General features: G+C 46.7%; 2 protein-coding genes across 2 annotated transcripts in view; both read left to right on the top strand.

Moving 5' to 3' along the window:
- MINDY4 (MINDY lysine 48 deubiquitinase 4) overlaps positions 1 to 2129 on the top strand; it is a 135062-nt gene extending 132933 nt beyond the window's left edge. Inside the window, exon 18 of the mRNA XM_063123214.1 lies at positions 107 to 2129. Within this exon, the coding sequence (XP_062979284.1) occupies positions 107 to 155 (49 nt within the window). The 3' untranslated portion in view covers positions 156 to 2129. The remainder of the gene's footprint in view (positions 1 to 106) is intronic.
- Positions 2130 to 57920: 55791 nt separating this feature from the next.
- On the top strand, positions 57921 to 97132 carry AQP1 (aquaporin 1 (Colton blood group)). Its single transcript, XM_063123203.1, has 4 exons — positions 57921 to 58621; positions 93188 to 93352; positions 95666 to 95746; positions 96949 to 97132. The coding sequence occupies exons 1-4, from the start codon at positions 58235 to 58237 to the stop codon at positions 97120 to 97122; spliced, it is 807 nt and encodes a 268-aa protein (XP_062979273.1). The 5' UTR covers positions 57921 to 58234; the 3' UTR covers positions 97123 to 97132.
- The last annotated feature ends 16951 nt before the right edge of the window (positions 97133 to 114083 follow it).

Raw genomic sequence — 114083 nt, 5'->3', positions numbered from 1 at the left:
GAAGAAGAAGAAGAAGAAGAAGAAGAAGAAGAAGAAGAATTTAGGGATTTAGGGTGATTGAGATGATGGGAACACTTCAGTCTAAAACAGTCTGTTTTGCCTTTAGGTGGAAAGGAGCTGTGGTGAACTGGAATGGCACAGAACCCATCCTGTGACCCATCTGACCCGATCAACTGAAAACAAACCTATTCCCACACTTGGAGGAAGCCGGGCAGGTGCTGTGCTTGACTTCATCGCATGCAATGAGACTGGACGGCCAAGGACGGACAACGGCAGCGTTTCTTCTTGAATGCCATGTGCTCTGCCTTTTGTGTAAACAGGGGCTGCACCAAGGTGGACCTGCTTTCCTTTGCTATATGGTGTGTGTGTGTGTGCGCGCGCACGAGCCTGTGTGTGTGAAAGTGGAGAATCAACCCTGACAGCCAGACACAAGCTGCGGAAAAAGAGCAGTAAATCTGTCACCATCTAGCCACGTTCCAGTTTCTGATTCCACTCCACGTCCTGCGATTGTATCTACTGAACACCGACTGCACCCACGTTTCTTTTTTAGCATCGACTCTCCATTCTCAAGGAAACAGAAGCATATACAAAAAAAAAAAAAGTTAGACAAAATAATTCTTCCCAATAGTGGTAATGTTTTCAACACACTTTGGACCAAAGGATATCACCGTCAACTTTTAATGACCTGGTATCTGCTCCTTTTGTCAAGACTCCTGGCTACTGGGAGACTGAAACCAATAGCGTTGCCCCTCTCTTATTTGCGCTAAAAGATGTTTTGTCTTATCTAGGCCACAGAATACCGCTTAACAATGAGAATCATTGGCCTGGTTTGCATGTAACGACGACCCAGAGTATGAGTTGCATATGGGTTGTCATTGAATCATGTGTGGCTGTTACATGCAAACCCTGTACTATGGTTTAATTAAGGTTTGTACACCATGAACAATCCTGGAAGAGAACCCCTGGTTTGTTGTTGGGTGTGAACTCCAGGTTGTTCAGAGTTAGCAACCCAGAGTTAAACCATAGTGCAGGTTTCGCATGTAATGACAACCCACGATTCAACGACAACCCACGATTCAATGACAACCCGTATTCAAGCCATACTCTGGGTTGTCGTTACATGTAAACTAGGCCATTAGGTTACAGTCTAAGCACTGAATGTAGGTACTGTAAGCTAGATCACTTTTATTTTAAGAAGGAGGAAGATGTAATGGTTTACATACTATGTATCTGAGCTGGCCAAGACATCATTTTCACCACAGGGGCTAGCTTCTCCAGGGCAGTTTCCCTCAACCACCTCAATCAATTCAATATACTAGAAGTTAGCATGTGAATCTAGGTCATAATATAATAGCTTTCCCTACTCTGGACAGGCCAACATAATTAACATGGATTATGGGTAAGGAAGCTGACTATGGTACGGTCCTGACTCATGCAGATTCAGCAGACGATATGGCTAGGCCTGGAGAAGAGAATTTGGCATGGGGATGCCAAACTCCCTGGTGACTGAAATGTCTAGACTGGGTCTCCCATCACAGAAGCATTTCCAGGAATTCTATCAAATGCATTCTCTGGAAACATATATAAAATATACACCCTAGGACAGACATGGGCGGTGTCTGCCTTCACCGGTCAGATTCACTGATTACACAGTGTGTTCACATCGTCTTTTCCTTGTGGCACAGTACCCTTTCTGAGTCTGAAATAGTCATGAACTACGATAAGGAAGCTTTGAGGATGTATTCTGTTATGTTGGTGGAGGGGATGTGGTGGTGGTGGGGTCTTAGGGGAGAAATGGTCAAGAGGCTGAAAGCAGTCTATACGTTCCCCACATGTACCTTAGGGTTCCAGAAGTGAAGTATGCCCACTGACACATCGTCTTGGCTACATACAATTCCTTTTTCTGTTAATCAAATCAAAAATATGCTGTTTAGGAGCAATATCTTTCATGGAAAGTAGTTTGGGCTTGCTCAGCAGAGCTTCAGAATTCCAAAAAACCTATTGTACGTAGTAGATATTTAATTGTCAATTTTGTAAATAAAACTAGGCTTAAAAAGGAACATTGGACCTTAATTATTATATTTCAACAATGAAGGCATTTCATGTTGATCTTGACTATACTGCCCAGGGTAGAGCAAAAAAAAACCTGATGACCCTATACAGAGTTGTGCATGTGTGGTTTTTTAGGCCATTTATAGAATTAATAAATGAACTTTTAATTTTAAAATATGTTCAAAATACTCTTGTATATTTGTACTCCCTGGCCTGATTACGTGAGTACGTGGTCAGGCTGTCAACAGACATTGAGATTGTGGCTAAGTTTTTCCGGGATCAAATCAATTTAAATGACTGCTATCGCTGAAACAGTGTCAAAGTTGCTCTCTAGCGGTTCTGTTGTGTGTTCTAGTCAATATCTATAGTGAAGGGCTACATAAGCAGAAGAAACAACAGGTTCCTTCCCATGCCGAAGTCACGTAAGAAAAGCCCTACTGGATCAGACCGGAGGTCTGTCTAGTTGAGTACCCACCTTCCTACAGGTGCCTCTGGGAAACCCACAAGTAAGAGTATGGCCATAGCTAGACCTAAGGTTTATCCCGGGATCATCCAGGGGTCAAACCTGTTCATCTAGATGACACACAGGGGATCCAGTGCTCAGGCAGGGGTGAACCCTGGATGATCCCAGGATAAACCTTAGATCTAGCTGTGGCCTATTACTAGAATAGCTCTCTCTTGCTGTCAGACCACAGCATCTGGTATTCTATGGTATCCTGCTTAGGGTGACCCTATGGAAAGGAGGACAGAGGTCCTGTACCTTTCACAGTTGCTAAAGGGAATTTCAGCAGGTGTCCTTTTCAACACCTGGTGAAATGCCCTCTCCATCACAACAGTTCAAGCTGCAGGAGCCCTGCCCTGCTTTGAATCTGGTCAAGAAGACAGGGCTCCTGCAGATTTAACTGTCATGATGAAGCAGGAATTTCACCAGGTGCTGAATACATACAAAGGACACCTGCTGAAATTCCCTTTTCTATGCAACTGTTAAAGATACAGGAGCCCTGTCCTCCTTTCCATAGGGTCACCCTAACATAATCACTGACAGCAATAACAACAAGGATCCAGTGTGTGTGCGTGCGTGCGTGCGTGCGTGTGTGTGTGTGTGTGTGCTGAAGAGAAAAACATGGACTAAAGAGAGCAGAGTAGAATATATCATTTGAGGCTGCAGGTGGTGGATCATATTTATGAATGCTTCCCTAGATTTTTGCTTTAAATCTCTGCAAGTAGAAAGGTAGTGCAACAGGAGCAAGCTGCGTGAACCATCTCCATGGCATGCTAAGGTCGTTTGGGGTGCGTGAGGAAGCGTTTATTCACAGAGAGCTTGTTTACATGGGGAAACATTCCAAAATGGTATCCCACATCTCCAGCTTGAAATGGTAGAGTCCACTCACCAGCTTAGCATCTCAGCAACTCATTCTGCTGTGTGATGAAATTGTTTTTGCTTGTCTCATACCAACAAGACCCACAGGTGATCTTTAAAGTATATATTTTTTAAAAATCCATGTTAAATTATGGGCATTTGACATCACATATAGTTTGGCCATTTGGGGGGAAAAAACTATCTTGCAAAAACTTACACAAAGCCTAAATAAATGGTGAGTCTTACTGTGGCTGTAGAATGAATCTGTCAATTTTGGTTCCTCTCAGTGTCTCAGTTTCCCAATCTTCAGTTTAGGTCATCTAAAACTTTATGAATTTCTTTTTAAAGAAGTGCATGAAATTTCATAAGCATTTTTGTTTTCATTTCTCCTAATAAACTAGGGTGACCATATGAAAAGGAGGACAGGGCCCCTGTATCTTTAACAGTAATGTAGAAAAGGGAATTTCAACAGGTGTCAATTGAAGAGGGTGAAATTCTCTCATCATCACAACAGTTAAAGCTGCGAAGCCCCACCCTCTTTTGTATCTGGCCACTCTACTATAGCTAGTGTAGCTTTAACTGTTATGATGAAGAGGGAATATCACCCTCTTCAATTGACACCTGCTGAACTTCCCTTTTTTACATTACAGTTAAAGATACAGGAGCCCTGTCCTCCTTTTCATATGGTCACCCTAAATAAACGCATAATTTTTTTTGGCCAAATACACACATTTTCTGTAAGGAATTTCCCTAGGGTTTGCATTTTTGAATGTTATTTTCCTAATTATGTTATTTTGAACATTGTTTTGATTACAGAACTCCATCGCAAAATTCACAGAAGTGCGAATTTCGAAGGATTACTTGAGTTTCAATTGGCACGATGGTTCGAAAGTGTGAAATGTGAACTGAGTGAAATTCTCCCCCATCCCTCATGCAGCTGCTCCTGTTTTGGGGGGCTCAAACAACGTATTGCTTTCCGAGTTAATATTACGACTAGTCTATATTATAATTGCTTTATTATGTTCATTGTCAAGCGCTGGCAAGAGGCACCATTAAGGCCAACTTTCAGTGAGAGAACAATCCCTCCTACAGCTAAGTACAATACCAGCTTCCTGTCTGCTGTGTAAACTGAGGAAGAAGGTCCCAACAGGCTCCCATGTCAAGGGATTTCCTATATTTTAGCAGCTTTTTCTGTGTTCATTTTTATTGAAAGAACCAGCTGTGAGCACACCAAAACAAGGAAGCAATTTGCACTCAGAGAGCTTTGTGTAGGGATTTGAACCAAAGCATGGTTTTCATAGAATCATAGAATAGCAGAGTTGGAAGGGGCCTACAAGGCCATCGAGTCCAATGCCCTGCTCAATGTCCATGGGGTTCTGGAATAACCATAAGAACATAAGAAAATCCCTGCTGGTTCAGAACGGAGGACCTGCCCTCTTTTAAATCTGGTCACTCTAGTATAGCTCCTGCACCTTTGGTGTGATGAAAAGGAAATTTCACCAGGTTCTCCATATCTACAAATGACACCTGCTGAAATTCCCTTTTCTATGCAACTGTTAAAGATACAGGAGCCCCAGTCCTCCTTTTCATAGGGTCACCCTAGGAATGGCTCAATTCTTGCCCTGCAGCATTCCACGCTGCAGCATTCCACGCTGCAGCATTTCGTTGCAGGTCTCACTTGTGTTGCATGTGTGTTACTAATTCTAAATCTGTTTTACTCCCTTTGGGACCCACCTGAGGTTCTGCCCCACCAGACATCGTCATGAATGAATGAAATTTAATAGGGATAAATGCCAAGTTCTACATTTAGGAAATAGAAACCAAAGGCACAGTTAAAAGATGGGGGATACTTGGCTCAGCAATACTACAAACGAGAATGATCTTGGAATTGTTGTAGATCGCAAGCTGAATATGAGCCAACAGTGCGATATCGCTGCAAGAAAGGCAAATGCTATTTTGGGCTGCCTTAATAGAAGTAGAGCTTCCAAATCACGTGAGGTACTGGTTCCTCTCTATTCGGCCCTGGTTAGGCCTCATCTAGAGTATTGCGTCCAGTTCTGGGCTCCACAATTGAAGAAGGACGCAGACAAGCTGGAGCGTGTTCAGAGGAGGGCAACCAGGATGATCAGGGGTCTGGAAACAAAGCCCTATGAGAAGAGACTGAAAGAACTGGGCATGTTTCGCCTGGAGAAGAGAAGATGGAGGGGAGACATGATAGCACTCTTCAAATACTTGAAAGGTTGTCACACAGAGGAGGGCCAGGATCTCTTCTCGATCCTCCCAGAGTGCAGGTCACGGAATAACGAGCTCAGGTTACAGGAAGCCAGATTCCAGCTGGACATCAGGAAAAGCTTCCTGACTGTTAGAGCAGTACAACAATGGAACCAGTTACATTGACTGTAACTTGAATGCTAGAGGCCTTCAAGAGGCAGCTGGACAACCGTCAGGGATGCTTTAGGGTGGATTCCTGCATTGAGCAGGGGGTTGGACTCGATGGCCTTGTAGGCCCCTTCCAACTCTGCTATTCTATGATTCTATGTTTGCATTAAAATGCTGCTTTGGAACGCTGAGAAATTGGGCCCATTTTCTCAAAACGCAGATAAATTGGGCCCATTTTCTCAAAACTCTGCAGCATGCCTCTGCAGTCCAGGAAAGGGTGTGAATGACATGGCAATGGGAGTTAAGCGCATTGCCGACAGAAACTGACAAGTGGGGTGAGAACAGGACCTTGGACGCTTGCCAGGGTTGGGACCTTGAGAGCTTCTGAGCTGTGTTTGATGGAGGGGAACTCCCTTTCCATAGTGATCTCATAGCATTAAAACGAGAGAAGGCTGAAAAAATGTAGGGATTTTGAGTGTCTGGATCCGTGAGTGTTAGGCTTCTTTCCCAGTCATCTTAAACTCATTTGGCACGGACCTGCAGATCATCAGCAAGAAAATATGCTAAGCATTCATTGCCATTTCGACAAGTTTCTGTTAGATCACAAAATGCAAGCAGCAAACCTGCAAGACAAACACAGACAAAAGCTCCTGCCCTTGGTGCAACAGGCAAAGAATCGGCATCGATCAATGAATTATGTCCAACGAACGTGGTCCTCCCTTTAGACCTGTTTATTTTGATTGAGCCCTGAGAAAAACAGCTAGGATTGCCAAACGATGATTAAAAAAAACCCTGTTCTGGGCACCGTAACAAGAGCAAAAGCCTGCCAAGTTTTGATGGGTCAGGGGGCAAAAGCCGGTGCGATTTAGAAGGTCAGATAGCAGAGCCAGGAATGGTTTGATGGCTCAGAAAACAGATCTCATTAGATTTTGTTGGGAGGAGACAGGATGTATACATCTATGTGTATCAGATCCTAATTGAACTGCAATCTCCCCATGCTCACAATACCTGACTTAGTCAACAAAATATATGATATTGAACCAAGTGTTAGGCAGATGGTTTGGATGGAGCTTACATATGTACAACTTTTCTTACTTCTACCAAGCTCAGGGTTGAAACTACAGACCTCATAGCTTCAGGGAGGGAGGGATCTGACAGCTTCACTCTTTCCTCTGTCCGTTTTTAAAATCATCATCATCTTTCCATCTCGAACATGAAGAAATTTGCAAATTTTGGTAAAATTCTCATCAATAAGGAAACGAAACAAATTCTCACCCATCTGTACCAAGCATACTCAATAGATACATGGAGTGTTATGCTGGGCCTGCCATATAGATGTTGAAGATGAGCAGCCTATCATAAAAACTGGTGGAAACCCTAATCAAGTACCACAAATATGGTCGAATACATAGGTATTCAAGCCCAGACATTAAAGAGCCAAGTGCTTTTGGAATTGGTTGGATGGGTGTGTCAGTTTCTCCCACATTTAATCCCAAATTCTTCCCACCCTGAATATAAAGAAATTTGCAAATTTCCCAAATTCGTATCAAAAGGGAACTGAAACAAAATTCACAACCATTCCTTTGTAGCTTCAAGCCTGGGCCTAGCCTATTCTGCCCTCTGAGGTTATGGGTGCTCAGATCCCTTCTCAGGTGCAAAAGGTTGCCATGTGTAACATTGGCGCCTTCAATTGGCCAGCAGTATAAAACCTCAGGATTGGCCAAGCCTGATATAAATACTAGGTATCTGACTTGCCTGGTCAACAGAGTAGTACCTTTTGCCCCTTGAATTCCAGCCGCTGCCCTAGCGCCTTGCTAGACTTACCTCTAAATCCAGGCGTGTGGAGGGGCCAGCCTGCACTAAAGGTAGCATGGGCCATCACCCCTGTCTACACTTAAGATGCGACAGGCTGTTGGAAGGACCCATCGCGTCCGCCATTTTTTTTTTTAGATTAAAGGGACCATGTGCACAGGAGCGCACCAACGATAAAGGTAGGTGTTTTTTTAAAAAAAGCGTTCTCCATTCCCCCTGCCCCCAATTTCCCCCCGCGATGTCTGATCCCCCCCCGCCTGCCCACCAGGCTGCCCGCAATGTCCGATCCCCGCCCGCCAAGCCACCAGCCATGTCCGATGCCCCCCTCACCCCTGGGCCGCAATTCCCCCCGATGTCCCCTGGCACCGCTCTTCACCCCCATCTCTCCTGCCAGGTCCACTTTTCCCCCTGGCCCCCATCTCTCCCCCTGTGATTTCCCCCCCAGCCCTGATCTGCCTCCCCCACGTGATTCCCCCCCAGCCCGATGGGCACAGCACTCGGCTTCTCCCAGGTACTCATGAGTAAGCCGCGTAGCCAGGAAAAGCCACGGAACCGGTTAAACCTTCTGCCTGGGGCTGTGGAAATACCAGGCCACAACCGGTGCTGGTTATCCCCGGCCAAGGGAGGGTTTAGCCTGGCCTGACCCCGGGATCCCCTGTGCGTCATTTGGACGCACAGGGGTGAGCCCGGGTATCAGCCCGGGCTAAACCCTCATCTAGCAATGGCCCTAGTCTTGAGAACAGGACACATCTTCCAAGTCTAGATATGAGGGTGCCACTATAACCCAGAAGTAAAAGAAATAGAATGCCCAGAATATAAGAAAATATATGAACATTTATGATGATATTATATAGCTCGGTGATTGAACACCTGTTTCGCATGCAGAACTCCTGGGTCAGTTCTTGGCATCTCCAGGAAGGGCTGGGAAACCTTGAACCCTGTGGCCAGTCAGTGAAGACAATCCTGAGGAGCTAATTCAACCAAGGGTCTGACTCAGTAGAAGCCATCTTTCTGGGCACCTCCATTACAAGTCTAAAGCAAAAACAGTAATTCCTCTCCTCTTCTTATGAAAGACGTAACGATATCTAGAACTCAAAAACATCCCTAAAATGATCTGCATCAGATAAGATGACCAAGAACGCGAGGCAACACATCAAATTACAATGGGGCAGTTGTAGTCTTTTGTCGCTGTTATAGTACCCTTGAAAAAGATCCGTGACGCTCCAAAGAACTCAGCCCTTTGGTTGAAAACGCAAACAGTTTTCAGAGCACCACTAGATGGTCCTGTTCAGACAACTCGCTAAGCCATGATGGTTCAGCATTTTGAGCTAACCATGATGGCTTAGCATGTGGTGTGAATGGCCTTTTCCCAAACCATGGTGGCTACATAACCACGGTTTAACCGTGCTCGCTAACTGCTCGCTTTTCCTCTTATGTTTGCCTTGGATGGGCTTTTAAGACTTCATAGCAGGGCTCAGGAACATGTGACCCTCCAGAGGTTGTTGGATTGCTTAGTTATTGATTTGCTATTTCAGGCAGATTACCAATTTGAGGCTGGTTTGTTGTTGTCATGTTTAATGCCTTTTATTTTTTTCTAGTCCCCCCCCCCCCTGCCCATTATCACTGGATTCTGCTGTTTTAAAGTTGGCTTGTGACAAATGATGATTTATGATATTGTATCTATATTGTATGTTGATGCTTGGTAGTCAGCTTTGGAGGGCAGGATGGGGATTGTATCCCAACACCAGATGGGGGAATGCTGCCTTAAAAGGTAAGCTGGTCTAAAATACCTAAATAAATAAATAAATAAATAAATAAGCAAGCACACGATACCTTCAGGAGAGGGCCTTCTCAGTGGTAGCCCCCCCAATTATGGAATAATCTCCCCAATAAGGCCCTTTTGGTGTCAACATTGTTATCTTTTCTGCACCAGGTTCCCTCTGGCAACATGTTATGGGTTCTTAATCAAGTCCTGGGTTTTTCATTATTGTTGTTTGATTTAAATTGTTTTTGATATACTGTATATATGTATCTGGCTGCCAATTAGTTTCTGGGCAAAGTACAAAGTGTTGGCCATTACCTTTAAAGCCCTAAATGGTTTGGGTAAAGGTTACCTGCGGGATCGCCTTCTTCCATTTAGTCCGCCCCACACACTCAGGTCCTCTGGGGTGAACTTACTTCAGTCAGCTAAAACTAGGCTGACATCAGTTTCCCAGAGGACCTTTTCTTCTGTCGCCCCCAGATTGTGGAATGGCCTGCCGGAGGAGATTCGTAAAATTAACTCTCTCTGTGTGATTTTAAGGCAGCTTTAAAGACTAGCCTTTTCCAGCAGGCCTATCCAGATCAATGTAAAATCAAGAATTTTTAAGATGTATTGATTCTGTACTAATGTTGTTCCCCGCCTCGATCCAAAGGGAGAGGCGGGTAAGAAATAAATATATTATTATTATTATTATTATTATTATTATTATTATTATTATTATTATTATGTGTCTTCATATGTTTGTACGTAAATTGGTTTTTAGAATGTATTTTTAAAGTTTTGATCTTTATAAACTGTCCAGAGAACATTGGCTATTGTGCTGTATAGAAATGCAAGAGATTAATGAATGAAGCAAGCCAACTGTAGAACTTGGGTGAACCTACAGCATCTGAGGGGTCGATTTCTAAGACTCCCCTTTTGTACCTTGAATCATAGAATCATAGAATAGCAGAGTTGGAAGGGGCCTACAAGGCCATCGAGTCCAACCCCCTGCTCCATGCAGGAATCCACCCTAAAGCATCCGACAGATGGTTGTCCAGCTGCCTCTTGAATGCCTCTAGTGTGGGAGAGCCCACAACCTCCCTAGGTAACTGGTTCCATTGTCATACTACTCTAACAGTCAGGAAGTTTTTCCTGATGTCCTGCTGGAATCTGGCTTCCTTTAACTTGAGCCCGTTATTCCGTGTCCTGCACTCTGGGAGGATCGAGAAGAGATCCTGGCCCTCCTCTATGTGACAACCTTTTAAGTATTTGAAGAGTGCTATCATGTCTCCCCTCAATCTTCTCTTCTCCAGGCTAAACATGCCCAGTTCTTTCAGTCTCTCTTCATAGGGCTTTGTTTCCAGACCCCTGATCATCCTGGTTGCCCTCCTCTGAACACGCTGCCCTCTTCTTCTTCTTCTTCTTCTTCTTCTTCTTCTTCTTCTTCTTCTTCTTCTTCTTCTTCTTCTTCTTCGGATTAGTCAACACCTTTCAAGGCCAGGGATTAAACCAAGAAGAAAGAACAATCCCTGACAGTTGACATTCGTGTTCACACACAACCTCCGCCTCTCTGGGCAGGAGTTGGACAGGACAAAGGCACAAGGCACTTCCTTGATTTTATGACTCTCGCTCACTTCATGTCATGCCAGCAAAGCTTGATTTAGGAAGCCCTAATCATGAAGCGCTGTTGTTTTTCACAGCCCTTCCCATAAAGATTGCCAATGCATTTCGGAGACTGTTCTCTAGGAAGTTTTGCCTGGAACACTTGAAGAACACATCTCCCTCATCTTCCTGAGGGGTTCTTGGGAAGGTTGCTTTTTTTCTTTTGCTTTTTTCTCTATAAACAGGGCTGGGAGTTGTTTATAAAGGACTCCATACTTTTTTGTCATTTCAACAATCTGTTTCCCTTCTGCTGTGGGCTTGTGTGAGCAGTTGTAAATCTGAACGTCCACCAATCGTAAATCGTTTTCTCAAGGGTAGCCGTTGCTGCACATGATTTAAGGAACAGGTTTCATCAGGAAGCCGGTTTTATTCCTTCACCAGAAAGGCTCTTAAATTCCCATCAGTATCAATAAAAATTATTTTTAAAAAAAATTAAATTCCCATCAGACCTGTTGATAGCCTCCATGGGGCCTTCAAGAAACCCAAACCTACAAGTGTCCTCTTTTACACAGGAAAGTCTTCTATCTGAAGCTCTGTCCTGTCCAATTCTGCTCTAAAGATAAGGAACCATATCCACCATTTCCCATCCACAGTTAACACAGGAGGGATTGTTTAGCTTGGAAAAAAGGAGGCTGAGGGGAGACATGGTAGAGGTGGACAAAATTATTCCTGGTGTGGAAAATGTGGATAGGGAGACATTTTTCTCCCTCTCTCAAAATAATAGAACCCCATGGGCTCATCCCATGAAACTGATGGGTGGGAGATTCAGGATAGATGAAAGGAAGGACTTCTTCACACAGCCTTTGAGGAAAAATGGGAGGATCTGGATTTGATGAACTTGCAGCAAAGCAGACAGGGGTGGGGGTGAGGCAAAATCGCATTCTCCAAATACCTGAAATGCTGTCACATAGAAGAGAGCAGGGACTTCTTCAGCACTGCCCTCAATGGGTAGTTACAGGAGGGCAGATTTTGGCTGAACATTAGGACACACACCTTGATGGTAAGAGCAGTTCAATGATGGAACCAAATATCTAGAGGGGCCTTTGCTGGAGGTCCTCGAGGAGAATTAGTTCTAGGATTTCCTGCATCAAGCAGGGGCTTGGATCTGATGGCCCCCAAAGCCAGGATTCTCTGGGATTCAACAAGGCAACATTCTTAATCAGTGGAGGCTGGTGTCTCTCATATCAATGGAGCAGTGAATCCGCTCCAGGTTTCATTCAGAACCAGTCAGAACTCCAAAGAAATTTTGACTGGTTCTGACTGAAATGCAGGGCGGATTCACTGCCCCATTGAGATTGGAGCCACCAGCCTCCACTCCCAATCTGATAAACAAAAAGAAAATGGCAGTGGAGGTGAAAATTCAGAGCAGAAGACTCCGAGAGTCCTCCTCTACTGCAGTCTACTTTCCTGTCCTTGTTTTACAAGCACACACAAACCCCACACCCACTCCGAAACAAGAAAGCTGCACCATTTCAGGGGAGGGGGGGATGAGTCCAGGAAGAAAACGTGCAAATTTGCCATTGAAAATTAATTTATTTGGGGGAGTTTACTCAACACATTTTGAGCATGTTGTTCTTCAGCAGAATAAAAAAATCACTTGTACACATAGAAGCTACAATCCTCTCTCTCTCTCTCTCTCTCTCTCTCTCTCTTAGGGTGACCCTATGGAAAGGAGGACTGGGCTCTTTGTATAGAAATGGGAATTTTAGCAGGTGTCATTTGTATGCAGGCAACACCTGGTAAAATTCCCTCTTCATCACCACAGTTAAAGCTGCAGGAGCCCTGCCCTCTTTTGTATCTGGTCAAGAGGGCAGGGCTCCTGCAGCTCATTTTTCCAGTGGTAATTATAAATAATATATCCGGTATATGCAAAATCAAAGTACTTATATTATATAACTAATTGCCACACTCACTGCCAGTTTAAAATAAACAAGTACATTTTATTTATTTATTTCACTTTAAACCTGTTTCAACAACTACATCACAGAAGAACCATCACAAAATGAACACAAAGCCTTCTTCTTCTTTTTTCAAACTGTCCTTTCATATCAGTTTTTATTTTATTTATTTTGTTTTCTAAACGGGTCTCTGTTCATTATTAAATGGAACAGTCTCAAAAGAGCCTATAGGCATTTTACAGTATTGTTTCAAGATACAACGTTACTTTATTAAAATCAAGATGTGTTTTGATCTAGAAAAGAAGATTAAAGATCAAATATCAAAGAAATACTTGATGTCTTGGAGGGAGCCATTTGTCCGATACTTAGGAGTTACTAATACAGTGGGTGATTTAGTCAAAGTTATGGTGACCATATGAAAAGGAGGACAGGGCTCCTGTATCTTTAACAGTTGCATAGAAAAGGGAATTTCAGCAGGTGTCATTTGTATATATGGAGAACCTGGTGAAATTCCTTCTTCATCACAACATTAAAGCTGCAGGTGCCCTGCCCTCTTTTAAACCTGGTCACTCTATTATAGCTCCTGCAGCTTTAACTGTTGCGATGAAGAGGGAATTTCACCAGGTTCTCCATATATACAAATGACACCTGCTGAAATTCCCTTTTCTATGCAACTGTTAAAGATACAGGAGCCCTGTCCTCCTTTTCATATGGTCACCCTAGTCAAAGTGAATCATGAATGTTCACTTAGTGAAGTGAAAGGAGATTTAAGAGCTTTGTATTGTGAGTGACTGTACAATGGGAATAGGTATAAAATCCAGCCCTGCATTTTTAATATTTATTTAGATATTATTATTATTATTTAAAAAAGAACATTCATAGCTAGGGTAACCATATGAAAAGGAAGACAGGGCTCCTGTATCTTTAACTGTAATGTAGAAAAGGGAATTTCAGCAGGTGTCAATTGAAGAGGGTGAAATTCTCTCTTCATCAACACAGTTAAAGCTGCAGAAGCCCTGTCCTCCTCTGTATCTGGCCACTCTACTATAGCTAGTGTAGCTTTAACTGTTGTGATGAAGAGGGAATTTCACCCACTGCAATTGACAACTGTTGCAATTCCCTTTTCTACAGTACTGTTAAAGATACAGGAGCCCTGTCCTCCTTTTCATATGGTCACCCTATTCCTAGCACTCACAAAAACCCATCCCCGCTCATCTTTCTTGTAGAAGTGCCTTCCAGGCTGAAGTAAACAGAACTCAGTTTAGGCAAAAACCCAGTGGCTACTCTTAAAGGATGACAACTTTGTACACAGAATGACTCTTGGATGAGGAAGTTGGAGAGAAAACATAAATTCCATCGTAGTATGAAATGGAGCCTTTGATAACATGGTGAGTCCATCCCCCTCCCCCCGCCCCACCATTCACAGACATTTTACAAGTGAAAAGGATTGAACTCCTTGTTCCAGCATTTGGAAGAATTACAGTAAAGCAGGACAAGGGGAAACTCAGTTTGGTTTGGAGCCTTTTCCTGCTGACATTTTTGAACATTCTCAATTCAGGGCTTAGGAAACAGCCTCTGTTGACATTATTCCAGCTTTCAATGGGCCGACTGAAATGTACCCGGAGAGCTGAGTTCATAATAAACAGACCTAGGGGGGCAGGGGGGGGGGTTACAGCCCTGTCGCTCCTCTTCACCAGCCCATTCATTTGTGGAATTTTAATTCCGAACAACTGAGATCTCAAGTGTAGATATTGGGATGGTTTTCCGAAGTCAAGTGAAAAGAACCATCCAAACCGCCACGTGGAACCAGGACACTGAAAAGGCCTTACAGTGATATTATTTTTCTTTATTTAAATTAAGTAGAGACCAGCAAGTTATTTCATAGAATCATAGAATCATAGAATAGTAGAGTTGGAAGGGGCCTATAAGGCCATCAAGTCCAACCCCCTGCTCACTGCAGGAATCCCCCCTAAAGCATCCCTGACAGATGGTTGTCCAGCTGCCTCTTGAAGGTCTCTAGCATTCAAGTTACAGTCAATGTAACTGGTTCCATTGTTGTACTGCTCTAACAGTCAGGAAGTTTTTTCCTGATGTCCAGCTGGAATCTGGCTTCCTTTAACTTGAGCCCGTTATTCCGTGTCCTGCACTCTGGGAGGATCGAGAAGAGATCCTGGCCCTCCTCTGTGTGACAACCTTTCAAGTACTTGAAGAGTGCTATCATGTCTCCCCTCAATCTTCTCTTCTCCAGGCTAAACATGCCCAGTTCTTTCAGTCTCTCTTCATAGGGCTTTGTTTCCAGACCCCTGATCATCCTGGTTGCCCTGGTTTCAAGTCAGTATGTGAATTATAGCTCCCCTTGGCTTCCTGGGATACAGGATGCAAGCCCTACTCACACCTCACACCCTGTTCATGTAGTGATGGCCACCAATTTGGATGACTTTAAAAGGGGGTTGGATAAATTCCTGGAGAAGAAGGCTATCAATGGCTACTAGTCCTGATGGCTATGTGCAACCTCCAGTATCCAAGGCAGTAACAGCACCAGATGCTGGGGAACATGGGCAGGTGGGTGCTGTTACAGCCATGTCTTGCTTGTGGGTCCTGGTCGACAGCTGGTTGGCCACCGTGGGAACAGAGTGCTGGACTAGCTGGACCCTTGGTCTGATCCTGCATGGTTCCTATGTTCCTATGTTCTTATGCACTCACTTTCCCAAATATGAATATGTGGGTGCGGATTCTTAATCACACCACTTTTTTTAGGTTTGCCAAGGGCCAGCTTAGGAAACTGCATCAAGCCAGAACTAGAGACATTCTGTTTTATTTTACTTTTTTAATTTCTCTTTCTAAAACCAAAGATACAGGTCTTCTCTTGCCTCTATTGTTGAAATCTGTCAGTATCAATCTGTATTAGCCAACAGAAATATCTTTTTGGTTTAAATGTCTAAATTGGTTTAGTTCCATAAGTTCAATACCTAGTGACAAGACCAGGGGCCAAGATTAGAGTCTCCAAATGATTTGGACTATAACTCCAGAAGCTAGGGTGACCATATGAAAAGGAGGACAGGGCTTCTGTATCTTTAACAGTTGTATTGAAAAGGGAAATTCTGCAGGTGTCATTTGTAGGCATGCAGCACCTGGTGAAATTCCCTCTTTATCACAACAGTTAAAGCTATGTAGGAAATCAAAATGGAGAGCCAGTATGGTGTAGTGGTTAGACCATTGGACTGGGACTTGGGAGTCCCAGATTTTATGTGCCAGTCAGCCATGAAGCTCATTAGATGACTTTGGGTCAATTACTGACTCTCAGCCTGACCTACCTCACAGGGTTGTTGTCAGGATAAAATGGAGAGGAGGACCATGTAAGCCACCATGGGTTCCTTGCATTCTCCTTCCCGCTTTATTGTTAACTACAACTTATTAGATTGTAAGCCTATGCGGCAGGGTCTTGCTATGTACTGTGTTATCTGTACAGCACCATGTACATTGATGGTGCTATATAAATAAATAATAATAATAATAATAATAATAGGAAAAAAGTTGGGATAGAAATGTGATGATGATGATGATGATGATGATGATGATGATGCAAATATAATTTACCAACAACTGGCCATCAAATTCAACCGCATCAAACAACCTACACCATGCTATAAATACTCACCCAAAACAATGGAAAATACAGATCTTGGAAAATGCAGATCATAAAATATACTGGGACAGAACAAGTCATATTGACAGGACAATACCCTGCAACCAACCAGACATAACAGTGTTAGACAAAAAGAAACTCACTTACCTCATTGACATAGCAATACCTAATGACAAAAATATTGTTGAAAAGGAATAGGAAAAGAGAGAAAATATACACCACTGCCTATCAAAGTTAAAGAACTATAGCAACAGGAAAAAGGTTACAATTATTCCGTTAGTCACATCAGTCACTGGCATCACATCAAAAAAACTATACTGAAAACCTTCAGAAACTGGGCCAACCAAATACATCCACACCAATATCCAGAAGGCTGTCATAGGCCTTAGCTAGACCTACTTGTTATTGCGCAACGGAGGGATGAAGATCTTGCAATGTTTTTATCATGAGATCCGCCTCTGTTTACACGCAGCACGCGACGACCTCAGAGGGAGAGGCGTCGCGCCTGCCATTTTTTAAAAGAGGCAGCAGTGCACGAGCGTTCGTGCGCAGAAGGTAGGCGTTTTTTTTAAAAATAATTATTAAATAATTATTAAATAATAAAAATAATTATTATTCCTCAGGAGCTCTGTGCCCCGTGCGTGGGTCCTGGGTCCTTACGAGGAACCGCAAGGAGCCGGGACAAACCGCGGTGCCTGGCCACACATTCTGGGCCTAAAGGGTAGGGCGAGATCCCTGGGCAAAGGAGAGATGATCCCTCCCTGATCCCGGGATCCCCTGTGCATCATCTGGATGCACAGGGACGATCCTGGGGTTTGCCCCGGGATTTTGCCCCATCTAACTATGGCCAGAGTTAAAACATGTTCAACCGTCAGGAAATTCCTGAATCAGTAAAAGACAGCATGACTTGGCAAAGCCCGTCACATTTGTCTAGAAAAACCGCCACAAGCGAGAAAAGACGATGATTATTATTATTATTATTATTATTATTATTATTATTATTATTATTTTAAATTTTGTCTATTTTTAATGTTTACTGTTTTTAGCTTTTGTGAACCGCCCAGAGAGCTTCGGCTGTGGGGCGGTATATAAACGTAATTAATTAAATAAATAATACTCTCCCCATCATTCTCGCTTCCAAGGGCCACTGACCTGGCCACGGCTGAGGGGAAGGTGGCACCCAAAGACACAGTGCTAAAGGCCTCCTCAAACTGAAGGAAACACTGCTCTTTGTCACGGCTTCCAAGGGAGGACTAGCAAGTTAAACTCACAGCTATGAACTCCTCACAACTGATACAGCACACAAGGGTTTTGTGTACCCTGTAGCTGAGTACCAACAAGTGAAGCACAAGAAACCTCTTTATCAGCAAAAGATGCAACATCTACACTTGGCCCAGAGCCTGGCTTCTGAGGGAGAATAATGTACCAACTTGCACAGTCGATAGTTGGCAAAGGTTGAGGGAATCAGGACCCAAATTGTACCAGCTGGAAAGGCCCAGGGCGGGGTGGGGAGGGGGGGAGAAGGAGATTTGAAATGTTTGGAACTGTGAATAAAATGTCAGCTACTAGCGAAGGGAAGGAGACGATCTTTTGCAATTGTCAACCAATCAGCAAATGGTCGTCACTTTCCTCTTCCGGAAAAACGTGGCCGAGTCCCCGTCTGCGAAAGAGAACAACAAGAACAAACATTATTTACCAACAGTTGCAGCCAATGGCCGTGTGTGTGTTTGTGTGAATCTGCACACGTGTGTGAAGGGGAGAAGAGAATAGGAACCCTGACAGATCCAAAACAATTCATACACATTCGCAGAGTAAATACTATGGCGTAATTGGAGTTATCAACCAACCTGACTGGGGAGGGTTGTGGGTTTTTTAAAAAATATATTATGGGGTTTGTGTTTTTTTGGTTTGTTCATTTCATTTTACTAACAGGGACTGGCCGGCGAAATCACATTACGCCAGTCCTTTTCCAGCTTCATTGGCTGCCAGTCCAGGTCCGGGCCCGATTCAAAGTGCTGGTATTGATATTTAAAGCCCTAAATGGTTTGGGGCCAGGTTATTTGAAGGAACGCCTCCTCCCATATGTACCTGCCCGGACCTTAAGATCATCTACAGGGGCCCTTCTCCGTGAGCCCCTGCCAAAGGAAGTGAGGCAGGTGGCTACCAGGAGCAGGGCCTTCTCCGCTATGACACCCCGGCTGTGGAATGAGCTCCCCAGAGAGGTCTGCCTGGCGCCTACACTGTACTTCTTTCGTCACCAGCTGAAGACCTTTTTATTTTCTCAGTATTTTAACACTTAATTTTAACTTAAATTTAAATTTTACTGTTCTAACTCTGTATTTTAATCTTATATCAATTTTACTACATGGTTTTCTCCTGGTTGTGCTTTTTATACTGTATTTTGTAATTGTGCTTTTAACATGTTGGTTGTTTTATTATGGTTTTAATTTTTGTGAACTGCCCAGAGAGCTTCGGCTATTGGGCAGTATAAAAATGTAATAAATAAATAAATAAAATAAATATTGCATTTCTATACTACTAGGCTGACCCTATGGAAAGGAGGATGGGGTTCCTGTATCTTTAACAGTTGTATTGGAAAGGGAATTTCAGGAGGGGTCATTTGTATACATGCAGCACCTGCTGAAATTCCCTCTTCATCCCAACAGTTCAAGCTGCAGGAGCCCTGCCCTCTTTAGTATCTGGCCACGCTCTAGGCAGGTTGCTGACCCCCCCCCCAGCGTGACCAGATATAAAGATTGCTCACTGAGCTGCCGTCTGCGCCCACCCACCACCCTGTATGAGCCCCTGGATGTTTCGTTGAGGAACTGGCAAGCACTGCTTGGCTGTTCATCTGCATCCTGACCTTCCGAAATGGTGGCTCGGGTCTTTCCAGAAAAGTAATGTGGCATACTGTAGATTGCAGCCATGAAGGGGCCATCTTTGCAACATTACAGGTGCAAATGGCCCTTTTATGCCTGTAATGTTGCATAGATAGCCTGTTTATGGCTGCAATCTATGCAACATTACTTTTCCAGAAAGATCCGAGCCACCATTTTGGCAGGTCAGGATGCGGATGAACAGCTGAACAAGTTTTCTAGGGGCTCACGTGGTGTGGTGAGTGTGTGCAGGTGGCAGGTCTGAGAGCAACTGGCAACCCCGGATGGAGGTGACTCCATTCATCCCTACTGAGGCTACACTGTCACCCTCAAGTGTGGTGGAAAATGCTGCGCCACTTCCCTGACCCTTTTCAAAACATCTCTCTCTCTTGCCAGCCGAAAAAAGATATCCAGCTGCTCTCCGCTGTAATGGTGGCTCCTTGTAAGTGGCAAAGGAGGCAGCCATTTTTATGGTTGCAGCCGCTTTGAATTTCTCAAGATTCTGAAAACACCTCACAACGGGGCTTCCTGGGGGAAACAAAATGGTGGCCGCTCCATTTCTCTCCTCACGCCTCTGAATTTGTCTCACACCCAAAATATATCTGAAACAAAACAGTTGATTTCAAGGCGGGTAAAATGGCTGACAAATGGTCCTTGTGAATTTGGTACAGCCTTATAGGAAACAAATAAAAGTGTTCAGAGACAAACCAGCTTAATCAAAATTATTTATTTATTTATTTCTTACCTGCCTCTCCATTTTGATCGAGGCGGGGAACAACAGTAAATCTAAAATACTTAAAACTGAATCAAAACATAACATACATTGTTAAAACACCCTAAAAGCATTCTAAAATTCCACTGTATAGGCCTGCTGAAAGAGGCTAACTTTCTTTATAGCATTCTTGAATGCTAATAAACTGTTAAGTTGACGAGTCTCCTCCGGCAGGCCATTCCACAGTCTGGGAGCAGCAGAAGAGAAGGTCCTCTGGGTAACAGTTGTCAGCCTAGTTTTGGCTGGGTGGAGTAAATTCTTCCCAGAGGACCTACGTGTGTGGGGCGGTTTATACGGGAGAAGGTGATCCCACAGGTAGCCTGGACCCAAACCATGTAGGGCTTTAAAGGTGATAACCAACACTTTATACTTTGCTCGGAAACTAAAATAGTCATCATAGGCCATGGCTAGACCAGGCCTATATCCCAGGATCGTCCCAGGATCATCCCTGGGCATCCAAATGACACACTGGGAGCAGGCAGGCACAGCCCCTCCACTTGCCTGGGATAATTCTTAGGTCTAGCTAAGGTCATAGTCTCTCTTAGCCTAGCACAGCTTGTACAACACTCTTTTAGCCCTCTGATAAGGTTATTACATGTCTGCCAATGCCTTGCATCGCACCTGAGCCATCAGCCTTTCTTTGAACTCTGGGAAAGTTTTACGCAGGTTCTTGAATCAGTGAGTCACAATGTCAGCCTCGTGTATGAAAACTGTTGGATGAAAAGTGGTAATCCAGATAAGGTCGTCCTTTGCTTGTAATTCTAGACTTGGCAAAGCCCGTCACGTCCGTTCATCCCTCCAACGAATCGGCTTCCATCTGGTAACACTTAGGTCCATCCAGTTTTTGTTTCCCCCCAAGAAATTCTGGCACCTGAATACGGCGCTGGAATTTGAAGTTAAGATGGCTCCCAACAGCCATTGGCAAACCTCCTAAATACTTCTGCCTTATGAACTTCCTAGCAAAGGTTATCCATGAATGCTCACTTGGAACATTCAAGGACACACCCAACTCTCCTAAAAACAACCTTGTTTTCCCCAGATATTTTGGGGTGGGGTTTTGGTGAACACTCTTTTGAAAGGCCCAGGGAAGATTATCCAACACCGATGGACATACACAGATGCATGAAGCTGAGCTGAAACTGCTTACATTGTTTTTTATCATCTCTTTTTCCGTGAATGTCAAAAATTGCATCCTGTTTTCATCGGGCTTTGGCACAAGTTGCAAACACATTCAGCTGCTTTCAACGCTGTCCATCTTGGTATCACTCTCTCCTTCCTCCTGTTTTAACCCTTGCAAGCCTTGGGCTTATATGCTCATCTTTCTGGTCCTATACATTGTGGTGGCCCACAGGATTTGGTCACCGGCGTCATGATGTTACGTCCAACGCAATGATATGATGTGCGATTGGAAAGACAAAATGATGTGAGTCACCACAGCCAATTGAATTAAGCGCCAGTGTGTGTAGGGATGGATGGTCCTACCTCCATCAGGTTTCACCAGGTGCCCAACAAGCCATCGCTGCTGCTCATCCCCTGAGTGTTCACTACGCTTCTGATATTATGGAAATTGCCCTTTCAGAGCTGTCACTTTGTGCAACATAGATATACAAAAAAAGGAAGAGCCCTGACCTTCTGTAAAGATGCCGCATTACAGGGAGGAGCGGGAGGGTGGGGGGGCGTGCTCTGTCGTGGTTTTCAAGAACTCCCACCTTCTTGGGAGACAATAACGAGGTCTGCTAAGTAATCTGCAAAGCTTTATTCAAGCAATAAACATCCCTTCCCACCTGAAGGGAGTATAATTTCTAGGAACTTCCTTCTAGGCAAAACTTTGCAAACTAAGCGAGACAATTGTCTTTTCAAGAAGAATGGAAAGTTCTTTCCCAAAATGTGTTAATATCAAAGAGACTGGTTGTGATGCAGCTTCTGACGAGATGCCAGCCGGGCTGACTTTCTCTCACCTTCCTTTAGCTCCGCCTGTTTTAGTCTGCGGCATACTCTAGGATCGGCTAACTTCTCTGTGTCCTCCCCTTCGGAAGAATACTGGCTTCCCACTGACTGTGTGTTGTTTATCTTTGAGGAGATAAGCTCTGGAGGAGGTTCATTCCCATCTGGTGAAGAGCTCGTGAGAACTGCCTCCTCCACTGGTATAATCTGGCATGTTTCTGGCACCAGCTCCTCTACTTCAGAGTCTGATTCTGATTTATCACCTGAAACACCTTCCCCCAACCCAAGAGGAGCAGGGCTCGACATGGCAGGCTCAATGAGCAAGCATACAAGCACCCCATGGCTCAGTGAGCATGGTCCAGAGGTTCAGGCGCATGGGAATCCACTGAACACCTTGACCCAGTCTGGCACCTGTGCCATCCGTAAGTGTGGGCAAATTATCTGAGGACTGTGAGAGTAAAGAAGATGGAAGATGTATGGAGAAACAGCAGCAACCAGGAGCATGAAAGGATGCCAACCAGTCCCCAAACAATTGAGATCTTGGGTTGGAGCTTCTTCCTTTTTTGTCCACCTAGCCCAATATGTCCTCTCTGAGTAGCAAAGGCCCTCTCCAGGGTCTCAGGCAGAGAAGGTCTGAGAGCTTCCAGAAACCTGCCTGAGATCCCTTCCCCTGATCATAGAATCATAGAATAGCAGAGTTGGAAGGGGCCTACAAGGCCATCGAGTCCGACCCCCTGGAATCCACCCTAAAGCATCCCTGACAGATGGTTGTCCAGCTGATCTTCTTTTAGGCCTTCGCTAGATTGGGCTTTATCACGGGGCAAATCCTGGGATTGTCCCTGTGCGTCCACATGACGCACAGGGGATCCTGGGATCAGGGAGGGATGATCCCTCCCTTGCCCCGGGATAGAGCGCTCCACTTTGGGCCTGCTTTTTCTTCAGCCCAAGACTGCAGAATGTGTGGCCTGTTGCCATGGTTTGACTCGGCTCCACACAATTACTCGCGCGGAGCCGGGAGCCGCGCAGGGGGTGCACCGCTCCTCAGGAGCCCTGCACCCATCAGGGGTAGGGTGGGGGGAGTCGGGAAAGTACTTAATTTTTTTTTTAAAAAAAACTTACCTTCAGCGCACGAGCGTTTGTGTGCTCCGTCCTCTTTAAAAAATAAAAAATGGCGGGCGCAACACCTCTCTTCCTGAAGTCGTCGTGCCTCACGTGTAAACGGAGGAGGGATCTCGCATTAAACACAATGCGAGATCTTCCCTCCTTCGTCCTGGATTAAATGGTAAGGCCTTCAAAAATAATTTCACTGCGGATGCCAGGGATTCAACCTGGGACCTTCTGCACGCAAAGCACGTGCTCTACCAAAGAGCTTTGAAACCTGACCGTCACCACCAAACATGCTTGCTTCAACCTTCAAACCCATCTTGCAGATTTGCTGATCCTTCTGGTTACAAAGGCCGTTGCTAGACAAGGGTTTAGCCTGGGCTGATACCCGGTCTCACCCCTGTACATCCAGATTGTTGGGTCCTGGAATGGACGATGGTTTTTATCTTTCCCTTTATTTCTACAATGTCCTGCAAAACCTGGAAGAAGTGAGGATTCAGCAGAACATAATCACTTAAAGGTCAACTTTGCAGGTGGAAACTTATTGAATTATTGGATTATTGCATGGAGTCATTTTCTGAGATTGTTCAATTAGTGGTTGCATCATTTGTACAGTGCTGTCTATAAAAGAAGCTGTGTTTGTATCATATTTTTATTCCTATTCCTGTTCCTCATCTTACCCCAACTTGATGTGTGCTGTATTACTATGATCGTCTGTGAGTATTTGTAACTTGTAACTTGTATTGCCATAACTAAATTATCAATCTGTCAGTAAAGGATTTACTCTTAAACTTACAAGGAATCCTTGCCTTATTGGTCTTTGCTGCGTCCTAACTAAGAGCCGTTTGCTACTCTGCTATTCACTGGTTCAGCCTGAAACTTCCAGCACGTTAAAAGTCCAGTGATTATCCAACACAGATGACGTACAGGGGATCCCGGGGTCAGCCTGAGCTAAACCCTCCCTTGACCCGGGATAACCGGCACCGGTTGTGGCGTGGTATTTCCGCAGCCCTGGAAGGCCTAGCCCGTTCCGTGGCTTTTCCCAGCTACGCAGCTTACTCACGAGCAGCTGGGAGAAGCTGTGCCCATCGGGCCGGGAAAGGGAAATCACGGGGGGGGGGAGATGGGGCCAGGGGGTGGAAGAGTGGACCTGGTGGGAGAGATGGGGGGAACAGCAGAGCCAGGGTGCAGAGATTGCAGCCGGGGGATCGGAGATCACGTCTGGGGGGGCGGGGGGGGATCGGACATCGTGGCAGGGGAATCGGGCGGAGCGGGGAACCTTTTTTTTTAAAAAAAAGCCTACCTTATTGTTGGTGCACTCATGCGCACATGGCCCCTTTAAATGGAAAGAAATGGCAGACACGACTGGGCTTTCTTTTACCCCGTTGCGTGTTACATGTAGACAGGAGTGACAGCCTACGCTACTTCTAGAGCGGGCTGGCCCCTCCACACGTCCGGATTTAAAGGTGTTTCTAGCAAGGCCCAAAGTCATCAATCTTTGGAACAGAGGCTTTTAATCCTGTGTCAATCTTCTTTTTATGTTGTTTTAAAAATTGATTCCAAGCGTGTGATATTAGCTTACCTCCAGCAGGAGAGAAGAATGAGGAAAGGCGGGGGGAGGAATCTATTTTTTGCTTTTCCCCACCCCTCCTGCAAAGAGCTCTCTGTGTCCCCACTTTTTCTTCCTGCTTCAAAGCTTTGTTTATTTAAAATTAGCTCCTTTGAAACGCTTGTTGGGAAAAGCTGAGTGGCAAATTCACTGGGGGAGCCAGTTAGTCTCAGGGAAAACAGAGGCGGCCCACGTGCTGGTGAGTCACCTGGCCTGTGTTCTGCTGCAAGAACGTGATTGGGATAGGAAGCCTTTGTAGAAATATGCCACCACCATAAGGGACGAACAGGCGCCAAGCGCTAAGGCAGGCATCACTCCGGGGGTGCCGCACGTTTGACTCTGGTCACTGCCATTGTGTTTGACCAAAGGCAGTGATCTAAAAACAATCCTTGAAGCCAACAATAAGATCTACCAGGTTGGGATGTTCATGGAATACTTGGCTGGAGGTTCCTTTTTTTTTTAGACACATCCACCGACTGAGTAACAATTGTGATACGGGTTTATTGTCACCCTTCCTTTCGCAGCACTGACTGGTGTCTCTGCTTTCCTTTGGCCTCATACATACAGCCAAATAAGTCATTCCTGCTTGCTGAGTTTAAGTAGGGTGACCCTATGGAAAGGAGGACAGGGCTCCTGTATCTTTAACAACTGTATTGAAAGGGGAATTCCAGCAGGTGTCATTTGTATGCATGAAGCACCTGGTGGAATTCCCTCTTCATCACCACAGTTAAAGCTGCAGGAGCCCTGCCCTCTTTTGTAGGGTGACCATATGAAAAGGAGGACAGGGCTCCTGTATCTTTAACAGTTGTATTGAAAAGGGAATTTCAGCAGGTGTTGTTTGAATACCTGGTGAAATTTCCTCTTCGTCACAACAGTTAAAGCTGCAGGAGCCCTGCCCTCTTTTAAATCTGGTCACTCTAGTATAGCTCCTGCACCCCCGATGCTGAGTTTAAGTAGGGTGACCCAAATAAGTCATTCCTGCTTGCTGAGTTTAAGTACGGTGACCCAATGGAAAGGAGGACAGGGCTCTTGTATCTTTAACAACTGTATTGAAAGGGGAATTCCAGCAGGTGTCATTTGAATACCTGGTGAAATTTCCTCTTCGTCACAACAGTTAAAGCTGCAGGAGCCCTGCCCTCTTTTAAATCTGGTCACTCTAGTATAACTCCTGCACCCCCGATGCCCGTGGACACCCCCCCACACACACACACAGCTCCATGCCCATTTCCTGAGCCCTGCTACTCGTGGGGAAGAAAAAGGACCCTGGGAGGGAGAGCTGTACCACCCACGGAGCTCGGGATGGTCTCGAGACGGTGGAAAAAACCATGAAAAAAGCAGGCCGAGCTATCCCAGGAGAACTGAGTGATCGTCCTCCCGCTTCACCCCGGGATCAGCTGTGCATCATTTGGGACGACCTTGGGACCACTCTACGAAAAATGTCAGGTGTAGATTAGGCCCTATGTGAAGACGTGACAAAGCAAGAGAAGATGGACCAGCCAGCAACACATTTAAGCGAAAACTTGCAGAAATTAGTTTAATCAATCGCAGAGGAAGAGTGTACAAACGCTCCCCCGCCCTCGCCACAACCGCACCCAGTAATGCCCATTGTTTTTCTGTTTTTCAAAGCTTTTAGAAGCCACTTGATCTATCGACATATCAAAGATGTTTCTCTCTAATAGCAATTAATGGATAAGCTGAGCTCTTCGGCTGTAAGCATTTCCATTTTCTGATCTGCATACAGCTTGTTCAAAGGGCCTTTTTTTTTTTTAAAGAGAGAACTGTATTCAAAGGATTTCCCCCCCTCGGTTTTAATCAAAGCACTCTGAGTCTTAAGGGAAAGAAATCTAAAACCTGTGACAGAAATGGTAAGAAATGATGCGTGCTTGCTATGTAGGTGCTGATGGAGCCATTGGCCCCCCTGTTACTAGCATGCTATTTTCAGGCTGGACTTGGGACCAATTAGAAGTCAGTGAAATAATAATAATAATAATAATAATAATAATAATAATAATAATAATAATAATTCTTACCCGCCTCTCCATTTTGATCAAGGTTGGGAACAGCTGTAAGTATAAAACATATTAAATACTGATGAAAAACATAGTATACATTGTTAAATCTTCCTAAAAAGCATCCTAAAAAAAGCATCCTAAAAGCATCCTAAAATTCCACTGGGTAGGCCTGCCAGAAGAGATCAGTCTTTATAGTTTTCTTAAATGCTAAAAGATTGTTAAATCTCCACCGGCAGGCCAGTCCACAGTCTGAAAGCAGCAGAAGTGAAGGTCCTCTGGGTAATTGTTGTCAGCCTAGTTTTGGCAGGCTGAAGGAAATTCTTCCCAGAGGACTTGAGTGTGTGGGGTGGATTGTACGGAAGAAGGTAATCCTGCAGGTAGCCTGGACCCAAACCATGTAGGGCTTTAAAGGTGATAACCAACACTTTATACGTCACCCGGAAACTAATTGGCAGCCAGTGAAGAGATTTTAAAACTGGTGTAATGTGGTCAACCCTAGGTATAGCAGTGACCAGCCTGGCTGCCATATTTTGAACTAGTTGAAGTTTAGGCACAAAGGTAGATGTGCCCTATGTAGAGCACATTGCAGAAGTCAAGCCTCAAAGTTACCAGTGTGTACTCTACCGTCTTTAAGTCTTCCAACTCTAGGAAGGGGTGCAGCTGGCGTATCAGCCGAAGGTGATAGTAGGCACTCCTGGCCGTTGCATCTATTTGGGCTGTCATTTGGAGCGATGGATCCAGAAGCACCCTCAAGCTGTGAACACGGTCTTTCAAGGGGAGTGTAACCCCATCCAGAACTGGTTGACACACCTCCAAACCCAGGTTGCGGCCTTTGACAGCGAGCACCTCCGTCTTGTCTGGATTCGGCTTCAGTTTGTTTTTCCTCATCCAGCCCATTACCACCTCCAAGCATTCATTCAGAGGAGACACACTATCCTTAGCTGACGCTGTTGTCGAAGGCATAGAGAAATATATTTGGGTGTCATCAGCATACTGATAGCACCCTGCCCCATGCCTCTGGATGATCTCTCCAAGCGGTTTCATAAAAATGTAAGAAGAGCCGTGCTGGATCAGCCCAAGGCCCATCTAGTCCAGCCTTGTGTTCACATAGTGGCTGACCAGTTGCCCATAAGAAATCCATAAGCAGGACATGAGTGTAACAGCACCCTCTGGTCTATGTTCCCCAGCAGCTGGTGTACATAGGCATACTACCTCTGACACTGGAGATAGCATCTAGCCATGAGGACTAGTAGCCATTGATAGCCTGCTTCTCCAGCAATGTATCCACCTCCTGTTTAAAGCCATCCAAATTGGTGGCCATCACTACATTTTTTGGTAGTGGATTCCATACATTAACTATGCACTGTGTGAAGATGACTTTCTTTTTATCTGTCTTGAATCTCCCATCAATGAAAAGAAGAAAGGGAATCCATGCAGCCAGGTTAACCTGATGAGGAACATTGGATGATACCTTCAATGCAAGTACTACCATTGGTCCATTTAGCTCAGTCTTCTCTTCGTTGACTGATGGCTCTCTTGGGTTTCTGATAGGAAGGACATCCATTTGCAAAGCATGTGCTCTACTACTGAGCTACAACGGCAATTACAAAGTGAAGATTGATAGCTGGAACAGGGAGGTTTGAGCATATAACACCGATTCTGGCCTGCTTGCATTGGCTGCCTATTCGTTTCCGAGCCCAGTTCAAGGTGCTGGTTTTAACCTATAAAGCCCTACATGGCTTGGGACCACAATACCTGATGGAACGCCTCTCCCGACATGAACCTACCCGTACACTGCGCTCAACATCTAAGGTCCTCCTCCGAGTGTCTACTCCGAGGGAAGCTCGGAGGATGGCAACAAGGGAGAGGGCCTTCTCAGTGGTGGCCCCCCAATTATGGAACAATCTCCCCGATGAGGCTCGCCTGGTGCCAACATTGTTATCTTTCAGGCACCAGGTTAAGCCTTTTCTCTTCTCCCAGGCATTTAACAGCATTTAACAACGCTAAGTTTGTTTTCTAATGGACCCCAGAACTGTTGTTTTTAAATGGATACTATTGTTTTTATATTGTTGTTTTTATGTTTCTGATGATTCTTAAATTTTGTATACTTTTTTAATGTTTACTGTTTTAACTTTTGTAAACCGCCCAGAGAGCTTCAGGTATGGGATGGTATATAAATAAATAAATAAATAAATAAATAAATAAGAACTCAGATGTCTTCTTTATTTCATCCTGTTTTGGAGAAGCACCACTCCACAGCAAACATATCAACATACCTTTAGAAATAAGAACATCTTGTACTTTGCCTGCGTGCTATCGTCGTAAAGGTCAGCATCTTTGTGTTATGTTATTTAACAGAACAGCTGAGTTTTCTTTAAAAAATGGGAGATGTTTGCGTGCATGCAACCTTAAAATCTACGAGGCTGCCGTGTTTGGGATCTGGGATTGTTAGGGTGGAGGAAGGTTGTTGGGAGAAGCATCTATGAGGAGTGAGGAGTTGCCGAACAGATGCCAAGAGCCAGACTGATGGATAGGGGATGACCTTAGTATTGTTACAAGACTTTTGGGTTGTACCCGTGGATGGATACGGGATGAATTCCACATTGCATTAGGTGGGGCTGCAAAACTGGGACAGCTAGACAAGACAACACAATCCTTGCCAAGGCATCAGCTGCGTTGAAAATGAGTGAAGACATTTGCAAACTCTGAATCTTGTTTTGTTTTGCTAGAATCCCCAAGGCCCACCATTGTTTTAAAGTTATGTTCCTAAAGTGCACATTCAGCATCCCTTAACAGTTAAGGCAGAACTGATCTGTGCATGAGCGAAGCCGAGTACAGATCCTTGCTTAAAAATGGGAGAGCCTTGCTGGATCAGGTCAAGGCCCACCAAGTGCAGCATTCGTTGCACGAATCACAGCAACCAGTTGATACTCGATGGACCACTCAAAATTAGCCAGCAGTCCACCATTGGACCATGACCTAACTTCTGTCCACTCCTGAAATAAACGAGATACCTCCTGGCTAAGGTGTTGCACCAGACCGTACTGTACAACGTAAACTGGCCTTTCTGTATCTTTGGCTTCATAGAATCATAGAATAGTAGAGTTGGAAGGGGACTACATCGAGTCCAACACCTGGCTCCATGCAGGAATCCACCTTAAAGCATCCCTGACAGATGGCTGTCCTGCTGCATGTCCGGATCTTTGTGGATAAGGTGAGCAATTATTTCCCTTAAGCCAGTAAAGCTTCAATAAGTCCTCTTCCAATTCCCACCCACCCCTGGTTTGGAGTTCCAATTACCCTGGTTTGAATCCAGAATTTGCCTCCCATTGCCGTATACCTCCCATTGCCATCTGCTTAGGGGTGTCCCCTTTCCCCCTCACCCCATTCAGTAGGGTCCCCCAACTCGCTGTGTAGTATTTTCATGTGGCTGGAGGGGCTGTTGTGGGGAGGATGGGCTGGGGAACCCTACTTCCACTCATCCAGTCGCAAGCGCCTTAGTATGGATCCAATCCAATGCCCCCTTTCACCAAAGCAGAGCTGCTGCATTCAGAATTCTCCATTGTTCAGTGTGTGTTTTTAATTCCAAACCCATTCACCGCACATTTTATACAATTTTGGGCACTTCCGAAAGAAGAGGCCCCAGTAATTTTTGCAGGATTTTTTGCTTCATGCAGAGATGCTCTAAGAGCTTCATCCCACGTATCTGCTTCCCTCGGATTATCCCCGTAGCGGTGAGCTTTCATCGTTGTTGTTGTTTTTGCTACCAGGCGACAGCGATCCTTTGCACACCAGGAAGTGAGTTTAAGGGGGGAAATGTAAAAAATCATAAAAAATCAATGGATGACCCAATTCAATTCAAATTTGGTGTGCTTAAAGCTCTCCCTAATATCTGTTACTGTGCCAATTTTGGCGTCTTTATCTTTAAAGCGTACGCAGATGTAAGCATTTCTTTAAAATCCTGCTCCTGTGCCCCAGCGGCGGCTCGGAAGAAACACTCAACAAGTAGTGGCTAAATACGGCGAATCTTTTGGCTTTATAGCACAATTAAGGCAGGATGCCTGGGAGTACTTCACAATCAAAGCAGATTATAAGGTGGAAAACTTCTGAGTCCTTTGCAGGCAATTCTCAGTGATTGCACAGTATAACGCTGGTGTGATAAAGCTCTAAAACAGCATCTTATGTATGTTCCTTTGAGGGCTGGCAGGTGTAGATTAGGCCTATGTGAAGACGTGACAAAGCAAGAGAAGATGGACCAGCCAGGAACACATTTAAGTGAAAACTAGGGTAAATTAGTTTAATCAACCTCAGAGGAGGAGTGTACAAACACTTCCCCACCCTCGCCACAAGCGCACCCAGTAATGCCCATTGTTTTTCTGCTTTTCAAAGCTTTTAGAAGCCACTTGATCTATTGACATATCAAAGATGTTTCTCCCTAATAGCAATTAATGGATAAGCTGATCCCTGCATGTAATTCACCATGATGTTTTAGTAGAGTGTTTGAGCAGTGTACGGAAGGGATGAAACACACCACACAAAAAGCATCTCGATACACTCAGACATGCAGTCATCTCAGGCTTGGTCCTGTCTTGGTGTGGGGTTGGGATGGATGTGGGGAGAGAAGACCTGAAGGAACTGAAAGGAATGAAGGCTGATGCACGTTCTGTATACTCCACGTCCAACGGTCGTTTTGGAAATTCTCCTTGGAATCCAGGAGGAGCAGAAAGCAGGGCAGAGGAGTGAGCGAGAGAACTGACAAAGCCATGGAACAGAAGGAGCCTCTCGCTCCTGACTCATCATCTGTACTAAAAGCGGATGGAATTCTCCAAGTGCCAGGCCTTATGTGGCGAAAAGAGCACGGGCCATGCCCAAGAGGGAGGGATCAACACGCGGGGGGGGGGGGGAATCCTGAGGTTTGCAGAAATAACAAACAGCTTTAGGAAAAATATGGGAGAGGGGAACACCCCTCCCCCCTTAAACAGTCTAATGAGGACTGAACCTGTTCAGTGGGCACAGAATGTTGGGGCACGGAATGGAATATTTTGGAAAAGGGTATGGCTGGCTAGAACCCTGAACAAGAGCACATTTTGCTGCAGATCCAACTTGTTAAATAACACACACACACACTCACACACTAAAGGCACAATTCAATGCATGTTTAGACAGAAAAAGATCCTATAGGATCTTTTTCTGTCTAAACATGTATAGGATTACCCCACTTATACATAAATATTAGGGATGTGCTCCGCTTCTCCTCAAACCGGAGAAGCAGGAGTGGAGCGGGGGGCTTCGCCTACCCTTAAGGTCAGAGGCAAAGCAGATTGGGGGGCCGGCGGAGCGTGGCGAAGAGGATCGAGGTGAAGGCGGATCCTTCGCCTTGATCCAGAGCTCCGCAAGAAAGGTAAGTGGGGTTTACCAGGCCCTGCCGCTGTCGCCCATGTGGCGGCAGCGGCAGGGCCCAGTAAACCCCCCCTCCCTCCTCTCCCTTACCTGCGTCCGTCTGCGGTCCCTCGGCTTCTTCAATTGAGCCCGCGGCTCTACCAGGAAGTCTAGGCCGCACTTGTGGCCCAGATTTCCTGGTTGAGCCACGGGCTCAATTGAAGAAGCCGAGGGACTGCGGACGGACGCAGGTAAGGCCCCCCTCCCCCTTGGTCACTTACCGGGCCCTGCCGCCGTCGCTGCACGAGCGGCGGCGGCAGGAAGGCCAGGTAAACCGCTCTCCCTTACCTGTGTCTGTCCGTGGTCCCTCGGCCTCTCCAATTGAGGCCGCGGCTCAACCAGGAAGTCTAGGTCACACTTGCGGCCCAGACTTCCTGGTTGAGCCATGGGCTCAATTGAAGAAGCCAAGGGACTGCGGACGGACGCAGGTAAGGCCCCCCTCCCCCTTGGTTTCTGCAGGTAAGGGAGAGGAGGGAGGGGGGCCTTACCTGGCGCCACTGCCCTCCACTGCAGAGCTCTGATTCGGAGCTGGAGCTCCGCGGCGAAGAGGAGCGGACTATGGGCGATGCAGGGCGGATCGGGGGGTCCGTGCACACCCCTAATAAATATCTAAAACCCATCAGAATCTCTCTTCTCCCCCACCGATATTTTTTCTTCTTCATCCAGGTCTTGCAAGCTTTTCCCTCTTACTATATGTCTTCTAGACCCTTCACAAATTTTGAATTTGTAGCTGTGCTAAACCCAGCTCGTTTCTGTTGAAACTTCGGCCATAGCTAGACCTAAGGTTTATCCCTGGATCGTCCAGGGGTCAAACCTGTTCATCTAGGTGACACACAGGATCCAGTGCTCAGGCAGGGGCGAACCCTGGATGATCCCAGGAGAAACCTTAGGTCTAGCTGTGGCCTTCATCCAGCCAATGGCAAAGCAAAAAAAGAAAAGTAGAAAAAAATATCGACTGGGAACTCTGAGTGTGCTGCAGAGTTTATTTGTGGCCAATTACTTCATTCTACTTTTAGCCAAGAGTGGGAATTCTGAGTTTACCAAGACTTCTTCTTTCTTTCTTTTTTTATGGTCATGAATAGTTTGGGACTCCGCTTCTGCCAAGTGGTACTGTAAATCCCATGATGGAAAACAAAACGGGGAGGTTTTTTTGTCCCTGTGTCCTGCTTGTGTCCTTCCCAAGGAAGGATCTCGCTGGCCGTGTTGCAAAGAAGACAGACCTTTGGGCAGGATCTACACTGCTGCTTTATAACGGTATTGAAGTGCAACGGCAACTGTTGGAGCCCAGGACACGTTCCATATATCCGGATTCATTTGAATCCATTGCATATTTCTCTCCGACATCCCTAAGCCTTAGGCCTTATCTAGACCTACCTGCTATCCCGCGACGGAGGAGGGAAGATCCCGTGTTGTGTTTAACACGAGATCCCTCCTCCGTTTACATGCGACAAGTGACCACCTCAGAAGGAGAGGCGTCGCGCCAGCCATTTTTTATTTTTAAAGGGGCAGCAGCGCATGAACCATCATGCGCAAAAGGTAGGTAATTTTTTAAATTTAAATTATTTCCCCTGCTCCCCCCACTCTATCCTGAGGAGTGCTGTGCCCCATGTGCGGCTCCTGGCTCAACCCACCGCACCCGGCCACACATTCCGCAGTCTTGGGCTCAGCCCAGGACTGTGGAAAAATGGGGCCAAAGTGGAGGGCGAGATCCTGGGAATGATCATCCCTCCCTGATCCTGGGATCCCCTGTGCGTCATGTGGACGCACAGGGACGATCCCGGGGTTTGACCCGGGATAAAGCCCCATCTAGGTATGGCCATAGTCACTCTGACTTCCTCCAGTTACTCCTCTCCAACACATCTTTCTCTCTTCTCTCTTCACCAACATTCAATAAGCCCATGGGCATTGCACAGGCATAACCACAATAACTAAGAACAGAACCTCTGTGTTCAGAAGCAACATACCACTGCATACTGTTTCCAGGGGTGGGGCAGCAATGGGCGTGCCTTTGACTTCATGCTACGCTTGCAGGCTTCTTGGAACACTCTGGATGACCATTTTTGGAAATGGGATGTTGTGGCTGCTGGATCCTCGGTGTGATTTATCAGGACTCTTCTTATGAGTTAGCTTCTTCTATGCTTGGTGGGAGAAGCAGTCGTCTGCTGCCCAGATTTTACAAATCGAATCCGACGTGCATATTTTTCAGAGCATTTGAGGGCAGGATTATCAGTTTTGACAGACGTCTCCCCAAGCGCCACTCCGTTCCTTCTGATGGTTAATCAGAACCGTGCCCATTGAACACAACCCAAAGTACACACATGACATTTCCTCTGGACCCGCTCCAGTCTTCCACTCTTTTGATGAGGATTTGATTTCCTTCCTTAAACGCAAGAAGCAAACAGTATGTCCCGAGTCACACGGACCCGCTTCTTCGAGGGCTTATTTTTTTTAAAAAAAAATCAAAACGTCCAGCGGCACATCACTCAAGGACCTAAAAGGGTGTTAATACTCTTCCCCAGGGAAAAGCGAGAGCGGGGATCATTGCATCCAGGGAACTCTAAAGACCTATCCTTGAATGAAGAGCACGTGGGGTCAGCAACTCTCAAACTCCAGAACAAATGCAACGCAATGGATGGCTGACCCATGATTGGCCAATTGCTAACTCTGGACTCGGGGTAGGCCTCCTGCTGCCCATCTTGGGAACTGCTGTCTCTCATGTTACCACCTCCCTCTAAGTTCCAGTTTCGTGAATGGAACTCCAGGCAAAGTGGAGTCAGCAATAGTGAATGGCTTGAGGGCTGTTGAGATGTGAGAGAAGGTATCTTCAGGATTGCCAACTAACCCCAAACAACTTTGGACCAGGATACCTTAGAGAGCACCTTCTCACCTACCAACCTGCCTAGTCACTGAGGTCATCCGACGGTCTGCTCCTGGTGGTTCCGCATAGATCCATCCTCCGATTGGAGTCCACCAGGGGAAGAGCCTTCAGCGTGGTGGCCCCCTTCCTATGGAATTCCCTGCCTCTGGAGGTCAGGCAGGCGCCAACTTTGTATTCCTTTCAGCGCTTCCTGAAAACGTCAGTATTCCAGGAAGACTTTCCTTAATGACCAGACACAGTGCACTGTACATTTTGCTTCTTTTGAAATCTATTTTAAAGTGATTCATTCTGTTTTTATTTTATTTTATCTTGTACACAGCTCCGAAATTTTGAATGGGGAGCGCTATATAAATTTTGTAAATAAATAAATAAATAAATAAATAAACAAATAAATAAAATTACCACCTTCATTCTTAGCCTGGGACTAATCTGTATGGATTTTCTGAATAGCTTAGGGCTGTGCACCGCTTCAGATTCGGTTCTGGATCCCAAACCCAAACTGGCCAATTTGCATTGGCCCAAATCCAAATCGGGGTTGGATTGGGCCAAAGTGGTCCAGAACTTCGGAATGCTTGGCCCGATCAGGAACGATGCCTAGTCACTGAACCTGCCTGCCCACGGGACTTACCTGACCCATCCACTCACACCCAACAGCTGTTCGTCCTCTGTGAGAGCCGCCATTTTTAAGGCAGGTGGGGGCTCCGTCTATTCCTATATCTAATGTTGCAAACTACAGTGGCCATAAAGGGCCATTTCCTGGACCGACTCCACCCTGGATTGACTCCACCCACCCAGGCTGGCCATTGGATCCTCCCGGGCAGGAAAGAGTATAAAAGGATTTCCTGTTTCTGTTGAGCCTGGCTTGACCGTCTTTGGAATGTTCTCCAGTCCTGGTTTGCTCCTTGATCCCACCTTGTAGTTTTCCCACTTGGTCCTGATTTGCTCTGTGGCCTTGGCGATTGGCAGGTCCCGGGGCTTCCTGTTTCTGGCTCACCGCAGACTGCTGCCCACGGCCTGGCCCTGACGACGTGTGACAACATGATGGCAACGCTCACCATCTCCCTGCGCTCATTGGCTGCCCCTTGCTGGGGCTGAAGATACAGGCAGTTCTGGAGACGTTCTCAGGGGCCACATTGATGGAAGGCAGGGCCAAAGGCAAAGGAGGCGGGATGAGGCAAAAGGGGTGTGGCCCAAATACAAAACAACAACAACACCCTGCCATCATGTTGTAGCTTAAAGCTTGTACTGTGAATAACTAAGGACATGTCTACACCAGGGAAGGGGAGGGGGAGGATCTCGTGACGTGCTGATCGTGAGATCCTCCCCCTCAGGCCACATGTCTCCCAGGAGGAAGGAGAACATCGCCGCCACCATTTTTTTTATTGAAGATGAGCGCATGAGCGCTCCAATGATAAGGTAATTCTTTAATAAAAAGAATTATTCCGCTCCCCCCATCCCACCCCAATGGGCATGGAGCACTTGAGGCACTCTATGCCCAGTTCCCAGCTCCTCACATTTACTTGCGAGGAGCCGGCATGAAACCAGGACAGCAGCCCACACCTCCTGCAGTCTCGGGACGATCCCAACACCACAAGAAAAAACAGGCTAAAAGCTGTCCCAGTAATCCCAGGGAAATGGAGGGATCATCCCTCCCTGCCCTTGGGATCCCCTGTGTGTCATGTGGATGCACAGGGATGATCCTGGGGTGATCCCCGGGATAAGCCATTGTCTAGACATGCCCTAAGACTTAGGAGAGGCATTTTCATTCTTTGAAATGGGGAAAATACTGCACGAAATCTGGTGAACTACCAAATCATAGAATCATAGAATAGCAGAGTTGGAAGGGGCCTACATCGAGTCCAACCCCCTGCTCAATGCAGGAATTCACCCTAAAGCATCCCTGACAGATGGTTGTCCAGCTGCCTCTTGAAGGCCTCTAGTGTGGGAGAGCCCACAACCTCACCAGGAAACTGATTCCATGCCCAGTTCTTTCAGTCTCTCCTCATAGGGCTTTGTTTCCAGACCCCTGACCATCCTGGTTGCCCTTCTCTGAACACGCTCCAGCTTATCTGCATCCTTCTTGAATTGTGGAGCCCAGAACTGGACGCAGTACTCTAGATGAGGCCTAACCAGGGCCGAATAGAGAGGAACCAATACCTCACGCGATTTGGAAGCTATACTTCTATTAATATAGACCAAAATAGCATTTGCTTTTTTTGCAGCCATATCACACTTTTGGGTCATATTTATGTTAAGTCATGGTGACTGCCTGCTGCAGCTTGAATTTTCAAGACAGCCACTGGCACACGCCACAACCCACCATTGCTGCAGTGATTGTGTGAACCAGCCCATGGAATTGCAGATAGGGCCAGCACAGCCCCCCATCCCATCCCACCAGCTCCTCTCAACAGTAGGGTGACCATATTTGGGAAACCAAAAAAGAGGACACCTAGTGTGTGTGTGGGGAAGCAGCTTTCTGAGTCCTGCAGAAAGTACGTTATTCCCCCGCCACCTTAAAGAACCCGATTGGAGTGGAGGAGGGCAAAGGATTTCATTCTGCACCACCACCATCCACTCCAATTGGGGCCTTTTCTATAATGTCCACGAATGACCCACTTTCCCCTTTAAGACCTCAATTGGAGCTCGGGGTGGGGGAATGACGTGCCTCAAGAAAGCATGTCATTCCCTCCTGCCATGCTAATGGCAGCCTTAAAGGGGAAGGTGTGTCATTCCAGGACATTATTGAAAATTATAGAAAATCCCCCCTGACACCATGGAAAGAACAAAAACCAGGACAAATCTGGGGAAATCCTGACAGTTGGTCACCCTACTCAACAGCAGCAGTGGGGTCTTGAGTCCTCCTGGCCACAATGTCCTTGTTTACTGACAAATGGAACGCCGCCATAAAGAACCTTGACGGCAGGGTCTTCACTGTAGCGGCCCCTACCCTCCAGAAAACGCTCCCTCGTGCAGTTCAGGAGGTGGAAAATATAACATCTTTGAAATGCCTCCAGTAAACATGTCTTTTCACACAGTGTTTCCCTGGGCTGTAATGACTGGTGGTTGGGTTTAATGATCATCTGGATTTAATTACCGTGATGGAGAGAGGATTTTTCACCAGGTCCTACTGCAGACAATTGACACCTGCTGAAATGTCCCTTTTCTATGTAACTGTTAAAGGTACAGGAGCCCTGTCCTCTTGTCCATACGGTCACCCTAGTTAAGGGAGATGGGGAAGGTGGTGTGGGGATTTGGGGAACCCCAGAGGGCCAGATTGGGACCCAGGAGGGCTGAATTTGCCCCTGGGTCTGAGGTTCCCCACCCCTGGGATAACCTAGTATAATAATGACATCACATGAGTTCTTTCACTAAACAATGCCGTGGAGAAGGAGAGGTGAGACAGCACTGGCCATGTCTTCATGAGTATTTGTGGTTTGGGCCCAGGTTTTCTAGAATGTTCTGAATTAGCAGGATAGGAACAGAAAGGTCCTGGTTTAAAACGTCTTTATTTTTTCCTTTCCTTTTCTTTTTACATTTAGGGTCTGATTTCGTCAGCTGTAGATTATAGACTGGGAGTGTTGTGGAAACCCATCTTTTCCATGTCTGATCATTGATGGAAAGCATATGTGCTAAAGAGAGAGTGTGTGTGTGTGTGTGGGGGGGGGGGAAATACACTGGAGAAATTGTTCAAGAGAACATTTTCTCCTAGTGGGACACATTCCCTCTGTATTTCTGCCAAAGATTCGGTGAACCCAGGCTGCAGACGTGCTGTGGATGCATGCAAGTCCGCCCAACCTGGCGGTGCTTGTGAAGATCCAAGCTCAGCAGGCGGAGAACTGTGGAGATTTATGGCAAGTCTTTCGCCATTGGTGGGTGTGAGACATCTTCAGGGATGAGCAATGTTCCTTTCTGGCCTTCCGAAGCTGCTCTGCTCACAACACCCCGAAACATGCTGATTGAGACCGTAATCTCCGGCTTTGCTAATGGAACTACAGCAAAGCTTCTCTCCATTTTTTTCTCTCTGCCTACCAAGGATCTCTGCGTTCCATCCCGGGCTGGCATGGTCGGGCTCATGCCGAGGGCCCACACCCGAGCAGGAGCCCACCAGCAAGAGTACCTCCACTTCACCCATTGCGACGATTGTTCACCTGCTTGTTGGTCTGGCTCAGGCAACCGTGGTGCTGTGAAGGAGGAGCAGGAGATGCCATGGCCTGCTTAGAATCATAGAATCATAGAATAGTAGAGTTGGAAGGGGCCTATAAGGCCATTGAGACCAACCCCCTATTCAATGCAGGAATCCACCCTAAAGCATCCCTGACAGATGGTTGTCCAGCTGCCTCTTGAAGGCCTCTAATGTGGGAGTGCCCACAACCTCCCTAGGTAACTGGTTCCATTGTCGTACTGCTCTAACAGTCGGGAAGTTTTTCCTGATGTCCAGCTGGAATCTGGCTTCCTTTAACTTGAGCCCGTTATTCCGTGTCCTGCACTCTGGGAGGATCGAGAAGAGATCCTGGCCCTCCTCTGTGTGACAACCTTTCAAGTTTGCTCACTGGCTTTCCACCTGTCGAGCAATCAAGCAGGAGCAGTCAAGTGGCAGTAGGCATTTTGGTTGGCTCACTGAAGAGCCCTCCTCCCCTCTGGCACAACATAGCAGAAGTTTAGGCATGCAAGTGGTGGTGGTGGATTTGGGGAAAGATGATGCAGCGACAGCAGGAAGAGGGTGCCCCCGGGCCACATGTCTTCTCCTGTCTCAGGCGGCAGGATAGTTTGCACATGGACCGAGAGAGGCCGTTGTGTTCGTAGTGGCTGCTCTTCTAAACATGCTTTAACAAACATCTGACCTTCAGGAACTGGGGAACAGGTAGGAACAATGTAGGGAGCGATCTAGACGCCCCGTTCAGAGAACACGCTAAGACACGATCAGGCCGCTAAACCTGTTGTAGCAAATGGTTTAAATAGGATGACCACAGGCCTTGTTAGATGGGGCGTTAGTGTGGTGCAAGGGATCCCGGGATCAGGCAGGACTCAAACCGCCGTGGCCCCGGGCTAACCGGCACCGCTTTTGGCCCGGTTTTTCCGCAGTCCCAGCCTGAGCCCGGGGCTGCGGAAGGTCTAGCCCATTCTGCCGCTTTCCCCGGCTACTGCATTTATTCGCAAGTAGCTGGGAGAAGCACTGTGCCCATCGGGGCTGGGGGGGGGGGGGAATCGAATTGGGGGGAGGGAGATCGGGGCCAGAGGGGGAATCACGGGGGGAGAGATGGGGCCGGGGGGGGGGAAAGAGCATACCTGGTGGGAGAGATGGGGGGGGAAGAGCAGAGCCAGGGGACATGGGGGGGATCGCCGCCCAGGGGCGATGGGGGGATCGGAGATCGCGGGTGGGTGGGCAGGTGGGCAAGGGAGCATTGGACAGGGCGGGGAACACTTTTTTTAAAACAACAACAACAACAACTCTACCTTATAGTTGGTGCGCTCCTGCGCACATGGCCCCTTTAAGCTGAAAAAAATGGCCGACACAATGGGGCTTTCCTTTACCCTGTCACATGTTATGTCTAGCTAGGAGCGACAGCTCGTGCTACTTCGAGCACGGGCTGGCACCTCTACAGGCCAGGATTCCCAGGTAGGTCTAGCAAAGCCCTAAATGAAGAGGAGGACAGGGCTCCTGTATCTTTAACAGCTGTATTGAAAAGGGAATTTCAGCAGGTGTCATTGGTATATGTGGGGAAACTGGTGAAATTTCCTCTCCATCACAACAGTTAAAGCTGCAGGTGCCCTGCCCTCTTTTAAATCTGGTCACAGTATAGCTGCAGTATAGCTCCTGCAGCTTGAAGTGTTGTGATGAAGAGGAAATTTCACCAGGTGCAACATGCATACAAATGACACCTGCTGAAATTCCTTTTTCTATGCAACTGTTAAAGATACAGGAGCCCTGTCCTCCTTTCCATAGGGTCACCCTAGTTTAAACCACGGTTATGTAGGCACCAGGGTTAGGAATGGTTCACACAACATGCTAAGCTCAAAATGCTTAACTACTGTGGCTTAGCGTGTTTTCTGAATGGGGTCATTGTTTATAGTAGTTCTCCAGGGTTCTGACTGGGGTCTTTTCTAGCCCAACCTGAAAATTTTAGGGATTGAACTGGGATGTTCTTTGCAAATCAAAAAGCGCTGTACCACTAAGCCATGGGTGCTCCCTAGAACGATAAAATAATATAAGATTAAACCGTGTAAAATTAATTACTTTTAGGGCTTAATAAATATTAACCCATGTTGAGTGAGCGCAACAACCCTGAAATGTAGAGAGGTCAAGATGCGTGCCATGTGGTGCAATGTCGATTGTCGCATGGACATCCCAGCATTTAATTTAAAAGGCTTCCAGGAATAATACTTTGAAGGGGGACTTAATCTTGCCTGAAAACTCTGAGGGAGATAATTAAAGCCCACTAAATCCTCTTCTGTGTCTTGCCTTTCAGAATATAGTGAGATCATTTCATTTCAATTTTCCACGGACAATCTTTCCATTATACACAGGGCGGCATTAATTATGGAGTTAGAGCAGATTGCTTTCTGTGTTCATAAAACGGCGTTTAACCTCAGCCTGTGCCTGTGCCCCAGGACTCATCTCCGGATTTTCAAACCTGACTGCACCCACATTCCTCCCTTCGGTAAAGGGTCAGCACACCACTCCATTGATGGGTCAGATATTGATAACTCGCTGGCTGGTCTTGGAGCCTGGTCAAATATTCACAAATATTTCAAGAATGCCACTGTGCAGATGGCAGCTTGCCTTTTACATTTTATTATGGTGCCCTTTGCTATCAAGGGAAGGAGCGAGGGCAGTGTTCTCCTTACCCCTGCAACATTCAAGACCGAATGAAGCAGCATAGCAACACTTCTCCCACTGGCTACCCACTTGAATTGTTCTTCAAGCAAGAACCCAAGCAGCTATCGGTTGCAATAGTGGTGGATCTATCTATCTATCATGCTAAGGCAATGCGTGGCACAGAGGTTCTGAGCTAAAACACACTGGAGGTTCCGAGATATGAGAAGAACTTTGTATGCTGGAGGTTCTGAGCTATTAGAAGAACTTTGTGTTGCTAAGCAACAGGATATGTAAACACAGCTGGGAGTGGAGAGAGCATCTGGGAGGGAGCAGGGGAGGAGTGGCTGGGAGAGGGGAACCCAGAGAGGAGGCTAGCCAGCATGTGGGGAGGTCTCAGGTGAGTCCCCAGGGGGAAGAAATAGTGGCTGGAAGACGGAGGAATCACCAAATGGCAGGTGCGGTTCAATGTAAACAAGTGTAAAGTGATACACAATAGGACAAAAAATCCCAAGGAATCCAAGGCCGCTCATATGGTCCTACTCCTCTTCATATTATCCTCACAACAACCCTGCGAGGTAGGTTAGGCTAAGAGTCAGTGACTGGCCCAAAGTGACCCAGTGAGCTTCATGGCCAAGCGGGGATTAGAACCTGAATTCCAATCCCCATTCAGTTGTGTTGGATCAGACCAAGGGTCCACCTAGACCAGCATTCTGTACTGGATCAGACCAAGGGTCCACCTAGACCAGCATTCTGTACTGGATCAGACCAAGGGTCCACCTAGACCAGCATTCTGTACTGGATCAGACCAAGGGTCCACCTAGACCAGCATTCTGTACTGGATCAGACCAAGGGTCCACCTAGACCAGCATTCTGTACTGGATCAGACCAAGGGTCCACCTAGAACAGCATTCTGTTCTGGATCAGACCAAGGGTCCATCTAGACCAGCATTCTGTACTGGATCAGACCAAGGGTCCACCTAGACCAGCATTCTGTACTGGATCAGACCAAGAGCCTTGCTGGATCAGACCAACGGACCATCTAGTCCAGCATTCTGTTCCCACAAGTGTCCAACTTGATGCCTTTGGGAAGACCCCCAAGCAGCACACGAGTGCTACAGCTCCCTCCGCTCATGTTCCCTAGCAACTGGTGTTCAGATGCACACTGCCCACCCTCCAAACATATCTCTAATTATATTGTGCTTCTAGAATTTAATTCTAAGCTGTTTTGAGGACTACTTTTAGTTGAGAAGTGGGGCCTGCGTGGCTGTGGCAAACGTTCTCCGTTCAAAACATTCTGCTCTAAACGGTGCGGGGGTGGGCACTTTCACTCAGCACCAAATTTACGGTTCTGCTAAGGAACAAGGGGGTACAAGGCGGGTGACCGTCCGAGATAGCACAAAAACGGGGGAATAGTCTCCGGATGCGATCAGTGAATTTATTTTGGGGAAAAGTCCAATGCATTTTGGCCTCTTGCTTTCTATTAGGCCTTCTTCAGGGGGTGGTAGCAATGCCTGCAGAAATTATTTACGGCAGGTTGTCTTGCTAGAAAAACTGGCGACTCTGCGTTTACAGCACGACTGTCTGATGCAAATAATTTTGGCAGATGTTGTAACAACCCCCTGAAGAAGACTATATATATAACAAGAGGCCGAGACGCGTCGGGCTTCCCCCCCCCGCCCAATAAATTTACTTAGAGCATCCTGAGACATTTCTCTCTTTTTGTGTGACAGGAAGGAAGCCAGAAAGAAAGGGAGAGGGGAGGTTTTTAGAACCCTGCCACCCCACTTCGGAGGACTTGAGAAATGTGAGGCAGAGGTCCGGTGCAGCTTCTGTGTAGCAGTTTGTGGGAGTTGTTGCTAACATCTGGTGACCTGAAGTTGGGGAAAGGTTATTATTATTATTTATTTGTATCCTGCCTTTTGCCCAATGACACTGGCATTGCAGTACAAATAGTTCCCTCTATTTCTGATGTTCGGGCTGTGAGTGCCATTCATTAGATAGACAAAGTGAGGCAGTACTTTTCCATCTGCACCGACTGCCTGCCCATGTCTGGGCCTGATTCAAAGTGCTGGCATTAACATTCAAAGCCCGAAACAGCTCAGGGCCAGGTTACCTGAAGGATCGTCTCCTTCCATATACACCTGCCTGGAATCCTAAAATCACCAACTCTAAAATCACTTGACTGGCTGCCAATTAGTTTCCAGGCAAAGTATAAAGTGTTGGTCATTACCTTTAAAGTCTTACACGGTTTGGGTCCAGGTTACCAGCAGGATTGCCTTCTCCCACACAATCCACCCCACACTCTCAGGTCCTCTGGGAAGAACTTACTTCAGTCAGCCAAAACTAGGCTGACAACTGTTACCCAGAAGACCTTCTCTTCTTCTGCCCCAAGACTGTGGCATGGCCTGCCGGAGGAGATCTGTCAACTTAACTCTCTCTCCGAGTTTAAGACAACTATAAAGACTAGCCTCTTCTGGCAGGCCTACCCAGATGAATTTTAAAATATTTGACTGTTATTTTGATGTTGTATCAGTTGTATATGTTTTTAATCAGTTTTATGTATTTTATGGTATTTGTATCTAATGTTGTTCCCCGCCTCGATCCAGAGGGAGAGGCGGGTAAGAAATAAATTATTATTATTATTATTAGGCACCTACATTGTACTCCTTTCAGTGCCAGGTAAAGATTTTCTTTTCTTTTCCCAGGCATTTTAGTCTTTCAGTTTTGGTTTAAAATTGGTTATTTTTATTTTGTATACTGGCATTCCAAACTTTTAAATTTTTTATACCATATTTAATTGCCTTGTATTTTATGGTTTTAATTATTGCGAGCCGCCTAGAGAGGTTCAGCTGTTGGGTGTCATAGAAATATAATATAATAAAAATACAAAATGGCACCATCTGTCCATCCAAGCACAAGGGGAAGGTACTGGCAGCTAGGGGTTCCCAACCTTTGCAGAAGTGCAATTTGCTTTATTGTTTATTATTTATTTTGGTGTTTTTTTTAAAAAAAAAAACCTAAAGGGGAAGGAGGGATCCAAAACAGCCCAATAGGGATTGAGCATGCTCCGTGGTCACAGCATGCTTGCTGACTAATTGTTGTGGAGGGACATAGAATGAAGTATCGTGTAGGAGGGCATGGCAGGCTGGCTGGAACGGTGAACAGGAGCACTCCATGCTGCAACGCTTTGTTGCAGATCCTATTTGCATTTATACCTTAAAAAAAAAACACCCTTCATTAAGTGATAGGGTTTCGCAACCTTCAGGAATCCTCTCAGAATAAACAGGCCCACCGCGGTCGTGATTTCCTGAATGAGATGGGCAACACCAAAGCTGAATTTGATCCAAAATGGAAAACTGCATGCCTTTGATGGTCTGTGGGTTTTTTGCAAGTCCTCAAGCTCCTCTCCATTTTGAGAGCAAATGAGACAGAAAAGTGCTCCATGCTCCTGATGCCTGTTGGCTGAAGAATAACCTCAAAAAAGAGTCACATCTGCTCAGCGCTGCACCAGCGGAAACCTGAAAATACTTTCCCATATGTCTCACTCATGATGGTTCACACACACACACACACACACACACACACACACACACACACAGAGCCGCATTCCAAAGGGCAGGGCTTCCTCTAGCCAATTTGGGAATTGAGTTTGCCGCCAAGTCCTGGTTACTTTCAGAGGTAAAAGGGTCAGGATTTAGGAGTTTCTGCTGCTTTTTGGAGCTATTTCTAAGTATTAATGTCCATGTCGAATTGATTATTACCAAAGAATGGAAAGCAATGACATAGGGCCTTGCTAGACAAAGCCCGGGCTCATCCCGGTGTGTCCAGATGATGCACAGGATATCCCGGGCTCAGGCAGGGGTCAACACTCCCTGGGCCCGGGGTAACTGGCACCTCTTTTAGCCCTGTTTTTCCTGCGGTCTTGGGCTGAGCCTGAGACTGCATGTGTGTAGCCAGGTCCCCCGCTTTTCTCAGCTACTGCATTTACTCCTGAGTAGCCGGGAAAAGTGGTGGACCAGCCACGTTGCGGCCATCAAGGCTAGGGTGGGGACATGAGGGGTGGGAATTGCGACCTACAGGAGATCGGGGGAAGGAAATGGAGGCCTTCGGGGGCGGGAAACAGAGGCCTTCGGGGGTGGGAAACGGAGGCCAGGGGAGATCGGGGGGATTGGGGGGGATCGGATGCAGCCCCTTTAACTGTAAAAGAAAATGGCGGACGCGACGGGGCTTTCCTAGATCCCGTTGTGTCTGACGTGTAGACGGGGCTGACAAGCTGCGCTACTTCTAGTGCAGCCTGGCCCTTCTACAGGCCTGGATTCCAAGGTAGGTATAGCAAAGCCCATAAATTAATGCTACATGTGCGAAAATCAAGAATATTGTCACATATCACTTCTGTAACTTAGAGTCAGCACCTCGGCCAGATCTACACGTTGTTGTGAAGGCGCCTTTTTTAAAGACGTACCTAAAAGAAGCGCCTCTTTCTTTACTGTGTGTACTGTGAGCTAGGCAGCGCCGCCTGCTGAAGAATCTCTACCCCATTCAAAGACGCTGCTCTGGCCGCTTCCCCCTCGCGTGTTCTTCCATTCGAATAATCCCCCCTCCCACCCGGCGGCTCTTCTGGCGTGTCCCGGCGGCGGCGGCGGCTCCTCCTGCAAAACACTTTTCTCCCTTGGTGTGTTTGTATTTGCGTTTGCGTGCGTGCGGCGGACGAGTTCAGCTCCTGCCTCTTGCTCTCCCCCGCCGTGTCATCTCCCTGGGACTCTCTTCGGTGTGTGCTCGCACACGCGCACGCAAACGCAAATACAAACACACCGAGGGAGAAAAGTGTTTTGCAGGAGGAGCCGCCGCCGCCAGGACGCGCCAGAAGAGCCGCCGGGTGGGAGGGGGGATTATTCGAATGGAAGAACACGCGAGGGGGAAGCGGCTCGAGCAGAGCAGCGTCTTTGAATGGGGTAGAGATTCTTCGGCAGGCGGTGCTGCCTAGCTCACAGTACACACAGTAAAGAAAGAGGTGCTTCTTTTAGGTACGTCTTTAAAAAAGGCGCACAGAAGCGCCTTCGCAACGACGTGTAGATCTGGCCCTCATGGTGTTTAGAGTGTCAGACTGGAACTGAGGAGACCCAGGCCTCAGCTAGACCTACCTGGTATTGCGCGACAGAGGGGTGAAGACTTCACGATATTTTTAACATGAGATTCCCCCTTCTGTTTACACGCAGCACGCAACGACCTTGGAGGGAGAGGATGTCACGCCTGCCATTTTCTTTAAAACAAAAACAAAAACAGAAGATGGCAATTGGCTGTCACTTTCCTCTTCAGAAAGAGAGACTGAAAGAAATGGGCTTGCTTAGCCTGGATAAAAGCAGATTGAGGGGAGACATGATAGCACTCTTCAAATACTTAAAAGGTTGCCACACAGAGGATGGCCAGGATTAGGGTGACCATATGAAAAGGAGGACAGGGCTCCTGTATCTTTAAAGTTGTATTGAAAAGGGAATTTCAGCAGGTTCTCCATATATACAAATGACACCTGCTGAAATTCCCTTTTCAATACAACTCTTGAAGATATAGGAGCCCTGTCCTCCTTTTCATATGGTCACCCTAGTGTCATTACCTTGCCATATGAGTTCACTTTTATGATATTGGACTGTGGCTATAACCCATCCTAATCACAACTGTGATTCATCACATCTTAGGATCGGACTATAAGGCCTTGGGTTTTTTAAGTGTCAAGGAGTTGGACTAGCAGAGATGTACATGGACCAGTTGTTACCTTTGCTTTTATTCCAGACTGGTCCAAAGACAGATGAACAACCCAGTTGCTGTCTTCCCTGAACATCACTGTTTGCCAAAATTGTCAGGTTCTTCTCCCTAGGAGACAGCCAAACTCTCCTAAGAATGCACAGAGTCCTTGGTTGGGTACAACACATCTTTATTCTGGATACATTCAGCTGAGTGGGTGTCTCTCTCTAGTTCTTCACCAGGAAGAGAGCACACCATTGGTTATTTTGCAGCCCCTTATATAGTGTGGCACAAACAACTTACATTGTGACATCATGGTTTTACATTTCAGCATACATTTCAGCAGAAACAGAATACAGTTGCCTTTGTGGTTAGCTCATGGTGATGATTAAATGTCAGCTTAGCATCTCCTAAAAGGTTTCCAACCTAAAGGTTACAGTACAAGAATAGAGTGCTTATAGGTCACAGAGCAAACAAAGATGGAGTCACTCTGGCTAACATCACCATCCCTTCCTTAAGGTCTCGTCAGATAAACTGGAGTGTGGATCCAGCTGTGTGTGATGTACTTTTTATGAGATGCCGTCCTTATCGAAGTGAAACAGGATATGCATCTATTGAAAATCAACAACAACAAACCCAGCTGAATTTGAATGGAATTCACATGCCAGGGGCCTCCCTTTGTTTCTCGCTTGATCAGCTCAGTTGAGAAAGTGGATGTCAGCGATTCAAAACCAGCCCAGAAGAACCTTTCAAAAGTTTTGCAGGAGTTTTCCAGGGGCCGACGCGGAGCCAGAGCTGAGGAATTGCACGGACCGTAATATGTCCACAGGGATGGGGTTGGGTTTTTGTTCGATTTGTTCCCGAAAAAGCTCTCAGCTTTGGCAACCCCAGGAAACCCATTTTGCAAATGAATTCACGCTCGCCTTTTCTTCATGCCTTTCTCTCTGTCGTTGGCCGGCATTGTGAATATGCAGTGGGGAGGGGGGGTGTCTCCCTGGTGACAGCAGAGGCAGCTGCCTCCTGAAAAATGTGTGTTGTGAAAATACGCCTTGTGAAATTAAGCAAATATTTCTTGGACATCCGTATAAGATTTTTTAATTTTTTTTTTTAACAGCTATTTATTTTTAATTTCTTCATTACATTTTTGCAACCTTCCTCCAAGGATCTAGGGCAGAATGGAAGGATCCTTTTTAACATTTGATAACTCACAAGCCCCTAATGAGAGATAGACTAGGTGGAGGATGATTGGCCCAAGATTTTGGACTGCATGACTCCGTCGACATTTAAACCCAGATCTCTGTGGGCCAAATCCAATGCTCTAGCGTCTACACCAGGCTGGTTTTCTAATCCTCTCCTCTGCTATTAGCAGTGCCAACGTAATATCACTCTCTTCTATTTGTCCTCATTTTTAAAGTGCTAAATACGATGAAGTATATTAAAGCTCCTCTGAGCGTACACAGAGTGTGTTTCCCTTGCCACTGAGCAAGTGCAGCCTGCCCTCCCCACACACTTAGAAGAAAGGTGCAGGACTTTTCCCCATGCTAGATGGCTGGGCTCCCATGCTAGATGTGTGGGGAAACAGGTACATTTAACCTAGGCTTGGGGTCCAGGGAAAGTAGCCCGGGTTGCAAGACCATGCAAACTTATTTCCCTGTATCTACGTGTCCAGATTTCACGAGAATACTTTATTCCCTACAGGCATTTCTTTAATTTCCTGTAGGCTGGATGAGCCCATGTGACCCCATCAGGTGTCTGCTGGGGTGGCGAGGTCTGCACACATGTGCAGGCACATATACATGCATGCATGTTCACATATGTGCACGCCCATTCACATACTACTCTCATCTCTCTCATACACACATACACAGATATCACTTGCACGCTCAAATCCACAGTTATCAGGGAGTTATTCAGAAAAAAAGGGGGGAATTCTCTAGGACCAAGTTCTATGGTTCCTGCATAGAAGCTCTGTTCTTAGAGCACCCTAAGAAACAGGCAGGAGCCTTCAAGCATGGCTTCTTAGCAAGACATTCTAGGAACAAGGTTTCTATGGGGTAACCATAGAGCCCATTGCTAAAGCATCCCCCGTTTTCCGTTTTTTTTTTTTTAAATTTGCCTGGGAGCCGCACACTTTTTTCACCCCACCATAGTGTTCGGCAGGCAGCAAGAGGGAAGGCCTGCACCATGATAAATAGGGACATTACGATCCCAGGGAGGGTGAGAAGGAGACCATGTAGCTGCTATGACTTACAGAGCTGAGAACAAGACGGGATTTACACTAGTCAAGTTAGAACGTGTCTTACTGTTTTTAAGTCTGCATTTGGTAGTATTTCACCACATGACGTATAGTTTGTGACGTTTTATTGTTGTCTGTTCTCTGGTTTTTATTTTGAACTTCTCTGAAATAAGTCATTCTATTTGGTATGATGTGGCGGATTTCATCGTATTAAATGGGTTTCCTGTAGTTCTTAATAGCCAATCACATTCCTGGGGGGCATGTTTAGGTAATTTCCGCGCCCAAAGTTGGAGTCTTTTTTTCTTTCAAGACTCTTTTTTGCAGACACTTCCAGTTTCACTTTTGGGAGGCTGCTTGCTGGATTGTTTGTAGGTGGAGGATTGTCTCGGAGGAAAGAGGAAGTGGGAGGGGAAATTGGCAGACAAACGGATTTATTTTCTTAGTGTGGCCAAAAGGAATGCATTCCCACGGAAAGAGAAAAGTAAGTAAATGTTTTAAAAACAGCTACGTTTTAAATCGTTCAAAAACAAAACGTTCAATGATGGTAAAAACAACATTTCATATAGTAGTGTAGATCCCGTCCAGATGTGCACAAGTGTGTTGGGAGCCTGGTCTCCAGAGTGTATCGAACAACTGGCATTATATCCCAGAGACGAGGAACAGCATCTAAAGGACATTTATATAGAATTAATGTACACCTACGAACATGCCATATTGCCATAGCTGGCTCATTAAATGAAATTAAAGGAGCAATCCCATGCGTGTTAAAATAGAAAAAGTCCTCCAACTCCCAGCATTCCCCAGCCAACATGACTGGCTGAAGAATGCTAGAAGTCGTAGGACTTTTTTTGCTGTCTTAAACTAGCATGGGATTGCACCTTTCGGCAGTCAAGAACATGAGGAGCTTAAACCAAGGTTGCTTACAGTTAAGGAAGAAGATGGAAGAAGCGGTGGGTAAACCCAGGAGGCCTGCAAGGGGATAATGCTCCCCACCGCCCCTGTAAAATGCCTTGAATGAGGCAGGGTGCTTTTGCAGATTGAAAGTCTCACCTGGAAACACCAAAAGAGAACTTAAAGATGTAAAAGGGCATCACTCAATCCCCTAACTTTACAAATAGACAAGGTCTCTCTTGTTAATGAATTGAAGCAGACATGGGATTGGGTGAGGAGGACAACACCACGTGTGTTTGAGCACGTGTTGCCATGTGGAGGGAAGCAGAATCACCGGAACTACTTTCCTCACGGTTCCCAGCAGCTCTGGACTCCACTAGGGTGACCCTATGGAAAGGAGGACAGGGCTCCAGTACCTTTAACAGTTGTACTGAAAAGGGAATTTCCCTTTTCAGTATACTAGAGTGACAGTATAACTGTGGTGATGAAGAGGGGATTTTACCAGGTGCTGCATGCAGACAAAGGACACCTGCTGAAATTGCCTTTTCTATGCAACTGTTAAAGACACAGGAGCCCTGTCCTCATTTCCATACGGTCACTCTAGGCTCCACCATGTTTGTTCAGGGTAGGGTGACCATATGGAAAGGAGGACAGGGCTACTGTATCTTTAACAGTTGTACTGAAAAGGGAATTTCAGCAGTGTCCTTTGTCTGCATGCAGCACCCGGTGAAATTCCCTCTTCATCAGAACCATTAAAGCTGTAAGAACCGTGCCCTCTTTTGTATCTGGTCAAGGGAGCAGGGCTCCTGCAGCTTTAACTGTTGTGACGAAGAGGGAATTTCACACAGATGCTGCATGCATACAAATTGTACCTGCTGAATTTCCGTTTCTATACCACTGTTAAAGATACAGGAGCCCTGTCCTCCTTTTCATATTGTCACCCTAGTTCAGGGCAGTGACCAGAGACTGTGGGATCCACAGGAACTGCGTTTCCCATGGATCGCGGCATCACTAGACATGAGGCCCTAGACACTGCATGCTCAAAGCAGCATCTAGGGACCTAACGGAGGCGCTACCGTAGCATTCTTCACGAGACCTCTCTGCCAACCGCTGCACCTCAGGGAAGGGAAGGCTCAGAAATGAGAATTGCACTAATCAGGGGATAGAAGGGTTACAGGCAGGACTGTGCAGCAAGCGAAGGAAGAACAAGGAGGAGGGAGCCGAGGAGAAGCCCCGAGGAGGAATGAGCAGGGAGAGTGAGAGGGAAAGCGAAAGGGGGGAAGGGTGGCTGGAAAGGCCGATAGGGGAAGCAGAAAGGTCAGCAAATACAAAGAGGGGTTTTGTTTAATTGAGAAGAGGCTCCATCCAAAGCCTAGTTAGGGGAAGTGAAGAGAAGCTGCCACTGCCATTGCAGGACCAAGTCTGAGGCTGGCCAGCATTAGGGTGACCAGATGCACTGGAAAACCTCGGAGTCCTCCGGAAAAGTGAAGGTCTCCGGGGCAACCGGGACTGGCCCCCAATTCACTGGGGAAAAGGGCTGGAAGAAGCGTTCCCTGACTTCTGGGAACGCGTCCTCCAGCCCTCCCCCAGCATCGATTTAGCACAGCAGAAGGCTATATCGGTGCCGGGGGCAGGGGCTGGAGGACACATTCCCGGACTTCCGGGAGCGCATCCTCCACACCCGCCTACCCCCAGGGCCGATCTAGCCCATGTCCTGCGCTGGCACAAAGGAGGACAAGGCTCCTGTATCTTAAACAGTTGTATAAAAAAGGGAATTTCAGCAATGTCATTTGTAGGCGTGCATCACCTGGGACGAGCAGGCACGATTGACACAGGAAGAGGAAGTGTGAGATTTCAGCACATGGGCGGGCTGCTGTTGAGCACTCAGCAGGATCTTGTGACCTCTCAGACGGGGGTCTGCCCTTGTGTCGGGAGCACCCAACGGGGTCCCAGTTGGGTGCTCACAGCGTTCCTAGCCAACACCCACTTCCCAAACTAATAATTTCAATAACAGTGATCAATTCCATACACATTTGGTGTTGGTTGTGGCTGGGTGGAAGGTTAGCCAAGCCAGTGTGTATGGCAGTGATGCCCCACTCCTTAGATTTGTGGTCCTATGCAAGATCTACACGACTGCTTTAAAGCACTTTATAACAGTTTTTACAGCTGTTGGGGCCCAGGACACACTCCATATACAGTTGTCAAAACTGTTATAAAGTGTTTTAACACAGTAGTGTAGATAGATTACAGGCGAAAGCTTGGGTAAAGGAGGAGTGGACAATAAAGGACATTATCCAAATAAATGCATGAAGATCTTTCATGAATGAGTGTATTAGGAATTTGGGGTGGTGGTGGTGCTAAATGGACTTTCTGGACCTCGTGCCTAGGGTGACCCTATGAAAAGGAGGACAGGGCTGCTGTATCTTTAACAGTTGTATTGAAAAGGGAATTTCAGCAGGTGTCATTTGTATAGATGGGGAACCTGGTGAAATTCCCTCTTCATCACACCAGTTAAAGCTGCAGGTGCCCTATCCTCTTTTAAATCTGGTCACTCTAGTATAGCTCCTGCAGCTTTAACTGTTGTGATGAAGAGGGAATTTCACCAGGTGCTGCATGCCTACAATTGACACCTGCTGAAATTCCCTTTCCTATGCAACTGTTAAAGATACAGGAGCCCTGTCCTCCTTTTCATAAGGTCACCCTACTTGTGCCTTCCTGATTAACCGAAACTACATTATAACATGTGGATTGTTTTGACAAAAGTCCTCCAGCCATAACTTAAAACTAAGGTAACAGCTCTGGGCAGAATGTTCCCCAGTTGCTTTTCCCCTGATCTCTTCCATGCCTTTGTTTTAGTGATGTGTCTTTTAGAATGTAAACCTCTGGGCAGGGGGTTAATGATAATTCAGAACACTGTTCAGATGCATTGTAAGCTCTTCTTATCTCTGCTAGATCAATGAACTTGGCTAGGATAGAACTAATCCTCTCCCACGGGGCTATCCTGGTTTAGATTTGACCAAGAATTCATCCGGCCATTTCTCTTCAGTTTTTGCCTTGGAAACGTGCAAGACGAAATGGTCTGAATTTAACAACGAAAAACCCCGAACACTGTGCTCCATACTCCATATCATGAGTGCCAAGGGAGATGTTTATATAGCACTTCATTCATTCTGATGGGCACGGCTGACCCACGTACATTCCAGGTCACTTCGTAGGCCAGAGTGCCTTCAAGTAGTAGCATTCATTGGCCAATCCCTCTTGCCGTGTTCTGAGTTGAGAAACAAGAGTGCTGGAACTTGCAAAGATTCTCCAAACAGAAGAACCTAAGAAGAGCCCTGCTGGATCAGACCAAGGGTCCATCTAATCCAGCACTCTGTCCACGCAGTTTCCAACTGGGGCCAGACCTACACCAAGCAGAATATAACACTTTGAAAACAGTATATTTAATGTGTCCTGGCCCCCAACAGTTGTCAATACTGATGGTGCTATATAAATAAATTAATAATAATAATAATAATAATAATAATAATAATAATAATAATAATAATAATAATAAAGCAGTAGTGTAGATCCTGCCTGGGTGTCAACCAGAAACCCACAAGCAGGACATGTGTGCGACAGCTCCCTCCCACCCATGTTCCCCGGCAACTGCCTTACTGCCTCTGATACTGGACGTAGCATAGAGCCATCAGGTCTTGTAGTCAATGATAGCCTTCTCTTCCAATCTCCTTCTAAAGCCATCCAAAGTGGTAGCCATCACTAGATATTGCGGTAAATTATTGTGGCCACCGTTTGCACAAATTCTGCAGATTATGGGAGGTGGCCACAAGATACTATTTCTCCTAAGCCTGTCCCAAATGCCTTTGCTAGATGGACTGAAAACTATCTATTAAAAAAACAAAGGTCAGAGGTGAAGATCCCCTCCTCTGCTGCTCCTCCTGCCCTGCTAGCTTCAGCCTAGCAGGGCATAAGAATCCCGGAAGCCTCCAGATTCAAGGTTTCTGCAGCCTTAGCTAGACCTAAGGTTTATCCCGGGATCGTCCCGGGGTCAACTCTGTTCATGTAAATGACACACAGGATATCCTGGAGCAGGCAGGGACAACCCTGGGACGATCCCAGGATAAACCTTATGTCTAGCTAAGGCCTGAGTCTTGGTTTTACATTTAAATCCCTGTGTATTCAGCCAAGCTTAGGGTTGAAAGGAATGGAAGGAAAGGAACCTCTCGTGCAAGCACTGAGTCATTACTGACTCTTGGAGGGACGCCAGCTTTCGCTGACGTTTTCTTGGCAGGCCTTATAGCGGGGTGGTTTGCCGTTGCCTTCCCCGGCCGTGATTACCCTTCCCCCAGCTAACTGGGTACTCATTTTACCGACCTCGGGAGGATAGAAGGCTGAGTTGACGCAAGCTGGCTGCCTGAAACCAGCTTCTGCTGGGATCGAACTCAGGCCATGGGGAGAGTTTCAGCTGCAGAAACTGCTGCTTTACAGCTCTGCGCCACACTTAGGGTTACCACCTTTTTTTACTGAAAATCTTTAATTGGTACACGGCTGGCAGATACAACACGGTCTTCTCCATGCTGGGAATAGCTGTACCTGCTGAATTTGGCCTCTGCAGATGGATGAGACTTCTAGTTGGTTAATTTTTGATAACAAGTCACACATTTCTTCAAAAATGGGACCGAAAGTATTTGAGTTGTTTGTTTTTTAAGTGAATGTGGAAGAAAGCAAAATTGACAGATCTTTACATCCCTAGCTCTGTTCCCTTGCCGTAGACAAGTTGCGTCAAGTAGGGTGACCATATGGAAAAGAGGACAAGGCTCCTGTATAGAAAAGGAAATTTCAGCAGGTGTCATTTTTATGCATGCAGCACCCGGTGAAATTCCCTCTTCATCACAACCGTTAAAGCTGTAAGAATCCTGCCCTCTTTTGTATCTGGTCAAGAAAGCAGGGCTCCTGCAGCTTTAACTGTTGTGATGGAGAGGGAATTTCACACAGCATGCATACAAATTGCACCTGCTGAATTTTCCTTTTCTATACCACAATTAAAGATACAGGATCCCTGTCCTCCTTTCCATAGGGTCACCCTACGTTAAGCTCTTTTTTCTAACGTGCATTGTAAATTGCCCTGGGATAATTGTTACATTTTGTGAACTGCCCAGGGACATTCAGTATTGGGTGGTATATAAATGCAATAAATAAATAAATATTCGGAGGAGGGGGAATAAAGTACCTTAATTAAATAAAAATGAGTAACTGAAATTTTATCTCATCTCATCTCATCTAATTATCTATCTATCTATCTATCTATCTATCTATCTATCTATCTATCATCTATCTCATCATCTCTATCAGATTAGCTGCTGAATTTTGTCTAAGCTGCCAAATTTTGACTAAATTTATAAAGTTGGAGGTAATTTTTCACTAAGATTAGTGAGATATTTATAGGATTTTTTATTTGACCCCTTAGCCAAAAATGTTCCCATGGCAGCTTATGAAATGTGTCCCTCCCAGCATACTTAAAATCTAAAAGACACAACACAAAAGGAAAGGGAGTTGGGAGGGAGGAGGAAAAGGTGAATTCAGGCAGGCACTCGATTCTGAGTTGCAGAAATTCAGCAGGTCCTGAGCACAACAGAAGAGCTGCTGCATCCTCTCTGCCTGACATCCTCAGTAGTGACAGTTTTGTGGAGGTTCGGGATGCAAGGGCTCACCAAGAAAGCATAATCAACATTAGTTCTTCCTGCAGCAGGCAACACTGTTAAGGAATGTGCTGTGAAGGCACACGAAGCAACGTAACAATGCAATCATATGCATGTCTACTCAGATGTAAGCTCCACTGAGTTCATAAGTGCACATATGATTGTGGGCCAAGGCAAGTCTTGGGATCTCTCCTGGTAGAGAGGTAGAAAGGAAATAAATACACAATTAGGCTTAGAGATGCAACCGCATTTTGCCTTTACAGGAACGTTGAGGTGAATGGCTCAGCCAAGATCTATGAGGAATTTGAAGGAAAATGGGAAGAGTTTAGATAAGGCTAGCAAAATCCCCACGGGGCATTTCTCACATGATATATTGTTTCTGTATATATGTTTTCTATTGGGATCTGAAGAAAATAACAGCGTTTCAGATGAAACCCAGGCACACACTCCCAAGTTTGTGAGCGGGCCTTTAGTGGAAGGACAGTCAAGACTGGAGTCCGATGTCTACTTTCCTGGGAGTAAGCTCCACGGGACTTACCTCTGAGTAGAAGTAACATGTAGGATTGCACCGTTAACTTGCACACCTGGACATACTGGAACCGGGAGTTCTCTGCTCTTACTTTTTGCACACTTGAAACCATTTAAAAATCAAAACAACCCTCCCCGCCACGGTCTGATTTATTTTATGTGCTGTCTCTCTGCATTCACTGTACAGGGTGAATCAATACCACCTGGACATGTCAAGAGAGACTCAGGCCGTAGCTAGACCTAAGGTTTATCCCAGGATTGTCCAGGGGTCAAACCCGTTCATCTAAGTGCCACACAGGGCATCCAGTGTTCAGGCAGGGATGAACCCGGGATGATCCTGGGATAAACCTTAGGTCTAGCTACAGCCTAGGTGACACACAGGGGATCCAGTGCTCAGGCAGGGGCGAACCCTGGATGATCCCAGGATAAACCTTAGGTCTAGCTGTGGCCTCTGTCTAGAAAAGAGAGAGAGAGAGAGAGAGAGAGAGAGATTAAGATTAAGAAGTCTTGTAAGGGCTATTATTATTATTATTATTATTATTATTATTATTATTATTATTATTATTCCGGTTGGGTTCCTTCATCTCTCACAATCCGGAGAGGGAAGGAATGAAAGATACTAGGGAATTCCACATGCAGGCTCTCCTGTTCGCTCGGTTGAGAAGGATTTCGTTAAAAGCTTTTAAGAACAGCAGCACAGCCACGCAGTTCAGAGTTTGCGAAGGAAGGCAGAGGAGTGGAAGTTGTCAGGGCGGGGGAAGCCGGTGAAAGAAGAGCGGGGGGGGGGGGGAAGAGAATTGGCAGACAAGGAGTGGTGCCTTGCATCAGTACAACACTCAGCATCCTCTGACGACGTTCTTTCCTCCTTTTGTACAACACTCTTTCCCTCCTCCAGACCACCCAAAGCCCTATAAATAATTGGAGCTCTCTCTTTTCTTCCTCAGACTTCTCACTCTTCAGCCAGGAAGCCTGTTGAGAAAGCAAGTGGTGGGTGATTAGGGAAAGAGAGCGGGAGAGGGAGGGGGGCAGAGGGACATAAGGACATACAAGGAGGAGGAGGGAGAAGAAGAAGAAGAAGAAGAAGAAGAAGAAGAAGAAGAAGAAGAAGAAGAAGAAGAAGAAGAAGAAGAAGAGAAGATGGCTAGCGAATTCAAGAAGAAGATATTCTGGAGAGCGGTGGTGGCCGAGTTTTTCGCCATGATCCTCTTCATTTTCATCAGCATTGGCTCGGCGCTGGGCTTCAAGTTCTCCGTGCCGCTCAACTCGACCGTAGAGCCCGGCCAAGACAACGTGAAGGTCTCGCTGGCCTTTGGCCTCGCCATCGCCACCATGGCCCAAAGCGTGGGCCACATCAGCGGCGCCCACTTGAACCCGGCCGTGACCCTGGGCCTTCTGCTCAGCTGCCAGATCAGCATCCTCCGGGCCATCATGTACATTGTCGCCCAGTGCCTGGGGGCTGTCGTGGCCACAGCGATTTTGTTGGGGGTCACCTCGTCTAGATCAACCACCCTCGGGCTCAACGAGGTAAGAGAACTTGGCAAGGTTCTCTCTCTCTCTCTCTCTCTCTCTCTCTCTCTCTCTCTCTCTCTCTCTCTCTCTGTGTGTGTGTGTTTCTCTCTGTGTGTGTGTGTGCATACCCCACCCCACCCCACCCAAAACTTCTAAAAAACAGTCACCCTGTTCCTCTGGCTATAACGAATTTCAACTACCCCAATTAAATTGTGTGACCTTCAGCATATTTAGATGGGGAATCAAACCTTTAGCCAGGATTAGATTGATGCCAAGAGTCTAAATGCTCTACCATGTATGGTAGGGTGACCATATGGAAAGGAGGACAGGGCTCCTGTATCTTTACCAGTCCTATAGCAAAGGGAATTTCAGCAGGTGTCCTTTGTAGGCATGCAGCACCTGGTGAAATTCCCTCTTCATCACAACAGTTAAAGTTGCAGGAGCTATACTAGAATGGCCAGATACAAAAGAGGGCAGGGCTCCTGCAGCTTTAAATGTTGGGATGAAGAGGGAATTTCACCAGCTGCTGGTGAAATGATACCTGCTGAAATTCCCTTTTCTATACAACTGTTAACGAGACAGGAGCCCAGTCCTCCTTTCCATCGGGTCACCCTAAAGTATGGAGTGGCGTCTGTGAGCTCCCTTTCAAGCAATTGTTCAATTATGCAGTGGCAAAGTAGACACACGGGTTTGTAGGAAGCCAAAATTATTATTTTTTTCTTTTTTCTTCTTCCAGTTGGGTTTCTTTATTTCTGTGAGAAGGAAAGGTTCTGCAGTGAAATGTGTCCTAGCTAGGAAGTAAAATGAGCCAGGTGTGCTACATCTTTAATGGCTTTTGTAGGAAAGGGCATTTAAGGAGAATCATCGTGCTTTGACATTTGCCAGAGAGAGAGAGAGAAACTGCAGCAGCTGAGAATTCCCTCTTTTACAAAAAAGTGTTCCGGAACCCTGGCCTCTTTGGCCCCCATGGTCGCCCTAGCTGAAACTTTGGCTTGTCACCACACAGCTGTTAATGGCACAAGAGTGGTCTGCCAGAATAAAGTTGGCAACCCTACTAAGATTTTTCTCTCCATCTCCTTTGGAGAGTGGGATAGGATGGAAGGAAAATGAGGGACAGCTTCTGAAGGATGCATGAACAGCATGTTAAGGGAAAGCCTTCTACTTCCACATTTTATATGCCAGAGCTCCTATGCTGTAAAAAAGAAGAAGAAGAAAAGCTGTGTGACAGGCAGAAATTCAACAGGTAAACCTTTCTCATCCTTGCCCTTTCATACCAAGGGAAACCTCACTTGTTGATTTTCTGCCTATCCTGCAGTTCCTAAAGGCACAGGAACCAAGAAACGTAAGAGGTTTCACCTCTCATCTTCAGGCATTGCTGGCGACGGCTTTTGATTGAATGGATTCATTACTATTACAGGCTAGAAGAACAAAAAGCCAGGCTAGGTGCATTTATACAACTGGAAACGGTTCCTTTTGCTTTGATCCAGCACAATAAGAGCCGACGGCATCGGCTCTTATTTTCTGTAGCGGTGAGACAACTACCCTGGAGATATTCATAGTTGCCGAATCCATTTGGATGCCAGTTTGAGTTGTTCAGGCTAATGTTTGAACGGACAGCTACAATTTTAAGAGTTGCACAAAGAATTATGCCAGATGCAGTTTAGCCTAGCCCAGTGCAGTCACAGAAGAAAGCTAGTTCTTCGTGTTTATGTTTCTACAAGGGAGAGCTGCAACAAAATGTTGCAGTATACCCTCACCTCCGAATGGGAGTGTCCCTGTTTCCAGCACTGGGCAGCAATGCCTTCTTCCTCCTGGATGCTGCAGACTGTTAGGGCAGACTCCCCCAACCTGGTGCCTTCCAGATGTTTGGGACTTCAACTCCCATCATCCCCAGCCAATATGACCTGTGGTGTGGAATGCTGGGAATTGTAGTCCAAAGAGCCACCAGATTGGTGAAGGGCTGTGTTAGGGGCTCAAATAAGCCAGTTCTTTCAGACACCCTCAGTTTTCCATGTATTCTTTCCTCTGGCACTCAACTTTCCTTGATTACTAAAGCTATTTGGGGCATGGGGGGAGGGAATGCTCCCTTTTGAGTTTTTAATGTTTGCTTATCCTTTTGCAATCCTTTGGGGGTTCCCCTTTCTCAGTTCCTCTGTTTTGGCTCTATGTACACAGGCGGAATTTACCATTAGAGGGCTTGGGGACTGGGGTCCTGGGTTCTCATACACAATATCCGTCAGTCCCCTGCAGATTGAAATGTACGAAACAAACCCCTTTTACACTATTGTGTCTTGCATGGCAAGTGTAATACGTTGCATTCTGGCTGAAAAAGGAAGAAGGATCTGTGTGAAGCCCCGAGCACACCGAGGTCTTTGCACACACAGGGCTAGAGCCCGAAACTTGTAAACAGTATTACAAATAGGCTAGTAAGCCCTGATGGTTGTGTGCTATCTCCAGTATTCAAAGCAGTAAGCCTGCGTGCACCAGTTGCTGGGGAACATGGGTGGGAGGGTGCTGTTACACCATGTCCTGCTTTGCTGGCCGACATCTGGTTGGCCACTGTGTGGACAGAGTGCTGGACTAGATGGACCCTTGGTCTGATCCCGCAGGGCTCTTCTGATGTTCTTAACCCTTGGATACCACTTCACAGAATAAAATCTATTCTATCTGGCAGCTCAATTTTCAGCTGCAGGTGGACGGGAGGGATGGTTAAACATCTTTCTCGCCATTTGGATGCAGCCTGCCTTGGGCTGCTGTGTGTTTAAATACCAACCAGCCTCTGGCTCTGATCACAGGACTCCTCTTAATGTGTAGTTTTGTTTGACCCTTAGAGAGCTCTTCTGAAAATTGTAGAGTTGGGTCGTTTCGTCCGTCCGACCGTCTGATGTTTGGCAAGAGCATTGGTGGGGCAAAACTCTTGCCTTCGGATCTTTAAAGGCCGACAACCCCCAGCATGCCCCAGCCAGGAAGTTGTAGGACTTTTTTTCTGTCTAAATAGGGTGACCGTATGGAAAGGAGGACAGGGCTCCTGTATCTGTAAGAAAAGGACATTTCAGCAGGTATTTGTCTTCATGCAGCACCTGGTGAAATTCCCTCTTCATACAATAGCTCAAGTTGCAGGAGCCCTGCCCTCTTGACCAACTCCTGCAGATTGAGCTGTTGTGATGAAGAGGGAATTTCACCAGGTGCTGCAATTCCCATTTCTATACAACCGCTAAAGATACAGGAGCCCAGTCCTCCTTTCCGTAGGGTCACCCTATCTAAGCATGAATAGGAGTGCACCAAAAATCACAACCACAGGAATAAAACGGTGTTTGCTTCTGCTGCTCCGATGTCCTTGTCACCTGCTGCTGTCTCGGTGGTCACTCCCCCCCCTCCCGAGACTGCACCCCCCAAATCCCAACATTAACTGCCCCACTGGGCAAAGACCCCTGAATGCAGCCTCCCTGGAGGGCGGGGGCGGGGGGGTCAAGCTTCATGGAAACACATAGTTCTTGATGGATGCCTGCTAGGGTCTGTGCATGGTCCATACGGCATCCAAAAGCATCTGAAAGACCCCAGATTTGGAGAGGCAGAAACAGATCATACTGGGTTAGACACACTGGTGGCTGGTTTTGGTGGGGCAGTGAATCCATTCTGGGTTCCAGTTAGAATCAGCCAGAACTCTAAAGGAGATATCCAAGGTGCTGAACCTATTTTGGAGATAGGGTTCTGCACCTTTGGCTGCTCCTTTAGAGTTCTGACAGGTTCTGACTGAAACCCAGAATGGATTCACAGCCCCGCTGAAAACGGAGCCACCAGCCTACACTGGCCAGAGGGACCCACTGGCTAGAGCAGCCTTCCTCAACCTGGGGCGCTCCAGATGTGTTGGACTGCACCTCCCAGAATGCCCCAGCCAGCTGGCTGGGGCATTCTGGGAGTTGTAGTCCAACACATCTGGAGCGCCCCAGGTTGAGGAAGGCTGGGCTAGAGGGACCCACAGCCTGATTCAGTGTCAGGTAACTTCCTTGGCTCGCCCTCAAAGGGAGGAACTGGCTGGCGTGCAAATTTGAATGCCGTCCTCAACAAACTGAGAGGCAGTGTGGCATAATGGTTAGAGCCTTGGACCGGGACTCCGGCAATCGAGGGTCAAGTCCCCACTCCAACCTTGAAGCTCACCGGGTGACTTTGGGACGGTCCCTGATGCTTCCTTGTTCTGCTCTACGTCCAGCTTCCTTGGTTTGAAAGGTGGGTTAGAAATGTCCTTACCAAGAAAATTATTTTCAGAACCTGTTGAAGAAAATGTGCTAGCCTGGTGTCAGAGGCCCTAACTTAGGCAAGAGAGACAGTGTGGTGTAGTGGTTAGAGTGTTGGACTGGGACTCCGGAGCTCCGGGTTCTAATCCCTGTTCAGGCCCTTAAGCTCACTGGGTGACTTTGGGCCAGTCACTGACTCTCAGCCTATCCTACCCTCACAGGGTTGTTGTGAGGATACAACAGAGAGGAAGAGGACTGTGTAAGTCATCTTGAGTTCCTTGCAAGAGGGGAAAAGTTGGGATATAAATGCAATAATAACAATAACCACTGAGATGTAACGGTACAGCTCCAGATGTTCCCTCTTTATAGATCTCTCTGGGAGCCATTTGCCCAACCCAGCATGGGGAAAGCGTGTTCCTTTCTAAGCTCTGTCGCCTCATGTGGTTTCCTGTTCAAGCCAAAAACGGGGCCCCTCCTAGGCGTGGAATTTGTGCTATGGGGAACAACCCCTGCCAAGAGGACCACGGCACTCAGAGAGCCGTGTGTGTGTGGAACTCACGATTAACCAAAGTGTGTTCCTGACCTCTCTGACATCCAGACCTGTGTTTGGCTCATGGGCCTCACTTGCCGCATTGTTTCGTAAGGCCTTGTTTGCTGAAGCACCGCTTTTGGGAATACGTCGGGCTCGTCTCATTGTGAGTTGCAGACCAACAACATCTGGAGAGGCAAAAGTTGTGTGTCCCCCTCCCCCCAGTATTAAATCCTCTTCCCTACAGTACAAAGGTTACATGGAGGAATGCTGGTATAGTTTTTGGTAGAATCATAGAATCATAAAATAGCAGAGTTGGAAGGGGCCTACAAGGCCATCGAGTCCAACCCCCTGCTCAATGCAGGAATCCACCCTAAAGCATCCCTGACAGATGGTTGTCCAGCTGCCTCTTGAAGGCCTCGAGTGTGGGAGAGCCCACCACCTCCCTAGGTAATTGATTCCATTGTCGTACTGCTCTAACAGTCAGGAAGCTTTTCCTGATGTCCAGCTGGAATCTGGCTTCCTTTACTGTTGGGACATCACCTCCCTCATAAACCCTCCTTTTATGCAGTTTTCAGCTGTGGATTCCTGGTCGCATGTGCACCCGGGGGTGCGTGGGAGAAGCTTCCGTAGCTCAGTGACCACCGACTAGATGTTTCTGAAGGCAGAAGGTCTCCGTTTCAAATCCCAGTGAATTAAGAATGTAGAGAAACAGATCTGGAAAGGACTCCTGCTGGAAAGGGTCACACCGCATGTTACGCTCATAGGCGTGAGCAGCGCATTTCATTATTGTGTGCGCCCAGGTTTGGGAGCGGAGGAAGGGGAAGCGTGAGGGGTGAGTGGAAGCGCATTTTCTATCGAGGGCCTCCAGAAATGGCCCCCTCCCCTCTGCCTCCTCCCACGATCCCCTCTCTCCTCGGCCTCCTCCGCCCCCTTCCTTGCATGCCCAAGAAAGGTGCAGCCGCTCAAAGCGGGTGCCGAGCCTTGTCTCACCTCACCTCGTCACCTTGCGTGTCCGTTGCCAGGCAACTTACTTTTCCACTGCAGGCCTGTGCGGCGCATGGCTCCAGGACCTGGACAGGCACGCGCAGAGGAAATGTAGCTGGCCTGGTAGTGGGCAGGCAGGGTCAGGAGCCGAGACAAGGCGTGGCGCCCGCTTCAAGTGGCTGCACCTTTCTTGGACACGTGGGACAAAGGATCGCTGGAGGGGGCAGAGGGGCTGCCCGGGGCCCTGGAAATGAGCTTCCTGCTTCCATCCCTGCTGGCCTGCTGACTGACTTCCTTAGAGGGCCAGGGACCCACACGCGCTCATGGATTGGTGATGCAGCGTGCATGCCCCCAGCCCGCTAAGGAAAGTCAGATGGGGGGCGCTGCGGGCACCTCCTGCTTTATTATTTCCATGGCAGCAGTGTGTGTGTGTGGGGGAGATATTAGGGTGTGCCTGGGCACACTAGGCACACCCTGCGCACATGCCTATGGTTACGCTAATTGAATGGAAGCAATTAATGTGCTGCTTTAAAATAATAATAATAATAATAATAATAATAATAATAATAATAATAATAATGCTTTGGGGTGGATAGGGAGAGATGAATTGGGACCACAAAGCATGGATAGGAAGGAGGAGGAGGAGGAGGATTTACATTTCTATTCTCCCCCACAGCTGATGCTGTCTGGGCGGTTTACCATGCAATTTTTCCCATGGGGCTAATGGCAGCTTTGGGGCATGGGGCTCAGTTTTCATCACGGCCACAGGAGTTAACCCCTTTCTGCATGCTCCGGTCCCCTTCCCGCGTCCCCTTCCACGGCGGTTATTTAAACACTTTAAAATAAGCCTTTTGGAGTGCAACCCAATTCATGTTTTGACAGAAAAACATCTGCTAACTTCCAGTACTTCCCAGTCAGCCATGTTGGCTGTGACATGCTGGGAGTTGTAGGACTTTCTTTTGGTCTGTCCAAACATGCATAGGACTGCACCCTTAATTGCTTTCACAAAATTACTGCAATGCGTAGCTTGACCCTTGTACTTTGGAGAGGTGCTGCCTGCTGTTCGGAGCAGACCGTGTTGGACTTTCCCCACTTGCCACTTTTAGTGATATTTTTTATTGTCGATAGTAGTTGTTTTTTGAGTTGAAGATGTTCTTGAAAAGTTGCGTGGATTGTTGCTGGCTGTTGTAAAACCAAAGGCTAACAAATCCTTTAATTAAGTAAGTCAATCAACGGAAGGCAAAATGGTCTGATTCGGTATAAGGCAGCCCCATCTGTTTGCAATGAAATCAAAGTTATGACCAACGTCTTTGCATCTTGGCCTTAAACCCCAGTGCCCCGCCTATACTCCGATGTGCCTGCAAAGCGCACATGGGGAAACCTGTGGGCGGACCGGGAGGGGGAGACACATGCTGAGTGCACAGGAGTTTCTCTGCAAAGTGCAAGAATAACAGAGAATCATTAAGGCAGCATGTGAGACCGAGGGCCTGTTTATGCAACCATATGGTACTTTGGGGCAGAGAAGGCTTCACAGAGAAGGCCTCCCACCTGCCATGTGCAGGATTTGGCATCTATTGGTTGGAGGCATTTTTCTTTTATGGTTTTAGACTGTTGTTTTATACTTTGAATTGTCTTAATTTTGTAAACCGCCCAGAGAGCTTCGGCTATTGGGCAGGGTAGAAATGCAATAAATAAATAAATAAATAAATAATGCTGTTGCCAATCCATACCAAAAGAGAACTGCAGCACATAGTGTTGGACTGACTCAGTGGGCCCGTTCAGAAGACACCTTAAACACTGCTGGTTCAGGCTTTTGGTTAAGCAGCAGGGTGTAAGGTGTCTTGTGCAACGTGTTTTGCTAAACCCTGCTCATGCGCTAACCACAGTCGGACCATCTGCAGCAGGGTTAGCGAATCTAACCGTGGCTTAAAGTGTTGCATGTGACAGCACGGCTCGTGGCTAGTGCTAACCCCAGAGAACCACAGTTTTGCTAACCACAGAGCCCGAAGTGTCGTCTAAACAGGCCATTTATGAGCTATGCATTGGCCACTATTCACTGGAGGGCTTACCTGGTGGCAATGGGGAAATACTTTTTTTCGTTTCCCTCCCAGGGCCACCATGAAATGCTCTTCAGCAATTCTGGGAATAAGCTCCTGATGGAGGTCTGATTTGAACCCAGATCACGTACTTTCCTAGACGTTTAGGGTTCTGTCCACTGCATTCATCACCTCAGCCTGTGTTGGATTCACAACCCTCTGTGTCTCTGTTTGGGTCAGCCCGTAGCTCATACGGTCTACACACCTTGCATGCACAAGGACACAGTTTCCATCCCTGGCATCACCACCCAAAATAGGATGCCAGGTGGGGGTAGGGATTTGGAAGTCCTCTGCCTGGCCCCCCAGCTTGTCAGGGGAAGCAGGCAGCAATGGCCTAGGTAGGCCAGTGACTTGACTCAAGGTGAAGATGAATGAGAGAGACTGAAACCAATCATACTGGGTTAGCCGCAGTGGAAACTGGTGGAGCAATAAATCCACTCTGGGGTTCAGTCAGAACGAGTCAGAACCATAAGTGGCGCTGTGCCTATTTTGGGAATAGGTTTCAGCACTTTGGGGAGCTCCTTTAGAGTTCTGACTAGTTCTGACTGAAGCCCAGAGCGGATTCACTGCCCCAGTGGCCTCGGAGCCACCAGCCTCCACTGCTGGCCTGCACCCTACCACTGAACTGTGGCCCCTCTCAAGTGAGCGAGTGAGCGAGTGGGGCAAGAACGCCCATGTTCTCTTGGATCGAACATCCAGTTATTATCAAAACAGAAGGGATGTGCCAAAGGCTCCGCTTTCCTTTGCAGTACTTCTGTCTTCAGTTTCTATATCAGGCCGTTTCACTTCACATGGCTAAATCCTACTTACTTGGAAGCCATCCATCCCCACCTAAAAACACAGAGATCCCCCTCCGAAGTGGTGAAGATCTGGCTGGGACAACCTACGCCAGCCGCCATCCCGTTACCCTGAAGGAGCGCAGGATCGGGCTCCTGCTGACGGAGGCAGGCTCATTCCCTCCCAAACCGCCGCAGCCCAGAACCGGCCCACGCGGCAGAAAAGCAGACCGCAAGGGGCCTGACGCCCAGCGACGCAGCCTCCCCCAAACAGCTGAGCTGACTGACAACAGCTGTGAAAGATGTGTGGTCTGGTTTCCAAGGGTGTTGGCGCATGGATTCCCTGAACGGCACTCTCGCTCATCATTAAACACGCCGGTGCTCTGGGTTTCCTCAGGATCAAGACAGCCGAGGGCGGGAGAATGTGAGGGAATTGCAGGCAGCTGCAGAAGAGGGGATTATTTATTTTCTCGCAACTACTTGTTCCTTTGTTGTTGTTGTTAATTCTTAATTTAAATGTTGCTCCGCTTGGGCAATGCCGATTGGGAATGGCTGGTTGCCCGCAAGGCCTGGTCCAAAAGCAACTTTTGGGGAAGCGAAAGGTGGCCGGAGAGCGGCATCTGGGTAGACGTGTGTGCGAGTGAATCCCTCCCTGTGGAATTTCGGCTCCTATTGTCAATGCCCTTTTGGGCTTGCCTTGTACTTTCTCAGCTCTTTGGCGTCTGAATAATTTTCAAATGTCCTGTGAGGTAAAGCGTTTGGGGATAAACAGTAGGTGCCATGTGCAGAGTCCCCCTTTAAAACGTTTCCCAGGCTTAAGGCCAGGAACAGTGCCAGTGCTGAGTATCTTCGAACAGCTGCTAAGGCCCCAATGCCTGGGCAAGATTCCCTGGTGACTGGAGATGTGGAAACCATTTCCCCCAGTCATTTTCAGGAATAAAAATGGAACTCGGGGGAGGGGGGGAATTAAAAGAAGAAGCAATACTTATGTTTTTACTGCTCTCTGCAGATCTAAAGTCACTTTGTTGCTTTAGAACAGCTTTCCCCAACCTGGTGCCCTCCAGACATTTTGGATGTCAAGTCCCATCAGCCTCAAAGAACAGCAACCACTTTTAATATCTTCCAGTTGCCGCCATCTTAGTTAATGACAATGGCCTGCAAGTTGACATGGGTCATGTGGTGGTGGGGAAATGGCTGCTGGCATTAAAAAAAAAAAAGCTGGAGGGTTTTTGTGTTGACTAGGGTGACCCTATGGAAAGGAGGACAGGGCTCCTGTATCTTTAACAGTTGCATAGAAAAGGGAATTTCAGCAGGTGTCATTTGTATGCATGTCGCACCTGGTGAAATTTCCTCTTCATCACAAAAGTTAAAGTTATACTGTGACCAGATTTAAAAGAGGGCAGGGCACCTGCAGCTTTTACTGTTATGATGAAGAGGAAATTTCACCAGGTTTTCCATATATACAAATGACACCTGCTGAAATTCCCTTTTCAATACAACTGTTAAAGATACAGGAGCCCTGTCCTCCTTTTCATATGGTCACCTTAGTGTTGACGGCCATTTTGTTTGTGCAACAATGGCCTGGAAGTGAACTCAATCTCTGGGGCATTTGTCAGAGGAAAGTGGCCACCGCCTGGTGCCACCTCTACCGGCAAGGTAAGCCACCACCCCTGAAACACAGGGACACACCAGGTGACACCTTGCTGAGGGCTGTCTCAGTCTTGGAGCCAGGAGAGACAACACATTATGTGTGTGTGTCCAAATTGGGATTGTGGTGTATGTGGAGAAAGGGTTAATTCCTACATCTTCCTCCCACATCTCAATTGCAATGAAAATCCCCCTTCAGAAGAGGGTGTTTACCCATGGAGGGGAGCTGTGTGGGTCTTTCTAGTCCAGCTTTCTTTCACACAGTGGCCAAACAGCTGTTGACCAGGAACCCACAAGCAGGACACAGGTGCAACAGCACCCTTCCGCACATGTTCCCCAAGAACTGGTGTACATAGGCAAAGGCCCCATTCAGAAGACATTTTAAACCATGGCTTTAACCACGGTGGTTAAGCCAGAAAGCCAGGCTGTGTTCAGAAGACACTTTAAACCACGGCTTTAACCACGGTGATAGCACTCTTCAAATACTTGAAAGGTTGTCACAAAGAGGAGGGCCAGAATCTCTTCTCGATCCTCCCAGAGTGCAGGACACGGAATAACGGGCTCAAGTTACAGGAAGTCAGATTCCAGCTGGACATCAGGAAAAACTTCCTGACTGTTAGAGCAGTATGACAATGGAACCAGTTACCTAGGGTGGTTGTGGGCTCTCCCACACTAGAGGTCTTCAAGAGGCAGCTGGACAACCCTCTGTCAGGGATGCTTTAGGGTGGATCCCTGCATTGAACAGGCGGTTGGACTTGATGGCCTTTTATGCCCCTTCCAACTCTACTATTCTATGATTCTATGATTCTATGATGAAGGCAAAAAAGGTTTATTCACCGTGGTTAAAGCCATGGTTTAAGGTGTCTTCTGAACACAGCCTGGCTTTCTGGCTTAACCACCGTGGCTAAAGCTGTGGTTTAAGGTGTCTTCTGAATGCGGCCATTCTGACTCTGGTACTGGAGGTAGCAGATAGCCATCAGGACTCGTAGCCACTGCTAGCCAACTCCTCCATGAGATTAGGAGATCCTCTAATTGCATTTTTTTTTAAAAAAAAATCTCACATATCTGAAAACACATTAAACGTAATGTCTAGTTTGGCTGTGCCTGAAACGCCTGGTTTCCCAACAAAATTCCTCATAGCATTCATCTAAGGAGAAAACCCTGACATTTGCTTTTGATTTCAATGTGGGCAAAATTTTATTTCTAGAGACATGGAAGAAGAAGCGGAGGGAAGGGGGTTGGCAAAGAGAAGGGCTGCAAGTCAGGGTGGTTGGAGAAGGCAAGGAATCCCGCTGTCTGTGTTCTTACCGCACTGAGGGACAGACGGAAAAATGAAAGGAAAAAAGTGTTCTCCAGGGAGAGAAAATGCAGCCCCAGTTGGCTCACAGCGTGAAACTTTCAGCTCTGTACCTGCATAGAGAATGGTAGGCTCTCAGCCTTCCTCCTGCCCCCCCCCCGTCGCCCCCCTTCTGTGACTGTGGTCCTCCAATCTACTCTATATTTATCTTGTTTCTTACTATATTATTAACTGTCCCAGGAGCCTTGAAATTTCCACACATGTGCAGGAACATAAGAACTGCTGTGCTGGATCTGGTCCAAAATAGCAGGCCAAAATACCCCAAGGAAGCTCAAAGAGAGGACGGGATGAGGTTAATCCCTTGTTCGTAAGTAGGGGTGGGTGGACATGTGACATGTGAACCTGTGAATTCCTCCTTCAAGTTTGCTTCACCTCTTTTTGTGTCCCCAAACACGAGTGTCTCTCCCCCGCCCCGCCGTCAAATTGGGAACAACTTTTTAAAGCAGCCATTTTTCCCAGTTGAAGAAGTACAAACAGTCAAACATTTTCAGAAGTACAAACATTTTCAGAAGTACAAAGAGTCAAATGCGGACCCAAATTCGTGAAGTGGCGGAAAAATCCCGAGAATTGCGTTCCTGCTTGTTTCTCCGTTCGGGGTTGCAAACGGGACATGTTCACATGATTTGCGAACAGGAACGAAATTTGCCTGCATTCCAACCTGGAGGTGGTTGCAAGCAGAGGTCTACTGTGTCTGAACCTGGAGGTCCTATGTTATGCAAAAGATCATAGAATCATAGAATAGCAGAGTTGGAAGGGGCCTACAAGGCCATCGAGTCCAACCCCCTGCTCAATGCAGGAATCCACCCTAAAGCATCCCTGACAGATGGCTGTCCAGCTGCCTCTTGAAGGCCTCTAGTGTGGGAGAGCCCACCACCTCCCTAGGTAACTGGTTCCATTGTCATACTGCTCTAACAGTCAGGAAGTTTTTCCTGATGTCCAGCTGGAATCTGACTTCCTGTAACTTGAGCCCGTTATTCCGTGTCCTGCACTCTGGGAGGATCGAGAAGAGATTCTGGCCCTCCTCTTTGTGACAACCTTTCAAGTATTTGAAGAGTGCTATCACCGTGGTTAAAGCTGTGGTTTAAAGTGTCTTCTGAACACAGCCTGGCTTTCTGCAGGAATCCACCCTAAAGCATCCCTGACAGATGGTTGTCCAGCTGCCTCTTGAAGGCCTCTAGTGTGGGAGAGCCCACAACCTCCCTAGGTAGCTGATTCCACCGTTGCACTGCTCTAACAGTCATGTGTCTTAAAATATAAGTACATCTGTTTGTAAACTCATCTAAATGCTGGCTTAAAGAGAAAGGTTTTAAGGGGCCTTTCGGAAACAGGGGGTGGGTGGGGCTTTGATGGGCCATTTCTAGAAAAGGTGCGTTCTGCAGCTGGGATGCCACAGTCGAAAAAGCCCTGTTCAGTGGTTCAATACCTCTTGCCTCAATAGTAAATGTTTTTAGAAAATGGGGCCTCCTATGTGGATTGCCACGTTCAGGATTGTGCAAGGCGGGTGATCATCCATGATGAACAAAAAGGGAGAGAATGGTCTCAGGATGCTTTGAGCAATTTTATTGATGAAAAGCCTGTCACAATTCAGCTTCTTTCTTTCTTGGAAGGCCTTCTTCAAAGGGTTACAAAAATATCTGCAGAGATTTCTACAACAGATTGTCTGGTGCTGTAAACACTGGTGACTGGTCAAGATGATGATGATGATGATGATGATGATGATGATGATGATGATGATAGTGATAGTTTTCTGTGGGCAACTGGTTAGGGTGACCATATTTGGGAAACCAAAAAAGAGGACACCTAGTGTGTGTGGGGGGGAAGCAGCTTTCTGAGTCCTGCAGAAAGTACGTTATTCCCCCGCCACCTTAAAGAACCCGATTGGAGTGGAGGAGGGGAAAGGATTTCATTCTGCACTACCACCATCCACTCCAATTGGGGCCTTTTCTATAATGTCCACGAATGACCCACTTTCCCCTTTAAGACCTCAATTGGAGCTCGGGGTGGGGGAATGATGTGCCTCAAGAAAGCATGTCATTCCCTCCTGCCATGCTAATGGCAGCCTTAAAGGGGAAGGTGTGTCATTCCAGGACATTATTGAAAATTATAGAAAATCCCCCCTGACACCATGGAAAGAACAAAAACCGGGACAAATCCGGGGAAATCCTGACAGTTGGTCACCCTACAACTGGTTGGCCATCATGTGAACAGAATACTGGACTAGATAGACCTTTGGTCTGATCCAGCGTGGTTCTTCTTGTGTTCTTAGAAAAAGAAAAAGTGTAAGCCCAACCATACATCTAAGAAAAGAGTTTGATTTTGCACACCCTAGCACTATGGATTACTAAAAGAGTTAACTTTAGCTTGTTTGCAAGCTAAATTGAAGTGTTTTAGCACTCCGTAATGCTAAATAATTCCTTTATTTTTGTAAAAAAACCACAAGTTTTTCACTAGCGAGGAATTCAGGGGTGCAACAGGGTATGCACTGGGGGTGCGGGTGGCAGGAGCTGCAATTGGTCCACCAGCCCTGCGTTCCCCACCCTGGGGCTAGGGTGTCAGGCTAGGAGTAGGTAGTCCCAGGTTCAAATCCCTGCTCAGCCATGAAGCTCACTAAGTGACCATGGGCCAGTGCCTGACCTACTTTAAAGGGCTGTTAAAAGGGTAAATATGAGACAAATATGGGTCAGGAGATGAGACAGAACCATGTATACCTCCGTGCACTCCTTGAAGGATGGGAGGGGGGGACAACTTAATGAATAATGATACACCTGCAGATGGCAGCTGCGCTCTGATGTGCCTGGGAAATTAAAGGCTACATGTACGGCCCTCTCGTGAACTGTCTGGGACCATTTGCTATGTTCAGGTGCAAGTGCCAGATAACTTGGGGTTGTGCATGGACCAGTAGTTCTACTTCAGTAATGGTTCTGGGTACCCATTGTGGAGAGGGTGCAATGCCACTCCAGGAGGTGAGCAAAGTCTCTTGCAACAACCACGGCTGGACACGGGCTGTGTCGTCTTCCTCGCGCACAGGCAAAGGGTCGGATGCAACGGTGCTGCTGCACTAGTGCTAATGAGGTTGCACTGGCATTGGTTGACGCTAGAACAACATCGTCACTGTGAGCGCTGGAACACCATTAGTTCTCAGCCAAACACGCCCACCCATTCATTCATACACAGGCAGAATCACCCATCCATTCCATTCTCTCTCTCTTTCTCTCTACCTGTCTCCCCTCTCACTTTTGGCTCTCCAACCCCTGCCAGGGTCTCACCACCTTCTTTGGCACTCTCAGCCTGCCACGATCCAGCCTCCACTACAGCCGCAAGGTGAATGAGAGAGGCAAATAGGGAGGCACACGGACCTGGAGGTTCTGGCACAGGGTGCGGCGGCTAGAGCATCTTTCCAAAAGGTGATGCACCGCTTTATCTTCCACGCTCTGTGATTGAGCCTGCAAGCTTGAGCATGTGCCAGTCTGCCTGCCGTTCTTTGTTCAATGCCTTCTTTTAAAAACATTCTTCTTTAAGCATTTGCAACCTCCTGTGGCAATGAGTTCCAGAGGTTCGTTGAGCATGTGACAAAGTGCTTCCTAGGGGAGGCTGAGACATTTCAGGATGAACTGGAGCCATTTGTTCTAAAGTGGTATTCTATTTGTTCGAGGTAGCTTCTGAGTAGCTTGTGGGTAAGATCAATGTACTGGCTGAAACAGACTCATTGAAGGAGACCGAACCTCCCTTTTCCTCTGACATATGCTTGGAGTTAGAGGTGGGAGAAGAGATTTCCATAGAAATGAGGAGGGCACCAGCTGTTGTTTTTCGCTAAGAGAAAAAAAGGAGGAAGTTTACAAAGCCTAGAATGGATCTGTAGGAAAGAAAGGGACAGGAGGAAGCTAAACTCCGCATGGGGAAAAACAACAATTGTGCAGAAGTCTGGAAGCAGATTTCCCAGAACTTGGGTACAATATGTTTATTTAGGGTGGTGTGTGTCTGTGTTTGTGTGTCTGTGTAATCATCGCTCGGGTTGAAGCTTCTCCCCTGCCCCACAAAAAAAGGTAGACAAAGACATAAGATTAAAAAAAAAAAACCACTGACATTTGCCTCCCATAAGCAGCTGTGAGGTTACAGAATGTTCATAAGCATTCTAACTGCTCGGGACAAGGGACATTCAGGGAATGTTGACCTCTGGCTATGAAGGAAGAGGAAGATTGCTTGCAATGGGTAAAAAAAAAGCTTTACATAAGTTATAGGGACAGATAGGGCTTTGTTATGTGGTGGGTCTGGGAACTGAAAGTTAGGAGAGCTATGTGCCCGAATGCTAAGAAGGTAGGAAGAGTGAAGGATATATTTTTCTCTTGTCAAGTGAGGTCTTTCCGGATGCCTCAAGGAGAGTCCCCTTCAACAGATCAGTCAAATTAGTTTTGTGTATTTATTAATTTATTTATTAATTACTTTTCTATACTGCCCAATAGCCGGAGCTCTCTGGGCGGTTCACAAAAATTAAAAACATTCAAAGTATAAAACAACAGTATAAAGCATAATATAAAATACAATATAAAAGCTCAACCAGATAAAAACAGCAGCAATGCAAAATTACAAATTTAAAACACCAAGTTAAAATGTATTTATAGACTGTTAAAATGCTGGGAGAATAAAAAGGTCTTCACCTGGCGTCTAAAAGCATATAATGTAGGTGCCAAGCGAACCTCCTTAGGGAGCTCATTCCACAGCCAGGGTGCCACAGCAGAGAAGGCCCTCCTCCTGGTAGCCACCTGCCTCACTTCCTTTGGCAGGGGCTCACAGAGAAGGGCCCCTGAGGATGACCTTAGGGTTCAGGCAGGTACATATGGGAGGAGGCGTTCCTTCAGATAGCCTGGCCGCAAGCCGTTTAGGGCTTTAAATGTTAATAGCAGCACTTTGAATCAGGCCTGGACCTGGACTGGCAACCAATGAAGCGGGAAAAGGACTGGCATGATGTGGTCTTGTCGGCCAGTCCCTGTTAGTAACCGTGCTGCCCTGTTTTGTACCAGTTGAAGTTTCCGGACCATTTTCAAAGGCAGCCCCATGTACATGTGTGTGCATGTGTGTGTGTGTGTGTGCATGCGTGCGTGCGTGCATGTGCACAGGCAATATAATAGTTCATTTTTAGTAGGGAGGCCAGATGTTTCTCATACAGCTTCTGTGCCTTTAATAGATGCACAATGGGCAAAAATGCAGTCACTGAATCTTTTCCTGGCATGGATACATAGGGATTGGAAAAGCTGAGCTTCTTGAGGTTCTGTCTGGCATGCACGATCTCTGCCAAAGAAGAAAGTTGGCAACCCTAAACCTCACCAATGGATACAATACCAACACTTCCCCCACTCCCAGAGAGACTAATCTCAGCCGCAGTCTGCAGTGCGAGCAAGCCCAAATCCAAGTAGTTATCTAGCTCTCATCTAGGTTTTTGTAAACTTCACCTCTCTGATCTTCCATTCCATCACCATGGACTCCTCTCCTCTTTCTAGCCCCCTGCTCTGCTACCCAAACCACTTAGAATCATAGAATCATAGAATAGCAGAGTTGGAAAGGGCCTACAAGGCCATCGAGTCCAACCCCCTGCTCAATGCAGGAATCCACCCTAAAGCATCCCTGACGGAGGGTTGTCCAGCTGCCTCTTGAAGGCCTCTAGTGTGGGAGAGGCCACAACCTCCCTAGGTAACTGATTCCATTGTCGTACTGCTCTAACAGTGAGGACGTTTTTCCTGATGTCCAGCCGGAATCTGGCTTCCTTTAACTTGAGCCCGTTATTCCATGTCCTGCACTCTGGGAGGATCGAGAAGAGATCCTGGCCCTCCTGTGTGTGACAACCTTTTAAGTATTTGAAGAGTGTTATCATGTCTCCCCTCAATCTTCTCTTCTCCAGGCTAAACATGCCCAGTTCTTTCAGTTTCTCTTCATAGGGCTTTGTTTCCAGACCCCTGATCATCCTTAGCAACTTAGCCTTCTTGTTGCTCTGCTTACATGACAGCTTTGCTTAAATCCTGTCTCTGGCTTCCTCTCCATCCTAGGATCCTGCACAAGCTCTCCATCACCTGGTCCTGCCTTATCTCCATCATCTTAATTCCTGATTCTTCCCTGCTCGTGATTAGGGATGTGGCGGGTGGACAACCGGGTCCAGGAGTCCAACGTACTCCCCATTTCTGCCCCACTGGGCTGTGGCACATTTGTGGGCCCGCTCCTCGAGATCCCGACACCCCAATGAGCACCCGGCAGCCATCCATCCCTATCAGAAGTTTCCATTGTGGTGCACAATGGAGGCCTCAGAAAGGATGTATTTCCCACATTGCATAAATGGCAACGGTAAGGGCCCCGTTTGTGCAAGATGAAAGCTAGGAAATATCTATTTTCTAGATCTTCCATGGTGCGCAACAGCGGAAGCTCTGGACACTGGCAAATGGGCTCGCAGCTACATTGGGAGTTCACTGAGCCACAGAGAAGCTTGTGCAGCACTTCAAGTGGGGGTGGGTGGCGGCAGCTTGGCAACTGTCCAATGGAGCTAGACATGGGTCAGTTTGTCCATTGCTACTCATGATTATCTCCTGCAGCTCCACTACCATCAGCCGTCCAAAGGTCTCCTGCTCCATCAAAAGAAAGGGTGCAGAACCTCAGCCCTGTGGGCCAAATCCTGCCCTCTGGGCCTCACAGCCAGGGCACCCAGTGTTCCCCAGGAGGCCCTGCCCAATTTTCCTGACCACCAATCGCTTGGTGGTTTGGTGCCGTTTCTTCTCAGTGGTTGAAATCATAGAATCATAGAATAGCAGAGTTGGAAGGGGCCTACAAGGCCATCGAGTCCAACCCCCTGCTCAATGCAGGAATCCACCCTAAAGCATCCCTGACAGGTGGTTGTCCAGCTGCCTCTTGAAGGCCTCTAGGGTGGGAGAGCTCACAACTTCCCTAGGTAACTGATTCCACTGTCATACTGCTCTAACAGTGAGGAAGTTTTTCCTGATGTCCAGCTGGAATCTGGCTTCCTTTAACTTGAGCCCGTTATTCCGTGTCCTGCACTCTGGGAGGATCGAGAAGAGATCCTGGCCCTCCTCTGTGTGACAACCTTTCAAGTATTTGAAGAGTGCTATCATGTCTCCCCTCAATCTTCTCTTCTCCAGGCTAAACATTCCCAGTTCTTTCAGTCTCGTGTCTCCCAAGGCTTCAGTGCCTCCCAAGGCTTGATTCCTGGCAGTAAGACATTTGAACTAAAATATGCTGACTTTTTTGACCATGCCCCATTTACCTTTGGTCTCGCTGACCACCGGAATGACGCTCCTGAGAGTTTCGGCAACATGGAATTTGTCCTTCTGGCTCAGCGGTCTGCAGCCCTTCTCAAAAGACTCCCTTGCAGCCTGTGTGCTTGGAACAGCCTCTCAGGACACTGGCATGATGCCACCTCTCCTCATACATCTTTCAGATCCCTTTTCAAATCCCACCTTTCCTGCCAAGCCTTTGACATGAACCCTTCATTCCTGTGCCATGCTGGAACTCAGGCTGCATCCTGGCATGGGCAGTTCAATCCGTTTCCATTCCATGTTACTAATGCCCGTGTCCACCCATAAATCCAATCCGTCCTCTTTCTGTATTAATCTGCAATTTAAAGAAAGCTCTGCCTCAAAAACTCACATTTAAATCATATTTTAAAAACTGTTTTCTTTCAAAATACCTTAAAAAAAAAAGATTTATCGCAATTTTATTCTTGAGATGAAAATGAAGGAGAAACATTTAGGAGGTGTGAAAGCTGATGGATAGTTAAATTTCAATCTGCCCATTGGTCTGGGAGGTAGAGAATAGGTTAGTTTGTATTAGAATTTGCAAAGCTCAGATGCTTTAAGTATGCCTGCTGTTGACCAATCCTAAAATTATGTAATTAGAATAATCAGACTTTTCCCACCTGAGTATGCCTGCATTTCCTTCTTCTGTTGTTTCCTATGTGTTGAAATTCAGACTGTAAGTTCCCTGGAGCAGGGACTTTCTGTCCTCTGGTATTCTTTAAAGCAAAAGCACATGGATGACACTACATAAAGTTAAAAATATTGGGTTAGATCCAGATTTATAGTCATCCCTTGAACTCAATTAGACTTCAGTTAGTGAAGACCCATTGATTTTAATTGGTCTATCAGTCAATCTGTTTCTGAACTGTGTCACTTTCACATGTATTAAATCCTAAACCCATTCTGCCTAATTTCCACATCAATCTGCTTTTAAAACAAAACAAATCATGACAATTCATATTGATTTGTGCACACAATTTCTCTTCATGTATGCATTTTGCATGCAGTTTCCCCTAACATATGCAGTTTTGTACATAGCAGTATATGCATGTTTGCATTCAACTTTCCCTAACAGACATGCAAACTTTTTTTTTTAAAAAAAAGTTTGGAACTGAACTTAAGACTGGAGAAATTCTCAAAGTTCAAGATAAACTGAATTTAAGTTTGGAAAAAAAAGAAAAGAGAAACTGAAAGGCTATAGCTAGACAGGGCTTTATCCTGGGGCATTCCCCGGGATCATCCCTGTGCATTCACATGATGCACAGGGGATCCCGGGATCAGGGAGGGATGACCCCTCCCTTGTCCTGGGATCTCGCCCTCCCATTTAGGCCCGGTTTTTCCATGGTCTCGGACTGAGCCTGAGACCATGGAACATGTGGCTGGGCACCGCGGTTTGTCCCGGATCCTCGCGGTTACTCGTGAGGAGCCGGGACTTGCACACAGGGCGCAGAGCTCCTCAGGAGCACTGCGCCCATGGGTGGGGGGTGAGCGGGGATATTTTTTTTAAAAAAAACCTTACCTTTTGCGCACGAGCGCTCGTGCGCTGCTGGCTCTTTAAGAAAAAAATGGCGGACGCGATGCCTCTCCCTCTGAGGTCGTCGCGTACCACGTGTAAACAGAGGGGGATCTCACAATAAACCATTGCGAGATCTTCACCCTTCTGTCGCGGACTAACAGGTAGGTTTACCTAAGGCCAGAGAAACCAAAAAGAACAGATTAGGCAGTCCCTACTTTTAAAGCCAGGGTTCTGCCCTGGAAATGCAGCCTAATATAGAAAATAGTAAGTCTGAGCTTGTGAATCGTGTCTTTTTCTCACAATTGGGTGACAGACAAACTCCAGGTGCCGTACAGCCAGGATTCAGGCCTACGGCATACACAGTAAACGGGCCAAGGCTCTTGAGATCTGTCACCTCTGATTTCTAAGATGGCCCTTTGCCACCCAGACTGTAACGGGAGAAGGCTCCATTGAAACTGCAAGTCAAAACAACACTTCACTTACTGACACCCGCCAAAAATGATGGAGAGGCCAAGGGAAAGGTGCAGGTGCTTTTTGAGATGTTTGCTTGTCGTGGGCCATAACGTGCTAGAATGATTGCGTTGTAATAAAATAAAATAAAACGGAAAAAGGACTGATCCAAAACCTCGATGGCATCAATGGAAATGCCACTGGTTCTGGGCCAGCAGCTAAGAAAGTAAGGAATTTGAACTTGGGCACTTAAGAGACTTCGTCGTTTAAGATGCCTAAGCAGGACAAACATTATTAATGGGAAAGAACTCTTTTCGTTGGCTGTCCCTGCCAGGTCTCTCTTCCAGCTGCCCTCTTAGATTTGTACTTGATGCCTGAAATGGCTTTGTGTGAAATAAATAAATGAAGTAGAAGAGAAGTGGTGGGAAGGAGATCACGAGAGAGGGGGAAAGATACACAAAAGGCTCACCGAAATGAGCAAGGCCTTTGAGTGTCTTACATAGGACAGAAGGTGAAAAGCGTCTGGGCTTTCCTGTTTAGAAGAGAAAAAGAGATGACTAAATGGGAGGTTTCCAGTCACTTCATTGCCTTCCAACTCCCACACAGTTTTCCATTCTCCTTCCTGAGCCATCAGCCGGCATTCTGCGGTGACTGAGCGTGCTCTGTCCTCAGTGGGCTGTTTTCACCCTGCCACCGAGGTGGCTTTTTTTCTTAACTTTTTTTGTTCGTAACTTCCAGCAAATCTTGGGGTTGCTCCTGAGCCTGCTGACACTTCCCTGTTTTGTAGAGCTGGTGGTGGGGCCACAGTGACACCCACCGCCTGGACATCAAGGAGACTGGGAATCATGAATGGCATGGAGAAAGAAAGTGGGTAGATAGAAACTTCCCCCACCTCATTATTTTAGAGCTTGGCATCATTCGGTGATATTGATGGACAATGGATTCAGGACAGAACCTCCCAAATGTATTTCTTCATGCAACATATAATTAGCTTGGTTGGAAAAGGAAGGTAAAGGGAGACATGATAGAGGTGTACATTTCTCTCTCTCTCTCCGATAATACTGAAACCCAATGGGGTCATCCTGTGAAGCTGATTGGTGGGAGATTCAGGACAGAAAAGGAAGTACTTCTTCACACAGCGCATAGTTAAATTCGCTACCACAAAATGTATTGGAATTCGCTACCACAAAGTGTAGTGATGGCCAACAATTTGGAGAGCTTTAAGAGGGAGTTAGATAAATTCTAGGAATGTGCTCCGCTTCTAATCGGACCGGCGAATTAGAAGCGGAGCGGGGGGCTTCACCTTAAGGCGGAGGCGAAGAGGATTGGGGGGCCGGCGGAGCATGGCAAAGAGGATCGAGGTGAAGGCGGATCCTTCGCCTCGATCCGGAGCTCCGCCGGAAAGGTAAGTGGGGTTTACCGGGCCCTGCCGCTGTCGCTGTTGCCCATGCGGCGACAGCGGCAGGGCCCGGTAAACCCCCCCTCCTCTCCCTTACCTGCCTCCGTCCACGGTCCCTCGGCTTCTTCAATTGAGCCTGTGGTTCAACCAGGAAGTCTAGGCCGCACTTGTGGCCCAGACTTCCTGGTTGAACCGCGGGCTCAATTGAAGAAGCTGACGGACCGTGGACGGAGGCAGGTAAGGCCCCCCTCCCCGTTGATCCCTTACCGGGCTCTGCCGCCGTCGCCGCATGGGCGGCGATGGTGGCAGGGCCCGGTAACCCCCCCCCCCATGGGGAGGGGAACGGAGCTCCGATCCGGAGCTCCGAGCGGAGCGGAGTGGGCATAGGCGGAGTGGGGCCTAGGCGGAGTGGCCCGATCCGAAAATGGCGGATCTGAAAGTGAAGCGGAGTGGGGGGTCCGTGCACACCCCTAATAAATTCATGGAGAAGGCTATCAAGGACTACCAGCCCTGGTGGCTATGTGCTACCTCCAGTATCCAAGGCAATAAGCCTATATACACCAGTTGCTGGGGAATATGGGTGGGAGAGTGCTGTTGCACCCATGTTCTAATTGTGGGTTCTTGGTCGACAGCTGGTCAGCCACTGTGTAAACAGAGCGCTGGACTTGATGGACCCTTGGTCTGATTCAGCATGGTGCTTCTTACAGTCTTATGTTATGTTCTAACTAACGGAACCTGGTTATTTGGCGGTATAGACATGTAATAAACCAACGAACTAAACTCGTTGCCCAAGGATATGTATTGATATGCAACGCTGCTATTTGACAGTATTGCTCAGCTTACAACGAGCCATGAAAAAACATGACACCCTTCTCTCTTCACAGAATGAAAGGTGCCGGGATGGTGGCTTCAAGCCTCCAGCTGCATTCTGAACTGGACCGGTACAACCTAGACACAGAACCAGGGCTGACGTATTCTTTAGAATTAGGGCAGATATGGTTGACGAAGCATCGGTCAATCTCTCAGTCGAGTAGTAGAAGCAGCAGGAGGAAAACGAGAAGAAATAGCTTTAATTCAGTGCAGAGCTAGGAAAATAACAGGTTTGGAAACTCCGTCGACGTTGCTATGTTAGGAACACTGTTTATGTAGCAAGATGAAATCCATCGTCTGGATGACACACGGAGTTGTGGTCATGTTGGGTACCATGGCAAATTTGGGACAAACAATACGACCGAAGTCTGATTGATGGGGCTTCTCCGTATACGGATCCTTTGAATAGATCGTCTTTTGTTTCCACCCCACCCATAACGTGTCATTGGCGATGATATTTTTATCCCCCCCAACATCAGGTTTAAGTTTTGATCCATTATGGTTCTATTTTTAGAAATGTTTGCATTCTGCCTCTGCTGTTTGACAGATGCTCTCTGGTCAGTTCGTATGTAGCTATTTTAGGACTGGACATTTTTTTTTTAAAAAAATAACACACACAACCAAATTCTCCACCAAGGAAGGTTAAATCCTGCAAGTTGAAACTACCATACACAGCATCAAGCGGCATCATCTGGGGCAATTCTGTCTAGACCGGCTTTCCCCAACCAGGTGTCCTCCAGATGTGGAGGGTATGTCCTCCAGATGTGTTGGATAGCTGGGGATCAGGGGAGTTGCAACCCCCCACATCTGGAGGGTACCGAATAGGGCAAGGCTGGTCTACTGTGATCAACAGCAGCTCTTCTGAGCCTTACCTAACATTTAACAGGAGCTGTAAGGAACATAACTTGGGAGTCATTCTCTTTTGCATGCAATAAAGTATGTCCTCGACTTCTGAATTGTGGCCACTTTCCAATTTGCAAAGGCAATTGATTCAAATCCAAAACGATGCCCAAGCTTGAAGCCCAATAACATTTTGCTGAGGTGACTAATGAGAGATTAGGGCAGGGAACATGAGAGAGGTTTAGGAAATGAAGCAAAGGGATGGAGAAAGTGGATAGACACAGTAGTTTCATGAGAGAAAGTAAAGGGATTTTTGTGGAGTGACAGCTAAACCTGCTCCTAATGACCTCAGGCACCGCACATCTGTATGGAAACACCTCTTAAGAACATAAGGAGAGCCGTGCTGGATCAGACCAAGGCTTCATCTAGTCCAGCATTCTGTTTACAACAGCACCCTCCTGCCCATGTTCCCCAGCAACTGGTGCACACAGGTTCACTGCCTGATACTGGAGGTAGCACAGCGCCATCAGGACTAGTAGCCATTGATAGCCTTCACCTCCAGGAATTTATCCAACCCCCTTTTAAAGCCATCCAAATTGGTGGCCATCACTACATCTTGTGGGAGAGAATTCCATAGTTTAGCTATGGGGTGACTCCCCCACCATTCAGCTTCATACCAGATCCCGGGATAATTCTATGAATTGAAGCTGAAGCCCAAACCTATCCACTTTCTCCACACCATGCATATTTTTACACACCTCTCTCATGTATTCCCCCCCTCCACTCATCTTTTTCCTAATCTAAGAAGCTCCACGTGTTGTAACCTTTCTTCATATGGAAATTGCTCCAGGCTTTTGAATATTTTAGCTGCCCCTTTCTGCACTTTTTCCATTTCTGTGATGTCGTTTCTGACCAGAACTGTGCAGTTTTCCAAATGTGCTCACAGAACAGATTTCTGTAAGGGTAGTATAATATTGGCAGTTTTATTTCATATTCCTTTTCTAAATTGTATGGGTACACCCCTTCCTTTGCATAACTCAATCCAGGCGGAGCACTGAGGCTGTGGGCTGATTTTTAAACCTCCTTTCCAATCAGACTGCCCTAGGCCCTATTTCTCGGCAACAACGTATTCCATTATCCAGCTACTAATGCAGCTGAATTCAATTTCCAGAGCTCCATCAAACCAGGCAAAACACATTTGTTTTCCCCAGGGGTGGCCTAGTATCCATAAAAGATCACCACTGGGTCCGTCACATGGAAGATGGATCACCTCTTGGTATCTAAACAATGATCATCTTTGTATATAAACAATGACCCGAATGTGGCCAACTTGACTGCAGTTTCCAAACTTGTTACTGGAGCATCGGTGCTGTGCAGAAAATTTAAGGAGGATCAAGATGGAACTGGCAAGCCATAAAATTCAGAGATTTTTATTTCCCCCTTATCCTAATGAGAATTGATCGCCTTTAGTTATTTCCCCAAGATGGATTGCACAGACCTGGTTCATGGACAGGGTCAAGGGCTGTAAAAAATGTCAATCGCCAATAGGACACGTTGTGCATGGAAAATCAGCCACATTTGCCAGGTGGCTCAGCTGCCATTTTATTTCAACGGGAGGATCTCCCAGCTTCGCAATCCTGGCGCACGTCCTATGAACATTGTAGAGGTTAGTCTCCAGCTGTCCTGTAATGATCCAGCGCAGGCGCCCTTAAATGTTTTGGGCCACTATGTACATTTGGAATTTTGAGAGACTGTCATGGGTGTTCTCACAAAATGGCTGCCATAGGGGAACCTTGCCCCTTTATAAAATGGCTGCCATAGGGGAACCTTGCCCCTTTATAAAATGGCTGCCATAGGGGAACCTTGCCCCTTTATAAAATGGCTGCCATAGGGGAACCTTGCCCCTTTATAAAATGGCTGCCATAGTGGCATGGGTGGTCACAAAACACTCCTTTTCCGGAAGGCCAACAGGTGAAACTAAAAGAAAAGTAACTCACCCAAGAACCTAAGGTCAAGGCAGAGGTGGGGGCTGAGTTCCAAACTCAAAACCACCCATTGGAACCCCATTAAATCTTGCACTGGAGGGCAGCATTTTGCTTTGCAGTATGCCTGCCTGCCAGTTATTATAGCTGTTATTGTTATTTTAAAAAGATCTTAAGAAAGAAAACGAAAACCAGGAGGAGCAGGGGTCCCATTAAGCACCAAGATGGGTGTCTGCAGACTGTACTGTGTTGGAGACCCCAGATCTAGCATTTTCAGTTGTTGTTTTTACTTGACTCTTCTGACCACCTCTTCCCAAGAGGAGGCACAAACCATGTAAAAACAAGTCTCACTGGGTGAAATTAGGCTGGCCTTCATTAATACCATCAATGGATTTTCTCTGCTCTTGTGACACTAAGGTGACATCAAGTTCCAGGTGACTTTTTTCTCTTGAGAAATGTCGGTAGACTGTTGAAACATCCTTGCCTTGCCTCGATACATTCCTCGGATGTTTTGGCTAAGTAGGTACTTCTACGTTTGCTTTGAATTTCTGTGAGCACATGCTGTGAATCATCCTGAAAGCCATGCCCATGTTTATGCAGAGTTGATTTATTTATTTATTTCATTTTTGTTCCGCCCAATAGCCGAAGCTCTGTGGGTGGTTCACACATCATGATCCATCATGATGACCACTGAGAAGATGTAACACCAAACAAATAATGAAATCGTTACTGTTCAGCCTATTGGTTTACACTATGTTATTCACAGTTTTTAAACCCTTCTGGTTCATCCCCATCCATCTTACCCTCACTCCATGAAAAAACATTCCCAGAGGGATGAAACAATGGTATAGGTCTAAATGAGACAGTTCAGCAAGTTAAATGGCTCTTGCTGGCAAAATGGCACATGAGAAATCTCTAGAAAGGCAGATATTTACTATCTGCCATTGGGCGTCTACTGTTGCTTTTATATACTTTTCATGTAAATGGGACCATCATTCTTGATTTTATAGTCTATTTGGTCCCCTGAAACAAACAAAAGGAATTCCTAGGTTCTCACTACGCTTGAGAGCCATTGGCTGTGTGTCATGCAGGACGTTATTTGATGGTGGCTGAGAAAAACAGACATTCAGTTCACACAATCGGTAGCAGCAAAAGAGTAAGGATTCTTCCTGGATTGTGCCACTTCAGGTTGTAGGTGAAGGGTTGCTTGCTCCAATGCTTCCCCATCACTGCACAAAGAAAATGTCCTCTTCACATGCGAGTTGTCTATATGCAGGGAGGTTTGTTTATATGGGGGATTCATACATGCAACTTGACCTCCACCGTCAACCTTAAGTGGTAAAAGCCAGGATTGAATGCTGTGGATGTGTTGAACCGGTGCCTGGCTGCGACAATGAACTGGATGAGGGCTGATAAACTGAAACTCAATCCAGACAAGATTGAGATGCTGTTAGTAGGTGATTCCGCTGACAGGATGGGTGTGTGTGTGTTCTACCGCTTCAGGATGGGATTGCACTCACCCTGAAGGAGCAGGTTCGTAGCTTGGGGGTTCTTTAGATCCATCATTGTCACTTGAGGCTCAGGTGACCTCAGTGGCACGGAGTACTTTTTACAAACTCCGGTTGGTGGCACAGGTACACCCCTATCTGGACAGGGATAACCTGGCTTCAGTTGTCCATGCTCTGGTAACCTCCAAGTTAGAGTACTGCAATGCGCTCTACGTAGGGCTGCCTTTGAAGATGGTTCAGAAGCTGCAGCTCGTGCAAAATGCAGCGGCCAGATTGATTTCGGGAACCAGAAGGTTCGACCATATAACACCTGCTCTGGTCTGCTTGCACTGGCTGCCTGTATGTTTCCGAGCCCAATTCAAGGTGCTGGTTTTGACCTATAAAGCTTTACACGGCTTGGGACCACAATACCTGACGGAACGCCTCTCCCAACGTGAATATACCCAGTCACTATGTTCACCATCTAAGGTCCTCCTCCGGGTGCCTACTCCGAGAGAGGCTCAGAGTGTGGCAACGAGGGACAGGGCCTTTTGGGTGGTGGCCACCAGACTATGGAACAATCTCCCTGATGAGGCTCGCCTGGTGCCAACGCTGCTATCTTTCCGGTGCCAGGTTAAGACTTTCCTCTTTGCCCAGGCATATGGCGGCACATCTTAATCACTCACGTTTAGTTATTTTAATGGTTTTTAATGCTTTATGTGTGTATGTTCTGTGTTTTAGAATTTTAAATTTTGTATACTCGTTTTAATCTTAATTTTAGAATTTTTGTAAACCGCCCAGAGAGCCCTGGCTATGGGGGCAGCATAAAAGTGTAATAAATAAATAAATAAATAAATAAATTTCACCTACTACCTGATTTTGCCGTTTGAACCAACTGGTTTTTAGTATTCAAAGCTCAAACTGGGCATGCCATTTGTTGAAATATGCAACTCTCAAGCCTGTGTACAACACTCATAAGAAATACCAGGGACTGGGCTTGCTGACCTTTTGCATACAAAACATATCTTCCACCACTAAACAATGGGCCCATACCATAGTTACAGGTGCTCTTTCCATGTAGGCAGGGCTTGCCTGGGATTCGAATCAGGGCCTCTCACACTCTAAGCAATCATCATACCTGCTACACCAATGCGGTGTCTGTATCTTTCCATTTAGGCATTTAGGCAACGTGGCGCATGGATAGATGTACCAGCATCGGCGCAAAGATGAACGTTTATCTTTGCGTGCATGACTCAGATCTTCATAGATCCTTCTCCATATGTTGGGGGAAAAAGTAATGATGAAACCACCAATCCCAGCTTATATAAAAAACGAATTAAATTACAGTAAGCCCTTCTGCCTAGCCAAGGGCTGTTTTGATCATACAGAAGCACCGTTGCACGCCAAGGTATCATCCCGTGTAACAAATGAGTAAAATCGTTCTTATTGTCATCTTCATGCAACGGAAACCCTAACCCCCCTCCACTTGATATTCCTTGTTTTCTTTAAAAAAAAAAAAAACCCCGAATGGGAAAAACTTATCTAGCCACAGGAAGAATGTAGCCCCGTATACCTTACTGTAGTTTAATTTCCTGTTTCCTCTTTCTGTCCTTTTGTTTACAAAAGACAGATAAAAAAATAAATGCCCTGAATCTGAAATATGCTCCCCATTACTTGCATTTCTACTTAAGATTCTGGAAATGGAGACACCAGTAAAATAAACCCACAAAAGCTGGAGCTTGTTTTTGTAGCCAAAATACAAAAATTGCTGCCTTGAGGGTGTTGTTGTTAGGAGATATTATCTGCTGTCTACAACCCAGATTTCCCTGGGTTGAGGAATTTGAACCTGGGCCATGCTGCTTCAGAGACTGAAAGTGAGGAGCTCAGATGGCTGAGTGTGCCTCCATATGAAAGCAAAGAAACAAATTGCTTGTCAGGAAGAGCGGTTCTAGTTCCGCCTTTTCCTGACATGCTTGTGTGCTGTGTGCGGGGAATCATTTTTGCATGAAGGAGCATTTGGCCCTCTGAACCTGCACCTGCTTTCTAAAGGGGAACAGCCTTGACACAGGTTTATCACCTCCGTGAAGACAAGATCTAGTGGATCAAGATATTTCACCCTCTTCCTGATTTTGATCCTTCACAGGTCATTGCATTTTGTTAGGGACTTTCGTCCTAGAACATCGACACTGTGCCAATGTAGGCTGGTGGCTCCGATTTTGGTCGGGCTGTGAATCCATTCTGGGTTTCAGTCAGAACTCTAAAGGAGCTATCCAAAGTGCTGAAACTACTTTTGGAGAGATGGGGTTCTGCATCTTTGGACAGAGTCCTTGCTGGTTCTGACTGAAACCCAGAATGGATTCACAGCCCCACTGAAATTGGAGCCACCAGCTTGCACTGGCTAGAAGGACCTATAGTGTGATTCAGGCTGTGTCTACAGTAGCCTGATAGTCCGGGCTGGTCACGACCGAGTCCTTGTGTGTCCAAATGATGCATAGGGACTCCCGCGGGCATGAGGGGACTGGCATGGGTTTTTCCCAGGGATAAAGAAACCCTGGGAAAACCTGATTCTTCCAGTGGTCTTGGGACCACAGGGGCTGTGGGCGCCCATCCCGCCTGGTGCCGTGCTTACTTGTGAGTAAACACGGTACTAGTAATGGGCACAGAACCACACAGCACCGCTCCATGCCCTTCAGGGGAGGGGGTGGTAGCAATTTTGGCACTCCTGGGATGACAAGGAGGGAGGTTGAGGGGCATTTTAGTAGGGATGTGCTCTGCTTCTCCTCGAACCGGAGAAGCAGGAGCGGAGCGGGGGGCTTCGCCTACCCTTAAGGCGGAGGCGAAGAGGATTGGGGGGCCGACGGAGCGTTGCGAAGAGGATCGAGGTGAAGGCGGAAAGGTAAGTGGGGCTCCGCCAGAAAGGTAAGTGGGGTTTACCGGGCCCTGCCGCTGTCGCTGTCGCCCATGCGGCGACAGCGGCAGGGCCCGGTAAACCCCCCTGCCTCCTCTCCCTTACCTGTGTCCATCCGCGGTCCCTCGGCTTCTTCAATTGAGCCCGCGGCTCAACCAGGAAGTCTAGGCTGCACTTGTGGCCCAGACTTCCTGGTTGAGCCACGGGCTCAATTGAAGAAGCCGAGGGACCGCGGACGGACACAGGTAAGGGAGAGGAGGGAGGGGGGCCTTACCTGGCGCCACTCTCCTCCACTGCGGAGCTCCGATTCGGAGCCGGAGCTCCACGGCCAAGAGGAGCGGACTATGGGTGGAGTGGCGCAGAGTGGAGCGGGCCGATCCGAAATTTTCAGATTGGCCCACGGGGCGGATCGGGGGGTCCGTGCACACCCCTACATTTTAGGTGCTTTTTTAAAAAACTACTTACATCTTCAATTGGCATTAAAAGTATACACAGAGGCTGTGGGGTTGCTTGTGGGTAGGCTCCTTTTTATGCCAATCTCTGTTGAGAATAAACTAAGTTCCCCTGACCATTTCTGAGCCATTGCTTAATGTGACCAGAACATTTAAGTCTCCCCCCCCCCCCGGCCAACACCTTGAAATTGAAAACGAAGGCTAGATGCTTGGAGCTGACTTTTAATCTCCTTAGATACAGATGACCTTTTGCGTTAGAGAACAAACGTCTGGTTCCAATTAACACGTTTCCTTGAAGATGCCAATAGGATGCGTTTGTGTGAGCCGCAACAGCAGTCATTCGTATCTGCCCGGCTGGGTTCATGTTTTCATGTTATCACCCAAGCTGGTTTTGATTGGGATCCCATTGTTAGGACGGCTGGTGTTGCAGACCTGCTCCCTTTGCCTTTTGCCAGTGTAAGAGCTGGTTCATGCAAAACATGCATCACTTGATTACTGAGGCCTGGTCTACACAAGGACATGTTGGGGCCAGAACTTTTCCTAGGGAATTCTGTTTGTGCTCAGAAACACAGCTCACAATGCAGGTCTTACTTAGCAGAGTAAGTTTATTAGCTTTAGACTTCTTTACAGTTCCGTGTCATTGTGCAGAGTGACAAAAGCTATACACATATACATATATACACAGTTTTTTTAATCTATATTACATACAGCTGTGGTTAGGCTAACCCAGCCTCAAGGATCTTTGGTATATTCATATCATTAACACCATGATATCTTAGAGAATCCTGGCAAGGTTCCCAGTACAGCTTCTATCTCAAGATAGAAGTACAGCTTCTATCTCAACAGAGGAAGACTATCTGTACTCACAGATAGTCTTCCTCTGTTTAGCCTTGAGATAGCCACACACACAATTTTAATGACTACACAAGCCTTTTACTTTCTTAAACTTAACAGGACAAGCTACCCTTGATATTTAATATGTTGTCTGCAGGTACATGTCTGCTTTTCTTTAACATCTTAAAAGTGTGTGTGTGTGTGTGTGTGTGTGTGTGTGTGTGTGTGTGTGAGGAGACAATACTTTATCTTTTCCCTCCTCACCTTTAACCCCCTGAAACCTAGCACCCCTCTCCTGCACGGCGAGAAATATTAAGGGGGGGGGAATCCCATTTCCACCAATGGGAGATTCCCTCACTCCAAATGATCTTAGCCATGTGAGAGGTCCACGTTTTGAGGAGTGAGTTGTGACTGGGATGGGAAGGGATAAACCTCCCCAAACCGTGAGCTCCATCATACCAGGGTTTTATCGTACTGTTATCCTGCCTTGTTTACCATTTTGTCCCATGACCCTCACACGTCGTCGTCACTGTCCGGCAGTCATCTCGCCTCTTCCCCTCCATTTTCCATGTTTTTCTGGGGTGGGGAAAGTGCAGTAGTTTTTTCTCCACGCAAGATAAAACCATCCTTCCATCCCCGTGTATTGCTGTTCTCGTGCTATGTCACAGAACCTCCCTTCTTGGGGGCATCTGTGTTGAAGGGCAGTGTTGCTGATGAAATAGGAGGGCAGGGGCGGTTCTCTTCAAGTGCACTGAATCTGTTGAATGGACTTTCGTTGCTTCAGCCCCACTTTCATTGTTCAGCCCCCATTTCGACTTCCCTCTTTTTTTGACCACTGTATGAGGTGCCCAGCTGATGAAACACTAAATCGCTAAACTTTAGACAACAAAACCGGAGTGAGGGGTGGAGGCACCCACATCCATCAGAATGTCCATCAACCACAAGAACCAATGAACTGGAGGGTGAAAGAGGAGGGGCAGGGTGGGGCGGCAATGCCACGAAGCGTGAGCCGGCACAGGTGAAAAGGTAAACAAGGTTAAATAGTGCAAAAACACATGCACGTGAAAGTGACCAGCACTTGACCCGCTAATGAAATGGAGGTGGAAATTGCATACCTGGGGAAAAAAGGTGTTATGGAGCTGCCATCTTGACTAGAATCGCCCCTCTCATCCCTTTAACTACTTAAAGAAAAAACAGATTGGGACGTATGGGAAATTGGTTTCAGTTTTTTTTTTTTAAATCAGGATTTAACTGAATCACACTTTCCAGGTCGAAAATGGACTCTGATATAATCTGTGCTTGAAACCCAGACATTTTTGAGCTTGCAATGTCATTTGTGGTCCCCCCACAAAAATAGTTCAATAGCATGCACACATTGGAAAAACACACATGAAGAAATTGTGTACTTTTGAAAAATGTGCACAAACACACTTTAATCAACAGGAGAAGGATGCGTACATTTCGAAGATGTGCGCAATTGATGCGCACAATAGTGGAAATATGCAGGAAAGTAGGGATGTGCTCCACTTCTCTTCAGTTCAGAGAAGCAGGAGTGAGGCAGCCTAATTCGCCTCCGGAAAAGGCGGAGGTGAAGAGAGTTGGGGGGGCTGCGGATCGAGGCGAAGAGGATCGCCTCAATCCGGAGCTTTGCCTGCAGGTAAGTGGGGGGGAGGGGGACTAATCTGGCGCTGCCGGCGCCGCCATCCATGCGGTGGCGGCAGCACCAGGTAAGGGAGCAGGGAGGAGGGAAGCTTACCTTCCTCCGTTGCGGGCTTCAATTGAGGCCCCAGTTGAAGCCGGAAGTGAAGGCCGAGGCCTCTTCCGGCTTCAACCGGGGCCTCAATTGAAGCCCGCAACTGAGGAAGGTAAGGGGGCGGGGTGGGTGGGTGGCTTATCTTGCGCCGCCGCCGTCCATATAGTGACGGCGGCGAAGCCGGATCTCACTCCGCAGAGCAGAGTGGGAGACAGGTGGAGCGGCGCGAAGAGGATTGGGCACAATCCAGATTTTTCGGATTGGGCCTCGAAGCGGATTGGGGAGGGTCTGTGCACACCCCTACAGGAAAGTATATAAGTCTGTGTGTGTGGAGGAAACCCCACACAGCTCACAACCTGATAAGAACATGAATTTGGATGAGCTTTGAGATGGAATTCGGATAATTTTAGTGAGCTCAAGGTTTTTCTGATTTGCACATCCTTAAAAGCAGAGACCTTGTAAATATCAAGTGTGGTTTGTCACAGATGTAGCAGAATGTGGCAGTTCAACTCCTGAAATGGTAGAGTAGACTGTAGGGATGGGTGAGAAATTCACTCCGTCAAGATTTTTTAAAATGGATTTACCCAATTTGCACATCCCGGGCCTTTCAACAAGCCGAGACAGAGTTGCATTCTGAAATTCAGGTTTTTGTGAGCTTTCTGATCCAGCTATCTTCAGGTGCTGGGGGCTTGGGGCACACACAAAAATATTACCTGAGAGTGTAGGTGTGAATGCAGTACCATTTTCAGGTGTTAGGGGGCCTTGAGGGCAAATTGCCTTCAGTGGGCCCCCTTTTGCCTTGCCAAGACCACTGCTGCCCATTCACTTGCTCTCTTCCCCTGGGCCAAATCTACATGGCCACCCAGTAGAAGAGGGTGGGGAGAGCAGAGGCTACAATTATCATTCCACATGGCTCTCACCAAAAACTACAGACCTAGGAGGTTCTCCTCCTCCGTTTGGCCTCATAAGATGAAGATCTAGTAAGACAAAATTAAAATTTCTGCTCAATGGATGGATGGATGGATAGATGGATTCTCCCAGTTCTGCTCTGTTAAGAATCCACAGGGGGCAATGTGCATGGTCAGCCTGGAGAACATCTGGAGTGCTCCTTCACTTCACTGATGCTGAGAGAAATGATTTACCCTTCTCTCTTTCTCTTGTTCCCTCACAGCTGGCAGACGGGATCAATCCAGGACAAGGCCTCGGTATTGAAATCATTGCTACTTTGCAGCTGGTACTCTGTGTTCTTGCCACGACAGACAGGAGGCGGAATGACGTCTCTGGATCGGGGCCACTGGCCATTGGCCTTTCTGTGGCTTTGGGGCATCTTCTTGCTGTGAGTATAAACTCTGACTGGGGAAAAGTTTCAGTTTAGTCTATTCAAACAATAGAGCTAAAAAACCTCATGGCTAGAGGATGGCCTCTTCCTCAGATGTGCTGCAGCCTACACACTATTCCAACCTTCCCCAAACTGGGCACCCTCCAGCTGTATTGGGCTACGAATTCCGTCTTCCCCGGTCATCATGGCCACAAATCATATCATTGAGAATTGTGCGAGTCCATCATGGCTGTTCAATTCTGGATTGGTGGAAACTGCAGTACTTATTTTGCCTCAGGGTCAGGGCCAGTGCCAGACTATTTTGCGCCCTAGGCAGGTGAGCTGCTTTCACCCACCCCACCCCACCCCACCCCAGCATACCTGGGCGCGGGGCACCATCTCGCCTGCCCAGCCGAAACAAAGCCAGGATGCTGGGGTGGGGCGGCGGCTTTGGAACAGCACGCCCGGCTGGAAGCCACTCTGGGAGAGCGACTTCCGGCCGGGTGCGCCGTTCCGAAGCCGCCCCACCCCAGCGTCCTGGCTTCGCTTCGGCTGGGTGTGCACCCAGCTGAAGAGAATCCAGAATGCTGGTGTGGGGGGCTGGCGGGCAGCTTCGGAATGGCGCCCAGCCAGAAGCCGCTCTGGGAGAGCCACTTCTGGGTGAGCCGTTCCAAAGCCCCCCACCTGCCCAGCCCCCCAGCGTTCTGGCTTCGCTTCGGCGCCCACCCAGCCGAAGTGAAGCCCCGCGCGCACCCCCACTCCAGCATCCTGGGTTCGCTTCGGCTGGGTGGGCACCCAGCCAAAGCGAAGCCAGGGCGCTGGGGCGGGTGGGCGGCTTTGGAATGGTGCGCCTGGAAGCTGCCCTCTCAGAGTCGCTGTGGGAGAGCAGCTTCCAGGTGCAGCATTCGGTGCCCCCTTACCTTGGCGCTCTAGGCGGCCGCCTGAGTGGCCTCTATGGTAGCACCGGCACTGCTCAGGGTTGAATATAAAATGGCATAAGAAGGCACATGGTACCCGAGACAGAATTATACAGTGTCTGATAACAACCTAAGAAGATCCCTGCTGGATTAGAGGATCCATCTAGTCCAGTACTCTGTTCACACAGTAGCCAACCAGCTGTGAATCAGGGATCCACAAGCAAGACCTGATGCAACAGTACCCTCCCACCCATGTTCCCCAGAAACTGGTGTCTATAGACTTACTCTCTCTGATAATGGAGGTAGCATGTAGCCCTCAGGACTAGTAGCCATTGATAGACTTCTTCTCCATGAATTTATCTAGCCCTCTTTTAAATCCATCCAAATTGGTGGCCATCATTACATCCTGTGGTAGTAGATTCCATAGCTTAACTATGTGTTGTGTGAAGAAGTCCTTCCTTTTATCCGTCCTGAATCTCCCACCAATCAGATTCATGGGATGACCTCTTTGGGTTCTAGTATTTTGAGAGAGGGAGAAAAATGTCTCCCTGTTCACATTCTCCATACCATGCATTATCTTGTACACCTCTATCATGTCTCCCCTTAGCTTCCTTTTCTCCAAGCTAAACAATCCCAGCTGTTGTAACCTTCCCTCATATTTGTTCTTCCTGATGAAGGTTCTTTGAGCTGAGCTACCCAACACCAAGAGGCAGCTGGGCAGCCATCTGACAGGGATGCTTTAAGGTGGATTCCTGCATTGAGCAGGGGGTTGGACTTGATGTCCTTGTAGGCCCCTTCCAACTCTAGTATTCTATGATTCTATTATCTTTTTAACTGCAGATATCAGGGACTTTCTATATGCAGTTGAATATGAAGAAATTGGGGTTGTCGAAGGAATTTGTCCAGGGGGTGGGGTGGAGCTCACTCAGCTTTCATCAGCTCGGCCTGCTGGACTTTGGCTCATTTGCCCACAAGTTGGCCTGACTTAATCTGCATTCATTTGGGACAGTTTGTGGATTTTACATTAAAAAAACCCAACGTGCATAAATAGGAATTTGTGCAAACTCCAGCCGAAATTTGTAGATTTTGCACAAATTTTGGCTGCAAATTGCTTCAATTAGGCAAATTGCACTTGCAATTTGCACAGATTTCTATTTACAGAAATTAAAACAAACAAACAAAAACAAGAAAAAGTGTCCAGATTTGGGAAAAGCTGCGTGGCTTGGCCCACAAATGTGAGCCAGGTCAGGTGTCCCCAAAGGGCCAGAGTTTACGTCCATGGATCTCCCTAGAAATAAGTATACATTTGCACTTGGGTGTGTGTTCCTTATAAGCAGGCTCCCTCAGTAAAATTTCTGATTTCTGACTGTGCATGTAGCTCCCTTGTAAATGCCATTCTCTTTGTCTCTTGTAGATTGATTACACCGGTTGTGGAATTAACCCTGCCAGATCTTTTGGCTCAGCTTTGATTTACAATAACTTTACCAATCACTGGGTAAGTTTCAAATCACAACACTGAAATAGCTGCATGCTTATTCAAATGAAAGTTCCTTGTGCTACAAAGTTCAAGCAGATGAGTGAGGTGTCTAGTGCAACTACGTGTGATTCTTTTCTTTACCTTTCTGGAAGTGTGCATGGCCCCCATTTGGATTGGGACCATGGTGCTCCAGAAGAGTTTTTAAAATAATTTCCTCCACCCATTCCCCCTGAAATCCCACCGCCACCACTACCATGGGGAGTTAAAGGAAGGAAAAAAAGTCTCAATTAGAGTCCGTGAAGGCTTTCTCTCTCTTTTAGCTCCACCCATGGGGAGGAGGAGACAGAGGAGGCAGAGAAGAAGTTTGAGATGAAAATGGGGGAACATTTATTCCCCCCCCCAAGAGCACTAGAGTTAGGGTGACCATATGAAAAGGAGGACAGGGCTCCTGTATCTTTAACAGTTGCATAGAAAGGGGAACTTCAGCAGGTGTCATTTGTATATATGGAGAACCTGCTGAAATTCCCTCTTCATCACCACAGTTAAAGCTGCAGGTGCCCTGCCCTCTTTCAGATCTGGTCACTGTAGGACAACTCCTGCAGCTTTAACTGTTGTGATGAAGAGGGAATTTTGCCAGGTGCTGCATGCATACAAAGGACACCTGCTGAAATTCCCTTTTCAATACAACTGTTAAAGATACAGGAGCCCGGTCCTCCTTTCCATATGGTCACCCTAACTAGGGTCCTGATCTGAACAAGGATATTTAATTCAGGTCTCAGAATTTTTCTGTATTGAAAGCCTTGGCCATACCGTTGTTATTGCTGCGATTATAGTTCCTGCTGGTTTTATTGTTTTAATTGCTGTTTTATTGCAATCGTGTTTTAAATCCTTCTAGTATTTTTGATATTTTATTGCTGTTAATATTTTCTGTATTTAATTGTTGTAAGCTGCCTTGTGAGGGCCTCTGCCCCTAAAGGCGGCCAAGAAATGTTTTAAATGAGTAAATAATAAAAAGAAGGAAAGGAATTCCAACAAACCATCCTTTTCTTGGATCAAGACCTGTTGAGGAGCTTCCTTGTACACAAGAAACTGCTGCACCGGGGAAAATGCATGTCAATCCTTTATTTCTTCCTCTATTTGGAAGATCAGATTTTAAAATGGCAACATTTCCTGTGTGAGTGGCTATGTCCAGTGCACCGACTGTTAACCTTGTGTTTCAGATCTTTTGGGTTGGTCCAATCATTGGAGGAGCTGCCGCCGCCCTCATTTATGACTTCATCCTAGCTCCTAGGTGTGGTGACGTAACTGACCGCATGAAAGTCTGGACCAGCGGCCAGGTGGAGGAATACGACCTTGACGCCGATGACTCCAGAGTGGAGATGAAACCAAAATAAAGGAGAATTAAAGGAGAATTAAGGAGAATTAAGACGAGAAGCATACGGTTTTTATCAGTATTATAGACTCTTTGTAAAACAACAAGCAGTTCTTCCAAATGTTTTTATAAGTCATTAGTGTTTTTCTTCTGTATTTCCCCCCTCCCATTTTTCCAGGCTTTAGATCTGTGGCTGCACAAAGAGAATGATAGAAAAAGGGCGTGTGGGTGGAGGCGGAATGATTATATTTTGGGGTGGACATGAACTAGGGAGATTTTCAGTAATGATTCTAGAAGCCCAGTTTTCTATTTATCCAAAGGAACGGGCTTCTCCCAAAATAGATAAGCATATGATATCGATGCCCGTGTGAACAGCCTACATGCAGTTAGAAATGAACATTGAAGAGACTTGGGGAAAATGTCTCGATTTCAGTGTGACTCGAGGCCCAGATTCCAGAAATGAGAAAGTTAATGGAGGACTCTGTTCTGACAGAACTTTCTACAGTATTTGGTGCCCAACATCTGGGTTGGATTCTGGATCTGCCTTCCGCAAGAGGTAGTGCTCTGCTCAAGGAAGGTCCCTCCACCCAGTTTTGAGGGATCCTCCTCTCCCCATGCCCACATTACAGGTCTTTCCATTCAGCAGTGTCTCCTAACCTTGTCTAGCATTTTCAGGGGGCTAGGAGGGCTGCCGTGGGGTAGTGGGGCAGGGAAATTCACTTCCATAAGTGTAGCTGATCCAGCATAAATCTGGATCCAACCCTCTATGTTCTTGAGGATCATGTGGTTCTCTGGAAAGTGGTGACACTGGCAGAATCACAAAACACAAAAACAAACATAGGCCCTCTTGCTGGTAGACTCCAGATTCTCAATGGTGCCATTTTGCTGTAAGGGTTATACAGCTGTGCAGCTCAGAGCCCTGGCATAGCCTTACTTACAAAGGAGTGCATTTACACATTCCATATGAGTTACATCCAAAATCCAAAAGAAGGATATACGGAATACTTCTGTTTCTTACCATTGAAATCACTTATTTTGCCCTTTGTGGAGAATTTATTCTTTTAACCATCCCTTGAGGAAATTTTTTGAGGGGTCAAATAGGACCATCTCTAGAGATGAATTTTTTTTAGTGTGCCTTCAACCAGGACGTTCTCCTAATCAAGCTTAATTAGAGGCCTTCAAGAGGCAGCTGGACAACCATCTGTCAGGGATGCTTTAGGGTGGATTCCTGTATTGAGCAGGGGGTTGGACTCAATGGCCTTTTAGGCCCCTTCCAACTCTGCTATTCTATGATTCTATGATTCTATGAAATTAATGGGAGTTATGCAGCAGAGCTGTGCTTCGCCTCAGTCCCTAAGCCTTAAACTGAGTAGAAATAGGCCAATTCAGCCAGCCGTAGCCAAAAATCCAATTTGGGATCAGATTGGGCTAAATAACCCTGAAGCAGCTGATTCTGCTCAATGGCCAGCCGCTGCCCTCTGCCCACTCACCCGCCAATGTATATACTGTTGTAAACTATACTGGCCAGAAATGGCTACTTCTGGTCTCCACAGCTTACATCGGTAGGGCCTAATCTACCCCAAGCAGTCCTGAGGCACTCCAAGTCAAATCCGGGCTGATTTGGAGTCAAATTGCAGTGAGGGTAGGGCTGTGTGCATCCTTATTATACAGAAGCTGTTGTGAAACTCCATTTATTCCCAAGAGATTCAAGTAGGAGAACTTACTGGTGGATTGTGCCACTGAACATTTCATAGATAATTAATGACATGGAATAAGCCAAATTTTGTTCTTGCCCAAATGCACATTCATCATCACGATCTATTGTTAATTCCGTTGCATGTAAAAAAAAAAAAAAAAGCTGCCCAAACCAGGAAATGTTTACATGGCTTTTTACATATATACACACTTTATCTGTACATATCCACTCATGTACCCATTGCTTTAAGTAAAGGGAATTATGATTTAAAAAAATGAATCAAAGAGCTGAAGTTGAAACAAATGTTTTCACGGATGATAAATTGATAAAAAAAAAGTAGAATTCAAATTTGGAAAGAAATTATGTTCAAATTTTGATTGTTTATATTTTTGCCTTGCGAGATATTTAACGTAAAGTATTACAAATTGTCGACGAAGTTTTAGCAACAATGTTAAGTATTAGCTTGCCAAAGTCAATGCATTTACTTGCTGTTTTCTCTCCCACTAACGCTGCCCTCCTCCAAGCAATGATAAACACAACAATATCCCTAACTGGGAGTGTTAAAAAATAACGGATTAAGGGCGCAACCCTATGCATGTTTAAAGAGAAAAAAGCTTCCCCCAGCAAATAGCACTCTAAAATTCCAATCCTATATCCACTTACCTGGGAGTAAGCACCATTGAACTCAGTGTGACTTACTTCTGAGTAGACATGCATAGGCTCATGCTTCAAGTTAAATTAACTTTCAATGTTAATTTTAGTTATGAGAATGTATTAAGGATTTGCCTTCCCATGAATTCACTAAAGTTTTAAGTCAGCAATCTATAGAAGCGTCAAGGAACAATGATAGTTGCTCCTTCCCCCCACTTTTTAAAATCTTACCCGTCTTCCAAAGTTAGTTTAAATGCTTCTTTCTACCCATGCATTTGATCTTCACAACATTCTTATGAGAGAAAGTGTCTAGCTTAAAGTCACCCAGAGAGGTATATGGATATGTGGTGATTTGATAAATTCCTGGAGGCAAAGGCTATCCATGGCTACTAGCCCTGATGGTTGGGTGCTATCTCCAGTATCTGAGGCAGTAAGCCTGTGTGCACCAGTTGCTGGGGAACATGGGTGGGAGGGTGCTGTTGCACCGTGTCCTACTTCGTTGGTCCCTGGTCAACAGCTGGTTGTCCACTGTGTGAACAGAGTGCTGGACGAGATGGACCCTCGGTCTGATCCAGCATCAGGGCTCTTCTTATGAACTTAAATCTTTGCATTCCAACGCCACTAAGTGCCGCAGTGTAAACTAGATTTACTCCACTACACTGGTTCAGTTTAGCTAACACTTAGAATCTTCATAATTGTAGATGGGATCAGACCACTCCCCACACCCAAACATTGTGGGAATATGTAATGTGTGTGTGTTGAGGCTACACAGATTAACAGCCTCCTGCCACTCATGCATGCAATGGCCCACCCTTCCACGCTGCCCGTCTGAACCTTTTTTCTCTGGTGACTGCAGGGTTTCTACACACATGGTTTACTCACAAGGAGCTCTTCTGCACAAGGGGTGTTGGTCCTGATTGGGATGTACATGGAGCTCCTTCCAACATGCTCTGAACATACAGATGCCAAAGTGTCTCTACATGTGACTTCTGTATGTGGCAAAAGGGGGACTAGCCCATGTGACCGCCACAAACCCCTCACATTCATCTCATAGGGAAGTCATAAAGCCCCCTTGTCTCAAAATCCCAAAGTAGATAATGATAGGAGAACATTATAAAATCCCAAAGTAGATAATGATAGGAGAACTACATGAACCTTCTTGAGATCCTACCAACTCCACTTTGAAGTCCTGTTCACCTCACTCCTGTTCTCGTTTGCAAGCTGTTCCCCCCTCCACACTTTTTTTGTTCAAATAGGGAACGTGTGCCTTACAAAGAGGAAAAGTGTGCACCCCCCTCCCCATGACTAAAGCATGAACATGTGTGTGGCTTTTTTTTTTAATGCACATTTTCCACAAACAAACGTACGTGTGTTTTTTGATTACGAATGCAATCGCAAGTTTGGAACTGTGTGAGCTTTTTCAGGGAAATGTGGTCATGTTTGCATTTGGGGTCAAACTGGGGAAGTTCTGATGATTTGCAGAGAGAAATGAAGTTAGGGTACATCCCTAATAGCAGAGGGAAAGTTCATCAACACCATACTGATGTAATAGTTTCAGAGAGTGTCACCTTATCATCTCAATAAAAGTGGTAGGACCTTTCATGGACAGGTCGATGCTTGGGAGCTATTAAAAAAAGAAGGAATCCTCACACAAGCATTAAACTGTACCTCTGAAACCCATGCTGTAGCCCAACCATCTGTCAGCATCTTCATTCACACATATATTCAGCACCATGGGAAATGATTCCTTGTAGTATGTCTCCACAGTGCTCCAAGCGTGTATGAAAAAAGCATTCATCTGTGGGTAGGGAAGGAATCATGTGAGGGTGTTTTTTTTAACCCAAATTGTCATGCAGAATGGATGAGAGTGGTTAGATTGAAAGTACATGGACAGTACATTCCAAATACAGCTCAAGTACATCGAGACCTTGCTTGCTTAGTAACTTTTACATTTGGATGAAAACCACAGCTCTCAAATAAATAAAACTACATGTCCTTTACTCTGCCCTGATAGCTCTGCTTTTCTTATTCTCTCAGGTGTAACTATGCAAAAACAATCCCTTCCCTCATTTTGCTAGCTAATACTGGGAAATTCAGGGACAACATAACACAGTGGACGTGTGTGATCTAAATGGACATTATAATTAAATGCCTGCTCCTAGAAATTTTCTTTTATTATTACGATGGGGCTTGTTTCTTTTTCTTTTTTTTGTATTCACGCATATCTATGTTTATAATATGTATATGTTTATATAGAGAGACTAATTTGTTTTATAAGGATGTAGAAAAATGAGAAGTGCAACCCAAAGGGAGAAAATATATTGATATCGGAAATGTAGAGAAATAATTAACATGCACCATAGAACCTTCATTCTCTTTGTACTACTTCATGTTCCTTGACAGAATATACAGAAACATTATCAAATGTTTTGCCAGGCCGCAGCCTACATGTTCACTTCCGAAGAATGACTTGAGGCAAAATTCTGTGGCGACCTATGTGGCCACTCCCCTGAGAAAATGTCATTGGTCTCACCAAAACTCTTTCAGCTTTCCTTAAAATATCCTCAAGTGTTTTGCATGAGGAAATTGTGAGAATTATTATTTTTGGTCAAATTTAACTTGAGGTGGAATTTGACAGCAATTCTGTTACAGGCAGAACTTTCATATTACCGCCTGACTCCTCAGAAAACACTACTTTTTCAGGGCCAAAGTCCATGTGATGGGTGTGTTAAAATAAGCTCCCTATGTTAACTTCCTACAATTTCAAGCACTTTTCTCCTCAGTTCAGGTAACTTCCAGTTTTGGAACTGGGCGTGTGGAAAAGTGCCTGAAGTTCCCACCCCATCTGTGAACACTGGGACAGGAGGCCATTTTACTTGATTTTCAGCAAGGCAAAAAGTTGAGCATGAGGAAATTCACCAGAAATTGGTTTCCAGAATTTTTCCACCTCAGAAGTTCCTCTCAAAATGATGCCATAACATCACATATTGTCACTCCTAGCACTTGAGGGTGTGTGTGTGTGTGTGTGTGTGTGTGTGTGTGTGTGTGGAGTGGCACCTGTTAGAAGGAGCTCCAAAAATGGGTGATGAATTTTGTCCCCTCAAAAAAACATTTTGCCTCTCACTCCTCAAAATTTGCCAGAGGCGTTTGCCCCCTCACACACACATTCGCCTCAGCCCTAAAAAAGAAAAAAAGAGTTTAAATTTCTTATATGAGAACTTTCACCTAACACTAGTCTGAAGAAAAGGGAGTAGTCAGAAAGAAAAAGGGTCAGTTCTCTTTACCTACATTTCTCTTTTTGTGTAAAAGTTAGGTAACCCCTGCCTTGATTTATGCCTCAACAGGACAGACATGTTAACAACCAATATGGCTGCCCCACCACTTGTAGTTTGACCCTCACTGAACTCTGTTCACACATGCAGGTGTCCAGAACCAAGAACTGACTGAGAAATCATAGAAGCAAAAAATGTAACAAGCCCACAGGCTCAGTGTTATGTTAAAAGAATCACAAATATTTCAGTTCATCTGACTTACTATGGATAAAACAGATGATGTATTCTGGCATTCATGAAATACCATGTATCTAAGAGTGGGGTCAACACATTTTCAGGTGGTTCCACCAGTGGACCAATAAAGGGAACAAATAGGAAAAACTCCTCGTTATTTCTTGAATACATTTCACATGGCATTTTGTGTCGTGTACTTGTATATATGGCATGACTCGATTTGTGACTGGCTTAAAAATAAAGAAAATTTGTTGTGCTCACAGCTATGATGCTTGATTCATAATTAATAGAAGTCCTAATTAACTTTTCTGCAGCCCTGATCCAGGTAAAGTTAGTTGTGCTTACGTACCATCCAATTCAATGGGTCAAGTTAGTTGTGATGAACTCAGTGGCCATCCAGAAAAAGGTAGCAGTGAGGTGGTAGAGCAGAGATACAGAACAGAAAATACAAGGTTCCCAGTAACAAATTCAAAATAAACTCTCCAAGTGTAAGAAACTGCATAGGACAAGTAAATTGTTTTTTTTTTATGCAACATTGATAAATACTTATTGGTATAATTATATTAAATAGGTTTTTTTTTTTTCCAAAACAGCCGTATCAATGATAGACAGTCAATTTTTCAAAGGCAACTGCATTCGGTAATGGTGGCAATACGCCTAAATGCATCAGTTGCTGGGGAACATAGGTGGGAGGGTGATGTTGCACCCGTGTCATGCTGTGGGTTTCTGGTTGACAGCTCATTGGCCACTGTGTGAACAGAGTGCTGGACTAGATGGACCCTTGGTCTAATCCAGCCGGGCTCTTCTTAGGTTCTTTGGACCCTTGGTCTGATCCAGCAGGGCTCCCCTTAGGTTCTTAATATCAGTTTTATCTGGCAGTCAGTTTTACAGAAAAATCCACTTGTATCAGTTATACCTGGCAGTCTACGGACCCTCAGTGTGATTCCATTTCGACTGTCAGACTGCTGATGTCTCTAGTTAACGGAGCTTAGCTGAAATGCTTCCAAGCGTCAGAATGTGGTGAAGAGTTTTGAAAATCTGCTGTCCGTCTTGTGCCCATACCTTGGAAAATTGGCTGGCGTCCACAGCACAGCCTGAAAAACAAGCAATGCTCTTCAAAGGAAAAGCCTAGCAATGAGTTTCAAAGGATTATTGTAGCATTTACATCCTGTGGCAAGGACAGCAAAGTTATTAAACAATGCAATTGAAGACAGCCCATCAAAATTTCCGGTTCATAGAACAAGGAGCTTGGATTGGGTTCAGCAGAAATGCAACCACATTTTATTCACAGTAAAAAAAAGTTGCAGTAGGAAAAAAACCTTTATTTGAAATCAGGTAATCATAGAATCGCAGAGTTGGAAGGGGCCTACAAGGCCATCGAGTCCAACCCCCTGCTCAATGCAGGAATCCACCCTAAAGCATCCCTGACAGATGGTTGTCCAGCTGCCTCTTGGATGCCTCTAGTGTGTATCGTACAAACCAATGCAAAAGTTTTCCATGGGGTATTTTAAAATGTCTCATTATCATTTATAACTATGTATTATGCACCAGGCATGTATGGTTCTGGACTCTGACTTGATTTTAAAAGAGGGAGTAGACAAATTCATGGGTATTTGCTAAATGGAGCCTCCAGCTTCAGATGCAGTGTACCAGTGGGCACCAGTTGCATGCTTTGCTTCTTGGAAACATCTGTTTGCTGGCCACTGTCAGAAACAGGATACTGGACTTATTAAAAGTCCTTTTAACAACAACAGCACTTGGCAGGCAGCAGCAGCGCTAGACAGCTCCAATGGACAAAGTCTTGGCTAAGACCTGTAGGGGCTTTTCAGAAGGTACAAGCGGCTGGGGAGGCTGAAAGAACAGGATGGTGTAGTGGTTAGAGTATTGGACTGGGAGTCAAGGGATGCAGGTTCTAGTTCTCTCTCAGCCATGGAAGCTCACAGGGTTGTTGTCGTGAGATTAAAATAGAGAAGAGGAGGAGGATTATGTATGCTGCCTTGGGTTCCTTGGAGGAAAAAAGGCAATAACTAAATAAAATAAAATTTCCCTGAAATTCTTACCTCTCCCTACAACTTTCAGGTGCAGTTTCTTTTTACTTCTCCTCCCCAATGAATAGTTAAAAATGAAGAAATGATTTTTTTTAGCAGAGAGCTATTAATTATGACTATATGGACCCTGAAAAATAACAAGAACGAGGCAGGAAGTTTCTATTGTCTTCCAACACACCCAAAAAGCAACAGCTGCCTACTGATTCTTTTGTTAAAAATTAATATCATATCTTTTAACAATAATGTTTTGAAAGGGACCCAGGTTTTTTTTTTTTTTTGTACTTTGGCATGCTTGCGTGTCAGGCTTAGATAAAACCAGGAAGCGCAAAAACAAAGATGACAACAACATATGGGGAAAAGAAAGAAATGAAATGAACAGAATAGCTTGGGTTTGGTTCTCTAAGTCAGACGCATAATTTCCAATTTGGTTCTGGTTGGAACAGAAGCTAAATTAAGAGTTCATTAAATGCACACAGAACAGAAGAGCACAATGCGGTAGGATGACCAAGGACAAAGAAAGAGACCCACAACTTACTTGTCGAGCACATGCTTTACATGCAAAACATGCTGTTCAATCTCTAGGAACTCCCAGATTTGAAAGAATCTGGGAGTAGATATGAGAGACTCTGGGCATGTCTAAATAAAAAGACTAATCCCGGGGATCGCCCCGGGATCATCTCTGTGCGTCCACATGATACACAGGGGATCCCGGGGGGCTTGAGGGGAGACATGATAGCACTCTTCAAATACTTGAAAGGTTGTCACACAGAGGAGGGCCAGGATCTCTTCTCGATCCTCCCAGAGTGCAGGACATGGAATAACGGGCTCAAGTTAAAGGAAGCCAGATTCGAGCAGGACATCAGGAAAAACTTCCTGACTGTTAGAGCAGTACGACAGTGGAATCAGTTACCTAGGGAGGTTGTGAGCTCTCCCACACTAGAGGCCTTCAAGAGGCAGCTGGACAACCATCTGTCAGGGATGCTTTAGGGTGGATTCCTGCATTGAGCAGGGGGTTGGACTCGATGGCCTTGTAGGCCCCTTCCAACTCTGCTATTCTATGATTCTATGATTCTATGATCCCTCCCTTTCCTCAGGATAACTGGGACGGCTTTAATCCCAACTTTTCCCGCGGTCTCGGGATCATCCCGACACCGCGGGATGTGTGGGCAGCTGTCCCGGTTTCGTCCTGGCTCCTCGTGAGTAAATGTGAGGACCTGGGCATGGGGCATGGAGCTCTGTGCTCAACAGGGGTGGGGTGGGTGGAACAGGAGGTTGTTTTTTTGTTTTGTTTTAAACATACCTTTTTCATCGGAGCGCTCCTGCGAAATTTGTATAGTGCTTTATTTCTGCCACAAGTTAATTTCCCATGACTCATTATGTGTACCATAATCATTCGTGTGTATCAAGAATAAAATACCCTCCCGTTTGGAATGGACCGCATTGAAGCAAGATCTGTTGAGAAGCAGTACTGCCCAGATTCAAAGGTTCTTTAGACGGGTGTCTCTTGGAGCATTTGTACCTGTGTGCACGTGTCTGGAGATAATATTTGGGGTCGTATCCTAAAAGGGCTGTGTGTGCATCACCAGCCCCAACAGGGCTCATTCCATGGCAGCCCTTATTGCATGCGCCCCAACATTGCACTTTGGGAGCAAACGCCAACATGCGTGAAAATGCAGGTCGTGCCCCTTCTGGAAACAAACACTTTTGCTCGTATTGTCACTTGCCCCCCAAAGCATGATATCATGGCTGTGCGCAGTAGGAGCCTTGCGTGGATCAGAACCAGTGGATCACAACCCCTATAGGACATCACCCTTCATAACAATCATTTTTCCCCTCCCCGACCTCTTCTCTCGTCACTCTTGTTTCTCATATCATTTCGCCAGAGACCAAACAACGTTGCACATTCCAGTAACACAATGAATGTATGGTGTAGCCAAGCCAGAAGAAGGGGAAAAAAATAAATCAGGAAATGCTGCCTGAAAATGTGTTCCTGAGACAGTTCCAATCTAATTTCCCAAATAATAAACATCTCGAAGGAGAGTTTCCACAATCTTACTTCTGTACTGCCATGCCCTGCAATGATACCCAGCTTGGCCTTCTATGCAATTCTCACATACCTCTGGCCAGCTACGGAGAATTTGTTTGCTGGGGAAATCTAGCCAATGTCTGGATGTTGCGATAGGCCAGAGCACCACACTGCATGCTGACAGGAGTGTAGGATCTTGGGACAAAGTGGCATTGCTGTTTTTGACCCACACAATCAGCTTCTTCTCCTGTGCCGAACAATCCCCATTGCTTAGACGGAGGTGAACTTGTCCCTTTATTGACATTGCTGCTGCCCGTCAGATTTTCTCTCTGAAAACAATCAATCAATCAAGTACTTTCTTAAGGCCTAAAAAGCCCAAGTGTATAAATGAGAACACAGAATTAAAATAACAACAAATAAATTATCCCATAGGCATATAATTTTGAATTGCAAATTTATGCAAATCAACCTCCTTTTTTTGTGGTGCATTTCCTTTTTTGGGGGGGTGTAAGTCCCCCCTGCTCAATCATTGCTGAAATAAATGCTGTGGTGCTACAGTGGTGGCACCAGTGTGCATCATCATATGAGTAAAGTAACACATGAGGAAGCATGATGCCTGCTGGAACATGAGGTCTGGTCTGAGTGATTTTTTGCCTGCTCGCACAGTTAGGGGTCTTTCCCAACATAAGAACAAAAGAAGTGCCATACTGCAGGGGTCCCCAAACCCCGGGCCACGGACTGGTCCATGGCCTGTTAGGAACCGGGCCGCGCAGGTGAGCTGCTTTCACCCCACCCCCACCCCCACTCCCACCCCAGCGTACCTGGGCACAGGGTGCCATCTTGCCTGCCCAGCCAAAGCGAAGCCAGGAAGCTGGAGTGGGGGGGGGGCAGGCGTGGCTTCCCAAAACTATCCCCTCAACCCCCCCCCCAGTCCTTGGAAAAATTATCTTCCATGAAACTGGTCCTTGGTGCCAAAAAGGTTGGGAACCGCTGCCATACTTAATCAGACCGAGGTTCCGTCTGGTCCAGCACAGTGGCCAACCAGCTGCTGACCAAGGACCAACAAAGGGCTCATCTACACCAAGCAGGATATTTCACTATGAAAGCAGTATGAAAATAGTATATAAAAGGCAGGAGCCACACTACTGCTTTAAAAGGGTATTGAAGTGTGCTGCAGGATCTACGCTACTGCTTTATAGTGGTATTGAAGTGTGTTGCAGGATCTACGCTACTGCTTTATAGTGGTACTGAGGTGCACTGACAACTATTGGGGCCCATGACACATCTACTCCAAGCAGGATATAACGCTATGAAAGCGGTATGAAAGCGGTATATAGGATGTGTCCATGGGTCCCAACAGTTGTCAGTGCACTTCAATACCGCTATAAAGCAGTAGTGTGGCTCCTGCCTCTTATATACCGCTTTCGTACCACTTTCACAGGGGAATATCTGCTTGGTGTAGATGAGCCCAAAGCAGAGCATAGTGAAACAGGACCCTCCATGTTCCCCAGCAACTGGTGTACATAGGCTTACTGCCTTGGATACTGGAGATAGCACACAACCATCAGGGCTAGCCTTCTCCTCCAGGAATTTATCCACACACACCCTTTTAAAGCCAACCAAATTGGTGGCCATCACTACATCTTGTGGTGAATTCCATACTTTAATTATGCATTGACTGTGGTGCATCGGGAGAACACAGCTATGCAAGTCTATCATCCACCAAGTATCACAACTTCTGACTTAGGAAGATGGATACAGCTGCGGGGAAGGGGGCATTGCTTTCCCCAGCGTCCGCAACCCAAGGAAGCCACCTGATTCTGCCTAATTGTAAGGCTCATTTCAGACAAATGGGACAACATCCAATATAAGTGGATGAAAAAGAGAACAACTCCCAGGATGTAGGAAAGTAAAGTTTTCTTCGAAGGAGCCAAAGTAGCTCCTTTGAAGAATGAAAGTTTGTTTTCCTACATCCAGGGACTTGTTCTTTCTTCTCCATTAAATCGTGAGGCTGGCCTAGGGAAGTGAAAATGGCGTCAAACCAAGCGTGTTCCAATTCTTGGTGCACTGAACTGAACTATTCCCATGGCTGTGTCCTGCATAGAAAGGCTTCTGAGTCTCGCCTTGTTTTTCATGGGAAGAGTTTTAACATGTAGGCAGGTTCTTAAACATCAAGCTCTAAGGCAGCTTGTCCTGGACTGCCACTAAAGAGAGACCAGGGAAAGGGTCTAAACTAATAGGTAAATGCAGGGTATCACAACCCCCTAGGGTAGGGTGACCATACGAAAAGAAGGACAGGGTTCATGTATCTTTAACAGTTGTTTAGAAAAGGGAATTTCAGCAGGTGTCATTTGTATGCGTGCAGCCCCAGGTTAAATTCCCTCTTCATCACAACAGTTAAAGCTTCAGGAATATAGCTAGAGTGACCAGATACAAAAGCGGGCAGGGCTCCTGCAGCTTTAACAGAGGAAGTAGATGTACCTTGTGGCTGAGATGTGGGATGGCCTGCCAAAAAGGAGGTCCTGATCCGCACCATGACTGTGAGGCGCATAGCATGAGCATCATGTTCCTCCTTTGAAGGGCTCAGAGCACGTTGGCTGCCAGGCTGTCTACGATCCATGTATTGACCAGGCTTGTTGTGTGCCTGCGGATGATGGATAAACTAAATAAATGAATTGTACTTAGAATCTCACACAGGTGCTTTACTTGTCTGTCTGGTTAACTGTTTACCTATAAGGTGTTGTTGCTTTGTCACCTTGGGGAGTGGGGGTCTTCCACAACCCTGTGGTTGTAGAACTAGGCTCCTTTGAAAGCTTGCCTTACTTTTATATTCATGACAATATTGGAGGAATCCGTCCGGAAGGCTGATGTTCGTTGAGCTTTAGTCAGCTTTAGAGTGACCCTATGGAAAGGAGGACAGGGCTCCTGCTGAAATGACACCTGCTGAAATTACCTTTTCTATGCAACTGTTAAAGATACAGGAGCCCTGCTCTTCCTTTTCATAGGGTCACCCTAGAGAATTACCACCACCACCCCACACACAGCCTTCTCCTTTGAGTCCCCCCCACCCCGATTTATTTCATTTCTATTAAATTGAATGAGCATTGTCATAAAAAGAATGTGAAATAAATGTTTGGCACAGCACTAAGGGAAGGAGTAACCATAATGGTCTGGGCTTGGAGAAGGGTTGTATAGGGTGACCCTGTGGAAAGGAGGACAGGGCTCCTGTATCTTTAACAGTTGTGTAGAAAAGGGAATTTCAGCAGGTGTCGTTTGTATATATGGAGAACCTGGTGGCCAAGTTGTGTGTGTGAATGTCCCGTCTTTCATTGTGATTTCTCTCTCATTGTGCAACCATCTCCCAGCTCCCTGCGCTTCAGTTAAAGCTCACGGGAAGACATCATGAGGTAACTCCTCCCATGGGGCTTTTTCAGATCAGGAAACGCAGCTGAGGAGGCTGCCAAGCGATGAAATGATGTGTAATAGAAGTAGGAGGAAACACAGCAACCTTGGCCACCATGCAGCAATCAAATATGATCAAAAAACACCACCAGAAGAAGTTTTAAAGTGCACAGTGCAGAATGAGACAGAAAAAACAGAAGCCTCTTGTGTGTGTGTAGATAAAAACATTTGGGAAATTTATTTATTTATTGCACTTCTATGCCGCCCAAGAGCTAAAGCTCTCTGGGTGGTTCACAAAAGTTAAAACTAGGGGTGTGCACAGACACCCCGCTCTGCTTCACTTACAGATCCGCCATTTTCGGAGCGGGCCACTCCGCCCTGCCCCCACTCTGCCTGTGCCCACTCCGCTCCGCTCGGAGCTCTGGATCCGGATCAGAGCTCCGGACCGAGGACGGAGGCAGGTAAGGGAGAGGAGGGCAGGGGGGTTACCGGGCCCTGCCGCCATCGCCGCCCATGCGGTGGCGACGGCGGCAGAGCTCGGTAAGGGACCAACGGGGGAGGCCTTACCTGCCTCTGTCCGCGGTCCGTCGCCGTCTTCAATTGAGCCCGTGGTTCCAGCAGGAAGTCTGGGCCGTGCGGCCCAGACTTCCTGCTGGAACCACAGGCTCAATTGAAGACGGCGACGGACCCGCGGACGGAGGCAGGTAAGGGAGAGGAGGGGGGGTTTACCGGGCCCTGCCGCTGTCGCCGCATGGGCAACAGCAGCAGGGCCCGGTAAACCCCACTTACCCTTCCAGCAGAGCTCCGGATCGAGGCGAAGGATCCACCTTCACCTCGATCCTCTTCGCCATGCTCCGCCGGCCCCCCAATCCTCTTCGCCTCCGCCTTAAGGGCAGGCGAAGCCCCCCGCTCCGCTCTTGCTTCTCCGGTCTGATTAGAAGCGGAGCACATCCCCAGTTAAAACCATCAGACACAAATCAAGTGTAAAACAAGCAACAGTATAAAACAACCAATCAGTATAAAAACACAATAAAATGCTATATAAACGCACAACCAGGGCCAGATCTACACCAAGCAGGATAAAACACATTGAAAACGTTTTGAAAACTGTATATGCAGTGTGTCGTGGGCCTCAATAGTTGTCAAAACCATTTTAAAGCAGTAGTGTTGATCCCGCCCAGGGTAAAAACCGAGCAGCAATAGAGAAACTTATACAGATTTAAAATACAGATTTAAAACAGCAAGTTTAAAAGACTATGACAAACTTAAAATACTGTGAGAATAAGAAGGTCTTCACCTGGCATCGATAATAATATAACGTAGGTGTCAGGCAAACCTCCTTAGGGAGCTCATTCCACAGCCAGGGTGCCACAGCAGAGAAGGCCCTCCTCCTGATAGCCACCTGCCTCACCTCCTTTGGCAGGGGCTCACGGAGAAGGACCCCTGAAGATGAACTTAGGGTCCGTGCAGGCACATATGGGAGGAGGTATTCCTTCAGATAACCTGGAGGTCCGTTTTCAGCAAAGCACTGCCCTCACCCCATGGCAGAGAAGCAACAGCCATTTTCATAGTTGCAGGACAATTTAGAAAAGCAAAACAAAAACAGATACTCTTTCCAGGTGATGAGTTAGCAGGCCAGGGATAGGAATGCAGGAACATATCAAATCTGACCATTCATCCGTCTAGCACAGTTTTACGGACACTGGCAGAGGCTCAAGCTGTTTTTCCAGCCCTTCTTGGAGATGCAGGGGATTCAACCTGATATCTTCTGCATGAAATCCTGTGCTCTACCACTGGTTTATGGCCCCATCCCAGTGCATATACAGGCACATATATACTGGCATCAGGGGTAAGCACGGTTGGGCAGCTGTTAAGGGCCCACGGATGAGAATCTCCTGGACTTGTATTTATTTATTTATTTATTACATTTTTATACCGCCCAATAGCCAAAGCTCTCTGGGCGGTTCACAAAACATCAAGAAGCAAACATCACTTGCTTCTCTTCTTGTCCTTTGCAATCTGCTTGTTCTCCTGCCTCTTGCTCTGGCCCAGACAACCATGGTGGTAAGAAGTGGAGCACGTTCAGAGGAGAGCAACAAGGATGATCAGGGGTCTGGAAACAAAGCCCTATGAGAGACTGAAAGAACTGGGCCTGTTTAGCCTGGAGAAGAGAAGATGGAGGGGAGACATGATAGCACTCTTCAAATACTTCAAAGGTTGTCACACAGAGGAAGGCCAGGATCTCTTCTCTATCCTCCCAGAGTGCAGGACACGGAATAACGGGCTCAAGTTACAGGCAGCCCAATTCTGGCTGGACATCAGGAAAAACTTCCTGACTGTTAGAGCAGTACGACAATGGAACCAATGACCCAGGGAGGTTGTGGGCTCTCCCACACTAGAGGCCTTCAAGAGGCAGCTGGACAGCCATCTGTCAGGGATGCTTTCAGGTGGATTCCTGCCTTGAGCAGGGGTTTGGACTCAATGGCCTTCTAGGCCCCTTCCAACTCTACTATTCTATGATTCTATGGTTCTAAGTAGTTAACGCTGTTAGGATGGGGCTTGCCCGACTCATCAGGCAAGCTTGAGGTTTTCTGCTGCCCACCTGGCAACTCCTTATGGCCAAGCCCTCATGCTCTTGTTCCTTGCAAGGAAGAAGAGTGTGAGGGTTGGCCACCTGTGACAATGATTCTGGGGGCCACCAGTTTGCACAAAATGGGGGCTCATTGTTGTCTGTAAACTCCATTTTGCGCAAATGGTGGCCATAAATAGGTCCGTTTACAAAAAATTACAGGCATAGATAGTCCAATTAGACCAGCCTTCCTCAACCTGGGGCGCTCCAGATGTGTTGGACTACAACTCCCAGAATGCCCCGGCCCTCAACCTGGGGCGCTCCAGATGTGTTGGACTACAACTCCCAGAATGCCCCAGCCGGGGCATTCTGGGAGATGCAGTCCAACACATCTGGAGCGCCCCAGGTTGAGGGAGGCTGAATTAGACCATTTACGCCTGTGATTTTGCGTAAATGGCCCCATTTACAGCTGCCATTTGTGCAAAGTGGGGGTTTATGAACACCCCCAATTGTGTGCGAAATGGTGGCCTGTCAAAGGATTGACAGTGTCAAATGCTTGTGGACCACTGGCAGTTCTCAGCATGCAGTCCTCAAGGCTGGGTGGCTGCCAGGGTTCTGGTGAGCATCGTACGGGGCGGGCAAAGGTGAGCTCACCCATCCCTAGTACGGATGTCAGAATGAACATGTTTTCAAGGGGCACTTTTATAACAAAGTTCTCCGTGGCTGCCTCCTTAATTTCTGGCTCTTCTCCTGGGCCGTTAAGAGTATCCTGATCCCCAACATGTAGGAATGAAGCAGGAGCAAAGTCCCACCTGTCTGTCAAAGAACAAAGGTCAAGGCAGACGGTGAAACACCTCTGTCTTTTTTAGACCACATCTCAACTAGGGATGTGCTCCACTTCTAATCGGACCGGCGAATTAGAAGCGGAGCGGGGTGCTTCGCCTCCCCTTAAAGCGGAGGCGAAGAGGATTGGGGGGCCGGCGGAGCGTTGGGAAGAGAATCGAGGTGAAGGCGGATCCTTCGCCTCGATCCGGAGCTCCGCAAGAAAGGTAAGTGGGGTTTACCAGGCCCTGCTGCTGTCGCTG

This window comes from Elgaria multicarinata, chromosome 1, assembly GCF_023053635.1.
Source record: "Elgaria multicarinata webbii isolate HBS135686 ecotype San Diego chromosome 1, rElgMul1.1.pri, whole genome shotgun sequence".
Classification (NCBI taxonomy): domain Eukaryota; kingdom Metazoa; phylum Chordata; class Lepidosauria; order Squamata; family Anguidae; genus Elgaria; species Elgaria multicarinata.
This window is presented reverse-complemented; position numbering and strand designations above follow the sequence as displayed.

What these genes read in the sequence shown, in the direction of transcription:
- AQP1 (XM_063123203.1), top strand. Translation starts at nt 58,235, where the DNA reads ATGGCTAGCGAATTCAAGAAGAAGATATTCTGGAGAGCGGTGGTGGCC. An exon ending in CTTTGGGGCATCTTCTTGCT is followed by an intron (nt 93,353 to 95,665) that starts GTGAGTATAAAC and finishes TGTCTCTTGTAG; the next exon opens with ATTGATTACACCGGTTGTGG. An exon ending in ATAACTTTACCAATCACTGG is followed by an intron (nt 95,747 to 96,948) that starts GTAAGTTTCAAA and finishes CTTGTGTTTCAG; the next exon opens with ATCTTTTGGGTTGGTCCAAT.